Source organism: Natrix helvetica (assembly GCF_964273705.1).
Source record: "Natrix helvetica genome assembly, chromosome: 2".
In the NCBI taxonomy this organism is placed as follows: Eukaryota; Metazoa; Chordata; class Lepidosauria; order Squamata; family Natricidae; genus Natrix; species Natrix helvetica.
In genome coordinates, this window is record NC_138552.1 from 22,567,264 (window position 1) to 22,675,145 (window position 107,882).

General features: G+C 41.4%; 3 protein-coding genes across 5 annotated transcripts; all 3 read right to left on the reverse strand.

The window, feature by feature from the left end:
• Positions 1–4,735: 4,735 nt before the first annotated feature.
• TTC33 (tetratricopeptide repeat domain 33) lies at positions 4,736–48,428 on the reverse strand. Of its 2 annotated transcripts, XM_081943026.1 has the most exons (5): positions 48,105–48,428; positions 46,494–46,723; positions 22,271–22,352; positions 17,148–17,279; positions 4,736–7,417 (listed from the first exon to the last, which is right to left on the reverse strand). In XM_081943026.1, exons 2-5 carry the CDS (start codon positions 46,712–46,714, stop codon positions 7,070–7,072), a joined length of 783 nt encoding a protein of 260 aa, XP_081799152.1. In that variant the 5' UTR covers positions 46,715–46,723; positions 48,105–48,428; the 3' UTR covers positions 4,736–7,069. The 2 variants fall into 2 exon arrangements, with proteins under 2 accessions (XP_081799152.1, XP_081799153.1); XM_081943027.1 differs by lacking the exon at positions 17,148–17,279.
• Positions 48,429–52,763: 4,335 nt separating this feature from the next.
• On the reverse strand, positions 52,764–87,016 carry PRKAA1 (protein kinase AMP-activated catalytic subunit alpha 1). Of its 2 annotated transcripts, XM_081942689.1 has the most exons (9): positions 86,901–87,016; positions 71,847–71,988; positions 70,028–70,121; positions 66,862–67,006; positions 64,989–65,076; positions 62,785–63,009; positions 60,280–60,763; positions 60,038–60,164; positions 52,764–57,542 (listed from the first exon to the last, which is right to left on the reverse strand). In XM_081942689.1, the coding sequence occupies exons 1-9, from the start codon at positions 87,001–87,003 to the stop codon at positions 57,298–57,300; spliced, it is 1,653 nt and encodes a 550-aa protein (XP_081798815.1). In that variant the 5' UTR covers positions 87,004–87,016; the 3' UTR covers positions 52,764–57,297. The 2 variants fall into 2 exon arrangements, with proteins under 2 accessions (XP_081798815.1, XP_081798816.1); XM_081942690.1 differs by lacking the exons at positions 66,862–67,006; positions 70,028–70,121; positions 71,847–71,988; positions 86,901–87,016 and having other exon boundaries at positions 64,912–65,050.
• A 9,906-nt stretch (positions 87,017–96,922) lies between these two features.
• On the reverse strand, positions 96,923–101,523 carry RPL37 (ribosomal protein L37). The gene is made up of 4 exons (XM_081940345.1): positions 101,386–101,523; positions 99,156–99,291; positions 97,844–97,928; positions 96,923–97,040 (listed from the first exon to the last, which is right to left on the reverse strand). The coding sequence occupies exons 1-4, from the start codon at positions 101,386–101,388 to the stop codon at positions 96,971–96,973; spliced, it is 294 nt and encodes a 97-aa protein (XP_081796471.1). The 5' UTR covers positions 101,389–101,523; the 3' UTR covers positions 96,923–96,970.
• Between the last annotated feature and the right edge of the window lie 6,359 nt (positions 101,524–107,882).

Sequence of the window (107,882 nt, forward strand, 5' to 3'; positions counted from 1 at the left end):
TTTTGTGATTCGGAATGCATGTTGCAATTATCCATTTTCAGTTGTAATGAATTTGGAGCATGAGAAAAATACCACACCGTTGTTTTTGTGGCCTTTCAGTTATTTCTTGACATTTGTTACAGCAAATATTGTAGTTTGCACTAATGCTTTTGGAATAAAGAAAGACTATGTTTTTTTTAAAAAAAAACCAATTTAATTGATTTGGGCACTAGAACTGAAAGAAAAAGTAACTACTGTGGTGTGGTCTATTTATTAAAAACAATGACAGGTAAGATTAGGAAAAACATTGCCCTTAAAGTTTCTCTCCATTAAAAAAAAAAAATCTCTAAAGCCACTGGAAATTTATGTTTTCGAATGCTATGTTCAAAGGATTAGATTTTTGTGTTCCAGTATTATTATTCTGTATTGATGTTCAAGGTGTGGTTTTTGTCAAGGAAAAAGCACATTGTGTGGCTTATTGTGGTTTTCATGTAAATTGCTTTCCATTGGAATCAGAATTTTGAGCCTGAATTTCAGAGACGGCTTATGAAGCTGGCTATCCTGGCACAAACCTTTTTTGGAAATCATTATTAAATGCAGACATAACCACTGGGTAATGAAGTTGGTGTGAGTCTGTACCTGCTTACTCATCCTTAACATAACTTCCTGGGAAGACCCACACATATCCATAAACCCAATACACACAATTTCTAAACATTAATTTAGAGGCAGTAAATATCAAATGCCCAGCCCTAAAGATGAGGTAGCAATCAGTTACTTAAAGACTTCTATGTTTCACCCAATAATAAATTCTTATGTCCAGAATTATGTACTTCACTGATGACCCAAGATTTGGATTCTTCTTGGGTTATATTAATCAAGCTCATTGAATACAACCATTCTAGACTTCATATAGGTAAGGTAAAGGTTCCCCTCGCACATATGTCCTAGTCGTTCTCAACTCTAGGGGGCGGTTCTCATCTCCATTTCAAAGCCGAAGAGCCAGCACTGTCCGAAGACGTCTCCGTGGTCATGTGGCCAGCATGACTAAACACGAAGGCACACGGAACTCTGTTACCTTCCCACCAAAGATGGTTCCTATTTTTTTTACTTGCATTTTTACATGCTTTTGAACTGCTAGGTTGGCGGAAGCTAGGACGAGTAACGGGAGCTCACTCCATTACTAGGGGTTCCAACCGCCGAACTGCCGACCTTTCTGATTGACAAGCTCAGCATCTTAGCCACTGAGCTACTGCGTGCCGCAGATTTTACCCACAAATTTTCTTCACACAGGAAAAACACAGGAATAGTCACCAACAGTTTAAGCATGCCGAACATAACCCAGCATTGGAAATTAAGGGTAAGATTGATAAAAAACATAACCAAACCCTCCCTCCCCCAACCCCCCCCCCCCAGTATGTCTGTGTTCTTCATGAAATTATTCAGTAAAGCTACATATTGGGAAGGAAAGCCTTGACATGATGTTACATCCTACTAAACAATTTTTATTACTGGATAGTACAGCACTCAAGAGGAACAGAAAAAAAAGTCTTCATATTTTATTTATTTATTTTATTTATTTATTATTAGCGTTTATATGCCGCCCCCTCTCCCGAAAGGGACTCGGGGCGGTGTACAGTCCGTATTAAATACAACAGATTAAAACGTACAAATAACTATATAAATACATGTATAAGAGGAGGGTAAAATATGCTCAGAAGAGCTTATTCCATGCTGTTTACCAGTGACATGTGGTGAGGTTTATGGCTGGTGAGGCACTGACACAGTGGTGGGTTTCAAATATTTTTAGACTTCTGGACTTCAACTCCCAGAATTCCACAGCCAGGCCTGCTCAGTTCCGATTTAAAATGACAGCATTTGTTTTTCTCCTTTGCGAAATAAGTTTTCTTTTTTCATTTTATTTTTCTTCTCCCTTCCCCTCCTTCCTCCCTCTTTCCCTTCCTCCCCCTCTCTCAAACAAACACACACACACAAAAGTTGGATTGGATATTCCCCAAACACCTCCACCACTGCAAATGCAGCCTGCTGTCTGGGTGGGAAATGCCTGGAATGCAATAAAGCCCACCCACTCACCTCCTGCTGGCAAGCTGGGGTGAGAGGAGAGGCAGAGAAACTGGAGGGGAGCCGATCCGAGCCTTCCAAAAGAAAGAGGCTGGGGGGAAAGTGTGTGTGCTACAGCATGACTCTTTGCCTGGCTTCCGTGGATGACTCTGCTTAACTGTTAAAAAAAGCCTCTAAAAAAAGCTCCCTCTACTATGAGGCAGGAGAACTCCGTGCTCACCTATGTCAGGAATTTTTAGGCTTTTAACCCTTGCTTAACTCTGCTCGAGTGATCATAGAATGCCTAAAGTCAGACTAGATGAGGCATGCAGTTCTCTTGCCTCATAGTAGAGGGTGCTTTTTTAGAGGCTTTTTTTAACAGTTAAGCAGAGTCATCCACGGTGAGGCAGCAACTAGCTCAGCTTTTTCCTTTTACATTTTTTTTCTTTTCATGATAAGAGCAGTGAGGCTGTGCCTTACTTGCCTCACCTGACTGCACGTCACTGCTGTTTACATTCAACCTGGATCCAATTCCACAAAGTGCTTCAGGCCATGCCAGTGTGCAAATGTAGACCCAGTCTGCTATTTACAGTAAAGAAGCATCCTTTTCCAGATATATGGGTCAGCATACAATCCTGGGGAAATATACAGCCCTTTAAAGAGTTATAGAAAGGTTCTAGAACTGCACACCCACCTGCCGGAATGGGCCAACTCACTGGGGGGGATAATGCATTGTGGGACAACTTAATATTTAATTATTTAAAAAAAATAGATATATATTTATTTTTTGCCATTCACCTTTCATTCTGTCCAGAGGTGGTATTCAGCAGGTTCTGACCAGTTCTGGAGAACCGATAGCAGAAATGTTGATTAGTTCAGAGAACCGGTAAATACCACCACTGACTGGCCCCGCCCACATCTTTACTTTACTTTACTTTATTTCAAACTTTTATACCGCCCCCTCTCCCAAAAGGGACTCTATTCTCTGCTTCCTGAGTCCAGCTGATCAGGAGGGAATGGGGATTTTGCAGTATCCTTCCCCTGCCGTGCCCACCAAGCCACGGCCACAGAACCAGCAGTAAAAAAAATTGAATCCCACCGATTCTGTCCCTCCTTTTGCATCCTTTCTTTCATATTAGTAGAACTCTTGTCCTGCAGCAAATTGTTTTGCAGAGAGTTGATCATGGCAAAGCGGCCTCAGCAAGTTGGTCATGGTGAATTATCATAGACTCTCCTACCTGCACATCTATCTGCTGACCCACCTGCTCAAAAAATGCCTTTCTTGGATCAGGTCAGAGCTACTGCTGTCTTCTGAAAATGCTGTGGCAGCTATTTCATTTTCTAGGGTTTTTTTTGTAGAATGCAGTACAGGTAGTCCTTGTGTCAGCGTTCCAAATATCATCCAAAATTAAATCAGAGTCCAAGGCAGAACTTTCCTCAAACTTCCAATTTATTAAGAGAGACATGTTGGCATATCTGTGGAAAACCCGAATCTGAAAGCTTCCTGGGTTATCCACCCAGTTGAAAGTTCATGATCTTGCCCCACACCCACATCCATCACATGGCCCAATCCCACTGTCACGCTGGCATTTCCACCCATCTAGTTCCGGTCAGGTGCAGAGGTGCGGAGACAAAGAATGACCGTGGGCTTCTACAAAGGAATGTTTTATTTTGACACCACCATATTTTACTCCTTACTATTCCCCCTCCCAATTACCCCACTAATGAAACAGCATAGTAAAATAATAGAGAATGTGGCAAGCCAACGATCCTAAAAGGAATATGACTGCAGGCCTGACACCTTGACTTACGACCACAATTGAGCTCAAAATTTCTTTTGCCAAGTAAGACCATTGTTAAGTGAATTTTGCCCCATTTTACAACCTTTCTTGCCACAGCTGTCAAGTGAATCACTAGAGCTGTTAAATTAAGATAATTAAGATTGTGAAAGGTGATTAAACCCTTGAACGCCTGCAACCGTCATAAATATATGAGTCAGTTGCCAAGCCTCTGAATTTTGATCGTGTGGCTATGTGGGTACTACAACAGTCATAAGTGTGAAAACTGTCATAAATCCCTTTTTTTTACTGACATTGTAATGTTGACTGGTCACTACATGGACTGTTGTAAGTCGAGAACTACCTATACTATATACAATTAGATACCATTATTTAAAATAAATGGAAATTCTGTAATAATATATATACCCACGGCTAAAACAGTCTTGAATAAATGGGAGACAAATTTATTCCATGACAAAGGCTTAAGTGATTTATGTCCAACTTTTTATTTGTGTGGAAATTTATGAAAATTACATTTATGCAAAGTTTTTTCATATGAACCTGGATGAGGATAAAAGAAAGATAGAAAAACTCACTATCTTCAAACAGTGCTTCAAATGATTATAATCAACTCTGTATAATGTACCAATTGTTCCTGCTGGCCTAATACTGCCTCTGCTTTCAGAAATTTATGGAGGCCACCAGCAAAGCTTCTGGATTAAACCTAGGAAATGCTATGCATAGAACTTATCTGTAAGAACTAGACAGGAATTGCCAGATTTACCCTAAGAAGCATAATTACACACATACTTTTCTCCCCACTGAATATTCCAGAAAGGCATCAAACATGGATTAAACTCTAAAGCAGCAGAACAAACTGTCCCTAAAAAGAATGTTTTTGTGGGTTTTTTAAAAAAACCTCTTTGCATGTCTCTCATCTCGAGTGATGGCTTAGACATATTAATTTATCTACAGCATTTTCATGCTGCTTGCAACGTTATCCTGCAATAGATGCGTTTAAATATACACAATTTCAATTAGATTATTTTAAATTGCTGTTACAAATTGCTTCCACCAAAGTTCATCTTTCTTTCTTTGATTAAAGATTAAAATCAGTCTGGGCTCTTTAAAAAAAACAAAAAAATCTTTTGTAGCAGTGGGATTAAGCCCTGGAAAAGCAATTGCCCAGAGATTTTACAGTTATACTTCATTTAATATCTACTTGTTCAGTGACTGTTTGCGATTATGACAGTGCTGAATGAGGGGAGAATTGCAAGGGGTCCTAGTAGTTGAAGCTGTTGCAGCATTCACTCCCCCCCCCCCTGGTTATGTAATTGCAATTCAGACACTTGGTGACCAGTTTGCAATTATGACGTCACATCCCTAGGTCACATGATCACCATTTATGAACTATGAACCGTATTTTTCGGACTATAAGATGCACTGGAGAATAAGACGCACCATGATTTTGAAGCGGTAAATTAAAAAAAAAAGCTTTTGCACTCTGCAGGCCTCCCAAACCCTCTGCACGCCTCATTCTTTGCAAAAAAAAAAGGGGGGGGGGCATGTAGAGGCTTTGGAAGGCTTGTAGAGTGCTCCTGGGGAGTGGGGAGGGCAAAAACGCTCTGCTTTTTGCAACCCAAAAAAGGGCACGCAGAGGCTTTGGGAGGCTTGTACAGTGCTCCCGGGGGCTGGGGAGGGCAAAAACGTGCAAAAATGGCCCGTTTTTCACTTGTTTTTACCCTCCCCAGCCCCCAGGAGCACTTTGCAAGCCTCCCAAACTCTTTGCATGTCCATTTTTTGCAAAGGGGGGAGGGTTTTGGAGGCCAGAAATGCTGTATTCAGTGTATAAGACGCACCCAGATTTTCACCCGGAGTCTTATACTCCGAAAAATACGGTAACTGATGGTTTCCACCAACGAAGTCTATGAGGAAGCTGGCAGAAGGTTGCAAATGGTGAACACATGACACATTACGCTACAACTGCACCTGACAGCAGCAACCGGACAGCCCAACCTGTCAAGGTAAATCGGCGTGGTCACATGAAATCACACCCTATGGCTGGTGTAGCTGAGTGATGGGAGTTCCTGATCCCAATGATCCTCACCAAACAGGGAATAGCTGAACCTTAAACGCCATGAAAATAATCCCTTTTGAAAAGTCCGTCGATAGTGGGAAGCATGAAGGCCACTTTATGTATTGTGTTCGAGTGCATGAATGACACAGTAGTTTAAAACTGGATTTGGAGGGAAAAGAAAAAACCCCAAGGAGAGTATCTTGCATTCAAAGCAGCATCTGAGAACTACATCTGAGAGCCACTATATTAAGGTAACAGAATGACCTTGACTCAAAGGACTACAGACTGAAACATGTTCAGCACATTCCGTACCACAGCTGTACAAGCATGTGAAGATTTTGCCTCGTCCCCTGCTTTGCTTCATCACAGCAAGAACAGATGTTAGTGAATTGCTAGCAAGCTTACAAAGCCATTCCACTTTTCTAAATTTTGGCAGTATAAAACATATACAGACCCAACACTTCCAGTTCCTATTTCAAAGCCGCTATTGCCAGACTGCTCGGTTTTCTTTCTATATTGAACACCAGGTTTCTACAATCCTCCTCCTCTTAACGACCCCATAATCCCTTGTGGGGTGGAGTCTGGGCAACTGAATGGAGCTGAGTGTTTACTGGCTGGATGCCCTTCCTGTCGCCAATCTGGAGTTCTATTCAGCAGATATATTCTCAGTGTGCCCAGAGAGAGAAATACCTGTCTCTACCTAGGATCAAACTCACAGTCTATTGATTGTGAGGCGAGAGTTCTACCTCAAGGCCACCACACCCCTCACCAGGTTTCTACAATGGTGATGCCTTTTGGGAGGATTGCACATCATCTTCCATGAACCTCAGCTAACATCCCCAGGAACCACGCTATCTGTGGATTGTGGGACATGTAGGCTGTTGCGTTAGGAAGGCACCACGTTTGCAAAGGTGTTGTTCAAAGTAGCATCCAATCTGGGAACAGGCAACAGCAATGACGTTACCGATGTTCGGTTTTCCAAATTCTGCCTCCTCTGGACACCCACGGGACACATTGCCCCTGTGCCTCCGAAGGTTTTATTGGATGGAATGGGGATCTCCACTGCTCAGTGACTCAAGGCAAGGCTCCAACAGAAGGGAAAGCAAATAAAACAACAACAGTAACAGCCGCTCCTCAAATTTATGGCTGTTACAGGAAAGGACTATGTGGATTATCGTGCTTTGATAAACACAGCACCATCGGGGACCGTTGCACACTCCTCTTGTTCGGTTACAGTCTCAACGGTCCCCGAAGCTGATACAATCACTACACTTTTAGAAGTCGAAGTGCTTTTTTCCTTTTCTGCAATGGCAGCACACACAGCCAAGATCTCATCGCTTTCAAAATCGTAATCGGGGATCGGCTCCTCCAAAGTTTTCGTCTCAGACCCCTGTGTTCCTGTCTCAGTTTTGGTTGCTTTTTTCTGTTGTTGCAATTTTTTGGCCCAGGAAAGATCTTCGTTCCACAATTCAGAGTTGAGTGGATAGATGTGCAAGGCAATCTGGAAACTTCGAATAGCCTGAAAAAAAACAAGCAGGAAAACACAGCCATTAGCATCCACCAACCCACCAGTACTTTCATGCCTTGAAAGAGTTAAGAGATGCGTCATGGAACAGTGTTAAGATCTAATGGATTTGTATGGATTCTGCTTATACCGAATACAAAACCTGATCTTTTCAAATGTGTGGCCTAGTTTGATCCAGTTTGAAACACAAACAACATATTCATTGGTGGCTTTGGTCCATGTTTCAAGTTTTGGATTTGAAATGGGCATGTTAAAATTCAACTCAGCATATCCAAGGCCGGCAGTAAATGCTATCTCGAGCTCCTCCTTTAAACAATTACTAGTTTTAAAAGTGTCTTTACAATGTGCTACATTGTTCCTAGGGTTATTTATTTATTTCTATATGCAGTGTATATAATCAGATTTGGATTTATTTCAAACTTTGATATTTCTTTAAAAGTTTTGTGCAACCTGGAAACATTCTGATACATCAAATGTCTAACATGACAGTCATTTCATTTTATAGGGTTCTTCAAAAATATCAGAAGTACTTATAAAAAGAGTCTGTTCCTTCTGATCCAGAGGGACGGGGGGGGGGGGGGGATGTGCTAAGACATTTTCAGCCTCATTATCATGGAAAAACATTTCTTTCATTCAGTGATGTCTTGATTATTGCAACATCTCCCCCAAAACATTGAATTACAGATTTAACTGTTTATCTTCTTAAACGTATAACAATGGCCTGCATAAATGTACAAGCAGACCTTACAAGCATTTGAAATAATTCCACTCAATTCTCTGCGATCCAGGACCCATCAACAGCTGATCGATAGACTGCTTAGATTGTGAATAAATGTGAAAATAATTCAGTGTTACAAAACACAAAAGGACTATTTTAATTTTCTTTCTTTTTAATGAAGTCCCCAAGGCATACATTTATCACCGTATAATTATGTAGTATGAATACTACTTATTTTTATGAATCTGAATTACTAAGCCCCTTTATTCTAATAGTATATATGGATTATTAGTTTTATTTGGGTAAAAATATAATTCACTAGGTCAAACATAGGCTTTAAACAATCATGAAACACATAATTAAATCCTCAACTATGTAATTAAACCATGGTAATGAATTCACTTCCTACAAGAGTCAGGAAAACTTCTAGATTTCATATTTCGGGGAAAAAGGACTCTTCTCATTTTAGGTTTTTGAGATAATGCTGACTATTAAGAAGCACTGAAGGGAAATTCTGATTTTCATCCACTGTAGCAACGACACACCAAAACTCTAGGACTACAATTGTCACAAAAAATCTACTCCCTAGAGATTTTTGAGTTATTTTTTGCTTGTTGTTGTCAGTCGCAAAGTCGTGTCCGATCCATCGCGACCCCATGGACAACGTTCCTCCAGGCCTTCCTGTCTACTACCATTCCCCGGAGTCCATTTAACCTCCCGCCTACTGCCTCAGTGACTCCATCCAGCCACCTCATTCTCTATCGTCCCTGTCTTCTCTCGCCCTCAATCTTTCCCAGCATTAGGCTCTTCTCCAGGGAATCCTTCCTTCTCATTAGGTGGTCAAAGTATTTGAGTATTTTTTTTTTTGCTAGTCATATTAAAAATGTTTATATATATATGTATGTATGTATGTATGTGTATATGTATGTATGTATGTATGTATATATATAAATGTATGTATATCAGCACAAATGTATGTGTGTGTATGTATGTATATCAGCACAACTACAACATATATATGCATTTTATAAAATGCATTTTAAGCCCAAGCCTGAAGATGGCAAGTGAGATCTTGCCGAAACGTTGCCAAGACAACCTGAATCCTACACGGGAAAATACAACAAAACCAGCATACAAAATCCATTAATTACACTGAATTTAAATGCAAACAGAAAGGAACTCATATTACAGTTTTACCTCAAACACTTTTTGGAATACATCAATGAGCTTGAGAAAATTCACATCATTGCACGTGACAATATATATGAGGTGGTAGAAGATTAAAGTGGATAGGGCCATCGATACATGAGGGCAGAAATCTCCGTGATGTCGAACCTATGGCACACGTGCCACAGGGGACACGCAGAGCCCTCTGCGGGCACACGAGCCGTCTCCCCAGCTCAGCTCCACTGTGCATGCATGTGCGCCTCCCGCTGGCAAGCTGATTTTCGGGTCTCTGCCGTGCATGCGGGGGGGGGGGCATGTGGGAGATGCGCATGCATGTGTGAGGATGTGGAGTGTGGGGACAGCGCAACCTCCCACACCCCATTTTTGGTAATAGGCAGCTTCAGGGAGGCCTGCTAGACCCAAAAACAGGACACGTGTGTATGTTTGTGTGTGGCATCACATGCATGGAGGGGCAAGGTGAGCGCGTGCATGCACAGGGGGACGGGGCACACAGGGTGTGTCACACATGCATTGCATTATGGGTGTGGGCATGCGATGACAAAAAGCCATCCCTGGTTTATCTTTTCTTAATCTTTTTGTGAAGAGTTTGTGTGGTTGTTGATTTGGGGGAAAATATGCCCAACTATTTTAGGGCATATGTTAAGAGTTGCCATATATACCTTGTGTCACAATGGCAGGACACTCTACAATTCATTTTTGACAACTGGAATCAGAAACAGCTCCTGAGCGCACAAAAATAATGAGGTCCTCCATGCAGTCTTGGATAGCCTTGTAGTCCACCTCTTCATCACCAGGAGAAGATGGTATACTTCAGGAAGTTATTTCACACTGTATGTTTCTACAGTATTGGCAAAAACTAATCAGAAGAACCACAATAATTACTGGAAATGAGGTAAGGTGCTACTCTGTAAGATTATTTTTTTTCCAATCTGATGCACGTCATTTCGAGCACGGTCAAAATTGTGGACGTTTTAGTTAACCGGATTAGAGGCGGCCATTCTTTAGAACTGCTGAATTATTAATAGCTGCAGAAATGGAAAACTATTTCTAGCTTTTCCAGAAATGATTGAATAGGACTTTGAATATTTTTATTTTCAGTATCAGGAATCATTATCACCATAAAAGGGAGAAGGCCTGATAAAGAGTTGCAGCCTATTGTATATACAGGACAGGCAGAAAATAGGTTTCCATATAAATTGGCAGCCATCTACTAGAAGAAAATAAAAGCTGAATATACTATACAGAGGTCTCCAGCTGACTCTCATATACACCAACAGGCCAAAGCGCTATCAGTTTCATCTCCATGTTTCTGTGGGCTTATGAGAAAGTACATTCATGAAACATACTCAATTAACTAAGGCTATCCCATAGTGCAGTGGTGGTGAACCTTTTCAGCACCGAGTGATCAAAATGGAACACATGTGCATGTGTACTGGAGTGTGCACTGACCAGATGGTGTTTGGGTTTCCAGCACTGGCCAGCGCATGTTGCCTGTTTTTTGGCCATTTTGGAGGCCATTTTCCGGCCATTTTTTGGGCTCCGGTGCCTGCAGACCAGCTGGCCGGAAACCAGAAGAACAGCTGGCGGCGGCGCATGTGCCCACAGAGAGGGCTCTACGTGTCACCTCTGGCACACGTGCCATAGGTTCACCATCACAGCCATAGTGCAATGGGAAAACAGATTTTCTTTTCTTTTTTTAAAAAAAATATTTTGTTTCTACAAACTTCACATCTTTGCAACACATTACATTTTTTTAACCTATCTGTTGTGTCTGTTTTATCTATGCAAATAAATATTTTATAACTATGACTTCATATATTTGTGCATTTACATTATTTCATACATTTTTTCATTCTATATATAATATTCTATATGTTCTACGTATAGCAGGTTTTACTACGTTTATGTTGTTTTGTGTAATATTTATTTGCTATAGTCTATCTCATATTTCAATCTTTTAATCCTTTTCCAATTTTGTAGTTGTCTATTGTTTTGTTGATCTTTCTTCCTTTCTTTTTTGTTTTCCTGCTTTTCCCCTCCTTTCCTCTCTAGCCAATTGTATAATAAATCCCATACGGAGTAATATTCAGATTCGTCTTTCTCTTTTAGTTCTTTTGTGAGCCTATCCATCTCTGCACATTCCAATATTTTTTTAATTACATTTTCTTCTGTTGGTATATAATTATTTTTCCAGTTTTGTGCGAATATAATTCTTGCTACCGTAACGATGTGTAAAAATTAAGTATCTAGCATTTTTTTCATAATTTCCTTTTATAATCCCTAACAAAAATAATTCAGGTTTTAGTGCAATTTGATGTGTAGTAATCTCCTCTAGCCAATCTAGTTTTCATGCACCCAGCTTGGTTTGTGTATTGACTCATGGATTACCAAAGTCCTTTTTTTTCCCCTAATTTAGTGTGTTATAAGCACTTGGCACAACATTTTATTTTTTTGATAAATATAATACTTATTGAGATTTTCTTTGCAATGTGGGAAGAAAAGGAAGGATTTTGAACGTTTCTCCTTCCACAATAAAATGTAATAAATATTTTCAGATATCTAACATTATGTCCTCTTTACCAGCTAGGTAGTTATCAAAAATAGCCTCTCAGCTGTAGGCTGAAATTGGTGTGTTTATGAATTTTTTTTATCTTAGTCTCACTCATTATCCATTTTTGGAATTTTAAGTATGCTTGACTTCATATTATTCATCAAAAAGTTTGAGAAATCTTTTAGCCTTTCACAATCTAATAGAACTATGAAAACATTAATACCAGCAAGAGTTTCTTGTTCATCATCATAGAAAAACACAGAAGTAGAATACATTTTTGGCTAAACAATGCCATTTCAACTGAAAATGGAGTAGCAATCACAAGGTAGTTTTTAATCCAGGAAGTAGAATTGCATTTTGCCTATTCCTGCTACCTTGCGTTTTTCATCATTATGCTTTTATTGATTTGTCTTTCTTTCAGCAATTTGGCAATTCTCATTAATTCCCTAATATCAGGGTTATCTGATCACCAGATTGCTCAGATGCCATCAGTTGTTAAAACTTATTTAGTACCTTGCAAAAGAAAGATTGGCTAACCAAGTCTGACTGCAAAGGATATCTTATTTATCAAAATCTTTCTGTCCAACAAAATCCCCCACTCTTCCTGAAGAGATCACATTTTGCATTGGAATGAACATCTGCCTAATATGATGCAATAAATGTGACAGCTGATGCTGATATTAGCAATGGACCCATGAACATAGTCTAAACAACACGTTCTATTCGAAATCATAACAAAAGTTGCCTAACTAGTTGCTTATGAACTTAAGACGGTGTAACTCAGGTTTCGGGACACGTTGCTAAACTTTTGTAAACTCACTGCTAACTACAATGTTGACTTTGCTGATGTTTCTATATTTATTACAGCATAATGCTAACACAGCACAACGTAGCAACCCTGGAGTTCTTCAAATATTACTAGAACTTTGGACTCCTTCTTGTGATCTCTCTCTCTGACCTAGATGGATGGTTGAGAGGAAACTGGACGTTTTAGGCTAGAGCAGTGGTGTGATATGACCGGTACGCCCCAGTATGGGCGTACCGGTGCCTGCTGGGAGCACCAGATACCATTTCGGTACGGTGCTCCGGAGGACCCACCCACCAGCCTGCTCACCTTATCTGCATTTGAGCCGATTGGGGCTTTCGTGCATGCGCACAGAGCGTACGATGCCTGCGTGACGCTCTGCCGAGCAGCCGGAGGGTTGCGGGGGGTAAGTATGCATGTGCGTGCATGTGGTGGCCGCCAGGCTCCCTTGCAGCATACCGGTTGCAATGGGATCCGGAACCCACCACTTGTCTGGAGGCAGGTAAGATCAGAGGTGAAGAAGATTAAGGAAACAGCAGCAGTAGATTGCTACTAACTAGACAAACAGATTCTATGAAAAATACCCTGGATATATAAAAAAAGAGCCCAACGTGGTTCTGGCTCTTGTAGGCCTTCTGCTGAAAGGATCATAAATCCTCCTGTCTGGATTACTGTTGAAGAACATTCAGAAGCTTCAACTGGTGCAGCATGCAACTGCAAGGTTGGAAATGGTGTTGGTTACTCAGCACATGTAACACCACAGCTTCATGAGTTGCATTCATGGCCAGATGCAATTCAAGGTACTGGCAGTCATCTTTAAAGTCCTTCCTAGCTTGGGTTCAATTACCTTCTCCCAGTCGTTTATACCCTTTGCAATCCAGTCTTGCAGGATGGGCATATTCCAGGTCCCATCAGCCAAGGAATATCAGCAGGTGGGGACGAGGAGCTGTGCCTTCTCTGTGATAGTGTCTCCCTTTTGGAACATTCTCCTCTTAAAGATTACGATGGCCAAACTCTGCAGGCCTTATGGAAGGTCTTAAAAAACCTGGTTATGTGCAGGGTCTGGGGTCCCAAGGGAGTGAACCCTCTTTTCCGGTTAACATTTATAAGTGTGTGTGTGTGTGTGTGTGTGTGTGTGTTTTGCATTTGGTTTTCTGCCTGGAACGCTCCTAGGGTGGAGCTGAAAGGCAAAAGAGAAGCAGTATGCTCCCTCCCACATTTGGGCATATCAGGTGCTTTGCAGCAATATTAGTTACAGGCAATAAGGCAGCAATTTTCATAAATGGAAAAAGAAATCCTCAATTTCTCTCTTCATATTGGAATATAAATACACTACTGGCATTACCAAACATTCAAATAACTTCTTAGAAACACACTAACAGATTCAACTCACATTGGTTTTCATACCCAGAGATTACACGTCTGACTATATATATGAAGACCCCAGTATTCCTACTTGAAAACATGGGAGTGACTGAAATACTCCATTGCTTCATTTCATACAAAGAAAATGCCCTATTTTAAGGCTGCAGCAGAAAAAAGCATGGTGTTTCCCACGCAAAGTCACAATGAAACTTTTACGAAAGTTGCAATGGAAACTTTTCTAGAGCAAGAGAAATGAGGATACCAGAATAAAATATTTGGAGGAAAACAGTGTAGAGAGATTTAAAAGAGAAAAAAAAACCATCAAGAAAAACCATGTGAAGAATGCTACCAAAGTAATTCAATATATGGTTATTAAACTGACAGGGTGACTCAGATGTGATTCAGGAGGAATTCTGGGAGTTGAAGTCCACAAGTCTTAAAGTTCCCAAGTTTGGACACCCCTGATGTAAGTAATTAGGAATAGATGCAATAAGTCTCTTTTTATAATTAATTAAATTTTTGATTGTTCAAAGTTTGTACTGAAGCTTAACCAAAACGTGTTTGTTTATATCTTCCTCCCTGTTCTGGTCAAAATTAACATGTACATGTTTAAATGAAAGCAGAAAGCCTTGGTAACTCGGTGATACATTTGTGAAATACTTGATCATTTCTCCACATCAGAAGAAATGTTTTCTTTCATGAAAGAAATGAAAAGAAGATGTAATAAATGAACATTAGCAACCTTGAGAAATCTGCCTTTCCATTTCTCACAGGAATGTTTGCCAGACTAACCATGAGTGAGAGGGTGCATACTTGTATCATCAGTGAAAAATCATGTCTTATGTCTTTCCTTGTATAACTGAACTATGAAGTAGAATCCTTTGTGATATCCAGGTCTTCCGGAATGAATGCTTTGGATGGCCCAGAAATTAAGTGGATGTAGAAGCAATTTCTCGAAGGCAGGAAGTTTGAAAACCGTAATGTTAAATTAAGAGCGAATTAGCAACCATTTGGGATGAATTCAAAGTTAATAAATTCTAGGATTACAACCAAATTCCTAATATAATTGGATCACAGTCCAGCTGGAATTCTGCTTGCACAGTCTCTTTCACAATCAAGCTAGATTAAGAAAAAGTTCCAGGAAATCTAACAAGACTTGAAAATTAAAGTGAGATACTGCAGATTAACTAACACAGTGTTTTAGCTATTGGGGGCAATATGTTGACTCTGTAAACTGCTTAGAGAGAGCTATAAGCACTGTAAAGCACTATATAAGTCTAAGTGTTATTGCTATCACAACTTTTATCTAGTCACTTGTATACACATTAAAGATGCAAGAAGGAACAACTAACTGTGTAGCTTCCATAGGTTTTTGTATTTGATAAAAATATACAGGCAGTCCTCGACGTATGACCACGATGGAGCCCAAAATTTATGTTGCTTAACTAAGACAGATGTTGAGTGCCTTTTGCCCAACTTTATGACCTTTCTTGCCATAGTGGTTAAGCAAATCATTGCAGTTGTTAAGTTAGTAACATCATTGTTAAGTACATCTGTCTTCTCCATTGACTTTGCTTATCAGAAGGCAGCATAAGGTGATTGCATGACCTCAGGACACTGCAACCGTCATAAATATGAGTCAGTTGCCAAGTGTTTGAATTTTGATTATATGACCCCATGGTAATGCTAAAAGAGTCATAAGTGTGAAAAACAGACATAAGTCACTTTTTTCAATGTCATTGTAACTTCAAACTAGCAGTTCACTAAATGAACGATTGTAAGCTGATGACTACTTGTATATAAAATAACTTTCCAGAAGTTGGAAACTACAGGTAGATCTTGCTCAACAAATGCTCGATTTGGAACTTAGGAAGGCTCTAGAATTCAGTATTGAACCTGTCCACTTCCTGAAGGTCAACAAATACAGATCCCAAATAACATTGCTAGATTTTACCTCAGCACCTCTGTCAACTCTGTCCAACTAGCTTCCAGCTCTGACTGAATATCAGTGGTTTTATTCTACAATTAACATTTTCAAATTTGTCTGAAATGGTATAGGTTCTCCTGCTTGAGCAGGAGGCTGGACTAGAGGACCTCCAAGGTTCTGTTCTGTTCTATTCTGTTCTATTCTATTCTTATTCCAGCTGTGGGTTCCAGATCCCATTGCAACCGGTATGGTGCAATGGGGCCTGGCGTCCTCTACATGAATGCGCACATGTGAGCAGCGCGCACATGCCTCCTTACCTCCTGTGACGCTCCGCGACGCCTCCACAACGCTCCAGCTGCTCGGTGTAGCGTTGCGCAGGCGCCATACGCTCCGTGCACATGTGCGGAAGCCCCAAAGAGCTCAAATACAGGTAAGGACGACGGGTGAGCAGGTGAGCCCTCCGGAGCACCGTACCGGCACAGTACGCAGTGCTCCGGGCAAGCACCGGTACGCCCATACCGGGGCCAACTGTCGTAACCCACCACTGTCTTATTCCTATTCCTAATTCTAATTCTACTCTACTCATCAGAGTGGTCAATCAACGTTCTTCCAGAATTAGAAACCCATTCCCTATAACCAGGATGAGAAACTCTAAATCACACTGGAGCAGGAGGCTATTCAGTAGAAATCTTTTCACATATTCTTTTTGGTCCTGCATTCCAGAATTTGACCAGGTACTCAACCAAGCTACTTGCTAGTCCATTGGGAAAATCATAAATGCCCTATGAAAACCAGCTGCCCACATCAGGTACCTGGGGAGGACCGAGTGTAAGTCTTTCCTCTCTGTGGAAAGCAGTGGGACAGAAAGCTCCAGATACTAGACTGGTCTGACTACAACAAGACTGCTGGCAATATACTGCACTTCCAGGTCACAATTCACCTGGCTTTAAGATAAAAACCAGATACCTGGCAGATACCTGCATCCTACGTAGGACAGGTCCATGAAGATCTGGAACAAGCCCATGGTTGTCATTGTGGCTATGAAATAATTAATTGCCTCTGACTCTCTCCTCTTTGCAGAAATTCGTGTAAGTTCCTGAAGCAATGGTTTTTTTCACAGGTGTATAAATGGCTGTCAAAAGTACTACCCAGTTCTGTGTTTATACTTACCAATGTGATTTCTCCTAATCCAAGCTGGGCCCTCCCCAGCGTTTGCCATGCTTCCCAAGAATGGGAATCTCTCTGCACAGCCATTTCTGCTGCCTGGACTGCAGGAAACATTTCATGCAGAGACATCAGAACCTAAATAGAAAGGGGGGTGAGGGGTGGGAGAAAGACCTAAACTTCAGACATTGTTTTTCTTCTTTTATTGATTCAAATTTCAAAGCTTCCCAACAATTTTGGATGAGTTACAAATTTTTTAAAAAGAAAATGGTCAACCAGAAGAATATATCTTGTATAGCCCTGGAGAGATTAATAACAGAATGACCTAAAATTCCAGGTGAAAAGATAGCGGGAAACATTACAGGAGAGTTTGAGAGCATTTTAAGATTCATAAAATCAAAAGCTGCCAATTTAAATTTGGATTTTAAATTATATGTAATAGCAGTAACACTTAGGCTTACTATAGTTCTCCATAGTGCTTTTACAACCCTCTCTAAGCAGTTTACACAACCAACACATTGCCCCCAACAATCTAAGCCCTCATTTTACCGACCTTGAAGGATGGAAGGCTGAGTCAACCTTGAGCCGATCCCGGATCGAACTCCAGGCTGTGGGCGGAGTCAGCCTGCAATACTACATTCTAACCACTGTACATCCATGGCTCTTGATGCTTCACCTTTTTAAAAGTGAGCTCAATTAAGAGTGAAATATCACCATCATCATCATCATCATCATCTTAGCCATTGTCTATCCACTGCTGGATGAAGGCCTTTTCCGCAAGTTTCCAATCAATACGGTTCTGAGGGTTGTTGTTGTTGTTGTTGTTGTTGTTTGCCAATTGGAGCTGCAATACTTGCTGATGTCATCAATCCATCTTGTTTCATGGACACTTTTTATCAAATGGATCCATTCTATTAACATCAGTTCTTCTTGCTATGTGACCAGCCCATTTCCATTTTGTTTGCTCTCTTGATGATATCGTATGCTTTCATTTGTTCTCTTAATTCATGTGCAGGTCTTTCCATCTTGTCTTGTGATACCGACCATGTATCTTTCTATGGCTCTTTGCACCGTGTGTGTGTGTATGTGTGAGGGACAGAAGCCAGCAGGGAAGGTCACAAATCATTCTGATAAATTGCATTCACTCTCATAGCATTTTACACATAAAGCACATCTAGTGTGACTGCCTGCGCACCCAGCAGCAGCCACGCCCACCCCTGCTAGGCTCACGTTGTGCCACCCATTCACATACCCTCTCCCACACTGCAACAGCCATGTCTATCTGCCTATTGATTTGCTTATGAGTTCTGGGCCTTGTGACTTCTTGCTGCCTTCCACGCGGATTTTGCTTACTGCAAGCTGACAGGAAGTTATAAGGAAGTCCTTGCTTAAATCCCATGATCCTTGCTTAATAATGACAATAGCAAGTGCCAGGATTGCTGTCACTAAGAAATGGGGTCATGTGACATCACACTTTATGACTGCATTGCTTACGATGGAAATTCTGGTTCCGATCGCCGCCATCATCCAAGAACTGCCTCTAGTGTCATGGCTGAGAAACCCATGAAACTAGGAGATGCCTAGGTTGGAGAGTGCAATTGTACTTAACCCTGTCTTAAAATTTACAAAGCAAAACTATACTGCTTTCTAACTAAACAATGAATTTGTATTTTGGGGGGGTAAAGAAATTTATCAGTATTGCGCAATCACTTGTTACAGTATTACAGACAAGAATTCTAATACCAGGTGGTTGATCTAGGCCAGGGGGTCAACCTGGATTTCTTCAAGAGCCAGATCAGCATTGTAGTTCTCCTCCATGGGTTGACCGGGGAGGGGGGGTAGACAGGACATACACCTCCTGCAGCATTCTGCTGGCCAAAACGGGACAAGGGGGAGGCCACACACAGCACCCCCGTGCCCCGTTTTCGGCCTAGGCGGTCTCCCGCATCACTTTGCTGAGGCACCTTTGCTATTTCCAGGCGGGCCCCATGGGCCAGATTTAAGCACCCCACAAGCCAGATTTGGACCACGGGTCTTGAGTTTGACACCCCTGTTCTAGGCATTTCACGCCTGGCTCTTGAAACTCCCTTTTTTAGTTTCATGGAAATAGCCAACAAAACGATTGGTTTTCATTTTACGTGATTTCAAATGTGCATCAATTTTTAAATTTGATCATACGCTCAGCTTTCAAATTACGACCGTTAGCGCCTGGCTAGATCCATTTTCAACTTGCGCAAAAGTATATTGATCCATCAGCAATCGGCATGTTTTATTTCTGGCTTTTAAAAAGGACCAAAGAAAAACGGAAAAAAAAATCAGATGCAAATTCTGTTTGTTCTAATCTCATCCCAAAATCAAGTCAAAAAATCTGGACATACGCTTGGAATGCTTGAGGCTTGCAAAGCATGTGGCTTGGCAGAACTAATCTCTCCTGAGTCATTAATGTGTATTAATTCTTCTCATGTAACGTTGGGAAATGGGAATAAATGGGAACAATTACAGGATGCTGCTGGTTGTAAAAATGTGATGTGGAAGCTCCTTCCAGTCCTTGTTTGTACATCATCCAGAGCAGAACAATAAATCCGAATTGCCCTCCTATGCACTGTACCCAAGATGGAAATTACGAACAGCATCTGTAATAATAAACCCACTTCTGGTCCTTCACCTTTCGTTGCAGGTTGTTTGCTCCATGGCACAGATGCTACTGTTGACACAGAGTGTTTCATTTACATCTTTCACACAACAGCTGGTGGATTTAAGGTTGCTCACTAATGAGAGACAACTTGCTCCGTTCATTATTTGACTTTTAAAGTACTACTGCATTAACATTAGAGCCCGCCCCAAGATGAAGAAAAAAAAGCCATCGCACAATTCCTCCCGGGGATATGCAAATGTATATGTGCACTATTAAAAACTCCCTAACATTATGGACAACTTAAAAGTTTCTATGAGTCATTTATAGAGCACTTATCAAAGCAGGGAGAATCCAAGAGCCTTTTTTAAAAAAAATTCTTTTAGAAAAATAACGCACAAGTCAGGCATGGTGTGGTTAGAAAGATAGAACAGACACGTAGAACATGGTGTGCCTCTTTGGACTGCAGCCATCACATCCTAATTTAAACGCAGGCTGATTTTTGATGTTCCAAAGCAAAAACGTGGAGCAGACACAAATCACCTTTCTTCTGCTACAGCATTCAGAAGGCTATAAATGGATATATAAATACATGTAATCCTTAACTTACAACAGTTCGTTTAGTGATTGCTCAAAGTTACTCAAAGTTACAAAGCACTGAAAAATGAGACTTATATTTTTTCACAGTTACGGCTTTTGCAGCCTCCCCATGATCAAAATCCAGATGCCGGCCAACTGGTTCATATTGATGACCGTTGCTGTGTCTCAAGGTCATGGGATTCCCCTTTTGTGACCTTATTACAATTACAATTACAATAGCAGAGTTGGAAGGGACCTTGGAGGTCTTATAGTCCAACCCCCTGCCTAGGCAGGAAACCCTATACTGTTTCAGACAAATGGCTATCCAACATCTTCTTAAAGACTTCCAGTGTTGGGGCATTCACAACTTCTGGAGGCAAGCTGTTCCACTGATTAATTGTTCTAACTGTCAGGAAGTTTCTCCTCAGTTCTAAATTGATTCTCTCCTTGATTAGTTTCCACCCATTGCTTCTTGTTCTACCCTCAGATGCTTTGGAGAATAGTTTGACTCCCTCTTCTTTGTGGCAACCCCTGAGATATTGGAACAATGGTATCATGTCTCCCCTAGTCCTTCTTTCTCTTAAGCTAAACATACCCAGTTCAAGCAACCGTTCTTCATATGTTTTAGTCTCCAGTCCCCTAATCATCTTTGTTGCTCTTCTCTGCACTCTTTCTAGAGTCTCCACATCTTTTTTACATCGTGGCGACCAAAACTGGATGCAGTTTCTCACAAGCAAAGTCAAAATGGGGAAGCCAAGTTCACTTAACAATCGGGTTACAAATTGCAGTGATTCACTTAACAACTGTGACAAGGAAGATCCTAAAATGGGGCAAAACTCACTTAACGTAACCACTTAACCCATGTCTCGCTTAACAACAGACCTTTGGGACTCTATCGTGGTTGTTAAGTTAAGGACTACCTGTAATTGCTGTATTGTATCCTTTTTGCTCTCAAAAGTTATTCTGCAAATTGTATGGTTTGCATATCCCTTACAGGTAAGTCCTCGACTTCCAACTGCAACTGAACCCAATGTTTCCATTGCTAAGCAGTTTCATGAGCCACGCTCCATTTTACGACCACTTTTTGTCACAACTTTTAAGTGAATCATGTGACCCTTAAGTAAATCTGGTGTCCCTTATCGTCTTTGCTCATCAAAAGCCAGCTAGGAATGTCGCAAATCACATGAACCCCCCCTCCCCCCTCATGTTCCCCTTTCTTATTTTGTTTCTTTATTGGTTGGGAAGCAATTCTTTCCATGCTTTGAGTCTTCTGCTAGTCTATACACATGCCTGTACTATCTTTGATCAATATTTCAAATAAAATCAATTTAACCTTGTTAAATTGCTCTTGCTCTTGGCTCATTTGGATACAAGAGGCTAGTGACTTCTTGTAAGCTGCTGGCTTTGGAACTAATAAATGATTGTTTGGATCTTCTGCAGTTGGTACTTTCTGGGTGAGTTTCCCACTATAGCAACCTTACTTGTATTTCCCATTCGTTGTGGGCAATTACATGGGCAGATAGCTATGTAAGATAACATCCAAGACATTTAAAAGACAGCAGGTTGGGATTTAATGATCCAACAGCTAGGCATTTCTTTACAAAGCTGTAAGATAACACCTTCTAAGTCTGTATTTATATGTTTTGAGTGAACTATCCATAGTTGTAAATAGTTTCAGCTTGCCACTTAAGTATACAGTTAGCAGAAAATCTTAATTTGGGTCTGCTGAATATCTTTAGGACATTCACTTGGAAGCAAGTGGAGAAGAAACACAAGAGTGGAAAGCTTTAGAACAATATAAAATAGCAAGGATATATTTTTTGTTTCTGACTGGAATTATTACTGATTTTAGGGGAAAAGATAAGAAAGACACCAAGTTGCACTTGCTTCTATTGCAAAGAAATGATCCAAGTATTACCTGTGATTTCATCTCATACAGAGTGGCATTTTCAGGGGTTAACTGAAGTGCTTCGTCCCATTTGTGAAGAGCTTCCTGGTACCTGAAAGTTGTTAAGAAGGAATTTCTTTTTAATAAATGTATGAATATTTTAAAGGTTTGCACCTTGATCATTGTGCCAAATGTGTTTTTTAACAGTGATGTATTTGTGGAGATATCTCCTAACGCAATGTTTCTCAACCCTGGCAACTTTAAGATGCCTGGACTTCTAACTTTAAGATGCCTGGACTTCAACTCCTAGTCAGCTAGGGAATTCTGGGAATTGAAATCCAGACATCTTAAAAGATACTAATGTTGAGAAGCACTGTCCTAAATAGTACAAGTTTGCTGCATAGTTCATTAATAGGTGCCTTTTTCTCCACTCCCATTCTTATCCCGAAAATCTAAACTAACACTTGCTCAACTGCTGAAATACAATCAGATGTTTTTACAGCATGCCCTGAGGATCTAAAGCCTTAGATACATACTAGATAAATGGTCTATATCATGTATATGTACAGCCATAAATGAGCTATACTTTTGCTTATCCCAAAGGTTTAGTTTTTCCTAACTTGCAAAAAAAAATATTAACAAAGTAATATTAATTGAACATGAAGTTAATCTGAAGCTAAGCATTACATATTCAGAACTGTAAGCGTGCATCTGTCGTATGATATCTGTCATAAAGAGACAAGTCCTGTGAGATAAATAGCTTTACTGTAGACTGTGAATTTTCTACCCAAAAGGTACAAGAACTAGTAGGATTTGCACGTGGGAAAATATGTTGTCCGGGAAAATAATAATTCAACTAAATTCCTTAGCTTCAAGCCATAACATTAAACAGAAGACTGATGACTTAGCATTCTTCAGAACTTGGCAACAAACTTATGCTTCTGTAATACTGCAATATCTTTAAATTTTGAAAGAATTCCTCACAATTTTCTGCCGCATTAGTGTAAATCAAATTCATTTATAGTACCATCTTAACATTCTGAGAACATCATTTATTTTAAAACAAACCACTAATATGAGTAATAGCACACTTATAAATAATAATCAGTGTCTTTTGAAATGGGTTTCTGTTTTTTTAAAAAAGGTTTATTTTTAATAAGCAATATAACTTTTTTTTAGTTTTAACTATCTGCTTATCTTACATGAGCTGTCTTAAATGTCTAAATGTGATCTCAGTAATTTTTTAAAAATACAAATACATAGGACCCAGGGGAAATGACTGTACAGTCATTAACTTTTTTTTAAAAAAAAGAAGATAAACCAGGGTAGATGATGTTTCATGTTTCACTCAAAAGAATCTGAGGGACAAAAAAAGAAGTAATAAAAGTATTAAGCTCAATGGCCAGGGGAAAAAAAATCATTACTTTGGAGATAACTCTGAAGTTTACATGTCAGCAAAACAAAGAAAGGAGAACCATCTTCTCTAGAGGGAACATATTTCTCCACGGGCAAAATATGAACTGTTCAATGGGCCCCATTTTTTTAAAAAAAAATTATCAGTGGAAAAACATTCATGCAAGAATATATTTTTGCATGTTGATCCGAGGATGGCACCAACAGACTAGAAGCTTATCAGCCTTCCCCAGTTGTCATCCAAAAATGAGTTGGAATTGGAAATTTGCCAGAATTCTTATCCAGCATGGGTGCTGCTCTCCCATAAATATGGAGGGTGCCAAACGAAGGTAAACTGATCTAGATCCTCAAAATCCAGAAGCAAAGTCCTCAGTCAGTGCAAAGAGACTTCCCACTTTTTGCAACCTCTTCAATTTCCTTTCTTGGCTCTCCTTACTGAGCTAGGCCAGCCCAGCTTGGATGCGCAGACATGGTGTTCGGGCTGTCAGAACATGTAGGAGGAGTTCTGGTTCCTACTGTGTTGCTGCATGAAATGCTGACATAAGTTTGTTCTCAGTCCTTCTGTACATTTTTCATCTGGGTATTTTTTAGGCACTCCAACAAAGCACCCAGATGGGAGAAGGATCTGTGATGTACATTAAGGTAGGGCGCTTAGTTTAAAACAGATGCTAGGCACTTGGATTATCTTAAGTCATTTGAGGCAAGTGTTAGCCACAATTAATAACAAACAAATAGACCTCGACTCTATTACTCATCACGCTGAGCAGCAGGTCCTTTAAAACGAAAGCGACTATTTATGGGACTTGATTGGAACAAGTCTTCGTACAGAATGTCTATCTATGTGGTAAGGAGTTGACACTAGGACGCAATGTAATCATCACCATTATGGAAATACACTGCTTATCTTAAATATGGACTGAATTGACATTGCCTCTTTGCTGGTAGAAGGGATGCGGTGGCTCAGTGACTAATACGCTGACTAATGAGCTTGTCGATCGAAAGGTCGGCAGTTCGAATCCCTAGCGCTGCGTAACAGGGTGAGCTCCCGTTACTTGTCCCAGCTTCTGCCAACCTAGCAGTTCGAGAGCATGTAAAAATGCAAGTAGTAAAATAGGAACCACCTTTGGTGGGAAGGTAACCGCATTCCATGCACCTTTGGCATTTAGTCATGCCGACCACGTGACCACAGAGACGTCTTCAGACTAGCACATATGTGCAAGGGGAACCTTTACCTTTTACCTTCTCTGGTAACATCAAAGTAAGTGAGGCTTAAACCTTTGAACCTCTTTTGTAAGAATGCAGCAAGAGCACAGTATAGAAAGAATATGAATTGCCCTTTTTCCTTACATTAAAAAGAAGAGGAAAATAAGATTCCCTTGTGAATAAGATACAATTACCACCTTTACTAGCAAACTGGTCTAGAAAATTAGATGTCTAAAAAAGGTTGTAATAGCCAGTTTAATTTTAAAACTTTAAATGTGAATAACTTGTTCCTTAAAAATCTGGATACTGGGTGTGAACAAAGGTCAAAATTGCTAGGAAGAGAGTTATGCTTCTTCCACCAAAAAGACAGGGCCTGCTGTGCCCATATTATCTGCTCTTTGACAATTAAGAGTAATGGCTTAATTTGTTGTTGTTGTTCTGGTCTGGTAGTCTTTCATGTTAAATGTATCGGTCTGCCTTCTTGCAACCTGCATCTACTGCTTGTTAAAATTCATACTGGATTTGTGCCCTGTGCTTTGTTATTGATTTGAGTCTTTCCATACACACATCCACACCCATATAAAAACTCTAGTTGCACTCACCATTGCAAATGGCCCTTTTCTAAGCCATGCAATTTTACACAGAGATTTTACATTTCTATCTAAAATAAATATGTAAAATAATATGGCTTATAACATGCCTATGTGAAATTATTTTTTTATGTAAAATTACATGAAAGTCTAGCTGAGCTGGGTGCGCCACCACTCAGCTGTTAGGTGGGCGAAGCCACAGACGGTCTCCTTTCTGGCGGTGATAATGACAATAACAGCTTATTGGAATTTTCTCCTTCAGCATCTCAGGAGTGTGATTTAACTCCCGCCAGTCTTCAATGTCCGGAGGGCTGATGTATTTGAGTTTTGCCATCAAGCCCCAGTGGGAGTCTAAGTTGGTAGGTGGTGCTGTGGGAGAACCAACCAGCCTCCTGCAGCCTAGGCAAGATACCCAGGGGAGCGTAGCCATCTTGCCTTTGTTTGGTCCTGATCAGGGGTGGGATCAGTGGTGAAATTCAATTTTTTTTTTTACTAGCGGTTCTGTGGGCGTAGCTTGGTGGGCATGGCAGGGGAAGGATACTGCAAAATCTACATTCCCACCCCACTCAGGGCCCAGCCACAGGTGGTATTTGTCAGTTCTCCGAACTACTCAAAACTTCTGCTACCAGTTCTCCAGAACCTGTCAGAACCTGCTGAATTTCACTCCTGGCGGGGATCCTGCCAATTTAACAACCGGTTCGCTGAGCGCGCCTAACGTGCCTGATGCACATTGACTCACAAGTGTGCACAATTCACAGGAAAAGAGCTGAGGCCCAGCAATACACTCTGCCGCGCCTATCAGCTGAGCTAAAAAAAATGGAAATATAGGCGAGTATAGCCCAGGGGCGGGCGGGCGGGCCCACCTGAAGTCAGTGTGAACCAGTTTGCTCACAGCTGATCTTTGGAGCTACCAGTTCGCCCAAACCAGTAGAATTCCACCCCTGGCAATGTCTGGCAAGGGAAAGCAGTAACCATCTTACCTCCCTTAATTCACCATGGAACTCGTGGGTCCCAAAAGAGCCACAACAGACACTTGGCTTGCCATCTTGCCCTTGCCTTGATCTCGCTTCCTGACCCTTAAGGCCATTTGCCATGGATTTTCAGACTGCATTCTTCTGCAGTCAGTCTGGGCTGGAGTTGGTTTTAGCATGGTTTTGACAGTGGGATTTATAATTCTTCCTTCCCCACCTGCCAGTTGGAAGACGGAAGAGGGAGTGGGACTCATGCTTGGATGCTGTTTTAGCTTTGCCCAATCTGATGTAAGTGGGGAGTTTGTTTGAACTGCTTCAATGCACTCTACATAGGGCTGCCCCTGAAGAGTGCAGGTAATCCTCAACTTACAACAGCTCATTTAGTGACCATTCAGCGGCACTAAAGTTGTGACTTAGGACTGTTTTTCACAGGTGTAACCTTTGCAGTATCCCCAGATCATGTGACCACAATTTAGACGCTTGACAACTGGTTCATATTTATGACAGTCACAGAGTCCCGGGGTCATGTGATCTCCCCTTTTGCAACCTTCTGATCAGCAAAGTCAATGGGGAAGCCAGATTCATTTAACAAACAGGTTACTAATTAATCAACTGCACTGATTCACTTAACAGCCGTGGCAAGGTGGTAAAATGGGGCAAAGCTCACTTAACAAGTGTCTCAGTTAAAAGCAGAAATGTTGGACTCAATTGTGGCCGTAAATCGGGGACCACCTGCATTTCAACAGGTGCAAAATGCAGCTGCACAGATAGTAAAGGGCGCCACTTATTCAGCATACATGTAACAACACTACTCTGTGAGCTGCATTACACTTCCGAGCGCAATTCAAGCCAGTTGTCACCTTTAAAGTCCTTCATGGCTTGAGATCAGTTGTCCAAAGAACAGATTTTTCCCGGTTATCTGGTTTGACAGGAAGGGCACGCTTTGTGTTTCATTAGCGTGCCTTTTCTGCTCCAGCATCTATGCTATGAAACATTCTCCGTCTGGAGGTGAGATGTAAGGCCCTGAAAACCTGATTGTGTGGCTCAGCCTGGGGCACAGATTGTGTGAAGGGTGCCACCACCTGGTTGTGCTAGCAAACATTGATTGTGATATCTTCCCCAGCTGCCGGGTGTCTTCATTTTTAGATTCGTAATGCGAATTGTTTTTAATTCACTTTAAGATTGTCACTATCCAGACTCACTTGTTGAGACAGGCAGCATGCAAGTTGAACGAATGAATAAATATATTTAAATAAAACTCAGATTGCCAATTACATTACTACGGATATTTAAACTTTTCAAAAGTGAAACGTTTCCATAATAAATCTTGAAGCAGTCTCTCAGCTGCCATAAATTATCTTCCTGAATTATAAAAGCAGAAACTTCCAAGAAATGTATATATTTGAGTGTCCTTTTATAACTCCAAGGCAACTGAGGTTTTTATATCCCTCAGATAGAGTTTGCAGAATAGAAAAATCCTGTCACAAATGTTTCACACAGTTCTTTCTTCCTTGCAGACAGTTCCATGCCCATCTGACTGGAAAAAAAAAACCCACATTGCCAAGAGATAACAAGTGCAAAAGAACACGGAGGCACGTTAAAATACGCATTCTCAATCTTTCTTTTTGACATGTTTGTGTAAATTGAAAAAAAAGGCGTCTTTGGAGATTGCATTTAGGATGTCTGAATTTTATTTATGAGATTATAAATATGCGAGTCATCTATTTAGCCCACATTTAAAGAATCAGTCATTTCAAACACTTTAGAAGAAGAGGCCACACAGACACACTATTTCACAAACAAAGCAGTGCAGTAAAAATGCCATGAACACAAACAAAAACCAGTAATTTTTTTTACAAATATATATATATATTTTTACGAAGCCTTCTAAAAAAAACCTTTCCAAGATATTTGTAAAAATAAAATCAGAGAGACAACATTTAGCTGGCCTACACGCCATCCCCAACCTCCTGTTTAGAGGCTTCTAAACCTCCTTCCCTCAAAACTGCACCAGTAATAGATTAGATATTCGAGAAACGAAAGGCTTCTTCCTTTCTCCATTTTCATTTCTGAGGGTGGGTGGGTGGGTGGGGAAACCCCATACAATTGTTTCCTTTCAGGAAAAGCGTTTTTCATGAAAGCCATTTTAGTGGAAATGAAAAAATAAATAAAACCACTCACTGAAATCTCACATTGCATCTAAACCTGTTAAGAATCCACCACCAAATACTCCATATGGTGTAGTGATGCTGGGATGAACGATGGGATTAGCAAACAACTTCAAAAGATTTCTACTGTGTTCATAACATCTCAAAGTTGTCAAGTTTGAAAAGACACCCTGTTTCCCCGAAAATAAGATCTCCCCGGATAATAACCCCAATCGGTCTTTTGAGCGCATGCACCAAAATAATCTATCCCCTGAAAATAAGCCCTCCCCCAAAATATTGCAACACAGCAGCAGCCATGAGGTGACCACGCTCGCCGCCTCCTGCACCTCAACAATAATAAGACCTCCCCAAAAATAAGACCAAGTGCATATTTCGTGGGTGGGTGGGGTTTCAAAAGAAAATATGACTCTGCCTTATTTTCAGGAAAACACGGTACTGATGTAGAGTTTCAAACTCAGCTGCACTCTGGGGAAATGTCTTTCCTTGGCCCTAATTCTTTCCATACAATAATGGAAGAACAAGGTGGGCCTTGTGGAGGGCTGACTGGAATTCTCTTCAGAAAGGCAGTTTCTTGAACTCTACTGCACCATGAGCCATGGTGGTGCAGTGGTTAAGAGTGCAGTACTGCAAGCTACTTCTGCTGACTGACTGCAGTTCGAATCTCACCAGGCTCAAGGTTGACTCAGCCTTCCATCCTTCCGAGATCGGTAAAATGAGGATCCAGATTGTTGAGGGTAAGATGCTGACTCTGTAAACAGCTGTAAAGCATTGTGAAGCGGTATATAAGTCTAAGTGCTATTGCTATAACTCCCATCATCCCCATCTTGCACAAATGCTTGCTAGGAATGATTGGAGCTTATCTAGAGGAAATTGATGATGGGAAAGATGAACTATGGTCTGAGCATACAAAATAGCCTGCCAGGGTAGGTGACTATTACAAATTCAAATAAAATAACCAACCAATAAGGGAAGTCTAAAGAAGGCTTAATACCTTTATTTGCAATATTAGCACACCGACAATGAGTTTATCTGCAGCATAGAAAATCCTCCAGTTGCCATAAGCATCAACACCCATTTCTTTCAATTTTATCCCAGCCACAGACAAGTTCTTACATATCTCATTTCCTGCAGGCTGAATCTTTGGGATATCTTTTTGCTAATCAGGTCAATGTGCGGCTACTATGCAATAAGATGTGTTCGTTTAATTTTGTCCGAAAAGAGATCTCAGTATGATTTTCAAGAGCTTTAAAAAGTGCGTAGGGGCTTTTTTCAAAGATCAGTAATACAAAATTGTCATATCCTGCTATGTGCTTTATATATATATATCATACGTCAATCCTGAAAAGATTTGTCTCTTATCTCATATGTACATGCCTCACTATGTAACCAGTAACTTTGCAAAAGAATTCCGCTGCCTCTTTGACACAATAGTTGTATTTATGCTTTTTTATTATTCTGTGACTGGAGAAATGGTTTGGAGATCTTCAACATGATGAGTTACCGTATTTTTCGCCCTATAAGACGCTCCGGAATATAAGATGCACCCAATTTTAAAGGAGGAAAATCTAGAAAAAAAAGATTCTGAACCAAATACTGTAGTAAAATATTTTATATCAACTGTATAAAGTTAACAGCAGTTTAAGAACAATTTTATGTCAACCATGTAACATATTAAGAACTATCTTTACTCTCATTAACAGTCAGTAAAGTCAGTAAACAGTGAAAGTAACAAAAATAAGGCTGTAATGTTTTTATTCGAACCCCAAGAATTCCTCTTCTTCGCTGCTATCAGAAATGAGGAAGGACAGATCCACGCAGTCATTGTCATCACTTTCTTCCTCACTTCCTCACATAAGTTTTCTTTCTTTGTTTGTTTCTTTCATCTCTCTCTCCCACTTTCTTTTTTCTTTTCTTTTTTCATTTTTTCTGCCTTTCTTTCTCCTTCTCTCTCTTTCTGTTTCTCTGTGTGTCTGTCTGTCTGTCTCTCTCTCTCTCTGTGTAGCTCTTTCTCTCTCTCTCCCTCCCCCCTCTCTGTCACTCTCTGTCATTCTTTCTGTGTGTCTGTCTGTCTGTCTCTGTATCTCTGTCTCTCCTCCCTCCTCCATCTGTCACTCTGTATGTGTGTGTCTGTCTGTCTCTCACTCTCTCTCCCTCCCTCCCTCTCTCTCTATCTCTCTGTGTTTCTCTCTCCTCCCTTCCTCTCTGTCTGTCACTCTGTGTGTATGTGTGTGTGTGTGTGTCTGTCTGTCACTCACTCAATCACTCACTCTGTGTGTGTGTGTGTGTGTGTCTCTCTCTGTGTCTCTGTCTGTCTGTCCCTCTCTCCGTCCCAACTGGAGAACAACCTTTGGAGTAAAAAAGTGTGTCTTATAGGGTGAAAAATACGGTAATTACAACTTCAGTTTTGAACAATTAGAACTGAATCAACCAAGGCCTTTTCACTTCTGGCTGATTTACTGAATAGTCAAATTTTCAGAGAGGAAAATGTTCTTAATTTCAAAACCTTTTAGGCAAATTTGGTGTAGTGGTGTAGTAAGAAATCTGCAGACCATGAGTTATAGTACTCTCTTATGCATGAATGCTCGGTGCCTTTAGGCTACTCACCCAGACCAACCCGTTTCATAAAATTGTTGTAGTTGGGAAAACAGAAGGCAACTAGAAGGCAACAGCATGATACTCTTTGTCTTGAGTTGTACAAAATAAAGACAGGATATAAATAAATCCCAAAACAATTGGAACACCACTTGAAGACCATCGGAATTGACAAATTCACCATCAGTCAATTGCAAAAGGAAGCTTTACTTGGAAGAGCTTACATGCTGTGACAATATCTGTAACACCATCAAACATCCTCATCTGTCTATTCCAGGTTTTGGGGAAGGACTCGATAGGCAAACAAAAATGTCAAATCCAGTCTGAATATCTGGCTAACTGTGTGATGAACTGTAATAATAATGATGACTTTCAGTACGTAAAATCAAAATCCTGATTTTCCTAAGAAATATATCGCAGCCTCTGCCAATCTAACGCCAATGTTTTGACAGATACTTCCTACTAACGACTGTATAGCATGCATTATGTGGATACAGCAATCTAACAAGATGTTATACGTTTCCTGCTTCGGCTTTGTCACATTGCTTTGTTCAATGTCAGAAGTGCAAGACTGAGAAACAGATATTACTCTTGCCTTCCAAAGACCATATGCAGGTAGTCCTCGATTTACAACTACAACTCAGCCCTTCTGTTGCTAGGTGAGACATTTGTTAAGTGAGTTTTGCCCCATTTTACAATCTTTCTTGCAAACTGTCGTTAATCACTGCAGATGTTAAGTTAGGGACACGGTTATTAAGTGAATCTGACTTCCTCATTGACTTTGCTTGACAGAAGGTCGCAAAAGGTGATCACATGACCCCAGGATAATGCAATTGTCACAAATGTGAGTCAATTGCCAAGCATCTGAATTTTGATCATGTGACCATGGAGATGCTGCAAGAGTTCTAAATGTTGAAAAATGGTCGTAAGTCACTTTTTCCAGTGCCGTTGTAACTTCGAACACTCACTAAAATAAACTGTTGAAAGTCGAGCACTACCTGTAGTAAGTTTCCCTGGGGTTTCCAATCATTCCAAAAGAGAGAGGAAACCGTTAGCCAAGAGAAAGTGTGGCTAGACATTGCATAGCATTTTTATTTTTAAATAGTCTGCTTTTCTTGTAAAGTAAAATGTGGCTACGCCAAATGATGGACCTGATCTGAGTTTGGTTTGACCCAGAGAAATCTCAGTCTCGGCAATGCCATCATGAGCAAATATTTATCCTATAGGATGCATGTCAGGCCTTCATCATTTCTGATGTTGATGCACAGCAATATGGCATGCTATAAAACAGCTATGCTATGTCCCCTTGAGATTAGGCCCGTTAAAAATATCACTTCCTCACATTGTATTGATACAACAAGTGCCAACTTCCTTGACTGATTAAGCAATCTTTAGCAACTTTCTCCTTTGTCAACATTTACCACACTTCAAAGCGAAGAATCCTGGAAACAATACTGTGTTATTCAACTCTAAGTTCATTCAGAGATTAAAAAGGAATTATATTTTGTTAGTGACATAAAGCTTTAGAGAAGAACTTCAGAATTTGCATAATTTTATGGCCCTAACAGCAAAAAGGCGTGATTACCGTATTTTCTTTATATTGTCTAGACATCAGCTGATTTAAGCAATCCTAGGAGCTTTTTCCCTCATCATAACTTCCTCTTAAATCTGAAAAGCAGGAAGCAAAGTAATCAATGGCTTTTAAAGCTATCAATATTCTAGAATTCAAACTGATTAAGTGCCAACAAGTGATAAAAATGAGAGGAGACAGATTATGTTTAAAAGAATGAGGGAAAAGAAAGAAAAATACCCAATAAACCTGCAAAACTTTTCCTCTTTCATTGCAAAAGGAAAATGTCCAGTGAGCTTATAAAGCGATTTGGCAGTTTGAGTCTCACCAGCTCAAGGTTGACTCAGCCTTCCATCCTTCTGAGGTTGGAAAAATGAGGACCCAGATTGTTGGGAGCAATAGGCTGACTCTGTAAACCGCTTAGAGAGGGGCTGTAAAGCACTATGAAGTGCTCTTGCTATTTCTCTAAAGTATATACAGGTAATCCTGGACTTACAACAGTTCATTTAATGACCATTCAAAGTTACAACAGCCCTTAAAGACTTATGATCATTTTTCGCATGACCGTTGCAGCCCCATGGTGATGTGATTTACAGTCAGAGGCTGGACAAGTGGTTCATATTTATGATGGTTGCAATGTCCCTGTCAGGCCTGCAGCCATCTTTTCTTTTTGGTCTTTTTGCCTGCCACAATTTCTATTATTCTGCTATGCATTTTCTATTGTGGGAAAATGGGAGGGGGGATTGTAAGAAGTCACATACTATGTAGCAACAACAAAATTATTTCTAGAAAGCCAAGGTCATCCTTTGTCTCTGCACCTCTGCACCTGACCGGAATTGGATGGGTGGAACTGCCAGCATGGCAGTGGGAGATTGGACCATGGGATGGACTTGTGGGCGTGGGGACAAGATCTTGAACTATCAACTGGGTGGGGAAAACCGGGAAGCTTTCAGATTCGGGTTTCCCCAAATGTGCCAACATGGCTCTCTTAATAAATTGAGACTTTGAGCAATACTTTGCCTTGGACTCTGATTTACTTTTGGATACTATTTGGAACCTATGTGACCACCTTTTGCAAGGTGCTATGTGACCACCTTTTGCAACCTGGATGCTATGTGACCACCTTTTGCAACCTTCTGACAAGCAAAGTCAATGGGGAATCCACATTCACTTAACAACCGTGTTACTAACTTAACAACTGCAGTGATTCGCTTAACGAAAAAATCCTGAAATGGGACGAAACTCACTTAACAAATTTCTCACTTAGCAACTCACTTAACAAATTTCTCACTTAATAACTCACTTAACAACTCACTTAACAAATTTCTCACTTAGCAACATACATTCTGGGCTCAATTGTGGTCGTAAGTCAAGGATTACTTGCATTAACAAAAAAAACCTGGGACTACCTATGCAACAGGAAAAAATGATGAAGCAGCATATTAATTTAAAACCAGAATTATTCTTGTTGGGGATTTTATGTGAAAAATATAGTAAGGGGAATGCATATTTAATTATTCCTATATTAACTGCAGCTAGAATTGTATTTGCCCAAAATTGGAAAAGTGAAGAGATCCCCACAGATGAGAATGTGATCAGGAAAATATTAGAATGTGTGGGAAAGGAATAGACTAATGCTAGCAATGAAGGAGAAAGAACAAACTGAATATTACATGACATGGGACTTATTTTATCAATGGTTAAATAACAAAAATGGAAGTTAGAAACAGGGAAACAAAAGAAACAGATTAGTGAAATAAAGAAGATACGTTAAGAAAAAGAAGCAAATATTATGATTATTATGTTTAATATTATTATTTTAACATTATAGAATTAATGTTAACGTAATGAATATTGTTGTAAATCTTGATTATTTGTACCCGGACGACACACTGTTTAATTGAAGAGACTTTATCTTCATTTAAACTTTCATACATCATTTATATTTGCTTTACTATATGTATGTTGTATGTTTCCTCCAGGAATTCAAGGCAGTATAAAAGATCACTTCATTTTTACCCCACTGATTGGGATGTAATGAAACAAGCCTACTAGAAAAACAAGCAAGCTCAGAGAGCACTAAGGACCTCTCATTTCAACTCTCTGTAGCTACAAATACTCTCTGTTATTTGTACTGACTGAGAGACAATGTCTGAGCAAGCTCATCTATTGAGTTTCACAGCAGAATGTGAACTTTAGTTGCTCCACTCCCAACTCAACGTTAGCAGGCAATTCATAACTTCAGTGTCATTGCTCTATCTAAACATAGTTTAAACAGTTCATTCAACATGAACAAGTCTGATGTTGGCCCATTGCTCAGCAACAGTGAACCTGCACTTGCTAAGGTAAGATTCACCCATCCTTTTTTTTTCTTCCAGTAAAAGTAACAGAACTAGGTAGAAACTAATGGAGGGGGGGGGGGGACAAGAACTCCGCTATGTCTGAATCCAGCCTATTGTTCTTCTAACAAATCAGAGAGGACCAAACCAGCTTCAAACTCAGTTCAATTCAACTTATTGCATTGAAAGACTACTACAGCTTCAAACTCAAATTCAAGCATAATGATGCATTTCATTTATTTATTTATTTATTTATTATTCATGCTTCTAGACCGCCCCCTCTCCCAAAAGAGACTCCGGGCGGTGTACAGTCCATGCAAAATATATCAAAATACAATAAAAATTGAATATGTACAGTTGGAATGGAGGAGGTTAAAAATGGAATTAAAAGAACTGTACAAAGCAGTATATATAAATATAGGATTTTGAACCCCTAAAACACACACAATAAGTTAAAAACAATACCCCTAAAATAACCAGTTAATAGTACATTTGCCAGGAGGGACAGTTGTAATTATGCCAGGCCTGCTAATCGGAACAGGTGAGTCTTCAATTTTTGCCGGAAGGAGCGGAGGTCAGTAGTGGTTCTAATGTCGGGGGGGAGGTCATTCCAGAGGGTTGGGCCCATCACAGAGAAGGCCCTACTCCTTGGTGTCGCCCGTTGGCATTGCCTAGTGGACGGCACCAGGAGAAGTCCCTCTCTGTGTGAGCGAATTGGCCGCAGGGATGTATGTGGGAGGATGCGATCCCGCAAGTAACTAGGTCCCGTGCCATGGAGCGCTTTAAAGATGGTAATCAGCACCTTGAAACGCACCCGAAAAACCACAGGTAGCCAGTGCAGCTCGCGCAGGAGAGGTGTTACGTGGGAGTACCTTGTACTCCCCATCACAGCCCGCGCGGCTGCGTTCTGAACTAACTGCAGTCTCCGGGCGCGTCCCAAGGGCAGCCCCATGTAGAGAGCGTTGCAGTAATCCAGGCGGGACGTCACCAGTGCATGAGTGACCGTGCGTAGGGCATCCCGGTCCAGTAGGGGGCGCAATTGGCGCACCAGGCGAAACTGGTGGAACGCCCCCCTTGCCACGGCTGCCACATGGTCATCCATTGACAGCCGGGCATCAAGGAGGACGCCCAAATTGCGTGCCCGTTCCACAGGGGGCAAATGTTCACCCCCTATGGCCAGCGATGGAATCAGCTGGCTGAACCGAGGTGCCGGTAGCCACAGCCACTCAGTCTTGGAGGGGTTGAGTTTAAGTCTGTTGTCCCCCATCCAGACCCCGACGGCTTCCAAACACCGGGACATCACTTCGACAGCCTCGTTGGGATGGTTTGGGGTTGAAATATACAGCTGGGTATCATCAGCGTAGAAGTGACACTCAACCCCAAAACCACGGATGATCTCACCCAGCGGCTTCACATATGTGTTGAACAGGAGAGGCGAGAGGACCGACCCCTGTGGCACTCCACAAGTGAGTGGCCTCGGGGTCGACCTCTGTCCCCCTGTCAACACACATTGCTTCCGGTCGGAGAGGTAGGAGCCGAACCACCGCAGAACGGTACCTCCGACTCCTATCCCCTCCAACCGGCGCAATAGGATACCATGGTCGATGGTATCAAAAGCCGCCGAGAGGTCTAATAGGAGCAGGATAGAGGAACAACCTCTATCTCTGGCCCTCCAGAGATCATCGACCAACGCGACCAAGGCTGTCTCCGTGCTGTGCCCGGGTCGGAAGCCGGACTGGCGTGAGTCTAGATAATCGGATTCGTCAAGGTGTCGTGGAAACTGCTGCGCCACCACATTCTCGACAACCTTCGCTAGAAAGGGAAGGTTGGAGACTGGACGGTAATTAGCTAGCTCCGTTGGGTCAAGCGAAGGCCCCTTAAGTAAGGGCCTCACCACCGCCTCCTTCAAGGCGGTTGTCAAGGATCCCTCACCCAATGAGGCATTCACCAGGCCCAGAAGCCAGCCTCGGGTCACCTCCCAAGATGCCAGTACCAACCAGGAGGGACACAGGTCCATTAAACATGTGGTGGGTCGCAGCCGTCCACGCAACCTATCCAAATCCTCAGGGGCAACAGAATCAAACTCCTCCCAGGATGGTCTCACAAGACTCGCTGTTGGCGGCCCGTCTGGTCCATTGAGGGGGGCCCATCCGCTCCGGATCTGAGCGACTTTGTCCTGCAGATATTCCCCAAACTCCTCTGCTCTGCCCTGCAAGGGTGCCCCCCGCGTCCTCTGTGACAAGAGGGAGCGGGTCACCCTAAACAGGGCGGCAGGGCGGTTATCCGCGGACGCAATAAGAGCGGCGCAATATCTACGTTTGGCCGCCCTTAATGCCACAAGGTAGGTCCGTAAATAGGCTCTTACCTGTGTTCGATCAGATTTGAAGCGTGAGGACCTCCACCTGCTCTCTAGACGTGTCCTATGGCGCTTCATCACCCTCAGCTCCTCGGTATACCAAGGAGCCCGGGTGGGTCGCTGCCGCAGGAGAGGTCGCAAAGGCGCAACCCGGTCCAAGGCCCCAGCCACCGCCCTATTCCAGGCGGCCGCTAGGTCCTCCCACCGAGCGCGGGTCAGGGCTACAGGTAATGGCCCAAGCTCCGTCTGGAACCTATCCGGTTCCATCAGGTGCTTGGGGCGGTACCAGCTTGGACCGTCTGGTCCCGCCTCCTCGCGGTGGGGGGTAGTGCCAGGGAAGTCCAGCCGGAGACATGAGTGATCTGACCATGACAGGGGTGTGACAACTAAGTCCCCTATAACCAGATCACTCGTCCACTGCTCAGATACAAAAACAAGGTCCAGTGTGTGGCCGCCTTCGTGTGTGGGGCCCTGAATTAATTGGGTCAGGCCCATGGCTGTCATGGAAGCCATGAACTCCCGAGCCACCTCAGATGCTGCTCCCATCGACGGCAGGTTGAAATCCCCCATAACCACAAGCTTGGGGATCTCAACCGCCGTCTCCGAGATCAGCTCGAGGAGCTCGGGCAGGGCCGCTGATGTATAGCGAGAAGCCAAGTATACAATCAGCAAACCCAACTGCCTCCCTGGGCCCCATTTCACACCAAGGGACTCACACCCGGATATCTGAGGAACAGTGAACTCCCTCGGCTCTAGACCTTCCCGTATAACTACCGCCACCCCACCACCCTTACCCAGGGCCCGAGGCTGGTGGAATGCACGGAAACCTGGTGGGCACATTTCCACGAGGGGTAAACCACCCTCGTGGCCCAACCAGGTCTCCGTTATCCCTGCAAGGTCCAGCTCCCCCTCAGAGATCAACTCATTAATGAGGGGGGCCTTGTTGGTTACGGACCTTGCATTGCAAAGCATCAGCCGCAGGCCCCGGCTCTGTAGTTCCTGGCCACCTAGGTTGCGGGGGTTGGTACAAATGACCGGGCGTAGCCAGCAGCCACGGTCTCCCAACCGACCTTGTGATTTTCTCTTGTCCTCGCATCCCTCCCTCCCCGCGACCGTTGTAATCAAACAACCCCCTGTTGGAATAACTTGTTCCTTCTCCCCCCCCCACTCCGCTCACTTCCTTCCCGGACTCACCTGCCCGTCCGGCACTGGCACTGGCTCCTCTCCCGGCCTGGTTATCCCACCCCCCCTCCCTGGAACCCCTTAATAGCAATAAAAAACATTTAGATAAAAAGCCCCTCAGCCTCCGTTTCTTCCACCTCTCGGGGTTCACAAACCCGTCATCAAGGCAGGCCCTTGAAAGCGCCAAGGGCCATACCTGCGAGAGGGGCCTCTCGCAGGCGGAGCAGGTCTAGCCTTGAGTAGATTGATAAAATATTAAAACCCAATTGGGTAAGGGTGCAGATGGTAAAAGTTAATAGTTAATAGCCGGAGGCTGAGATGTTACTGGGGAGCTGGAGGGGAAAATGTTCCAAATATTTCCAGGACGTGAAGGTGAAGCAGGTGGAGATATCATAAAAATGGGGGACAGTCCAAGGTGGTTGAAATAGATGTAGTACAGATGTGGGTTCCTTAGTGAATGGGGGGTAGCCTTCTAAGCCCAGCTGTTCTTGGTCTTAGTCTGGGCAGTCAGTTGGGCTCATCCATGGCCCTAACACGGGTCTCCAGTGCCCTCTAAGGTTCCAGGCCATCCCCAACCATTATTTAAGGTCTTCTTCTTTCTTCTTTCTACTGGTTCACCAGCATCCTCACCTTGACCCCCCCATCCGGCGTCTCAGTTCTCAGTTCTCTTAATATTCGCAGCAATTTGGGAAAAGCTTCCAAGATTATCAAGATTATCAAGACACCAGAGCAAGTTCCCAGGAGCATGGGAGCAGCCAGGATACGGCCAGCTGTTATGGGGGAGTCCCTAGGAGTCCCTGGCTGCGGTTCTTTCCACACACCCAATACCGCAGCCATCTCCCAGTGCCGCTCCCTGCTGCCTCCCCATTCTGCTCACCACTCGATGTCCTCTGGTGTCCTTTGGCGTTGTAGGGCGGCTCCAGAACTTCCATTGCCTCCCCGTCCTCTCTGGTGCCGCTGGCTTGCCTTTTCTGGTGCCTGTCTTGCCTTTTCCCCTTTCCTCTTTCAAATTTCGCGCCGCGTTGCCGCCGCCGCCGCCACGCCGCCGCCGCCACCGCCACGCCGCCGCCGCCACCGCCGCCGCCGCCGCCACGCCGCCGCCGCCACGCTGCCGCCGCCGCCGCCACGCTGCCGCCGCCGCCGCCATTGCCTCACAGCTTCCTTCCTCGGCTTCTCAGCTCCGCTCCGCTCCTTTTGCCTCCAAGCTTCTCCGACCACCCCTGGTGGACTAAAACAAGCCCCAAACATGCCAGGGTGGTCGGGCTATCCAAATCTCAGCTCCCCGATGCCATGGGGGCTGGCGGCAACCTCCTACCCCTGTTGGGCGCTCCACGGTAAGCTAGGAGCTCAAACAGGCGACCGCCATCGCCGGAAGCTCCTCCTCCTTTAATCATAAGTATGTTTTGTCATCAATAAGCCAGTAAACTCTACAATGTTGGTTTATTACAAGTAATCCCTGGGTTACCAGCATTTCCTTAGTGAACATTCAAAGTTATGTGATAAGCACCCCCCAGTGTTTGTGAATAAAACTACAAATCTTGCAGCACCATGGGAGTTGTTGGCCCTTACGAACAACTACAGAGCCTCTGCAACGCTGCCGGCCAAAATGGAGCTTCTGAGGGGCAGATTAGCCATTATCTCTGAGTCAGTACAAATAACTGCCCTCGGAAGTTCCATTTCAGCCTGCAATGGGCCGGGGAAGGCCTGCAGAGGGGCACACTCAGTTGAGAGGCTGAAGAGGAAACTGCTTGTTAGATCTTCACAAGGTAAGTGACCCAGCACAGCAGGGGGGGGGGGGAAGCAATTGTGGGGAGCATGAGGCATTTCAGTGAGTTGGGGAGGCCTTGGGTGGTCTTAAGACAGGTGGCCTGTTCCATCAGTAGCCCCTCCCCTGGCCTTCCCCGACCTCAAAATACCTTGTGTGTACTTAACAAGCCTCGTATTCGTATTCAATTAGCGAATGTGTGGGCGAAAGAAGGGAGTGATCCTGTTCAAGATACAAGATTCACTCCCACAAATCCTCGGGTTACGAATGGAATGGGCAGGCTCTCTTCCATTTATAACTTGAGGACTACCTGCAGTATTTTCTACTAAATATGGAGGAGCATTCAAAAATGGTACTCTTCCAGCTACAATGTTAGATGGTAGAATACATTCAACCCCTTTCAAAATTCTATCCTGTAATTCTCATCTCATTTTGCTACAGGGGAAGACAGTCTTATTCTTGAATGTCCAGCTTTCATCCACACCACCACAAAGCTGAAATGGAGGTTGATCTATCTGACGGAATCAAACTCCTGCAGGAAACATTTCCAAAGTTTGATAAGATGGGTTTTGAAAAGCTAGTCTAACCTATTAGAATAAGAACAGATTTATACACTGACATAAAAAGCATTTAACCAAATTGGAAACTACAAAAATCCTACAAACACCCCCCCCCCTACAAACTAGATACCTTCCTAAAAGAGGATTGTGTCACCAGAAAATTATGCTTCCAAAGATATACAGGTAGAACTGAATACATTTCATGGGGCAAGCAAAGTATGAAATGAACTTTAAAAAGTACTCATTTTTTTTCTTTTTAGCATTTCACAACCACAGTGGTGAATGATCTAAATACAGGTAGTCCCTGGCTTACTCCTCGGCAGAAGGAGTACAATAATTTCCTATTGATGAATACAATAGTTTCACACTTAAGATGCTTGCTCCAAATCAAACTGACATAATTGTATGTATGTATGTATGTATGTATGTATGTATGTATGTATGTACAGTATGTATGTGTGTGTAGTATATATGTATGTATATGTATGATTTTATTAAATTATATTTTATATGTTTTATATATGTGTGTGTAATGTATGTATATGTATATAATTTTGTATGTATGCATGTATGTATGCATGTATATTCATTCATCCCTTACTATTAAGGAATGTATGTGTCTACTCAAGTGCTTGACAAATTTCACAAAATAAAAGGAACCTATTTCTTAAAAATACTGCATAAAAGTAGGTGCTACTGCCATCTTGTGGCTAGTTACATTACAATTTTTGGAGGGTTCCAAATTCAGGGATCATATTCCGTAGTTGCACATTACAATTTGGCTTTTGTAGGAGACCTCCAGGACAATCGAGGGCTGAAGGATGGATTGGAAAATTAAAAAAAAAAATCCCGGAAAAAGCCAATGGCAAACTATTTCTATTTTGTTCACAAAGAAATTACAGAGACATATATAGTTTATCAGATCGAGTCAAACTCATTTACCTTTTTATTTTATATTAAAAGCCAGTCTGAAGAAAGGTATTCGGAAGGCCAAGACTGATTATAAGAGGAAGACTGAGGATCATTTGTATAGTAATAACATGAGGCAGGTCTGGCGAGGGATTCAACAAATTACCAACTATCAACCGACCAATGTCATCCCTGCTGAGGGGGATGCTTCGTTGGCAGAAGAGCTGAATCATTTCTTTGCTCGCTTTGAAGTGGAGACATCAGAGACAGCTTAAATACAGCCAACAGCCCATTGTGGCCCTCACCCCATTGTGGAGAAAGAGGAGGTGAGAAGCATTCTGAGGGCTGTGGACCCTAAAAAGGCTGCTGGTTCTGACGGTATCTCTGGCCGAGTGCTTAAAGACTCTGCTGATCAGTTGGCTGGAGTCTTTACCAGAATTTTCAATCGGTTTTTATCCCAGTCCACTATTCCATCTTGTTTGAAGGCTTTCACTGTTCCACTGCCAAAGTAGTTCCTTATCAATAACCTCAACAATTACAGACCAGTAGCACTCACTCCTATCATCATGAAGTGCTTTGAGAAACTGGTCTGCCAGAATGTCATTTCTGGCCTTCCGCATACATTTGATAAACACCAGTTTGCATACAGAAGAAATAGATGCTATAGCCGTCACTCTTCACACTGCTCTGGCTCATTTGAAACAGCAGGGGGGGCTATGTGAAGATGCTTTTTGTAGATTTTAGCTCTGCCTTTAACACAGTAATTCCACATAGACTAGTGTCTAAACTTATGAATCTTGGACTTTCTTATTCAATCCGCTCTCAGAGGGTCAGATTAGGCAATCATATCTCTTCAGCCCTTATTCTTAACACTGGTACTGTATTGATATGCCATTATGTTTGTAAAACACCAAAGCTATTTTATGACAAATCATAAAATAATGTACAATGCAAAGAGGAGGATATGGAACAGATATCACCCAAGGAATTTAAGACGTGTAAAATTTAGAACAGACAGAAGGAAAGATTTCTTCCTACAAAGCAGAGGTGATATTCAGCAGGTTCTGACCAGTTCTGGAGAACCTGTAGCGGAAAGTTCGGAGTAGTTCGGAGAACCAGGAAATACTACCTCTGACTGGCTCCACCTAATCTATTCTTTGTCTCCTCAGTCCCAGCTGATTGGAAGGAAATGGGGATTTTGCAATAACCTTCCCCTGGAGTGTGGAGGGAATGGAGATTTTACAGTATCCTTCCCCTGCCACACCCACCAAGCCATGCCACGCCCACCAAGCCATACCACGCCCACCAAGCCATGCCACGCCCACCAAGCCATGCCACGCCCACCAAGCCATGCCCACAGAACCGGTAGTAAAAAAATTTGAATCCCACCATTGCTACAAAGCATAGCTGAAGAACAGAATTGCTGAAACCAAATGGCCACCTGATATGTGTCACAGGTAATTCACTATCTGGAATCTCACAGAAAGCATTAGACCTGCCCCCCAAACTAGTCTTGACAAATTAGAGCCACAGTCAATTACTGCTGACATTCTAGGACTGCAAAGGCCAGGACTACAATCAACCTACCGTATTTTTCGGAGAATAACACACACCTCCCCCCCCACACACACACACACTTTAAAAGAGGGTGAAAATTTGGGTGCGTCTTATACACTGAATGTAGTCCCACTCATCCACCAGCCCCCACCCCTTGGCCTCTGCCTCCCAGCAATTTACCTCTTTGCAGCAAACGGTGGCTTGCAGAGGCTTCAATAAGCTATAGCAATCCCTGCAGCCTCTAACAGCTGATGATCCAGAGAAATTGAAAGTGAAACTAGCTGTTTGCTCCACATGGCAAATTGCTGGGAGGCAGTTTTTTTTTTCTTGTGCTAATCAGGCTGTTGGCTGCAAGGAGGTAAGTCAGTGGTGGGCAACCTTTTTTTTCAACCGAGTCAAATCTCGCCAAAACCACGATTGAAATTTATTTTGAGAGCCACATTTTTAAAACCGAAAATACATAGGATGGTACACTGTTTTTAGTTTCAATAAGTTTTTATTGAGAATATTCTGCATGCAAGTATCCACATAGGTCGGGAGGATACAAATAACACAACTAATAAAACAAAAACTTTAGAACGATATTATTTATCGATAACGTTAAATTCCGTAAAGTTTGCCTTACAATGTAGAGAAAATTACATCCTGACAATGACTGACAAAGTCACAACCACTAATGTGAACATTGGCCTTGCATTTCCTTGGATAGTTTGAGTAAGTCAGGTTTGTATGTTGTTGTTTTTAATTTCATCTCTCTCTCTCCCACTTTCTTTCTTTTTTTCTTTTTCTTTCTCTCTCTCTCTCTCTCTGGCTCTTTGTCTCTCCCTCCCTCCCTCCCTCTCTGTCTCCCTCTGTCATTTTCTCTGGGTGTCTATCTGTCTGTCTCTCTCTCTGTATCTCTGTCTCTCTCTCCTCCTTCCCCCATCTCTGTCACTCTGTGTGTGTGTGTGTCTGTCTGTCTCTCACTCACTCACTCACTCTGTGTGTGTGTGTGTCTGTCTCTGTCTCTCCCTCTGTCTCTCTCCCTTCCCTTCCTCTCTCTCTGTCACTCTGTGTATGTGGGTGTGTCTGTCTCTCACTCATTCACTTAATCACTCACTCTGTGTGTGTGTCTCTCTCTGTCTGTCTGTCTATCTTTCTCTCCCTCCCTCCCCCTCTCTGTCTCTCTCTGTCTGTGTGTGTGTTTGTGTGTGTGTCTGTCAGTCTCTCTCTGATTCCCTCCCTCACTCCCTCTCTCTGTTCCTCTCTCTGTCTGTCTGTCTCACTCACACACACACACACACTGTGGTCACCTTGTTGAGTGTTCCAATCACATTTGAAACACTCAACAACTGGCCTGCATTTATGGTATTTTGCAGCATTCTGCAGTCATAGGACCAAAATTTTGGTCCTATGACTGCAGAATGCTGCAAAATACCATAAATGCAGGCCAGTTGTTGAGTGTTTCAAATGTGATTGGAACACTCAACAAGGTGACCACAGTGTGTGTGTGTGTGTGTGTGAGTGAGACAGACAGACAGACAGAGAGAGGAACAGAGAGAGGGAGTGAGAGAGGGAATCAGAGAGAGACTGACAGAGTCTGACAGAATCATAGAGGTATTTTTAACTACCAGGCAGCGGCGTTTTGCCTTGGGGGGCTCCTCAGAACATCCCAAGACTTCGGAGGGAAGCTTACAGCCCGGAGCAGGAGCAAAGCCCCTTTCCCAACTGGCCCTTCCTCCCTCGGAACGCTTCGAAGGGAAGCTTCTGCAAAAGCCCGGGCGAGTGACAAGAAGTTCCCGCCGTTACGAAGTCTCCGAGGCTGTAATTTTCTGAGCTGTGCGCGCGCGCCTGTTTTCCACGGTGTAGAGCAACGGCGAGCCATGACTCCGGGGGCCATCCGTGAAGATGAGGAACGTGAGGGGGGACCCTGCCCCCCCACTGATGGCCTCCGGAATCATTGCTCGCCGCTGCTCCACACCGTGGAAAACATAGGCGCAATTACAGAGGCTAGCTGCAGAGTCCTGACTTTTGGGGCGGCCGCCCGAGAGGAGGGAGGGGAGCGGGCGCCCGGCACACAGAAGAGCCACATTAAAGGGTGTAAAGAGCCGCATGTGGCTCGCGAGCCGCGGCTTGCCAACCACTGAGGTAAGTCAACAACTATAAATGTCTATAGAATGTTCAAATTGTTAGACTTATTTTTTAAAGACTGCTTTATTATTGTTCTAGACAACTTAACAAAATGAAGAGGCTTTTTAAAATAAATGCTTGATCTGAAGAGGCCCAGTGCTATTTTTTAAAAAAACTGCTATTCTTTTAAATAGCAGGGAATAACTATGCTTCCAGAAAGCACATTTTAACAGCGTCTGTACAAGTATAGTCTGAAATATAACACTACAAACAGTGTATATTGTCTGTACTGTTTGTTGCAAGAAGGCAAATTGCTGGGAGGTAGAGGCAGATATTTTCCCCTTGTTTTCCTCCCCAAAATCTAGGTGCATCTTATACTTCGGAGCATCTTATACTCCGAAAAATACGGTATTTCCTTTTTACTTTCAGAGCTAACTATGAATCAATCTATTTTTATTCTGACTTGATCACTAATTGTATTTAGTAGCACACTCTGGTACAAAATATGGTTAATATTGAGATTGGTGATCATACTCACCAAAGTTACTACAGAAACTGCATAGTGTTAGTAATGGAGAAAGAAGAAAAGAGATGAATGTTTCCTAACTATGGTTAGGTGATTAGAATAGTAAAGCTTAGGCTTAGCAAGTTGACACTTCAAAACCCATGAGATACTCCATAAAAGACATTGACTAACTTCACACTTGCACTAAACAGTAACAGAATTTCTCTCATTTTGAGTAAGTTGTATGAATCCTGAACCCTAGTACAGTGATACATAAGCCATGTTTTATAATGACACTACTATGTATGAATCCAGCCACTGTGGATTATTTAATCAATACTTAGATCTTTACAAACATCAATATAACATTAATATCAACACTGTTTTAAATAAAACAAAGGGTAACATGCACAACTACCTAATATGGAATAGGACATACACATCTAGAGGGAAAAACTCCATACCTTCCATTTTCAGCTAAAATTGCACCTTCATCCTTCAGAAGTTTACTTTGGGCTACACAGTCTTCCAGAAGAAGCCCTTTTTTCCTTTTGGCCTCATGAAGACAATCAACTTCACTATTATCAACCAGGACCTGTTCATCAGCAGCCTGAGCTTCGAATTGCTGGGATGTTACCTTAGATACCTTCTCACCAATCTTTCTCTTCCATCCAAAGGAAGCCATTCCAGGAAACTGAGAAGAATGCACATTTTATTATTGGTATAATTTTCATCTATATGTAAACACATCTATTTCAATTTATCACATCAATTTACATAGGTAATCCATATTATGTAAGCAATCCAGCCTAACTGACAAATACATTTGCTCAAAAAAAAAGCCTTCATTTCTGCTAACAAAATCAGCTTATAATTTATCATTTTGCTATCTACAGGTGTTCAAATGAATTACAAGCAACATCACAGTTGCTGGCTGGGGAATTCTAGGAGTTGAGAGTCCCTAGGTCTTAAAGTTCCAGGTAAAGGTTCCCCTCGCACATATGTGCTAGTCGTTCCCGATTCTAGGGGGCGATGCTCATCTCCATTTCAAAGCTGAAGAGCCAGCGCTGTCCAAAGATGCTTCCGTGGTCATGTGGCCGGCATGACTAAACACCGAAGGTGCACGGAACGCTGTTACCTTCCCACCAAAGGTGGTTCCTATTTTTCTACTTTCATTTTTACATGCTTTCAAACTGCTAGGTTGGCAGAAGCTGGGACAAGTAACAGAAACTCACTCCATTACGCGGCGCTAGGGATTCGAACCACTGAACTGCCGATCTTTCTGATCAAGAAGCTCAGAGTCTTAGCCACTGGATTCCTATTTTGCTTATGTATAGGCTTCCAGATGAATTAAAAGCAACATCATAGATGCTGGCTGGGGAATTCTAGGAGCTGGGAGTCCTAGATCTTAAAAGTTCCAGAAGTTGGCTTAAATCATAAAATGCTATTCTTTTAAGTTCATGGACATTAATACTATTATTTTCAAAGTACCCTTCAGCAAAAGACAAAGCTTAGACCTACGTCAGCTGCTTATTTATACCCAAGAGGATTCAGACAGTCAAGGTTCAAGGGCCAATTTCAGCATTCCCACCCTTCAGGTTTCCTAAATTTCCAAACACCTGAAGAGCTATTCATCTGCAAATAATATTTTCCAGTATAGGACTGACAACAGGCAGAAGCTTTGTCATTGCTGGAACCATGATAGGCATTTTGCCATCCTTGAACTACAACTCCCAGAAGGTCTCGCGGTGGGACTTAAGAGAGTTATGGTTTCTTAAAGCAGGGGTCCCCAAACTTGGCAACTTTAAGACTTGTGGACTTCAACTCCCAGAATTCTCCAGCCAGCAAAGCTGGTTAGAGAATTCTGGGAGTTGAAGTCCACAAGTCTTAAAGTTGCCAAGTTCGAAGACCTCTGTCCTAAAGTCTTGGGAATACAAGGCAGCCATCATGGGCGAAGAGCTGCTTTTCAAATATCCCATTTCATTACATAATGAAAATGCAAAAAGGTGAAATAAAGGCCTTTAATTTGAAGAGAAACGGACAGAATCCAGTGGAAAGAAGGGTAGCCTGATTACCTGGAAGCTCCCCTCTCCAGCGGTGTCTTCCTAGCCTCCGTCGTTCGTAGGGTAACCACCAATCGGAAGTGGAAATCCCGGAAATAGTAGCGCTCTGGGCAATGTCACAAACTCTATGCTCAATTTCTGCTTTTTGGGGGGGGAGGGGGGAGGACGTCTGTTCTGGCGACAGGAAGAAAAAGAGCCGGGATTGGGAAGCCCCAGTAAACGAAAAATACGTTCTGTGTACCGGCGAGGAGGCCATTCGTTATGTTTATAAAATTAAGAGTAGAGGAACTTTAGAGTTCCATAGCGTGCCTTATTGTGGGGTTGCATCGCGGAGCCTATTGGGTATTGTAGTGTGTTATTATGATCAGGTGACCGAGACGGATTGCTACTATTGGCTAGCATCAGAACTTCAACCGTCCCACTTGCTGCGTAGCACGTGTTGCGGCTTTGATTCCTTTGCTTTCCTGTGAATTGGGGAACGACGGTCCCTTTATGATTTGTGGACTTCGACTCCCAGAATTCAATTCCCTGAGCAATACTATCTCAGGAATTCTGGGAGTTGAAGTCCACAAGTCATAAAAGGGCCATCTTTCCCCACTCTTGCTTTACTGGGTTAAGATCCTCTCCACACAATCCTCACGTTGGCAGAGTCAATGTGAAATGTATAGCCCCTTCGCCAATCAACATTCGTCCTCTATTTTCCATTTTTTGTTATCTCCGACAGTAGCATGGTCTTTATGTGCAAATTAAACAAATGGTGAATTGCTGCCCTCACTCTTCATGGCACTTGCGGGTGGGGGAGGCGTATCTGTCAAAGGGTTGTACCAATTTCTCAAACATGAACCTTGAAATTTAGAGGGGAATACCTTGTTTATAGCTTGGTAAACTATAAGCAAGGGACACGGTGACTCAGTGGCTAAGATGCTGAGCTTGTCAATCAGAAAGGTCAGCAGTTTGGCGGTCCGAATCCCTAGTGCTGCATAACGGGGTGAGCTCCCGTTACTTGTCCCAGCTTCTGCAAACCTAGCAGTTCGAAAGCATGAAAAAATGCAAGTAGAAAAATAGGAACCACCTTTGGTGGGAAGGTAACAGCGTTCCATGCACCTTTGGCATTGAGTCATGCTGGCCACATGACCATGGAGATGTCTTCGGACAGTGCTGGTTCTTCAGCTTTGAAATGGAGATGAGCACTGCCCCCTAGAGTCAGGAACAACTAGCACATAAAGGGAACCTTTACCTTTACTTAAGCTATAAACACCTGAGCTTCTAAAGAATAGTAAAAATAAAGTTTTTTTATTTATTTATTTATTTAAAGTATCTCTAAAACTGTGTCCAACCTTGGCAACTTTTAAGACTTGTGGAATTAAAGTCCGCAGATCTTAAAGTTACCAAAGGTGTACACCCCTGTCTTAAAACAAGCTTGATTCCAGGTAATTTCGTGATAAATTGGGGTAAATTTCTTGACAGCAGTAAGGAGATTGCCTTCCTCTAGCATGTTTTGTAAATTATCAATCAAAACCATAGTTGTAGGATTTGGGATGATCTCCCATATAATTAATAATTAAATCCTACTCTGGATCAATAGTACAATAATGCAATAGCAGAGTTGGAAGGGACCTTGGAGGTCTTCTAGTCCAACCTCTTGCCTAGGCAGGAAACCCTATACCATTTCAGACAAATGGTTATCCAACATCTTCTTAAAGACTTCCAGTGTTGGGGCATTCACAACTTCTGGAGGCAAGCTGTTCCACTGATTAATTGTTCTAACTGTCAGGAAATTTCTTCTGAGTTTTAAGTTGCTTCTCTCCTTGATCACTTTCCACCCATTGCTTCTTGTAATAGTTTTACTCCCTCTTCTTTATTTATTTATTTATTTATTTTACCGTGCTTCTAGACGCCCCCTCTCCCAAAAGGGACTCGGGGCGGTGTACAGTCCATGTAAAGAATATATCAAAATACAATAAATAGAATTGAATATGTACAGTTAGAATGGAGGAGGTTAAAAATAGAATTAAAAGAACTGTACAGAGCCAGTATATATAAATATAATTTTAAACCCTAAAACACACACAAATTAAATTAAAAACAATACCCCTAAAATAACCAGTTGATAGTACATTTACCAGGAGGAACAGTTGTAATTATGCCAGGCCCGCTAATCGGAACAGGTGAGTCTTCAATTTTTGCCGGAAGGAGCGGAGGTCAGTAGTGGTTCTGATGTCGGGGGGGAGGTCATTCCAGAGGGTTGGGCCCATCACAGAGAAGGCCCTACTCCTTGGTGTCGCCCGTTGGCATTGCCTAGTGGACGGTACCAGGAGAAGCCCCTCCCTGTGTGAGCGAATTGGCCGCAGGGATGTATGTGGGAGGATGCGATCCCGCAAGTAACTAGGTCCCGTGCCATGGAGCGCTTTAAAGATGGTAATCAGCACCTTGAAACGCACCCGAAAAACCACAGGTAGCCAGTGCAGCTCGCGCAGGAGAGGTGTTACGTGGGAGTACCTCGTACTCCCCATCACAGCCCGCGCGGCTGCGTTCTGAACTAACTGCAGTCTCCGGGCGCGTCCCAAGGGCAGCCCCATGTAGAGAGCGTTGCTTTGTGGCAACCCCTGAGTTATTGGAACACTGCTATCATGTCTCCCCTAGTCCTTCTTTTCACTAAACTAGACATACCCAGTTCCTGCAACCGTTCATGTTTTAGTCTCCAGTCCCTAATCATCTTTGTTGCTCTTCTCTGCACTCTTTCTAGAGTCTCCACATCTTTTCTACATTGTGGTGACCAAAACTGAATGTATTATTCCAAGTGTGGCCTTACCATAATGTAATACCATAAAGTGGTATTAACACTTCACGTGATCTTGAGTCTATCCCTCTGTTTATGTAGCCTAGAACTGTGTTGGCTTTTTTGGCAGCAGCTGCACACTACTGGCTCATATTTAAATGGTTGTCCACTAGGACTCCAAGATCCCTTTCACAGTTACTACTACTGAGCAAGGTACCACCTATACTGTACCTGTGCATTCCATTTTTGTTGCCTAAATGTAGAACCTTACACTTTTCACCATTGAATTTCATTTTGTTAGATAGTGCCCAATGTTCAAGTTTGTCAAGATCCTTCTGTATCTTAAGCCTATCCTCTGGAGTGTTGGCTATTCCTGCCAGCTTGGTGTCATCTGCAAATTTGATGAGTTCCCCATTTATTCCCTCATCCAAATCATTGATGAAGATGTTGAAGAGTACTGGGCCTAAAACAGAGCCTTGGGGTACTCCACTGCATACAGCCAACACAGATCCCCTTTAGATGACTTTAGCTTCCCTGTCCAGAGAGAGCAGCTGCCAATCAGAAAAAAAATTATACTGGGCTTGGTCAGGAATAGGCAATCTGGTCTGTCCCTTCCAGTTATCTCACACTACTAAACCCATTATTCTGCAAGTCCCTTGGACTGCAAGGCAATCAAACCAGTCAGACCTAGAGATCATCAACCCTGACTGCTCTTTAGAAGGCCAAATCCTGAAGATGAAATTCAAAAAACTTTGGCCACCTAATGAGAACGACTCACTTGAGAAGAGCCTAATGCTGGGAAAGACTGAGGGCAAAAGAAGAAGGGAACGACAAGATAATGAGGTGGCTGGATGGAGTCACCAAAGCAGTAGGTGTGAGCTTAAATGGACTCCAGAGGATGGTGGAGGACAAGGTCTGGAGGAACGTTGTCCATGGGGTTGCGATGGGTCGGACACAACTTCGCAACTAAAAACAACTAGACTCATAAACTACTAAGGCTGATGGGAGTAATAGGATACCAGGCTCTCAAGCCTGGACCACAAGGACTGACAATAATATGATACATCCACCTCTGGTTTCACCAGAGTCCTCTGCATTACAAAGGTGTTTCATGTGTACTTACCTATAACTTACTCACCAAATCACCTGAGCCTTGGTGGCTGATTGGCAATGGCCATAATACTCTTAATGAATCCCTGACAAATTTCTAGGAAGCCTGGGATTCCTCAGAAAGACATCTTGAAAGCATTGTTATCCTCTGCTCTCCAGGGGTCAGAGATTAGGCCACTGATGGCTAGCCTTTTCGTTGTTGGGTGCCAAAATTGCAATCATGCACATGTATGCCGGCACCCATAATGAAAAGCACACCCCCACATGCGCATGTATGCACAACCCCCCCAACGCATGCCGCACTGCTCGCCTCCAAGCTGAGCTTGGTATTTCCTCCAAGGGAGCTGTTTTCGCCCTCCCCAGGTTCCAGGAAAGTCTCCGGAGCCTGGAGAGGGCAAAAAACGGCCCAACAGGCCTACCAGAAACCAGATCATTTCTGAACGTCCAGTAGGTCCATTGGGTCCTTTTTTAGCCCTCACCAGGCTCTGGGCAAAAATGGCATCCCCTGACCCTCCAGAAAGCCAAAAATGAGTTGGCTGGTGGAGCTGACAGCTCACGTGCCAACAGATATGGCCCCGCGTGCCACCTTAGGTTTGCCATCTTGGATTAGGCTCCTCACTGAGCTACTACTTCCACCAATAACTGGAGGATCAGAAGTTGGTATTAACCCAATGTCAAAATATATTTCTCCCACTGTAGTAAACCTCCATCAATGTTGAGAAAGTCCCCAGCCGTTAAGGAGGACAGATGTATTAAGAAAGCTAAGAAACCGTACCATGACATTTCAAGTTTTACTTGCATACAGTTTAATGTTTGTTAAAAGTAACAGGTCATATACAGCTATCACAAGCAATTTCATTCAATATTGATCTCCCCCAAAAGAGAGAGAGAGAGAGAGAGAGAGAATATGCAATAAAAGTAGGCACATATTGTTTTTGAGAAATGGTGATCATCCATTTCCTAAGCAATACAATGGTAAAAATCAATTGGCAAATATTATCTCAAAACTTTATACTGATTGAAAAGTTAAAAATGACAAAACACGTGAAAGTCAGCCTTTGGAAAGATTGCACTACGAAGATGGATGGGATTTTTTTTTAACCAATGTTAAGAATTTACATTGCACAAGGTTTCCACTTCCTACGTCGTCTCCCACCCCCCACCCTTTTCAGCAATCAATTATGAAGTGTTTGCAATAAAAACCGATCATCTGAAGGGATTTTCCACTGGAACGAGCCCAAAGGAACAATATTTGAATAGGCTGCTTAGTCAAGCTATGCACTTCTGTTATTTTTCATTTTTAAAACAGATTTTTTTTTCCTCTTCAAAGTTCCCATCATAGTCAGTTCTGCAAAGCAGCTCGTATTTCATGATCAATGGCCCTGACCTTTCGGTATCACTAAGAAGTGCCAGCAAACAATCCTCCACTATAAGACCACACCAGGCCTGAGTTAAAAGGGGGGGGGGGGAGTAATTTCAACATCAATATTTTACTCTAAGTCTAAAAATTGGTACAAAACATTGATTCATATTCTTTTGCTTGAATACATCCAAGATATTCCTCTGCCCAAATTAACAAAACAACTAAAAAGGGAGCATTGAAATGGCTTTTAAAGAAACATTACAAAATTCTGTATTTAAGAATAGGCAACTGTATCTTTTTGCTATGTACTTTGGCCCTCATATTCCAAAGTTAAGGCCTGGTAATGTGACACCCGCCCCGACACTCAATAAAACTTATATACATTTTTTAAAAATTAAAAGTTTTATACATGATAACATTTCTTAATGTAGTCACCGAATATAAAATCAAGCTGATGAGGCTAGCAGATATCTTCCATTCATTTCAGTTGGATTTGAGCAGGAAACATACCAAAGCTACAGTTAAATACGAAGACAGATTTAAAAATATGGAACCTTAGAGTCAACACAATGCTATTTCAGGTTGGACTTACTTTTGGACCCACTGAAACAGAGAAACATTTCACTTATGGTTTACACACACTAATTTTTAGGTATTTCCCCCCAAATTTAAGATTGTAGCTTGCCAAAAACAAGTTTGAGCTATGAAGGGGGAAAAAAGGTCATTTATGCCATTTGCCAAGTTCAGTATTAACAATTCCAAATTAAGACAGCATAAATAAATAAAAAATCACAGTAATTGTATAGATGCAGCAGAGCAAGAAGTAACAAGTAGTTTTATTTTCTTGTTGCAAATTAAGGACTACTACTTGGTCCCCAAGACAACCATCTCTCTTTATATATCACAGCAACACTATTTAACTACTGGCTCCTTTTACACACACATATACACACCCCGCCGCCCTTTCCTTCCCACACATTTTGTCTCTTTTGGAATAGATATTCGTGACTGCGAGTCAAGTTCAGTTACAAAATCACTGTTGGAATTTGGGAAGTAATGAAGTATGAAACTATATCATAAGACCACCTTAAGTGTTTGCCTCAAAAAAGGCCAGCCCATGGCAAAAGCCCATGGCTATAGATTTGAGGGCCTCTTGACCATAGCACAAATTTTGAAGTTCAATGTCTACATAATTCAATTATTAAAACAGTGCAGCTTCTGAATTCATGCATTTATAGACTGAGCCAGGCTTCTTCAGTGCATCTTGAGTTGCTGGCACAAACTCACTAGATACACATTATTGCATTCAAACTCAAGCATCTCTTTAGCAGCCGTTCTTACATTCTTTGCTGGCACAATTCTGTTGGGTACCTCTGCTTTACATGCCCATCAAAGTAAAAGACTTTACTTTACAAGATGAAGCCAAGCTAGTGTCTCCTGGATGATGGCTGGTGTACAGTTTTTATTACCCTGCTTAGCATGGAAATTGGAGGCTGATGATAATTGAAATCATACTGCAAAACATGCCAAAGGCACCACATTAAGCAAGAGACATTATCTGTTCTCTGGCATCTTATAAGAAGGCTCACACACTGCTTTGTCATTATTTGCTTAACCATGGTTTGTTGAATAAGCTACAATTGGCTGGGCATACATATCACAATCCATGTCTGCTGAATCACGATCTGTTAAATAAGCTACAATTAGCATAGCTTTACAGTGTAACAGCTGGGGTCACACAACATGCTAAGCCAGGCAGAAGCTGTTATGCCATAGCATGATATATGAACCTAACCCTAAGTCTCATTAATAATCACATATTAATGGATGCTTTTTCTTAATCATATGCATATCAAATCACAGTGAAGGATTTGCCTGTGTTCTGAAATTTTCTCTTAGTGCATTTGCATTACCCATGAACTAAAGGGTTGCATCTGTAGCAAGCAAAGATCAATTTCAGCTTCTTTTCTGGTTTTGAGATGAAAACTCTGGTTGCTGCCTTATCTTAACTGCGAGCTTGTTGGCAAGGAACAACATCCCAGGATTTCTATTTCTTCCACACCATTAGCACAACTGATAACAAAACTAGGACCAATTTATCTAGCACAACAAGTCACATAAACTGATCTCAAGAATTATTACTAAAAGATCCTCTACGGTAGGGAAATAAACAGAATTCTGCTGTCAACAATGAGAATAAGAAAAGTGGGGGGGGGGGGGAATAACATCTTAGTTTGTTATAACAGTTGTGGAAGCCAAGAGGAATAGAGAAGACCCCAAAACAAATTCATAAACGCAAGAATCTGGTTTATCATCTCATTTCAATGGGATTTATACATTTGGAATCTTAACGTATATGCCAAGAATAATCAAATTGTGCAAATCGTGGCTAAGTGTTACGTCTTCACCAAACAAGAATTGATGAAACATGATACAGTATTTCCATTTAAACACCATTCTACCATTTTAACCAGTTCAAATTAAGCCTCCTTTAGATCTTCAGCGTCATTTTATCCAAAATAAAAAAACCAATATTTTTCAGAGTTAGAGAGGGGGGGGGGAAGATTCTCTCTAGCAGTTTTTTTCAATAAGAAAATTTAATCTGTGGCAGCTGACTAATTTCTGACCTAACCAATTAAGTTCTATACGTATCAAAACAAAACCAAAGTTACTTTGTCGTTCAAAACTTTTAGAAATCTTAATTCGGTATATATAAAAGCAGTATAAAAAAGTGATTATGCAACACAGGCAAAATCCAGATCGCTCTTACTAGAAGAGCGATCTGCTAGAGATCAGTATGAAAGCTATATGAAAACAGGAGCCACTGAAATCCCAGGGCAGGGCAGGACGTGATTCCAAGAACTGGATACACCAGTCTGGGCTATCCTATCAGCCATGGGACCATTGGGTTTGGATTCAGGCACAGAATCCATATCCTGTTGTGGCTGCAAAAAAACTGCTTCCACGCACCCAACATGGGTCAGAAAACCTGCAGAGTTGCAATCTGGGTCAAGCAGAGTATAATTCTCACCGATCAGTTGTGCTGCGGTGGGGGGAAGGGGGGGAAACACCCCTATCTCATGGATCCTTCCTAAGGTCACCTGCTTAGATCCATGGTCGGAAGTTGTGCATTCGTACTACAAATTCTGATTGCCTTCCAAGGAATATTCAAACACCATTCACCTCCCCATTTTACAAAGTGCTTCCGAAACTTGTCACATGTAACAAATGTTGGAGAAAACCCACGCAACGTAGTTTCAGACCCTGCCTTTCTCTTCATTGAATTAAACTGAACATTGCTCTATTTGGTATTATCATTTTCAGGACAAAGTCCAAATTGGTCAGAGTACCATATATATATATATTTGTCTTTTCCACTCAAGTGCACCACTGGCTGTTGAAAACTTAGGGTAGGTGCCAGGTGGCTGAAGTGCTGTTTGATAGGGGGACACTTTTGTTGACACAACAGAATACAAGCAAAGACGGTGTCCAAAAATTACCTTTTGATCTCATACATGAGCACATGTACTGTAAAAGGAATAAATTATCAGCATACAAAGGTCAAACTCCATGAAGCCCTAATGATACACAATGTAAAACATACTGTTGTTGTACCTGCACATCATACCGGTAGACTATTGAATCATAATTTGCTTCGGTACATTAAAGATAGCCTTCCTTGACCTGGAAACCTCCAGATGTGCCCTTCCTAATCTGCAGACAGAATGGCAAACACATCTGGAGGACGTCTGGTTTGGGAAGGATGCAGTATGAGGTGTAGACTGCTTCTAAATGCAAGTTCGATTCCTGTGCAAATTGCAATGTGGCTAGTCTTCTCAGTGCCAAAGTTTAACTGTAACTTGATTATAATTGGAAGCATTTGACTATGATTTTTTTTTTCTTTTTTTTCGGCATGCTTATTGCTGTAAAAAAAAAAAAGCCAACCTTATAAATCATTGTGCAAGTATTTTAATAAGATTTGCACACATTTCAAAAAATTCTATCGTGTGGCTCCCTGATCTTGGGGTTGATTCAGTTGTAGAAGAGTCAAGTGAAGAGGTCACTGAAGAGGTAAGAGATGCATCAGATGGTTTTGCTTGAACATCAGGGTCCGAGTCCTTCTGACCAGATCTATAATTAGTCACAGAGCCTGACCTCTGGGGAGTGGTCGTCCCCGATTTTCCTTCGGTAATTTCATCTAAAAATTAAGCAAAGAGAAGAATTTAAAGGCTAGGCAATTTGAGAAATTAGTAAGGAAGACAAAACGTTAAGAGTCGCCAATCTACATATCCAGAATGAACATGTTATCCTTATTATTGCTTCTTGTTGGTTGCACAGCGAACCAAGTGTTGAGACTGGATTTGGCTTTTTTTATCCATCTAGGGCAAGGGTGTCAAACTGGATTTCTTCGAGGGCCAGGCCAGAATTGTAGTTCTCCGTGGGGCGGGGTAGAGGAGATGGGTCGGACAGCTCCTGCAGCACTCTGCGGGCCAAAAAGGGGCGGGGGGGGGGGACTCCTGTTTTCAGCCTGAACAGCCTCCTGCAGCCCTCTGCCGGCCAAAACAGGGCGCAGGGGGGCCATGCACAGTCCCCCCAGAGGCACCACGGGCTGGTCCTTTGCTATTTCCAGCCCAGCCCCGCGGACTAGATTTAAGCACCCTTGAATTTGACACCCCTGATCTAGAGAGTGCTTCCCCAGCTTCTGGGATAGGCAGATGTTGTTGTCTGATGGTGTTAAAAGTATCATCCAAGGATGGGTGTAATTCCAAATAAAGATGCCTTTTGCAATTGACTTATAGGGATTTGTCAATGACAATGGTGTTCAAGTGGTACTCCAGATCTTTTGAGAATGTGCTTACTACTATTAATTATTATTATTAAAATTTATTAAAAACACTCTGCTGAATTCAATAAAGGCTCGACTTTTTCCATAAGTGGCCAATCAATTCTAAACCAGGTTACGCTCGTGTTTACCATGCCATTGATTCTGAATATTTATCATCAAGAAATATGTTGGAAGAAATGTCCATCTGGGTTTAGTTCCAAGTGAGTAAAAAAGACACCGGATTCATGGAAATTGCTTGGAAAGAAGGTTTATTGATAAACAGGATCACATGACTTGAGATCCTGGGCAAAAAGAGAAGAGATGCTGAGAGTGCCTGGGTTTTATGCCCTCTGTTGGGCTTTGAATTTGAGCTTGTGTTCTAATTGGTTGTCAGACTCCCATGGGGCCATACAGGGGTAACTTTGCAGGTTGAGTCCCAGGTTTGGTTGACTCTTGCTGGGTGATGATGTAATTAAAAGGGATTTGGGATTTGGGTTCTGCCCGAAGTAGGCAGATTTGTTATGTAGAATAGACTGGCCCGGGCCTTAATGGCCCATTGAAAAAGGTGTGTGGGATGAATTTCTGCCTCCCTTTTAGGACAAATATTCTGCCCTTTTAATATTTCATTTTTCTAGGAGGGATAGGTGCTAACTTCCTATAAGTATATATGGTACCGATAATTAAAACTGGGGACAAAAGCCTTTGAGACTTCACACAAACAAGCTTATTATTTATATGTATCATTTATAGTGGATGGATGAAGTATTTTCCCATGAAGTGCCTTACAGCAATTTCTGACAGTAGTATCTGTGCTGACCACTAAAGCACATATTGTTATTCGTTTGCAGATATTGGATGAATGGGAGAAGCAACTTGAGATCCCAGCTACTTTCTAGTTTAGTTTAATTTAATTTACTTTGTCATCACACCTTGTACAATGAAATTAAATGCCATCTTCATTTATATGGATTCCTTTCTATTCTTATGGATTTTAACTTTTGCAATTAATTTTAAATCCGTAGTGGCACGATCCAGACTAGCGCCATGTTAAGGGAATGATGATTTAATAGCTGACCAGCTGCTGTAAAGCTGTAACCCGAGATGATGAAATGAGAATGAGTTAGCAGGGTTATCACTTTAAGAAGCTGTCTATATAAGGGAGGCCCTGTGAGGGCGGTTTTTCTCTCTGTGTGTTCTTCTGTGTTATAGTTGAAGATTGATTAATTGCCTGGTTTTGCCTAGTATGTGTATGTATATGTTTGTATATATATGTGGGGGGGGGGATAGATAGGTAGGTAGCTAGGTAAGTAGGTAGCAGTGGTGGGTTGAAGGCGGTACGCCCTAGTACGGGCGTACTGGAGCCTGCCCAGAGCACTGGATACGGTACTCCGGAGGGCCCACCCGCCTGCCCGAGCTCCCTACCGGTCTTTTAAGTCTTCGGCGCTTCCGCACATGTGCACAGCGGGTACAGCGCCTGTGCGCCGCTCCGCTGAGCAGCTGGAGCATCGCGGAGGCGCTAAGACGCATGCGCACGCTGTGAACATCCATGTGGACGCCGCCGGGCCCATTCCAATTGTACCAGTTGGAATGGGATCCGGAAACCACCATTTGTAGGTAGGTAGGTAGGTAGGTGGGTGGGTGGATGGATGAATGGATGGATGCCTTGTAGATAAACCACTGTTTGAAAGACAAAACCTCTGGGTACTGCATTTTGCTCCTGGATTCTCAAAATAGTACTCACACTGTGCATACTCTGACACACCACCATAAGCACCACAGAAAGCAGATAGTTAATCTTTTTTTCCCCTTTTATAAACACTGATATACTCTGCATAAGAGGCTGCCTGCAAATAACCAGTTTTACATACCATCAATGCTACGAAAGTCCAGTAGATAAGTCCTGCTATCCACCTGGTACAGCTGCAGGCTCATTTTGGAATATGTGCCTGTTACTGCATTCTTTCTCCGAACACGCAAGTAGTATGGATTTACAACCTAGGAAAACAAAGTGGAAACTAATCAGAAAACATCAAAAGAATTATTACATTGGCTGTCATTTATCTCTATTTGAAATGCATCACTTGCAGGAAGACAATTTAAGCAATCTCACCTTCCATTCATAATCCAACTGCTTGATTGCCCGACAGACTTCCGCCATTATATCATTTGGCCGACTCTGACTCCGGATTCCTAAATGCCATTTAGCTCTTCTGACCCCCTGATGTTTGGACTTTTGTGGATTTAGCTCATCGAGTGTATGGCGTGACCTTGGTACTTCAGCAACCAAAAACGGCACTCTTTCAGGGTGAGGTCGGGAAAAATGGTCATCAAGAAAGGAATCTGGTGGGCTTGTAGCTAAGTAGAAGTCTTTCGCTTCATTCATTATTCTTCTATTATCTATAATGAGGTGATAGGCAACCGCTAGTGGATCCTGATGATTGCGATTATATAAGCAGCTTAGCACTTCCTCCTCTGTACATTCAAACTTATCACAGACTTCCTTTAAGGCTTCATCATCAATCATAGTTGAACTGTAAGAAGGATCTTCAGGAAAGAGGTACTTGGGGAGGTCTTGTTTAAACCACTCATGTTCCCTAGATGCAAAACAAGAACCATATTAAAAGCTAGCCAGTTCAACCATTTCCCCATGTTTTACTGACAGAACATGCAAAGTACACAGAAAAATATATATGCTAAAATAAGGGGTGGGGGACATTTCCTCTTTCAATCCACATATGGATTTTGCTGAACTTGAAATTAAAGTCCAGTTAGATGCTGGGACTGTAGTAATTATCACCAGATTCAAATGTAAGTCCTTTAAGCAATATTCTTCTCTTCCCTTTTATAAATCTGAAGATCTTAGCTTCAGATTTCTCATTGATACAAAATAAGTCACCTTTATAATTAAAACAGGCAGCTGGAGTAGGTTACAGTACTGCACTTACAAAGAAATTTTAAGTTTTTCTTTAACCTCTACAGAGTGACTATTCCATATGAATGTTATTTGTAAAACATATTCAAATCATAATTAAATAAAATACAAAAGTTAAGTTTTATATGTTTAAAACTTAGCAAAGGAGTTTAAATATGGGGCCTGGAAGTGACTTGCTAGTAGGCTGGAAAAAGCCTTCTAGTAGTGTGGTGTCATCTGTAAAAAAAATAGGATGAAAAATCTTCACTCTTTTTTTTTTTAATGGGAGGCAGAGTTAAAATTTGGAACAGGACTGCTTTGTCTTACAGAAATCTCAAGTGCCTATTCCCATTAAACTGCTCCTCCAGAAACTGGCAAACGGGACGAAAATTAGGTTGGCAAATTTTCAAACATTTGTAGGGGCCTTGAAACAAATGAAACAACGAAGTTTCATTACCAAACTAAGTAACATCATCACCAAAGACGCTGCAGTTCAACCCTGCACTCTCTTCTATAAGTTTCAAATATTTTTACCACGCCATTTTGGCCATGTGAGTCTATGTTCTTCTAGGGCAGAGGTCAAACTGCGGCTCTGGAGCTGCGTGTGGCTCTTTCCTCTCTTTGCTGCGGCTGGGAGAAGACTCTATGTCAAGGGGAGGGTTTTCCAGTTGTCTCCACAATTGATAGGGCTTTCAGCTATGACAGGTAGAGGTAAAAGTACGCCGCTCTAGGAGGAGACTCTATGGTGGGGAAACTGAACTTCCGGTCAGCTCCAGAATTGAACAGGGGGCTTCCGGTTAGGACCTTTGTGGCTCCCGGTGTTTTCTTTTCTGTGGGAAATGGATCCAAATGGCTCTTTGAGTGTTTAAGTTTGCCGAGCCCTGTTCGAGGGCAATAGCGGCTAACCTTTTTCCCATCAAGTGCCAAAAGCAGGGAGAGCACGGGGGGGGGGTCCTGTGTGGGCATTCCCACATCCATAATGCTATGCGCGTGACCCCTCCTTCCCCCCCACGGCTTTTGGCATGCTTTTTTGTTTCCAAATTTCTGGCTTGTGCGTTGGGTTGTCAGGGAAGCCTACAGAGGGCGAAAAATGCCCCCCAAAGGCTGAAGTCAGCTGGACAGCACGCAGAGCTGATAGGGCAATGCCTCGCATGCCCTCGCGCACCCCACAGGTGGCACGCGTGCCATAGGTCCACCATCACGGTTCATGGGGCTATAAGTGTGATACCATGCAGTTTGAGCAATGATTATTCCTGAATTTGGGGTATTCCATAACTCTCTCTCTCTCTCTCTCTCTCTGTCTCTCTCTCTTTCATTTATTCATCCATTCATTATGCCGCCCATATTCTCTATAAGTTGACTCTGGGTGTCTAGTTTAGATCTTAGCTTAATTTTATATATCATAATTGAAATGAAGACCAATTTGGTTCAATTCATATGCAAAGACATCATGCCCTTAATTAAAATAAAGACATAGAGGTTTTGTATTCATACACAGGGTTAATCGTCAGGTAACCTAAAAGAAACATGGCATCAGAGTGTATTGGACTCAAGTTTTGATCCAACTCCCTTTTGATTCAACTCAGCCTAATCACAAAATGGCTTAATATGATATGACAACCAAGCCCAACGTGAAGCCAACAATTGAATAAAACTTTTTAGAAGATCACTGCCTCCCTGATGGAACCAGATGCTGTAAGGTACCTTATATCTTTCACCGTTGCTCTCTTCATAGGATCCACCTGTAGCATGTGTTTCAAGAGACTAATTACTGCTGAATTTAAGTACTGAGGCGTATAAAAGATACCATCACATATCTTCTTAAAAAGTGTTGGCACATGATCATCATCAAAGGGAAGAGTTCCACATAATAAAGCATAGAGAATAACACCACTGCTCCAGATATCTACTTCTGGCCCTGCGTATAACCTGTAAAATGGAGATCATAGTGTTTTTGCCAAGTAAAAAAAACACAACATAAGCAACTGTTACCCTGGATTACTAGCCTTTTAGCAATGCTTGTGAAAGGCTACATAAAGCACTCATATTCATGCAGTTATCTCCTGATTTTTTTATATAAAATAGAACAAAACTGGTAAAGTGAGCTAAGTCAGAAAGACGAAGGCCTTGATCTGGTTTGAGCAAATATAATGGGCTGACAGAAGTCTAACACTGTCTCCTGAGGTGACATGATACAGCCTCTCCCTTCCTCTGAGCAACCTTCTTTCTGTCTAATTATGCTTAATCTAGGATTAGTCAGTGTGTCTAAAGCCACAGAACCAAGTTTCAGAGAGTAGTGAAATGCAAGCTTTGATTACTTTAGCCCTCGTTAGCATTATGTAGTGACTGATTTAAGGTAAGAGGAATAGGAAATTTGAGGCAAAGATAAGACGGAATCATCTCCCTCACGTGGAGGTGATCAGAGGTGCAACCGGTAGTGAAAATCGCAGCTCTATGCCATTCAAATTAGGTGCGTTTTCAAGCCGTGCGCATGGGTGCAAGCTCCACGCGTGATCAAAGCACATGCATGAAAGGCTGAGCGCATGCGTGGATGCATACGTGATCACATTTGCCAACCGGTAGGGAAAGTAAGTGAATGCCACCCCTGGAGATGATGCCGTGCAAAACTCCTTGCCCAATCCTGACTGTATTAGCTGCAGTTAAAGCATAGATCATAGTACACTAAGGAACTGTTGTGAGGTTAAAAACAAAATATGCTCAGGAGCTCCTTGACTGAAGAGTGTAGTTCAAATGCAATTTATATTCAGCAATATAACAAACAATTACAGAACTGAGTAATCTGGGGGCCCTGGAAGCATTTTCAAGACACCAAGAGTTCTTCTATAAAATTTGCACCTAAAAATTGAAATGCCGGAAAGAAAACCTTATAATGTGGAAAATATGTTTCTGACGAGATACATGCTATAATTATAGCTTATAAATATGCTATAATTATTCTGAGCCAAAAGGGAAACCAGGCTTGGGACCCTGTCAGACCGCAGGTATTTTTACTACTTCAATCAAAAGACAGAAGTTTTTTCGTCTTCTTCTATGGTCAGGTATGTATGTAGAAACATTTAAAATTAATATTGGCAAAAAACGTATTAGACAAGTTAGAAATTTCTTTGCATATCGGTAGTCCAACACAGAAGTGCTCTCTTCTGCCTCCTAAGACCCTTTCAAAGATATTGGCGCATTGCGATTTTCCATGACAGAAAGACAATATATACAATTACATTAATTATATTAATCATATTAAAACTTATTAACTGTATTCCAACTTTAATATTAAAATGTAAGTACACTTAAATGAAAAGAGAGTCTAAAGCAGATTCTGGCCCACCATTCAAAAGTTTCCCTCAGCCCGTAAAATCCTGGGCCATCGGTGACTCAACAGAATGTGTACATGTCACAGCAACCTTTGACTTCTAGGCCTTTTCCCCTCATCTCCTCCTCACTGCTTAAATGATAGAGTTTGGAATGAGTTTGCATTTTTTAAAATAGTTTGCCACATTGTCCCGAGTAAAACTCATACTTAAGAATTATAGTTAATAAATGTCTAAACAACTCAAATTCAAATACTATAATCTGGCTTGTTTCAAACACAATGTCAAGCTAAAATTAAAACTCCAGAAGTCCTTCTGGTATGCAGGAGGAGGACAATAAAAATGAGGTACATTTGAATTTGTTGCATGGTTTGTTAAGTCATGGTTTGATGTGACATGTGATCACCATCATCGCCTTGTGCACAGACACAGTTAAGATAAAATCAAAAGAAGCCATCAAAGCCAGGAATTTCAAATTTCCAAACCTGGAAGTATCTCAATCTACCTTGCAGCTTTAACACTGAAGAGCAGGGCTTTGATTTTGAGAATACATATATACATTTATCCAAGAAGAGAAACTACCTTCCTGAAATTACTTCTGGAGCAGCGTAGTTAGGAGAACCACAGCTCGTTCTTAAAAATTCTCCATCTGACATCATATTTGAGAGACCTGAAAATGCACAAGAGTTCAAATGAAGACCCACAAAAAAGATGAACAGATTATTTAACCTTCTCTTAGGGAGGATACATCATATCCTATTCAACGACAGGACCACAAGCAGGAATAAAATCAGAATCATGTGTAATTTTTTTTTTAAAAAAACGGTTCTCTAAATAGAAATGAATACTGCAAAACCTCTATAAAAATGCGACAAGAAAAAGAGTTATGAAAGAGGCAAAGGATCAAGTTTTATTCTAAGTAGCAAGTACAGAAATGCCAGGTGAGAAAAAAATGCAGAAAGAAAATTGCATTCCTTTTTTTAAAAAAAAAATCACTGCTTCTATACACTGCCTAGAGTCCCTGTTTGAGGAAGATGGGCAGTTCAAAGATACGAAAGATGATAGATAGATAGATGGATGGATGGATGGATGGATGGATGGATGGATGGATGGATACCGTATTTTTCAGAGTATAAGACGCACTGGAGTATAAGACGCACCAGAGTCAAATTTTTTAAATAAAGTTTTTGCACTCTGCAAACCTCCCAAAAACGGCCCGGTTTTTGCGAAAACGGGCCAGTTTTTTTTTTTTAAAAAAGGGCATAAATAGCCCTTAGGCGGCTTGTAGAGGGTTCCTGGGGGGTGGGGGCAAAAACAATAAAAAACGGCCCATTTTTTGCGAAAACAGGCCCGTTTTTTGTCAAAAAAAAAAGGGAATTAGGAAACTTATAGAATGATCCTGGGGGCTGGGGGGGCAAACTTTCTGCCCTCCCCAGCCCCCAGGAGCTCTCTGAAAGCCTCCTACAATCTATGCACGGCCATTTTGGTGAAGGGCGGGGTTTCAGGAGGCAAAAAACATGCTGTATTCAGTGTATAAGACACACCCAGATTTTCAGCCTCTTTTTTGAGGGAAAAAGGTGTGTCTTGTACTCTGAAAAATATGATAGATAGATAGATGATAGATAGATAGATAGATAGGTAGGTAGGTAGGTAGGTAGGTAGGTAGGTAGGTAGGTAGATAGATAGATGATAGATAGATGATAGATAGATGATAGATAGATAGATAGATAGATAGAGATGATAGATAGATAGATAGATAGATAGATAGATAGATAGATAGATAGATAGATAGATAGATGATAGGTAGGTAGGTAGGTAGGTAGGTAGGTAGGTAGATAGATTGATTGATATAGATGATAGATAGATAGATGGATAGATGGATGGATAGATAGATAGATAGATAGATAGATAGATAGATAGATAGATAGATAGATAGATAGATAATTCAAGAGCAATTTGTCAAAATAATAATAATAATAATAATAATAATAATAATAATAATAATAATAATAATAATAATAATAATAATAATAATAATAATTTTATTTGATTAGCCGCAACCCTCTCCCGAAGGACTCGGGGCGGCGTACAATCAAACGGATAAAAAATACACATAAGACAAACATATATACAAGAGAACAGAGACATATACATATGTGCATGGAGGAGGATGGACTTAAGTGAAAGACAATTTAAAAATACAATTTAAAATCCTACTTTAAAGTAGTACAAATAAAGTGAGCATCTATTCAAAGTAGAAAAAATACAAACCCTGAATTTAAAAGCAAGATTAACAGATACATTAAACCACACGGTTCCTAAATTGGCAAAGAAACGTTCAATATTAGAAATAAAAAGACCTCTCTGTGGAGTTATGAACTTCAACACAGGTATTTGAATCTTAACGCTTGACAAACAAACAAGTTATAAAGATAGGCTTTGAAACAAAACCTACCAAAATCAGCAATCTTGGCGTTCATGTGTGCATCAAGTAGTACGTTTTCAGGCTTCAAATCTCTATGGACCACCATGTGCCTGTGACAATAATCCACACCAGAAAGAATTTGCTGGAACAGACGTCTACTCTCCTTTTCATCAAGCTATTTACGGAAAGGGGGGGGGGAAGAGATGAGACCAAAAAAAGAGTACTTTTTTTTTTAAAGAAATACACACACATCACAAACAGTCTCAGCATTAGCGGCAAATGAGAATGTTTTGCAGCATAACCAGAATGTCCAGTGGGGGGGGGGGGGGACTTTTAAAAGAAAGTGTATGTCAGGGGTGTCCAAACTTGGGAACTTTAAGACTTGTGGACTTCAACTCCCAGAATTCCCCAGCCAGCCATGCTGGCTGGAGAATTCTGAGAGTTGAAGTCCACAAGTCTTAAAGTTCCCAAGTTTGGACACCCCTGGTGTATGTGGAAGAAAAGGACAAGAAAAAAAGAATAAGTAAAATTAGGCAAAAGAAGAAGGAATGCAGTTTTAGAGTTTAGCAGTTTTCACAAGGTGAGTAAAAACAGTCAAGGCCACTGCACACCCACCCAATTCCCCTTTAAGCCCTGCTAACATGACACATGTAAAATATGGGCAGGGCTTCTACCACATAGTTGTGACCAGTTTTGATTATTTTTTTCCTTTTGCTCTCTGTAGGATCATCTATGTTAAAAACTGATACTCCCTCAACAAAGTGTGCAGGACTGGGAGGGTGGTGGGATTAATAAATCACAATCAAGAAAACATGGTGACACTCACTTTGTTGAGAAAGGGGTACGTAAACTGCTTTAAAAATCAACATTAAAAACTTAATTGAGTAAGAGTCTGAGGAAACTATTAATGTTACGGTAATATGGGTCCATATTATTTTCTATTAAAAATTAATGTAATGTTACAATAATAGAAACATTAATCATTCTTTTAATAACAGTGAAGACATTTAGTCGTTCTTTTTCTGGAACCATGCCATGTGAAAAATTTTCTCATCTCCATCAACAAATCCCAGTTTTTTTTTTCTAACCATAGCTAATAATCCCTTAATAACCGTGTTACTAACTTACTAAGAGTGATTCACTTAACAACTGTGGCAAGAAATGTTGTAAAATAGGGCAAAAATTTGCTTAAATGTCTTGGATTGGAACACTTTCCAGAGACATTAAGATCCTGACCTGGAAGATCCATTGGTGTGTGTGTGTGTGTGTGTCCATCTGCATGTGTCTTTAGGTAGTCCTCAGGTAATGATGGCATTTGGGACAGACAGTTCCATGTTAAGTGATGCACAAAACGTAGCCCAATCACATACATCAGTGGTGTCAAACTTGATTTCATTGAGGGCCACATCAAGGCTGTGATTGACCTCGGGGGCAGGGCAGGCAAGACCGACTGGGTGTGGCCAGATTGACGCCACTCCCCAAACTGCTGGCATGTTTCCTTTTTGCACTGGGTAGACCGGGCTGAACCATGCTGGCCCAATGTTTCCTCTTTGCACTGGGTAGACTGGGCCAAAGCAACGCAGGCCAGATCTGACCACATCGTGGGGTGCATTCGGCACCCCTGACATACATCATTATGTTTTATTTGTTTTCATTTTATTTATTATTATTTATTTCATTTATTAAATTTGTTTTGCTGACCAACTTGCTGTTAGTGACCACAGCATTTAGCAATGGCAATCCTAGCAGTGCCCGTTACTGTCGTTAAGGGAGGACCCTGCGGGTCGTTAAGCAAAGACATCACCCTAACAACTATGTGGGAAGAGGCACTGAAACTGCTCCTCAGACAAGCGGGCTAGCAGGGAAGAGCTATGGGTGGGTGCTACACAGTGGAGGGTTGCATGCGGTACGCCCCAGTACGAGAGTACCAGAGTCTGCCCGGAGCACCGGATACCGTTCCTTAAGGTGCTCCGGAGGGCCTGCCCGCCCGAGCTCCTTACCGTGTTTTACAGCTTTTGGCGCTTCCGCACATGGCACGTATAGCGCCTGTGCGACGCTCCACTGAGCAGCTGGAGCATCGCGGAGGCTTGCCGAAGCATCATTTGGAGCTACAACACAAAGGCACACCGCATGCTTCCATGTGGGTGACGCCGAGCCTGTTCCAACCGTACCTGTTGGAACGGGATCCGGAACCCACCATTGGTGCTACAGAATATGTACTGGCAGGCATATGCTGTTGGTGGGGCACTACAGGGTGCAGTCAGGCGCAACGTAGCATGGGTGAGCAGGTGCCATGGGCAAGCGCTATGGAGTGCAGACAGGTGCTGCAGAATGCAGGTGGTACAGTGGGCAGGCACTATGGAGTACAAGGATCCCCATGTTAACCCAATGGCTTCTCTGGAGAAAAAGCAATAGAAGCCAGAACAACCAGTTACCTCCTGCTGGCTTCCCACTGGCTTTCTTATGGGAAGCTGGTCAAAATCGCATGACCACAGGCTACTGCAATCATAATAATTACAAACTAATTGCCAAGTACCCAAATGGTAATCAAATGACTATAAGGATGTGGTAATGGCCACAATATCAAAGACCAGGCGTAAGTCTCCCTGCTTGTTCAGTGCCACTGTAACTCTGAATAGTCACTAAATGACTGACTGTATCTCAAGGATTACCTGTATATACATGTGTCTATGTGTATGTGTGCTTTCCTTTAAATTAGCGGTGGCACCTTTTGATGCAAATTTGGAGAAAGTAAAACCAAGAACGCAAAGCTGATGGAGCTGTGCCATGCATGCCAGGAGGAGCTGGCTTCAGAGGGATAATTTTAAGAAATGACTGTCTCTAGAAACATTTTAAAGTTTCAGTTCAGCTTTTGTGGGTGTCCAGATTCAAAATAATAGAAAGCAGTACTTGCTAATTTATGACAAGTTTAGAAGAGTGTGGCAGTTTATTGCCTAAATGTTTTGCAAGGAAGAAGGAAGAATTTACTTGTTTGCTCCTACGAACTATGCAATTGGGATTTTGTTCATATTATATATAGAGAAAAGACCAACACCCACATAAACAGGTGATGTATTATGGGCACATTTTTTTTACAAAGATTCTGGGGGCTTAATTGTACTAACTCTGTGTAAGAGAACAATGAAAGGCTTCAAAATGAAAAGCTGACACTTTTGGAGAAATTGGATTTCCTTACCTTTCCATTTTTACAGATATAATCAAATAGTTCTCCTCCTGAAACGTATTCCATCACCATAAAAATGTCAGACGGTGTACTGATAACCTGATATCTGAGAGACACATTTAATTAATTTTCTAATATACAATATATTCAGTATATGAAATTAAACAGGTCTTGAAAAACTACACATAGCTGAGTAGCCCAATCGCATACACACTCAGCTAGAAGCAAGACTTGAGTTAAAACAGGATTATTCCCTTTGTATCAGCACTACCAAAAGCATTGTGCGAAAGAAAAAAGTAAAAAATTCCTTCATGCTCCCATGAATTCATTGTCATATCACATATGGTAACATTTTTACAGCAATTGCCATAGCAGCCTAACTTAAAGCAATTCAGTAAAAACATCCTAGAAAAGGATTTCCATTAGACTCAAACAGTCCTCTCCCTATTATTAAATTTTATCATAAAGCTGATAACAATAAGACAATTCATTGATGCTGCTTGACATGAAATTTGATCAGTTGAGTATATTTAAAAACCCAATTTCACAAGAAAGGGAGAATCCATACAAGCCTATTTAAGGTCACTGTATAACTGTACTTATTAGGATAACCAGCAAACTGTCACACGTGGAAGACCATGAGTTCAAGTCCCGCCTTAGCCATGAAAGCCAGCTGGGTGACTTTGGGTGAGTCACTCTCTTTCAGCGCAACCCACCTCACAGGGTTGTTGCTGGAAAGCAAATTGGAGAATGGTGTGTTGTTGTTGACAGTCAACACTGTCAAACTATTTACTAAGTCTCCATTACTATTAATCTTCTCATCGTTCCTATCACCCATCTCCTCCCACTTATGACTGTAACTTTGTTGCTTGTATCATTACTATTTATATTGATTGTTTCCTAGTATGATTTGATTGCTTATTTGTACCCTATCATTAAGTGTTGTACCTTATGATTTTTGACGAATGTATCTTTTCTTTTTATGTACACTGAGAGCATATGCACCAAAAACAAATTCCTTGTATGTCCAATCACACTTGGCCAATAAAGAATTCTATTCTATTCTATTCTATTCTATTCTACTCTATTCTATTCTTCATCGCATTGAGTTATTTGTAAAAAATAATACAATTGGGATACAAATAAATAAAAAATACATATAGCTATTAGGTGACCCATCTCTTCTTCCTTACTTTCTCCACTGATAGTAGATATATGTCTGCTGTCCACTACTATCTACCCTTCAATTGTTCAACTGCTATTCTAAGGACCAAATCCCATAATAGGTGAGAAAAACAAGATGACTAGGAGAAGCTTCTGCAATAACTCAACCGCTGCATTGCTAAAGACCTTTGTTCTCTAACCACAAAGGATAACCTTTCCTTTACTCAGATAACAATCACTGCATTTTCTCATCAGGCAAAACACTGGCTTGAGGCTCCTGAGGCAATTAGTACATACCATTAAGCCTCTACTTTAAGCAAGGGGCGGAGTTTGTAATCTCACATTTTGGCAAAAGGAATCCTATCTCTTATTAGGTAGAAATATTTCATGCCTTCCTTTCCTTGTTGCCACCAAATTCATCACTTCCCGGGCACTGAGGAGTCACTATTCACTTTTCATTACTGGGATGGCTACCAATAATCCTTTAGTTGACACTGAAGTCATCAGTTTCCCAACTCTATCCAAATTATAAATGGTGGTCTACCATTAGTGATTTATACCACAGTAAGCAAACAGGACTGTACCTGAAAAACAGGGCTACATTTGTGTTATTCATTGAAGGAGAAACACCCCAAATAAGAGAACTTCTATTCTGAAAGCAACTTACAGTTTAATTATATGCGGATGCCGAAAAAGTTTCAGGTTCTGAATCTCTCTACGGATTTTCCCCACAACGTCAAGACTACGAATTTTCTGTCTATTCAAAATCTTCACTGCAACTTTGTGCCCCGTCAGTTCATGTTTGCCAACTGCAAGGAAGATAAAACAAATATTAACAAATGCACGCTGCATAAAGTCACTATTTGCTGAGCCAGGGGTCAGTGAATAAGGGGAAAAAAATTGGCTGAATTCATACAATACACAAAGGCAGGAACTTTTATTTATAGACCTCGGTGGTTACACTGGGACAATAAGCTCAAAGAATCTACATTACGATTTTGCAACAATGTTTTATGACACAGCTCAAAGTCTTTCCCACATACTATTTTGTCAAGAAAATAACATGGGCACACTCGTATAGTCATCAGAAGTCAAGAGAGAATTCATCTTTATCCAGAGAATGTTATTTGGCAGAGTGAGCAGATGTAGGATTCTGAGAGAATATTGTGAGCAAAATATGCCATTTTTAGGGGTAGAATATTTCACATCCACAAACCAAATCCTGTTCTGGAAATCTGAAGGACCATTCTTTGCATGACCAGATCAGCATGGTCTGGTGGGAAAAAAAGGAAAAGTTCTGTCCCCAGGTCTGTCTGAACTTGTAAGCGGTCTTTAAAAATGGCTGCTAGGAGAGAGACATTAGTTCTTGCTAGGCTGAATGTATAAATGATTTAGAAAAAATGACCTTGATAGAGATGTATCCATGTCCGTTACCAAGCGACAAGTGAAAAGATACTGTATGGCTTAAGTGCAAAACAAAAAAATAGGTGCAAGTGAATTGGGCAGACACGTCCCTAATTCACATTTCATTGGGATGATGGGGGGGGACGGGACACAAGGAAAAGAATGGAACAGAGTTATGACTTGCAAGAATGGTGTCCAATCAATCCCACCAAAGGACTCAAATTACTTTTGTTAATGTTGACTATAGTAACAGAAGCTTGCAAGCCTGCTATTTTTAATTCCTTGCCTCGTACTTCCCCAATTCTCAAACTTGGTTTTTGTCTCAAGGTAGTGATGCGTTGTAAGAGACTCGTCATCTGCCCGTTGTCAGGAACAGATCACTCCTGATAGCCTTAAGAGTTCTCTGTGGAAATTTTGGGCCAGTGTGTTTAAGGAAGGTTCTTGAGAAGATGTGTGTTTTGCAGCTCTTGAAGAAAATAAACGATGGAGACACTTTTGAGTCAGGTTTCAGGCTGGGTTACAGTGTTGAGACAGCATTGCTTGTGCCTGTAAATAACCTACGGCGGATTTGGAACGGGGTTGGTGTACTAGCCCTCCTTGATCATACAACTCATCTGAACTGAAAAGTAGATTTTCATGGTTCATGATCAGGTACTTAAGGCCACATAATTAATCCAGTCTTCCTGCAGCACTCTCCCGGCCAAAAATGCGCCATGCAGAGGCCCTGGGCAGCTCCACATGGCCCATTTACAGCCTCCACGCCCCCCTGCAGCATTCTCCTGGCCAAAAACAAGCTACATGGAGGCCCCAGGTGCCTCCCCTTGGCCCATTTTCCACCCCATGTCTCCCTACAGCACTCTCCCAGCCAAAAATGGTGGGGGGGGCACACCTCTGTGCAGCCTATTAGAGCGGACAGAGGCACCATGGGCCAGTCCTTTGATATTTATCGCGGGCCAAATCTATGCACCCTGTGGGCTGGATGCGGTTCATGGGCCTTGAGTTTGACACCCCTGCTCTGTAGGGCTGATTCTGGGGTGGGGTGGCATTTTCCCATGACCTTTGTTTTGCAGGAGCCTCAGGTTCCCACAGGTCCCCAAATAGCAATTTAACGTTTATATGAAACTGCTGGGTGAGGTAATTTATTAGAAAGGGCTAAGTACCTTTACTATGCTGACAATACTGAAATACGTTTCTCTGTTTTGAACTATCCAAGTTATGGGCCAAAGATTGTGTATTGCGGTTGTCTGAGTGCCTGAATGGGAATAACAGATCAACCCGAATAAGACTGACTGTGATTTAGGGTTCCCCAGATCTAGAACTTTTTCACTACACATGGATGAGTTAACCTTCACCCAGACAGAGTTGGTGCATAATTTGGAAATCTTTGTAGACTCACAGCTCCTACTTGAGAAATAAACAGGAGCCACAGGCAGAAAGGCTTTTGAACAAATCCATTTTATGTGCTTAATCCTGGACCACCAGGCTCTATTGTGATAAGTCATGCCTTGGTCATTTCTCCATTGGATTCCTATGTCCCACTCTGCACAGGACAGCCCTTAAAAAGCACTGAAAGCTGTTAGATGCTCAAAAATTCATAGATTGTACACCTTGGTACTTCCGTGTAATGCCACTCGTACATAGCTTCATTGGCTCTCAGCACGTTTCTGGGTTCAATTCAAAATGCTGCTTTGTCACCTTTAAAGCTGGTGGCACACACCATGGTTAGTTATGGGACTGCATGTTGGTATGCTCCAAGTCTCTTCTGTGACACAGTATTATCAGTAGGATCCAGGAAGTACCGTGTTTCCCCCCAAAATAAGACAGGGTCTTATTTTATAAGCGATTAGCCTTATTTTCGGGGAGGTCTTATTATTTTTGAGGTACAGGAGGCCCCTTAACCTTGGCCTGCGGATCAAGTGATCCAGAGAGGGCTGGAAAGTCTGTCTTTGTTTCTAGCACACTCTTGCCTGCCCTAGCTTTGCTGGGCCTGCCGCCAAGGAAAGGAGCGTGGTAGCTAGGTTTGCAGGAACAGCCTCTGAGTGGCCATTCCGTGTGGATGGCAGGTGCATGTGGGGGTGGGAGGGCATGTTCTCCCCCTTCCCCCTTGGAAATGGCAGGGACTGGCTGCATATGTGTTTAAATATTATAGGGGAGGGCTTATTTTAAGTGCATGCTCTCAAAAGCCCGACTGAGCTTATTATCCAGGGAGGTCTTATTTTCAGGGAAACAGGGTATGTCTTTTCTGTTGCTGCACCTTCCCTATGGAACACTACCCACTTGGCACTCTTGAAATTCTGAGGATCCCAATTCTGTTTTGTGTTCTGAGACTGTTTTGCAAGCGATGAAATTATTTTAAGAAAAAAAAGTACCTTCTGGCAATGTTAGTCCACTGAATACTTTACTAGGAGAGGAGAGAGAGCAGCATTGGATTCATTAATTGACAGTTCTGTCTACAAAATCCAAAGTAATCAGATTATCATCATTTGCTCCATCGTGTTAGGAAGCAGAATAGGAATAAAAATGTAACAGATAAACCTTCCTTTAATCATTATTCACCTCAGTGTTCCAACAAGCCATCTTAGGATTTCTGAGTTATTTTTTATCTCACCTATCTGATTAGCTTACGGACTCTTTATTTTCTTTTATGGAAAAGATGAGTCCATTTTTTTTCTATTTCTCCCTATCCTTTACTCTTGATTGTCTATTCCACTGGTGTCAAACTCGATCACATCACGTGACATATCAAGAAAAAAGGGACTTATGAACATTTTTTCACGTGGCCATGACCAAAATTTGGATGTGTGGCAATTGGCATGTCTTTATGATGGTTGGGATATCCTAGAGCAGGGGTGAAATTCTACCGGTTCAGACCAGTTTGCCCGAACCAGTAGTAAAAAAAGCTACCAGGCAAATTGGTATTTTCAACAATCAGCTGTGACATGTGATTTATATTGGCTAGAAAGCAGGATTTCCTGCACACGCTCACATTTGCGAACCAGTAACGAAGGTAAGTAGATTTCACCCCCGTCCTGGAGTCATCTGATCATCTTCTGACAAGCAAAGTCAACGAGGAAGCCAAATTCACTTTACAACCATCTAACTTAACAACTGCAGTGATTCAGCTAACAAGTGTGCCAAGAAATGTTTGTACAATGTTTGTACTCACTTAACAATTGTCTCGCTTAGCAGCAGAAATTTTGGTCTCAATTGTGATCGTTAAGTCGAAGACTACTTGTGTATATTTACATAATCTATGCATGCAATAAATATTCCGTATTTGATTCATGTACGCTTTTTAACAATGTACTATTAATGAATCTATCTACCGGTGGGAAGCTGAAACAAGCAATATAGACGTTAAGAATCTCACATACCCACATAACTTGCAATATTCAGATCACATACAGATATTCGGAATTATAATTTTTATAAACAGTGTGACATAACACGGAAAGATGAATCAAAACTTCACTGAATACGTCTTTGAACTGCTCAGTTCTCAAGAACTCTAAACTGCAACTCCTTGACTTTAAAAAAAAATCCAGTCTCCTACAAGTACAGTAATGCACAAATAGATGTCACTGCCCTTGAGCAGTATGTCTCAGGAACTCCTAAAGAATAAAAATGGGGTTATCTATGAAAATGAGAGATCTGCCAAAATAATGGAAAACTTGCTGAAACAAAGAAAATAGCAAGCCTGCAAGTTTAGTCTAAGGCTATATATTTCTACCTGGAGAGATACCTGTTAGGACAAGAATATTTCAAAGAGAAATGAAGCCTCCTTGCTGTAATCCTTCAAAAAAATCAAACAAAAGCTCAATTTTACAGTCTTACCTTATTCTTATTATTGTCCAGACCAAGTCATATGTACTTAGTTTTTATATCAGAGATGTGAATGGCGTTAGATAGATGTTACACCTAAAGACCATTTTAAGTTTTCCTTTTTTCCTGAAGTTTTTTTTATTTTTTATAAATGTATCAAATCAATATGTGAACAAGTGTGACATCTGGGTGTCATACATTCTAATACAAATAAAACTGACAATGTTAATCAGAATTATTACATACAATCAACTTATATATTTCTAGTAAATAATGCACATTTGTCTTAGATTGCAATCTATCATTGTTCAGTTATTCCACGTTTTCTCTTATCATTGCTTTCATTTTATTATATAAAAAATGTGTACATTGATATTCCCCCTTCTCTTATTTCTATTATCTATTCTAGCTTTTAATCATATCACCCTTTATTAAAAGACTTTTCCTTTTTTTCTTTTCTAACTTGTAATCCTGTCACCTACCTAAAAAAAAGAGAGAGAAAAGAAAAGAGGGAGAAGATAAAGGGAGAAGTTCTCCTTAAAAGGAAGGCTCTTTTCCCAAATAATTCCCCGTTAAAAGGGAAAGGTCACCCTAAAATTTCAGAAAAGACTATAAGTTCTTCTGCCTTAATTAAAACAAATATATTATTATTTTCAGCCTCCAAGGCTTACAGGGCATATGATCAGAACACGACCATATCACCAGATAAGATAGAGCTGAAATTTCCATCTGTTTTTCTTTTCCTCTTACAACAACAGATACAGGTTTAATAGGCCTATTTTCTTGGTGAGTGGTGCATTTTTTTTACTTTGAGAAAAATAACAGATTGTTCAATTTCCACATTTTCAACCGAACTTTCAAATAGCATGATCAGGTAGGCCTGCAAAGACAGAATTGAGAACGGCGTGTTCTGCAATCAACAGTGCGAATTATTTCCATTTTAAAATAATACCAAAGGACTGTATACAGCAAGTAACCATAATGGGGCATGATACACATCAATAATGAATAGATAGGTCTTGGTGACATGAGTGATTAAAGCTGCAACTTAAATACAAGGACCTTCACAATGGGCCTACGGTAATGAATTTGAAATGAATATTTTTCTTTCCTAATAAAGAAAAAAAATTACCTTTCTCTACTCAGGTTGCTTTTGGTCATTTGCAATGAAATCCTCCTCTTTTTGCCATTGGCAATTGCCTCACAGTTTTTCAAAGACAAAGTCATTAAGCTTTATTGCACCATTTTTCAAAGATTGCAGAAAACAAAACAAAACCACACACCCCAATCAAGTCTATCAGCAGATTTAATAACAACAACAATTAAAATAAAAACCTTTGGTTGGTGATCAGGCACTTCCAAAAGGAGTGACTCAAAATGCACTAATATTTTCTGCATCTCAGCATCTGAAATCAAGAAGCTCAAAGCACAGTTCAAGTATTTCTACAACACTTGTATGGGAAAGTCAGAAGGGAGGCAGAAGTCCTTCTCTCATTAAGACTTTCAGCACAAAACAAGACAAGAAACAAAACTCTTATTCACTCTAACCTTTGTACACGTAATACTTTGGAAAGTGTAAACCCGCAATGGACAAAGGGATGATAGAAATGTATGTGACAATGAATTGACAGAGCCTGAATTGCCTATTTTTGCCAATTTGGGGTGGGAGCAAACAAGAGGTCTTTGCATTTTAAAAACTCTTTATTGCTATAGTAATGAGCCGCGGTGGTGCAGTAGTTAGAGCACAGTACAGCAGGCTTCTTCTGCTGATCACCAGCTGCCAGCAGTTTGGCAGATCGAATCTCACCAGGCTCAAGGTTGACTCATCCTTCCATCCTTCCGAGGTGGGTAAAATGAGGACCCATATTGTTGGAGGCAATAGGCTGACTCTGTAAACCGCTTAGAGAGGGCTGTAAAGCACTGTGAAGCGGTATATAAGTCTAAGTGCTATTGCTATTATACCTGCCTTAAGATGGCAGAAAACCATGAATTCGATATTCAACCACCTTATTACCGTACAAAATTCTGAGAATGTTTTAGGGACTGCAAAAGAGTGACTTTCAGAATCAGCATAAAGCTTTCCTATACAGGTAGTCCTCAATTAGCAACCATTCATTCATTGACCATTCAAAGTTACCATTGTACAGTATAAGCAACTTATGACTGGACTTCACATGACTGGTTACATGATCAAAATTCAGATGGTTGGAAACCAGGAGGTTATTTAATGCACATACCAGCATGGATATAATGGTTGCGCATCCCGCATCATTGGATCACCATTTTCAACTTCCACAGTTAACTTCCAAAAACCAAACTCAATGGGAAAAGCAGGATTTGCTTAATGACTGTATGATTCATGCAGAGAAGAGCAAAAAAGATGATTAGGGGACTGGAGGCTGCTGGAATTGGGTATGTCTAGTCTGATGAAAAGACAGACTAGAGGAGACATGATAGCAGTGTTCCAATATCTCAGAGGCTATCACAAAGAAGAGGGTGTCAAGCTATTCTCCAAAGCACCTGAAGGCAGGACAAGAAGCAATGGGTGGAAGCTAATCAAGCAGAGAAGCAACCTAGAACTAAGAAGAAATTTGCTGACAGTTAGAACAATTAATCAGTGGAACAGCTTGCCTCCAGAAGTTGAAAATGCTCCAACACAGGAAGTTTTTAAGAAGAGATTGGACAACCATTTGTCTGAAATGGTGTAGGGTTTCTTGCCTGAGCAGGGGTTGGATTAGAAGACCTCCAAGGTCCTGTCCTACTTTTCTCTTCTATTCATTTAATAGCAGAAGTGATTTGCTTAACACCCATGGCAAAAAAAGGTCATAAAATCACTTAACAACTGCAATGCTTAGCAATGGAAATTATAAGCTGTGGTTGTATGTCAAGGACTCCCTATGCTGTTCTTGAAGGATCATCTTGTCCCAATGAATGAGATTAGAAAATGCTACTTCTCCATAGTTACTGTATCATTCTATTTCACTAATAATGTTCATCAAAATTCACTGTAGTAATAATTCTTCCTCTAGAGCCACCTGAGTAGCACATGTACACTTTAAATAATCATAAATAATACAAATACATTCTTAAGTTTAGGTAGCTTCCTTGATCTCAAGTTAGGCCATTAGGAATACAATGATAATTTAAAAAAAGGAGGTATCTTTCTGTTCATCAAAAGTTTCCTCTCTGCTGGGTATATCTCTTATCACAGCTGATCAATTGTTTATAAGCATGAATAGTCCAATGTTTACAAATGATCAAACATTGCAAGTACAAACGAAGTGGTTCTGAACACACTAAATCTCCATTAAAATATGCTAAGCCCAAACAGATTTTAGATTTTGTAGACAGAATGACCGCTGCCTGTCTTAGGCACATATTAATTAATTTTAAATAAGGAAGGAATGTTATATTATTGTACTGAGTTCCCATTATCCTTAACTTGTCACACCCCATAAAACACAACAAGAAAGCTGAGAATATGTTTAGCCTGGTATATGTCCTGCATTACAAAGGAACGTTTCAACAAAAGTTTAAAAGCTTTGTAGAAGGGACAAAAGAAAAAACAGCAATGTTAGAGCACAAATATTGTTTTTTACAACAAAGTCTAGATGGAATCTAAGTTAAGATATACAAAACACGAATTCCAGTCAAGTGTCTTGCTAAAAATAGATCTTGCACTCTTATGAACAGAAAATATACAGTCCAACCTATTTAAAAAAAATTGACACCTGGCAATCAATCAATCAGATTAGCTAATTAGATGTTTTATGAAGAATATGTGAACTTCTACATTTTGCTGAATTTTCCACATCTTGCAACTTTGGCCATGTTGGTGAGTTCCCGGAAGCTGCTGTCCAGCAAAATTTAGAGAGCATCAAGCCACATTCCTTCAAATAAGATTATGATTGTCTTTCTAAAGGTGTTTAGTCCACTTAAAGTAATTCCTTAAGCAGAAATCCACAGAATGTGCCATGTTTACACATAAGAGCTCCCTGTACGTGGAAGATAAGCTGCTTAGCAAAATTGCAGGTCCCTGTGCTGCCTTTTTGACTTCCCATTTGAGCCTTCTCTCCAGGGTCAGCATGGCAGATAAAGCTGCAACCTTAACACAAGTATATGGGAAGAGACATGCATTTTGGAACTCTGCAGCCACTAGCAAACAGAGTACAGTAGCCAAGTGACAGAAGTTGTTTTTCCTTCAGGCGTGGGTGGTCCAAAAGAGGAAAAATAATTGGGGGGGGGGGTTCAAGAGCTCTACATGCTGTCCATCAACAGAAAAAGAAGAAATCTCAGAGACAGGGGATTTAAGACAGAGCAGGCTTAAGAAAGAAATGATGCACACTTGTAATAGTATAGAGCAGGGGTGTCAAACTCAAGGCCCAGGGGCCGGATCTGGCCCGCAGGGTGCTTAGATCTGGCCTGTGGGGTTGCCCTGGAAACAGTGAAGGATCTGGCCCGCAGTGCCTCTGCCAGCGAAAACAGAGCTCGGGAGAGCACCATGAGGCCCTCCTGAGCTCAGTTTTTGCTGGCAGAAGATTGCAGGAGGCTGTTAAGTAAGTAAGCTCCCCGTTAGGAGAGCGACTGTTCAGAGAAGTGTAATGAGAGTGGTATGGAAGAACACGCACAAACCAGCATACAGGGACACTGAATAGTATAAAATATAGTAGGTTACTATGTGGAAATACAGAGGTATTCAGAGTTGAGTTTACAGTCCAAGTCATACATGGTTCAGTCAGTCAGTTATCAAATAATCAGTCTAACACACAAAAGAGCTAACAATAGCAAACCACAGCACCTCACAATACACCGATCAGCATCTAACAAACAGAGAGCTAACAGTCATTCCGGCTCCCTCTTATGGCTGCTTGAGGTAACAGCAACCAATTGCATCTCTCTATCATTTAAAGTAACAGATGCATTTGTTACAATCACACCTGAAACGGAGCTTGGGAGCCCGTTTTCGCAGGCAGAGCACTCGGGCCACCACAGAAGCCCAACACGAGTGATGTTGAGATGGCCACACCCACCCTGGCCATGCCCCCCTGTCCCCCTGATGCAACCCTCAATGAAATTGAGTTTGACACCCCTGGTATAGAAGATCATATATAGATCATTATAATAAAGCAATAAAATAGTAGTAATTGAATAGTACTAGTATGATGTAATAATCATAGTAGTAATATAATATAGAAACAGCAATAGAAAAGAACATAGGAAGCATTCACATATCATGTTTATGTTCCTTTTCACAAAATAAAATATCTCCCCAACCTCTTATAGGGAGATATAAAAAAACATCTGTCTGAGTTCCAATAGTTTTGTTTCTCTCTTGAGTCTTGATCAATCTAAAAAAAAGGACCTTTAAATCTAGCAGCAAAGACACACAGCATAATTGCCATAGACTGGACAGTATAAAAAGTAATTATCATTTCTCTCAATCTTACTATAGAAAAGCAACACAAACTTTTCCAAAAGCAATTACATGACACAAACCATGCACTGCCTTGCTTTTTCCTTATATAAATTTTCCTGTAAAAAATTGAGTGACAAATAAAGGCAATAAAAATAATTAATATTTTTTCCCATCCCAGTAATTTCTAATCTTATTTCATAATTTCAAATATTTTGGGGAAAAAACACCTCTAAGGACTGTAGGCGTCTGTTTCCATGCATAATGGGACTTACTTGCATGGAAATACACATTAAATCAGTGTTTTTCAGATTTGGTTTTATGATGTGTGGACTTTAACTTCCTCAGCGTGTTTGGGTAATTCTGGGAATTGAAGTCCACACATCCTAAATTTGCCAAGCTTAAAAAACACTGTACTGTATTATGCTACATGTGAACATCTCAGAATACATTGGGCACATACTCCACTCCCCAGCAAATTACTGCCACACCAGATATAAGACAGAAGTAGATGGCCTTCCATCTAGAAGTCAAGCAATCCAATTTACAGGTATGAAGAATCTTGAATTTTTTTCAAGAACACAGCATATACACTCCCATATGAACATGTCAATAAGTTCATGGAAGAAAATATTTACTTCAATAGGCATAATAAGCTGTGAATCCCCTTGTGTATTGATTCTTTTTGTTAGAAATGAAATTGGGGAAGGGGATGGGATGTTCACCATAGCTGGATTATACCAGGATAAAGATGGGACAAGTGAATTCCTGTCAGGTCCCGGATTATCCAGAGGCTTCAAGTTAATCATTTCCGATTGAGGTAATTCACCTGGAAATAAGGGCAAAAATTCATTTTTTTAAGCACAAAGACTACATTTCTGTTTTCAGAAATACTGAACCACAAGCTGAGATGAGAGCAAGATTCCACTTGCTTATAAACAGAAATAAAGGCAGTTCAACACAATATTGAGGCATGGCGTTATGTTAGTCAAAATCTGTCAGGTACATGCTTGCCCTATGTTTCTTAAGATCTAGGACCATTTCCAAAGCACTCAAGAATTTACAGAGCTATCTTTGACAAAATCAGGGCTCAATGTGAAATATAAAGGCAACTCAAACTATTTTCATGACAAGTATTGTGGGAAGGAGCTTATATTACAAAACACAAAATATACTTCATTCAATGGCAGTTCAGTTGTAATTCCCTAAAAAAGATGTGCATGTGAGTGAGTGAGTGTGTGTGTGTGTGTGTGTGTGTGTGTATGCGTGTATGTTTGGAGAGAGAGAAGGGGGGGGGGAATATAATCAAATGTCTTTTGTCCAAATCCTTGTACTATCATTCGAACTTCAAAGCTGCTACATCCAAATATCAAAATGTTCCAGCATGCTGTTAAAAGAGACAACATATAAATGTTTTATAGCAATTTAAAGACATTACACACAGTGACTTCTACATATGAAGCTATGGAGAACTTGTCCTGACATAGTTATCAGTTTTCCCCTTTGTTAGCATTAGTCATAGACGTTGGAAAAGCATTAGAAGCTGGCACTTTGATCTTGCATCTAGTGATTCATCCAATTCAAAAATCCTGTCTACAATAGCAGTTAAGAATAACAACATATGCCTACAATATTTCTGAACACTGCCCAGATAGCAACTGCTGGAACAGAGTCAATTTCTCAACTGAGATTTTAGTTAATCCGGTAGCATATTCTACTTAACAAAAAAAAAATAGACAGCTACATTGCAGATGCTGTTCTTATCTTGCTTTTGAGCAGGTCTGCCAATTAACTGTCTTATTAATAGCACTACAAAAGCAATCCGATCAAGCAAAGCTCATACACATATACTGGGAACACAAATGGATACCTCTGTTTTAGCTCTGGGAGACTTTCTAGTAAAGGAGCACAGAAGAAGCAAGCTGTAAGGCTTGACCTTGTTGGCTAAGCTAAGTAAAGCGTACTATAGCAACTAGCAACCTGACATGCATATAAATCGCTTCGATGTGTTGAATAAGAAAGAAAAGGAGAAAATGGAGATGAACTCAGATGCTGCACCTATCTTTAGTTTGGTAAGCTTAAAAATTACTTTAGAAGGTACACCAGAATACAATCCTTACTTTTTACTACTGGCTGTCATAAATGTTCTAGTCTATTAGCATTACAATTTATTAGAGTACCCTTCAGTCTTAGCATTTGGGCCCAAATTAAGCAAAGGGAAGAACTGGCCAATTCTTTTGTCTGGTGTGTTCTAATGAGCAGACGAGTATCTGATGGATTAGAAAACCAGCCAATCCTCAGTCAAAACCCAATTAAAGAATATGGCCATGTGCATGAATTAAGCTGATTAAAGAATAAATATATAATTACTTTTTGGGAAATTCAATGCAATTTAGCAATAGCAAGGAATTTCTGGAGGATTGTGTGAAAATTGGTATTGGACTGAAAGCCCAAGAATCATTTCAAAAGATCTGTCTATCACTTTATCTCTTTTTGAAAGAATGGCAGCATTTTAATTGGCTGTTATACTGTTTCTACAAAATCAGACTCTTTTCGAAAGGATTTTTCCTATTAGTCTAACCTCCGATAGTGCCTAGATAATCTGCTGTGAAACAGCAAATATTGTTAAATATTAGCCATCAAATAATTATGACAATTTTGCAGATAAAGCTTAAAAGAGTACACAATTTAACCATTTGCATTTAATAAAGCTTTTTCATACCACCCCTGAGGACAGGAATTTTCCAGAATTACTGATGTTCTAATAATTCCAAGATTGCTCCTATAATGTAAACAGCCTTGAGGATCTAAATGGTACGGTACTTAGTTTTAAAATGCAGCCGGACTCCCTGGGGTCAGGTACAAAACGTGCATTATTTTTGTTATGGCTCACCTATACTGCAGCTGAGCAATTCCACACAGAGCTTATACTTTTAAAGCAACATATTCTCCATATGATGTTTTGGACAAGCACAATACCACACATCACAATTACAACACATAATGAATTAATTCAACCCAAAGAACAATACAGCTGAAAATCAAAAGCCGAATTTCCAAAATATGAAAAGAAGAACATACCATAAATGCTTACAGAATGAAAAGAGAATGAAATGATTACAGTATTCTCCTTCAAAATGCTCCTCTGTCCTTGATTCACAGGTGGAAACACTGCAATTCCATATATATTAGCATAGACACCTTTGTATGAGTGTGCTAACTCAGTAAGATCTAAGTTATTGATGATTTCTTGGACTTTATCTATCTTGATGCAACAAGTGAGGAATATGCTCTCAAAGAAGACATAGCTACCAATTTCAGAATTTAGAAGACAAGCAAATTCTTAACATTTCAAGGATAACATTAAACACCCTGTTATTCTTTCAATGTGTCCCAACTATATTGTGAAGTTGGATTATTTACTGTATTATCAAAACATATAATTGTAGAAAGGCAAGATATTTTTGTAAATAAAACATGCCTCATCAAGCATACAAAACCAACGTCCCTTGCTGATCTACAGAAATGCCTTTGGATTTTATTACAAGATTTAAAATATTTGCATCTTTCAGTGAACACCTATGACTAATATTTCAGCAAAGTCCCTTTAAGTTTCTGTATCAAGCAAATCTGTCCTTTTAGCATGCTTTCAACAGTGACTTCATATTTATTATTTTGGAAGAAACACTGTCTCTTCCTTCAGCACTTAATAATATGTATATATATGATGTTTTAACTTTTAACTTTTGACTGTACACCGCCCCGAGTCCCTTCGGGGAGAGGGAGCGGTTTATAAATTTAATAAAATCAAATCAAATCAAAAAATCTAAATTAATGCCATTTAAAAATTAAAATTTTGACGAGAATGAAGTAGAAATGCACATACACATAAACACGCATCTTAATTTCCAGGCAAAACATTCTTTTTTTTTTAAAGAGAATTTGAACAACTCCTCGAAAGTGTCCCAAGGAGACTGATTTCCATCTCAGACACCTTTATTGTTGTTCCTACCTCCTCATTTTAACTCATTGTCTACAACAGAGATCTCAGTAGAAGAGAACAAGCAAGAGGATGCAGCACTGAACTGGCTGAAACTAGATGGGGCAATAATACGGAACTCAGCCCAGCAGGAAGAACAAAATTGGGAGGGCGGAGGGGGGGGGGTATAACAGCAACTGGGAGAGTCTAAAAGCGGACTTGGATCCTGACGCTACTTTTGCTCCCTCTTTCCTCCACTAGTCCCGTCCCTTGCATCCCCCGAAGGCTGCCATTGCCTGCACGGCAATCCAGCGCTTAAGGGAGCAAAAACTCTGTGCGGCTCCCATGCAAAAATAAAATAAAATAAAAATTAAAAAAAGCAGGCAGGGGGTCATAGAACATAGAAAACACGTTTGCGGTTCCAGGCAGCGAAGAAGCCCTTTGAAAGGTCGCGGTTTCCGGTCAGATTGCAAGAACCCGAACCCCGGCCTCGGGGCTGGGCTTTTTTTTTGGGGGGGGGGGGGGAGGAAAGCAAAAGGAAAAAACAGGGAAGCCGATGAGGTCCCTCAGGCCGCTTCCTGGAAAGCTCCTTAACGGAGCAGAGTTAAAAGTACTCCAGCCAAAAGTAGGGGGGGAAAGGGGAAGGAAAGGGTTTTCCTAGGCTGGTGGATGTGCAACCCCACCAAGATGACAGGCAGGCAGGCAGAGATTAAACAGATAGATGAACTGATCTGGATTGAAGGATGCTCCAGTGCAATGGAGACATCAGATCACCTCTTTCCGCCCTTAAAAAAGGGAAGGGTTTTTTTTTTTTGCAAAACGGGGGCAGGAGGGTGCAATCCCATGGAGACCCTCTCTTCATGCTAAACGACCCCTTCCCCCAGGAAGGAAAAAAATGAGGAGGCGGGGGCGCTTCCCTCCTCGGGACCCCCGCGGGTGAGAAAGGACGCAGCCAGCCCGGCTCTTCACCTTCACCACCGCCGCCCCTTGAACGCAGGGGAGGGGGGGGGACGCCGGCCGGCAGTCCGATCTCTACTCCCGCTGCTGCTGCCGCCGCCGCCGCCGCCCTCCCCGCTTCTCGGCTGTCCCTTTCCAGCGCTCACCCTTGACTTTGCCGAAGGTGCCCACGCCCAGCGTGTCCCCCAGGATGTAGTGCCCGATCTTCACCCGCCCGTGCTCATGTTTCTGTTTATCCGCCGTCGCCATCTTGCGCCGAAAGCCGAGCCTGCGCACTAGAGCAGGGCCTGGACCGTGTCACCCTCCCTCTCCTCCCTCCCGCTGGTGTGCTGTGAAAGGGGCGGGGTGGGGGGCAGCCCGACGAGAGAAGGAGAGTCGCGGTCCCTTTTAAGCGCCCGCCCGACTCTGAATCGCGGAAGCCCACGCCCATTCCTAATTATGGGGTCGTTGTTTTTATTCTGCCTTTTGTGCAAGGAGGTTCTTGGCTGAGGCGGCCCCGTTTGGTTGGCGGCGCCCGGGTTCAGAAAGAAGCGAAAGCGGAGATGGATTTGGTGAACACTTGAAGAGGGGAAGCTGTCAGGAAATCCCAGGACTATAGGGAAAATCAAAAATTGACTGGTGGCCAAGGATTTGGGGGGGGGGAGATTGCAACAGGTAAGGGAGCAAATAAAAGGCTCTCTAACGGTTCTTCCATTGAAAGAAAACAAGCCTTTTATTTGCTCCTTAACCTGTTGCAATTTTTCCCCCAGATCCTTGGCCACAAGTCAATTTTTGATTGTCCACTTTAACAGAGTTGGAAGCGACCTTGCAGGTCATCTAGTCCAACTCCCTGCCCAAGCAGGAGACCCTACATCTGCCTCTACCTACCTCGAACTCACAACCTCCTGACTGTGAGGCAAGAGCAACTTTATCCTATAGTCCTGGGATTTCCTGACAGCTTCCCCACTTCAAGTGTTCACCAAATTCATCTCCACTTTAGCTTCTGAACCTAGGTGACGCCAACCAAATGTGGCTGCACAGAATGGCAGTTCTCAATATGTCATTTAGGAATAAGTCTTGGAACAAAATAGAATGCATCCTCCAGCACCAAAATACGGTTCAAAATATAGTATAAACACTTCTCTGTAGTATAAACACTATAGTATAAACACTTCTCTGCCCAGAACATAATGCAGTTATGCCTGGCTTAATTTCAGAGCAGCCATTTGATACCAGCCATACCACAGAGCTGATATATCCATGATCCCTATATGGATACTCATTTCCATCATAACTGAAATATTTGTTTCCCTTATTAAAGTGGGAAAGAGAAAGTATCAGACTGGGAAGCATAAGAACACTAAAAACAGGAAGCTGCTAATGTCTCATATTAAACCATTACCTTATATAGCTTAGTGTAACTTCTCAGCCTAGCAAACAACTCTCATAGTCCAGGGATAGACTATCTGTAGCCCCAACCCCAAAACTGGTTTTCCCAGTTGCAATGGATGGCTATGAAAGTTGGACCATAAGAAAGGCTGAGCACCAAAGAATTGAGGCCTTTGAACTCTGCTGCTGGAAAAGACTCCTGCGAGTCCCTTGGACTGCAAGGCGATCAAACCGGTCAGTTCTAGAGATCAACCCTGGCTGCTCTTTAGAAGGCCAGATCCTGAAGATGAAACTCAAATATTTTGGCCACCTAATGAGAAGGAAGGACTCACTGGAGAAAACCCTAATGCTGGGAAAGATTGACGGAAAAAGAAGAAGGGGACGACAGAGAACGGGGTGGCTGGATGGAATCATTGAGGCAGTCAGTGTGAGCTTAAATGGACTCCGGGGAATGGTAGAGGATAGGAACATTGTCCATGGGGTCGCAATGAGTCAGACACAACTTCGCAACTAACAAGCCGCAACCTACGTTTCAGCTTTCAGAAGCCTTGAAAATTATTATGTTGGACTTCAGAAGTAAACTAGAAAACTGTAGAGCATGATTTTCCTGCCAGTTTTTCAAGGGAGTTTAAAGAAAAATGGGAAGATGTAAAAAAAATGGGAAGGCTTAAAATCTCAAATGCACAGATCTGCACAAAACTGCTGGCCAGGTTCACTGCCTTCTTTTGCTGTTTATTATTTTCAAACACATCCACTCTCCAAAATGGTGTTAGATCCTATCTCTTACGATAATCCAGTGATAGGATTTGGAACATCCTCCAAAATCTCTTATTTCGTACATAGGTGGGACAGCTTGCCCATCTAAGATTAAATAGAGATTTGCTTGAATCACATCAAATTAAAATGAGGATTTGAACTGAACACAGCGAATCAGAGGGCTAAATCTAGCTCTAGGTTTCTAAGACTCGGGGGAGAGTCTTTTTTTTCTTTTTGTACTTTGAGATTCTAACAAAATACAATCACCACGTGGTTTAAATTGGTCTCCCTCACACAATATTGCAACTTAAATATATTATTTGGGAAAGATAGTTGATATATTCTAGGAATGAGGCCACTGGAGATTAGCTTGGAGCCTAGCCATTTAACATTTTCCTCGGTGGAAATTGTGAACAGAGGCTGAATAGGCTTTGGAAAAGTTAAACATAGAAAGAAAGAAAAAGACCCTCCTTTGATTTCTCTGGGATAAATAGGGCATTTTCAACACTGGAACCCCTGTTGCAAATTGACCCCAAATGGTTTGTTTCCTTTTAAGCAGTGGCAAGCATGCTGGCTCTTGTCTTCAGATCTGCTAATGTTAGGGCAAGTGAGTTTTGCTTTCAAAATGTGTAAATGTACTGGCCTGAACTGAAAGAATAAAATGAAAAGTTTGCTCTACTCCTCCTAAGAATTAAGAGGTCTAGTTCTGTGGTGACATTACTAGGAATCTACTGTAAAATCTTCTATAAGAGCAATCCTTTAAATTAAGAAATTAGAATAATAGCACAAAGCCTTAACCTTTGCGTTTGAAGTTATTAAAGTTATTTGCAATTACTGTAGAATCTTTTTTTCAGGGTCCTTCTGATAAGAAACCCTATTTGCCAAGCTGAAAGAAAGCATGGCTAGTGTGGCAGGCAAGAAAGCAATTGCATAGCAGGAGGTAGAATAATTAGATTGTGAATTGTTTTATTGTATGGGTGTGTATTAGCTTTATAAATTGTAAGCAATCTAGTGTCATATGAGTCAGAGGCATAGAAATGTATTCATGTGGGAAAGGGAAGGGGAGAGGAGGGGTGGAGAAGGAGGGGAAGTGTGGGAAAGAGGGAAAAGGGAAAGGAAACTTAGATATTTTAGAAGTTGCATCTTCCTAAAGTGCCATGCAAAAGCTGGCTGAATGTTTGCCTATCTATGTAGTTCACTAATCTTATTTTATTGCAATGTTTATTATGCCCCAAATATCCAAATGCCACTGATCGTAAGACAACCCAGTACATCCAGAATTGCTCTGAAGGAAGCAATTTAAATCTCAAAGTAAATGAAAAACGCATAAGGCATTTTTTCCTGAAAAATGTATTGGGGTTAGAGATGTGAATGGATGAATTGAGACCTCATAATGTGAAAACTGATAATAGCAATTGGTTGCTGCTAATACTGATATTTGTTAATTGACCATTTAAATGCCCAGGCTCTTGTGTTCTCTTCCCAAAAATGTATTGCAGCTAGTAAGGCTAATGTTGTTTTGGCCATCATTCAACTTTCTCAGCTCTTAACTTTACTGTAACTGACCAGCCAGTCAGAAAAAAATCTTAAACGCTGCTCTCTCTCTCTCTCTCTCTTGTGCTAATGGAACATTACACATCTTTTCTGATGGTCTTGTCATCATAAATGGGAGTTCAGTTCATCTCGGAGAGCTCTAAATATGAACTCAAGGCTGACCAGGCACACTCTGGGTCCAACATTATTATTTTTAGATGCTGCATGATTAAGGCTGCTTTGAGTCTCTCTGTATAATAATGAGTTCATGATGTTGGTCTGAAGCATTTCCTGCTTTTAAGAACTAGATGCAAAGTGAGGCAATGAATTCGTTTACTTGGTGCCAGCCTCTGTGTGTGGCACTGTATCTCACTCTGTCAGCCTGTCTCTGCATTATATTGCCTGCAGACTGCAGCTCTGATACCATCAAACCTTGGCAATGTGGAAGAGGTCCTTCCTGAGAAGAGAAGAGCTTTCCAGGCACCTGTGCCAGGCTTCCTCCTTCCTCCCAAAACCTAGAGATCAGTGGTAGGGTTGCACTAGCTCACAGCACTCCCCCCCCCCCAAAAAAAAAACTAGGGGAGAAGTAGGTGCTTACTATTAAAAGAGATTTGAATATTTATAAACTACACTACACATTAAATGCCAAGTTGGATTTTCTCCAGTTCTACTCTATCTGCCCTAAAAAGACATTATGGAGAAATACATTTTTAATTGCAATAAAGCCCTGGAGTCCATCTAGCTGAACCTCAGTGGGTTTGCTGCCCTCTAAAGGATCTACCGTACCATCTGTTCTTTTCATCTTGTTCTCCAAAAAAATAAAGCGGCTTCAGGTGTCTGAAAGCCTCCCAATGGTTGCCTGTGGGCAAATCTTTTATATTCTATTGTACAGTATTCAAATCAAGCCCACTTCGAACCTCCCGTGTGAATTAAATCAGAGCTAATTTGCACAGATCTATTGTCCACACAGGGACGCAGTGTCTCAGTGGCTAAGACGCTAAACTTGTCGATCAGAAAGGTCGGCAGTTTGTCGGTTCGAATCCCTAGTGCCACGTAAAGGAATGAGCTTCCATTACTTGTCCCAGCTTCTGCCAACCTAGCAGTTTGAAAGCATGTAACAAAATGCAAGTAGAAAAATAGGAACCACCTTTGGTGGGAAGGTAACAGTGTTCCATGCGCCTCTGGCGTTTAGTCATGCCGGCCACATGACCACGGAGACGTCTTCAGACAGCGCTGTGTCTTCGGCTTTGAAACAGAGATGAGCACCGCCCCCTAGAGTTGGGAACGACTAGCACGTATGTGCAAGAGGAACCTTTACCTTTATTGTCCACATTATTTTGGGGAAGCTCTCCACTTAGTGACAAAGTCTTTCCAATCACCCAATTGCCATTTTAATAGTATTGAAAGGAAATCAATCTAGGACCTTTCTACTTTACTGCAAAGTAAAGTAGTATTTTATTGTATGTTTGGCTGGTAGAGCAGGCAGTGCACTGCACAGAACAACTGTCTAACTATTAAAGTATAGGAGCTAATCATAGTCTCTACCAACCCACCAATATGTCTCTATGAATATTCTTATTAGCATCCAAAATGCATCTGATCGAACACAGGTAAGAACCTATTTACGGACCTACCTTGTGGCATTAAGGGCGGCCAAACGTAGATATTGCGCCACTCTTATTGCGTCCGCGGATAACCGTCCTGCCGCCCTGTTTAGGGTGACCCGCTCCCTCTTATCACAGAGGACGCAGGGGGCGCCCTTGCAGGGCAGAGCAGAGGAGTTTGGGGAATATCTGCAGGATGGGCCCCCCTCAGTGGACCGGACGGGCCGCCAACAGCGAGTCTTGTGAGACCATCCTGGGAGGAGTTTGATTCTGTTGCCCCCAAGGATTTGGACAGGTTGCGCAGACGGCTGCGACCCACCACATGTTTAATGGACCCGTGTCCCTCCTGGTTGGTACTGGCATCTTGGGAGGTGACCCGAGGCTGGCTTCTGGGCCTGGTGAATGCCTCATTGGGTGAGGGATCCTTGCCAACCGCCTTGAAGGAGGCGGTGGTGAGGCTCTTACTTAAGAGGCCTTCACTTGACCCAACGGAGCTAGCTAATTATTGTCCAGTCTCCAACCTTCCCTTTCTAGCGAAGGTTGTCAAGAATGTGGTGGGCAAGCAGTTTCCACGACACCTTGACGAATCCGATTATCTAGACTCACACCAGTCCGGCTTCCGACCCGGGCACAGCACGGAGACAGCCTTGGTCGCGTTGGTCGATGATCTCTGGAGGGCCAGAGATAGAGGTTGTTCCTCTATCCTGGTCCTATTAGACCTCTCGGCGGCTTTTGATACCATCGACCATGGTATCCTATTGCGCCGGTTGGAGGGGATAGGAGTCGGAGGTACCGTTCTGCGGTGGTTCGGCTCCTACCTCTCTGACCGGAAGAAATGTGTGTTGACAGGGGGACAGAGGTCGGCCCCGAGGCCACTCACTTGTGGAGTGCCACAGGGGTCGGTCCTCTCGCCTCTCCTGTTCAACACATATGTGAAGCCGCTGGGTGAGATCATCCGTGGTTTTGGGGTTGAGTACCACCTCTACGCTGACGATACTCAGCTGTATATTTCAACCCCAAACCACCCCAACGAGGCTGTCGAAGTGATGTCCCGGTGTTTGGTTCGCCTGGTGCGCCAATTGCGCCCCCTACTGGACCGGGATGCCCTACGCACGGTCACTCATGCGCTGGTGACGTCCCGCCTGGATTACTGTAATGCTCTCTACATGGGGCTGCCCTTGGGACGCGCCTGGAGACTGCAGTTAGTTCAGAACGCAGCCGCGCGGGCTGTGATGGGGAGTACGAGGTACTCCCACGTAACACCTCTCCTGCGCGAGCTGCACTGGCTGCCTGTGGTTTTTCGGGTGTGTTTCAAGGTGCTGATTACCATCTTTAAAGCGCTCCATGGCACGGGACCTAGTTACTTGCGGGATCGCATCCTCCTGGTGCCGTCCACTAGGCAATGCCAACGGGCGACACCAAGGAGTAGGGCCTTCTCTGTGATGGGCCCAACCCTCTGGAATGACCTCCCCCCCGACATCAGAACCATTACTGACCTCCGCTCCTTCCGGCAGAAATTGAAGACTCACCTGTTCCAATTAGCAGGCCTGGCATAATTACAACTGTTCCTCCTGGCAAATGCACTATTAACTGGTTATTTTAGGGGTATTGTTTTTAATTTATTGTGTGTGTTTTAGGGGTTTAAAATTTAAATTTATATTTATATATACTGGCTCTGTACAGTTCTTTTAATTCCATTTTAACCTCCTCCATTCCAACTGTACATATTCAACTTTTTATTGTATTTTGATATATTTTGCATGGACTGTACACCGCCCCGAGTCCCTTTTGGGAGAGGGGGCGGTCTAGAAGCACGGTAAAATAAATAAATAAATAAATAAATAAATCTTAATCTAGAAGCAAGTTACTGATGTTGAACACTATTCAGATAAATGTGAATTCTGCAGAGTTCCTGTATTATATATAGGGATTTTTGGCACTTCAGTTCATATTTGAAATCTCATGCAATTTTTTGCTTTAATGTCAAGACCATCCAGAGCTACTGATCCACATGCATTCCCTGAGTTTACTATTAAGCTCTGATAGCGCTGAACATGTTAAATCCCAGGTATAATATGAATAGGTAAATATATGAAGCTTTATTAAGGATTATCTGGTGGTGGTGACAATGGCAAAAAGGACTATTTCTGTGGCCAGCAGTCCTGTTCTGAGAGACTAGGTTAGTTTTGGCAAGGAGAGGCCAGGGGAAAGAATTTAATCAATAATCACTCTAAATTTATATTATGCCTGTGCTGGAATTACCATATTTTTTGGAGTAGAACACACATCTTTTTCCCTCAAAAAGAGGGTGAAAATCTGGGCGCGTCTTATACACTGAATACAGCATTTTTGGCCTCCCGAAACCCCGCCCCCTTCACCAAAACAGCCGTGCATAGTCTTTAGGAGGTTTCCAGAGTGCTCCTGGGGACTGGGGAGGGCAAAAATGAGCAGAAAAACGGGCTGATTTTTGCTCATTTTTGCCCCCCCCCCAGCCCTCAGGAGCACTCTACAACCCTCCTAAAGGCTATGCATGCCCTCTTTTTTTGACAAAAGACGGGCCTGTTTTTGCAAAAACCGGGCCGTTTTTGTGAGGTCTGCAGTGCAAAAACTTTTTATTTGCCTCTTCAAAATCTTAATGCCTCTTATACTCCGGTGCGTCTTATACTCTGAAAAATACAGTAAGACAAGTCTATATTGTTTATTATACTGTAATGTTTTACTGCCAATAGGGCTTTACCTTACATTTTGTTTTGTTTTAGCTAAATAAAATTTTTATTAGTTATGTTAAGTTACTCATGACGAAGTCTGGATCCAATCATAGTCAAGTATATACTTCTAGTTATCAGCTCATTAGAATCCTTCAGGTCTCCAAAGCAATTTTTTTGATACTTGTTACGTATCACGTTATATGCTATGAATATTACAAATATTTGACATACAATGTATAACATATATTACAATAAGTCATGAGTATAGTGGGCCTATAGTACAACCATATCTAGCCTTTACATGGCCCCACTGGGAAACTCATGTTGCTGGAATGTATTACTGATAGCGCAAGATCTTGGGTGTCAGTATGAGTGAATAATTGCTGATAACAGGTGGAACATTAGTGGGTGCAACAAATGCAGTGGATTGTATATTTTGATGGAATCATGGAACCCAGACCTAGAACCAAGATGACTCTTCTTGGAAGAGGGACGCCCAGTCTGCTTCCCAGCCCACTCTAATGCAGCCTGATCACCTGTGCTGAGAGTGTATGCATGTAGTATTGTGTGAATGTGTAGCCTAGTTGGGCAACAAAACTTACCACAACTTGAACTATCTTGTTAGGCATAGTTTCTAACTAGCCTTGTTGGGCATAGTTTCTTGATAGCCTAGTTGGCACAGCCGATTGTACTAAACTAACTTTGAAATTAGCCAGGTAATATATAAAGGAACTAATTAAGTTTAATTGCACACGTCTTGCTTTTTGTCTGAATAACACAAGAATAAAAGAACTATTGGAAAACTCTTGAGAGGCTTGAACTCAATTTTATGACATACTTATACCAACCGCTGTTATCATGTCTTAACATTTGGGTCTGTTCAGCAATTTTGAGAACATGGTACAAGTGATCTCTTTAAATATTGTGAGACAGTGAGTTTTGCCCCATTTTATGACATTTCTTGCCTCAGATGTTAAGTGAATCCCTGCAGTTAATAACAGTTAAGTGAATCTGACTTTACCATGTAAGAAAAGGTGATCACATGACCCTGGGACACTGCAACCATCATAAACACATGCCAATTGCCAAGTGTTCAAATTGTGATCATGTGACGCAGGGATACTGCAAGTCATTAAATGTGAAAAAATCATAAAACATTGTAACTTTGGTCACTAAATTAATGATGGTTAAGTCAAGGACTATGTGTATTTACAAGAAAGCTATTTCCTGTTCATCTCTTTTCCTCTCAAGATATTATTGTCCTTTAGTCCCACATATAGAATGTTTCAAAATCTTGCTCTGCATTTCCATAGGTCAGCTTCCCACTTTGCATACCACATGAGAACAGGGTTTGAAGAATTAAGTGTTTTTCAACCTTGGCCTTTTGGTACTGTCCATGGGGTTTTCCTGAAAGAAGACGCTTGCTCCTGGGGAGGAAAGCTATGGCAAATCTAGACAGCGTACTAAAAAGCAGAGGCATCACCCTGCCAATAAAAGTACATATAGTCAAGTCTATGGTTTTCTCAGTTGCAATGTATGGCTGTGAAAGTTGGACCATAAGAAAGACTGAACGCAAAAAAATTGAGGCCTTTCAACTATGGTGCTGGAGAAAACTCCTGCGAGTCTCTTGGACTGCAAGGCAATCAAACCGGTCAGTCCTAGAGATCGACTCTGACTGCTCTTTAGAGGGCCAGATCCTGAAGCTGAAACTCAAAATACTTTGGCCCCCCAATGAGAAAGACGAACTCACTGGAGAAGAGCCTAATGCTGGGAAAGATTGAGGACAAAATAAGAAGGGGACGACAGACAATGAGGTGGCTGGATGGAGTCACCAAAGCAGTAGGCATAAGCTTAAATGAAATCCAGAGGATGGTAGAGGACAGGAACATTGTCTATGGGGTCACAATGGGTCGGACACGACTTTGCAACTAACAACAACATTGGCAATTTGAAGATGTGTGGACATGCTTGCTGGAGAATTCTGGGAGCTGAAGTCCAAACATCTTCAAGTTGCGATTCACGATTGTGAAACATTGCTTATTTTAAAGATTATAATATAGAAATTATAGTCTGACTGCAGATACTGAAACACAGAAATCACAGTACAATGACCAACAGACCCTGAATTTACAGTCAAATTTCAGATTAATAAGGAACAAAACGAATCACCAAATTTGAATAAACTGCATAAAGATGACATTTTGTTTTTATAGCGTAGCCATTTATTTTAAACCAACATCTGAGTCCTTAAGATGAGCTGGAAGCCACAACAGCAGCTCTCTTGGGCTTTGGCGCTGTTCCTTCACGGAATCCATTCCTGTATAAGGCAAAGAAGAAACAGGACTTTTTGCATTTAAGCATTTATATATATATATATTTCTTTTTTAAAAAAAAAACAGCTTATCTCAGTTACAAAATGAAATCACTTAGGAAATCAGATGTTCAGACTTTGGTTTTAAGAACATCACAGATAAGCTGCTAAAATCCATATAGCATCCTCATTCCCACATCAAAGTAAGCTGAAGTTGTGACTCCCAAGTCATTTAAATAATGAATATTACATTTAAGCACAAGGTTAGCGTGCTTAGAGTGTCTTAAAGAAATCAATTGTTAACCATGACTTGGGAAAACATTTTTAATTTACTCCAAAGGAATTTGCCTTATGTAGAATGGCAATCCAATCAAAATGGAGCCTTATTAGTACTGTCCTGATACGAGACCATCAGGAAAGATAAACCAACGGCCTAAAAGAAGGTAATACAAAACTACCTCAATACTGCTGCCACAAAAATTACACAGATGTGTCTGTGAACCATCAGAAATCAAGCTCCTCTCAACAGGGACTTGATTTTATTAAGCTTTTATAAGGAATAACGACAAAATCTAGGTGGCACTTATGGTAATTGCCTGTTTGCTGTTAAAAAGGCCTCAGCATCATTTATTTATTCATATTTATATAGACACCCACTTCACGGACAAATGAACCTGGGTGGCACATAGCATTTGTAGGAATATGCATGAAACAAATAATATTGTGATTCAGAAATCTGACTGCATTGTTCTGGCCCAACAACATGATAGTTCTGAATTTCAGCCAAGATAAATTTAGAGGAATCTTACCTGAATCTTCGGTAGACTTTTTTTAGATGCCTCATACGGCCAGTGCCGGTAGTATTGCGCCTTTTGGCTTTAGCACTCCAGTTATCTAAAGAAAAAATATGGTGGCACACAATTTATATTCTCTTTTACTCCACACAGTTCGTTACACTGCCCAATTTTATTCCCACTGAAATCTGAGCTTGGGTGTTTCCATCCCCGTACAAGCTTCTATTACCCACATTCATGTTAACACTTTTTGGGAAGTCTAAGGAGAAAAATAATATTTTTATTGATATAATTTTAGAACAGTAATAACTGTTGTTGAAAACTATCCCAAAATAAGAGAAAAATTAAACACAGTAAAATTACGATGAAAACCAACTTGGTCTAGTGGTTAAGTTTTAGATTAGGAGCAGGGAAGACTTGAGTTCCATTCATTCTTTTGGGCATAAACGTCAGTAATATGAAGCATTTTGTTTATACACTGTATTAGGACTAACTTCAATAAATAAAAGCCTGACACAAAACCATCCTACAGAAATACCGTATTTTTCAGAATATAAAACACACCTCCCCCCCTAAAATTGAGTGAAAATTTTGGTGTCTTATAGATCGGATGCAGGTGTTTTCGCCCTCCCCAGCCCACAGAAGCACTCTGCAGTGCGCCACATGTCCCATTTTCAGAAAAAATGGATCCGTTTTTGGGCTCTCAAGCCCTTCATGGGTCGCGTTTTTGCCTTCCCAGGTCCCCAGAAGCACTCTGCTGTGCTCTGCATGGCCCATTTTAGCCAAAAATGGGCCCGTTTTTGTGCCAGAGCCCTCCGCGCATCGTGTTTTCACCCTCCCAGGTCCCCAGCAGCACTCTGCAGGACAAAAAACAGGTGCAGTTTTGGCAAAAACGGGCCATGCAGAGCACTGCAGAGTGCTTCTGGGGGTCGGGGAGGGCAAAAACATGACATATGGAGGCCAAAAACTATTTTTTTGTTTTAATACTGTAAATTTAGGCGTATCTTATACTCTGAAAAATACGGTACCTAACATCTTGCTAAGAAGCTAGTTGTTATTGCAAAAGTTTAGTGGGGGAGGGGGTTTATAGCATACAGAAGTAAGTAACCAACCTTGGCTGGTACACAATCGTGTAACTGGTCATAATCTACTAATCATACATCTGATTACTACTATGAAGGACAGGCATCATCACAGGGACATAAGCTAGCTTTCTGAAAAAAAAATAAACAGCAGCCCACCTGTCCATCCTTGCCAATACAAATACACAGTATTTTCATGCTCTAAATACTAGTTACTCCTGTACTTTGAAAAATGACAATCTTACACTTTCTCTTGCGTTTAGCAGGATATCCACATTTTCCACAGGTGGACTTCTGGAGATGGTAGGCCTTGGATCCACATCGCCGACACAACGTATGTGTCTTGTTGCGGCGCTTGCCAAAAGAAGATGTTCCTTTTGTCTGAAACAGACATGGAAATTACTTTACACAAATGATAACACTACCATAACTCTTACCTGTGTGATTCCTGAGACACTTTGATACAGCAACAGTAGCTAACAGGAGAAAATATTTTGCATCAAATTGGTCCAGCTCAATAGCTCAAAGAATGTGCCTACAAAATACTCACACTTTTGCAAGTTCTGTGGAAGCTTTAAGCAGATTTCTAGGTGGGAAAAACCAAAACAATACCCTATCAAAAGTTTATTGAGTTGTTTTTTCTCTACATAAAAATGTTTTTGTATGTTTATTTGAAAGGTACAACACAACTCCTTAGAAATCCATGTGTCAACTTTACATCATGGATTAAGCCTTCATCCTAGACATAAGGACAGGGAAGTTACAAGAAGTGCCTGTTTTGCTAGTCTGTTATATGTTGCCTTGGTTTTCTTTTGTACTGGATTATTTTTAACTTTAAAAAAAGTTTTTCTCATAAACTGGCAGTTAGCCACATAGTTATGCATTTTAAAATGGGCAGTCCTAAATATTATAAAGTATGTGGTCTTTAAAAGTGTGTGAACAAATTAATGGAGAATTTGTTGTCAATTTGGCACCAATAATTATGGCTATTTACTGCCTTCTATCTGAGGAGCAGAACGTTTTTCCTAGCTGAGCTGATAACTACTACTTCCTAAAATACAACTGCAAAAATAAAGTGAAGATTCCACACCAACCCTAACAGGTTTTGTACTGCTGTTAGGTCATATTTTAGCTGTTATGGCTGTGCTGATATAAAGGTAACACATTTTTCAGATAACTGAATTAACAGTATAGTATGTATGTATGCTGATTTAGAAGTCACAATATGTCCTTATTGCAATCTTACCTGACATATAAAAACATGGTTTACTAAGAGCAACACATTATTTCAGCCATCATATAAAGTTATAAACAAATTAAATTTGACTTAATCACAAAGGTGAAGCAAAACACTGAAATTAAAGTTATTCTGGAATCAAGTATAAATCACTTTTACACTCAAAATATGCATTGATACTATATGCATATTTTAACTATTACTTAACTCACTGGTAAGTCCTAGTAAATTAGTGTGTATATGTGTATTACATTATATATTAGATAGACAGACAGGGTCCCACTTGATAAATCCCACTTGATAAAAAGACCTAAACCAAGATGGATCAATCAGCAAGTATTGTGGGCCCAATGGTAAAGGAAAGCTCGGGACCATATTGCTGGAAACATGCAGAAGAGGCCTTCATCCTGCTATGGATAGTCAACGGCTAAAATGATGATAGGATCTAGTGGCAGGCTGTTCCCTGTTTAGAATTCTTTTGCAATATCCCATGCTGATCAAGTTGGATGGGTAATGTATCCCCAAAAATTCAGATCACACCTTGAGAGAACCAGCGTTCTAAACAGATCGGGCACAGACTATGCACGCTGGAGGAAACTTGCACGTCTAAACGGCAAAGCAGCAGTAGAAATAAAGAAGCCATATAGGATGAGGAAAAGCTGCAAACCTTTACTTGCCCTTCGCTTACAACCCCTTTCTTTTGGAACTAAAGGATTCCTAAATTATCCAACTGCAACGTATCTTAAAACCCCCGAGCTCAAGCAAACGCCTCTGAATAAGAGATGCATTAAAACCTCAATTAACCCATGCACTGCACCTCGCCTTTTAAACTCTGCTTAATGGATTGCAGAACCACGCTTCATTCTGGGGCATCTAAAGGAAGTTCCAATGTAAATAAGTAGAGAGGAAAAACATGAACTAAACGCGCAGAAAACCTATATTGTTCCCTGCTCTTAAAAGTGAGGACTGCCTAGCCCTCCACCCCATCCCAGCGATGCCCTACAAGCCTCTGAAAAGCCGCCGTTCTTCTGGCTGAAAAATAATAGTTAGGCCTGGACTTCCATTCCAATCTTCCATTGTCAACTATTGTATGAAACCACGGGATCCTGTTGGGAAAATACTCTTTTCCCCAGGTCTGATCAACTCTAGGCAATTTTCCCCTCCCGTCTCCCGGGACCGAAAGTCTCCAAAAGCGCTGGATGGAAACCGATCTTCCCTCAGGACAAGGACCAACTCACCATCTTCTTTCAGCCGCCAGAACGAGAAAGAACTAATCCCGCCCCTACTTCCGCAATGTCTTCCACACGCTTCCGGTAAAAAGAGAGAGAAAGAGAGAGAAGGGCCACAACTGAATAAGTCCGCCGAGGCCAAGACGGAAGGAAAAGCGAGGAACATAAGATTGCCAGGCTTTGGGCTGTCTGGGAAATGACGTCCGCAGCGCCTTCTGCGCAGGGGCAGGACTGGCAGAAGTGATTCGTGGTTCGTTTGAACTTAGCTAACTCCACCCACTTACCTATTTTCGCGCAGGCAAATGAATTATAAATACTGTTCGGGCCACTTTGGGCAATTGGTTGAAATATAGTTGTGTAGGAAGTTATCACCCAGCCGTCTCCCAGAAAAATGAAATATCCTAGGAAATATTGATAAGGCAGAATATTATATTTTCCTGAATATGAAAAAGGGAGAAACACATTTTAAACACTAAATTCCTACAGCTTCCTGCCCATCCCCACTTTTGTCAATGGGCCATTAAGAAGGCCAAGCTAGTCCACTTTACATAATAGAGTTCTCCTCTTCAGCTGTGATGGGATTAAGGCAGGATAATAAGCCTTTACTCAACTGACCACATGGCATCTGAACTCAATCAAACCTGAATTCAAAACAGCCTAGAGGGTTGCCCCTGCATGGGCCCATGTGAGTCTGGCAACCAATCAGAATACATTTCTTACACAGGAACAGGAAACAGAGAGGTGGGGCAGAACAGATTATAAAAATCCCTGCAAGCCCTTCTTCAGCCCTTCTTCTTGTCTTCTCTTCCCTTCTCTTCTCTTCTCCACCAACATTGAAGCATGTGATCACCTTTTCTGTTCAGGACTCAGGCCATGTGGTCCTGTCCACCATTAAACCATCTTTCCAAGCAGCCTCCATGTCTCCAGTGTCTTTTTTCCCCACTTGGAGCCGAACCCAGAAGGACATTTCTCCCAACAGTTGCATGCTTTGTACCTCGGAGCATCGTACAAATACAGCCACACCGCCTCTTGTGATCAGATGCAACTCCAAGAAGTAATGCAACCCGAGATGATGATGTCTCTCCAAACCATAATGCTAATTTAATTAACGTAATTTTTAATTTATTTATTAAATTGATTATGTTGCCTGACTCCTAATGGGCGTTTTACAAACTGTTAAAAATATTGGGGGTGGGGGGGGGAGAACAAGAACAGAGATAAGAAAGTCGGGAGAAAAGAAAAAGAGACTGCATATTGACAAGTGGAAATGTTAAAATAATAACTAGTTTATTCCCGTGAATTAGCTTCCTGGTATTTAAAAGGCTGAGGGCTGGGTGTTCAAATTACTTTCAAACATAGGTTGTATCAAAGATCATATAAAAATAATTCAGAAAATATTTAAATGGATATGAGAAGGTGAAATAACCTAAGGAATTACAGTAGGGTATTCAATTTTGGCAACATGGTGCATTAGGTCTTATTATTTACTGCAATCATTTGTCACTGTCAACAAAAACACAATCTACCAGCCTTTATGTAATTAACACAATATTAAATTTTCTGTTTTGATGTGACAATGGAAACAGACTGGAATAAGTGAGGATGTATATTTTGTTTTGTAGGAAGTTATCACCCTGCCCTCTCCCAGAAAAATGAAATATCCTAGGAAATATTATCCTGCCTGAAAAGGCAGAATATTTCTCTGGATGTGAAAAGGAAGAAACATGTTTTAAAAGACAGAATAGCTGCCTGCAGCTTCCTGCCCACCCCCCTTTACCAATGAGCCATTAAAACCTGAGCTAGTCCACTTTACATAATAAAGAGTTCTCCCCTTCAGCTCCAGAGTGATGGGATTAAGGCAGGATAATATTGCCTTTTACCCAACTCCCCAAATGGCATCTGAGAACTCAACCAAACATGGATTCAAAAGGCAGCCTAGAGAGTTGCCCCTGCATGGCCCCATGGGAGTCTGACAACCAATCAGAATACAAGCTCAAGATCAAAGGCCAGAGAGGGCATAAAACCAGGGACTCAGCTTCTCTTCTCCCTTCTTCTCCCTTCTCCCAAGCACATGATCACCTTTCTTGTTCAGGACTCAAGCCATGTGGTCCTGTCCACCATTAAAACCATCTTTCCAAGCAGGCTCCATGTCTCCAGTGTCTTTTTCCCCACTTGGAGCTGAACCCAGAAGGACATTTCTTCCAACAGTTTTATGAATTATTGAGTTGTATAGCATGTTTTATGAATTAGGAAGTATTGTTAATGCTTAACAATAACTACTTATAGTTTTATGAATAACTTAATAAATCTAAGGTGTTCAGAACTTGCTGTGCTAGCCATTCTCAAATACAATTCTTACATGAATACATTAAACTGATTACAATATAAATGAGACAAGAAAGAAAACCTTACAATGAATTTATGTGAAGGAAGCAAAGAAAGAAAACTTTACAATCAATTTCCACCCTCCCCCATAGTCTTTACAGCTGTCTTCTGGGATAGAAGAGAGTATTGGAGACAGGGAGGCTGCTTGGAAAAATCGTTTTAATGGTGGACAGGACCACATGGCTTGAGTCCTGAACAGAAAAAGTGATCACATGCTTCAATGTTGGTGGAGAAAAAGAGAGGGGAGGCTGAGAGTCCCTGGTTTTATGCCCTCTCTGGCCTTTGATCTTGAACTTGTATTCTGATTGATTGTCAGACTCCCATTGGGGCCATGCAGGGGCAACTCTCTAGGCTGCGTTTTGAATCCAGGTTTGGTTGAGTTCTCAGATGCCATGTGGTGAGTTGGGTAAAGGGCCAATATTATCATGCCTTAATCCCATCCCCCCTGGAGCTGAAGGAGAGAACTCTTTATTATGTAAAGGGATTGGCTTGGATATCTTAATGGCCCATTGACAAAGTGGGTGGGGACAGGAAGCTACAGGGAGCTATTCTCTCTTTAGAAAACACGTTTCTTCCTTTTCACATCCAGAGAAATATTCTGCCTTTTCAATATTTCCTAGGATATTTCATTTTTCTGGGAGAGGGCTGGGTGATAACTTCCTACATGACAAACACACAGATTGACTCTGGAAGTTAAAATAAACCACAAGGAATCTGATAGGACCTTTCCCAACTAATAAATGTATTTAAAGGCCAGAGGTGGGTTGCTGCAGGTTCAATCCGGATTGGGCGAACTGGTAGTAGCGGCGGCGGGAGACTCTGCCCACCTGCCAGGACGCTTCTGTGCAACTGCAGCGTGCACAAGCACACCCGAGGAGCGTGCTTGAACCGGTAGTAAAAAATTTACTACAACCCACCACCGTTAGAGGCACAGGTTTTTGTGAACTGCAGCTCACTTTTATCAGTCATGTAAAGTGCCTTGACTTATGCAGATTTCAGTTTGAATTGGGGAGGGAAAGGAGGGGAAGACAGAATCATTGTGCAGATTTAAATTGCATGGAGATGCATTACAGGTACTTTATCAAAACAATTCGGAGTAGACTAACAAAGTTGTCCTACAATGACCACCAGAGGTCAGTATGTTTACATTCTTGTAAATTCATTGGCTATTAAAATCTACACCAGCACTTTCTATGATAGCGGAAATCAATGATTTTAATTATTGTGATATAAATAAAGGAGTAATGAAAATGGGAAAACTGTGAAATCTTTCTTTCATAAATTGATTTATGTACAGTCTCCTTTGAGTTGAGCTTAATTCCCAGCAATGGGACATCATTGCTGCTGCCTTGGATTCCCCGTCCCCCCACCCCACCCTGCAAAAAAAAACCTTCTAACTGTAGTTCAGAGCCTGGGGTGTTCCTGGTGGTCTTCCTTCCAAAAATTCAATAAAAAAGGGCTGGTGTTGTTGAGTTGGGAGGACCATAAATAAATCTTTCCAAGGTTTCTAAGAAAACAGTTACATATCTGTGGATTTTAAATCTTAAAACAATCTGCTTTACCAATAAAATTTTGTTTTAATAAAAAACAATCTGCTTTACTTATTTGTTGATCATTTAAACAATGTACTACAGTATTAAACTTTTTACTAAATGGCTAAAGAGACATCTACATAGTATGATGGAAATGTTAGCCAACAGAACCGGAAGATACCAGACTGGGAAAGGTTGCATTTGAAGATTCTAGCAAAATACATTTCCTTTTCTTTCTTAATATAAATATAATGGCTCCTATTTGTAAACCTTTTCTTAAAAAAAACTCCTAGATTGTTCCCTATTTCTTTTTATAGTGGAGAAACAACAGTAGGCTTTCCTTTTGTCACAGAGAACAATCATTCTTTTTTAAAAAAATATAATTATTTTATTTTTATATAAACAATCCTTTTTCCATTAACCAGTGTGTCGGCTGAGTACAAATATTTTGTGCCAACTTTAAAATATATAATCTTATTCATTATTTAATATCACCTTGGCTTAATTTCAAATACCTTAAGTATCTAATAACAATCCCATTGTGATTTATTTAACCCTATTAGTTATATTAACTATTAATACAAGAGAACAATCATTCTGTACAGGCATTCTGCCCACAGAATTTTCTTTAGTAAGGGGAAGAAGTTTATAATATCTGCACCTTATTATAGTTATCAACATACATTTTTAGTAAAAATGTACAATAAATTGTAAAAATAAATATTTTCCCTGAAGGAGAAGAGGAGAGACATTTTCTTAAAGGCAAAAAAACAGCCCCAGTCTTTTTGCTGTAGGAAAACAGCCTCAAGCAGAAACCTGAAGAGGCTAGTCTTTAGGAATGGAGATTCTGTATCCATTCAGAAAGAGTGGGTCATTCTATTCATAAGCAAAGAGACTCCAAATAAGCAATAAAACAGGCAAGGAGCCAAAGTTGACAAGATTAGCTCAAACAAAACACCTAGGATTTGCCTATAGAACCAACCATGACTGCTACATGACACATAGGAATCTGGCAATAACCTGTTAGAATATTAAAGGAGATATTCCTACACAGGAACAGGCATCTCAATCACAAAGTCCCAAAGAATGTATAAAAACCCACCTACTCTCAACTCCATTTTGCCAGCCACTCCAGAAACATGCTGATGTCATGACTACCAAATAAACGGACTTCATTTCCTTCAGCCTGTCTCCATTTTATTTTCAGTGGCTTTCTACCAGCTTGGAACTAGACCAGATTTTTCTTCTAACAATTCATTTCACCCACTTTCAGAAACCTGCTACTTCATAATTCAGGAAGCAGACTCGGGTTCGAGCTTTATTTAGAACATACAATCATAGGGATGGAAGGTACCTCGGAGATCTTCTAGTCCAGCGGTTGGAAACTTGCGGCTCTGAAGCCGCATGTGGCTCTTTCATCCCTCTGCTGCAGCTCCCTGTCACCGGTGGGCTCCAAATTTATAGGGTTTTTGGTTAGGACAGGTACAGGAAAAAGGACGCTGTGCTTGGAGGAGACTCCATGGGGGGGAACCGGACTTCCGGTTGAATAGTGGCTTCCGGTTAGGACTTTTGTGGCTCTTTGAGCACTTAAGGTTGCTGAACCCTGTTCTAATCCAAGGTCTGTTTTAATACTCAAAACAGGAGCCTTATACTATTCCAGTCCAATGATTGTCCTATCTATTTTTTTAAAACCTCCAGTGATCGAATACCCACAACTCTAGGCAACAAGCTATCACATTAATTGTTCTTACTGTTAGAAAATTACTTCTAAGTTCGATGTCTCTCTAACAACCCTTCTTGTCCTGCCCTCTGGTACTTTGGAGAATAAGTCAATCCCCTCTTCTTTCTGAAGCCTTTCAAGCACTAGAATACAGTTATCATGTTCCTGCCCAATCCTTCTCTTCAATAGGCTAGACATCCCTAGCTCCCTCAACTGTCCATCATATGATTTAGTGTCCAGATGCATTATCAGTTTTTCTTCTTCATTGCACACTTTCCAGGGTCTCAACCAGGGGTGAAATCTACTTATCTTCGCTACCAGTTCGCAAATGTGAGCACGCGTGGCACCTCCGCGCATGTACAGGACCTTCCATGCATGCACAGAGCGTCAAAAATGGATGTGATGACGTCTGGTCAAGTGGACGGAGCCTGCTAGCAAGCGTGCCTGAAAGGTAAGTAGAAATGTGAGGGGGGGGGAATCCGCTGTGCCATATGATTTTCTAGCTAATATAAATCACGCATCACAGCTGATCGTCAGAAATACCAGTTCGCCCGAACTGGTAGCATTTTTTTTTTACTACCGGTTCGGACAAACAGGTAGCATTTCACCCCTGGTCTCAAAAACTGTTTCACCACCCCATCCTCTTTCCAACTTCAAATTCATTTTAAGATACTTTTTAAAATGCATTTGTAAAAACACTATGTTAATAATAATAATAATAATAAACTTTAAACTTTTATTTCTAGACCGCACCCTTTCCTAGGCAGGACTCGGGGCGGTGTACAGTCATGTTAAAAACCATATACAAATACATAGACATAAACGTAGACGTAGACATAAACGTAAACGTAGACATAGACGTAGACGGA

What these genes read in the sequence shown, in the direction of transcription:
- PRKAA1 (XM_081942689.1), bottom strand. Translation starts at nt 87,003, where the DNA reads ATGGCGACGGCGGATAAACAGAAACATGAGCACGGGCGGGTGAAGATC. An exon ending in CATCCGCATATAATTAAACT is followed by an intron (nt 70,122 to 71,846) that starts GTAAGTTGCTTT and finishes TGTGTCTCTCAG; the next exon opens with ATATCAGGTTATCAGTACAC. An exon ending in CCAGAAGTAATTTCAGGAAG is followed by an intron (nt 63,010 to 64,988) that starts GTAGTTTCTCTT and finishes TCCATTTTACAG; the next exon opens with GTTATACGCAGGGCCAGAAG.
- TTC33 (XM_081943026.1), bottom strand. Translation starts at nt 46,714, where the DNA reads ATGGCTTCCTTTGGATGGAAGAGAAAGATTGGTGAGAAGGTATCTAAG. An exon ending in ATTTTAGCTGAAAATGGAAG is followed by an intron (nt 22,353 to 46,493) that starts GTATGGAGTTTT and finishes AACAACTTTCAG; the next exon opens with GTACCAGGAAGCTCTTCACA. An exon ending in TGTATGAGATGAAATCACAG is followed by an intron (nt 17,280 to 22,270) that starts GTAATACTTGGA and finishes CTTTCTATTTAG; the next exon opens with GTTCTGATGTCTCTGCATGA.
- RPL37 (XM_081940345.1), bottom strand. An exon ending in TGCTAAACGCAAGAGAAAGT is followed by an intron (nt 97,929 to 99,155) that starts GTAAGATTGTCA and finishes TTTTTTCTTTAG; the next exon opens with ATAACTGGAGTGCTAAAGCC. An exon ending in AAAGTCTACCGAAGATTCAG is followed by an intron (nt 97,041 to 97,843) that starts GTAAGATTCCTC and finishes TGCCTTATACAG; the next exon opens with GAATGGATTCCGTGAAGGAA.